Raw genomic sequence first — 144,179 nt, 5'->3', positions numbered from 1 at the left:
CATGTACCTTTTAATTTTTTTCTTCTCATTGTTCCATCAAATTTGTCTCCATTTATTTGATCAAGTGCATGATGCCTTCTAACATATCTTTCTTTCTAACATATCTTGCTAACATAGGCTCTTTGGGCTTTGAATGAGTTCCACCATCTTCATCTTGAATTTTAGTTTCAAGCTCAAGTCCTTCTATCTATGACTCAAGTCCTTCAGGCTCAGTTTGAACTAGCTCGATAGCCTCTAGTTGTGACTCAGGTCCTTCTAACTGTAGCTTAGGTTGTATTGTCTACAACTTGGTAACTATTGGAGATTTTGGGAACTCAAGAGATGAAGCTTCCTTTCTTTCCGATAGATTTGGCAGGATATCAAGTTCATAGTAAAAAAATCTTCTGTAATCTTCTAGTTCCTTCTTACTTTCTTCACTCCTTTCTATAAAATCAGCAATTCTAACATGTGCACTTTCTATAATTTTATGAGTAGACAAGTTCAAACATTTGTATGCTTTACTTCTACAGAAGCATCCTAGAAATATGCCTTCATCACCTTTTACATCAAATTTTCCTTTTCTAGATTCTTTCAAGATATAACATTTGCTATCAAATACTTTCAAGTAACTTACATTAGGTTTGTAGCCATACCATAGTCGATAAGGATTTTTGTTTGAATCTCTCTTCAATTGTACTCTATTTAAGGTATGAACTGTAGTTTTGATAGCTTCCTTCCAGTATTTGAGAGCAACATTCTTTTCAATCATCAAGGTTCTTGCACAATCCATGATAGATCTATTTCTTCTTTTAGCTATACCATTCTTCTATAGTGTACTACAAGCTGATACTTGTCTTTTGATTCCTCTTTCAATGCATAAATTATTGAATTCATTAGAGATGAATTTACCACCTCTATCTGATCTTAAAAATTTCAAACTCTTTCAAGTTTCTTTTTCTACTCTTCCCAGATACCACTTGAATTTTTGAAAGGCTTCTAATTTTTCCTTTAGATACATTACAGTCATCATTCTAGAATAGTCATCAACAAAAAGAATGAAAAAAATTTCTCCACTATAACTCTCTATTCCAATAGGTTCACATAAGTCTGTATGAACAATTTCCAATACCTCTTTTGACTAATAGTTTTTTCCTTTTGAAACTAGTCTTTCCCATCTTACCAATTTGGCAATTCTTACATAGACCTATATTAGGTTTCTTCAAGCTAGGAATACCTCTTACCCTTTTATATTTTCTTATCTTAACTAGATTATCAAAGTTTAGATGACATAGCCTTTTGTGCCATATCCAGCTTTCTTCTACTTGAGAAATAAAACATGAACAATCATTGAGATCAAGATAAAATAGATTACCTTTTTTTTTTGCTTGCTAGGTCCAACTAGATTTCCCTTTCCATCTAGTAGTTTGGCCTATCCATTCATGAATTCTACCTTGAATCCAATGTTAGTCAATTGTGTCACACTTAGTAGATTATGCTTTAGTCCTTCAACCTAATAAGCATTGTCACATACAAGTTCTTTAGTCAATGAAATACATCCTTTTCCTTTTATGTTACAAAGTTCATTGTTTCCAAATCTCACACTACCTCCTTCATAATATTCCAAGTGCTCAAATTTTGTTTTGTCTCTAATCATATGATGTGAAAAATCACTATCAATAATCCATATATCATTTTTTCTAATATGAGATATAAGTTCCATCTTATCTCCTTCATCATCAGATTCATCTGTCACAGCAATATATGGCATTGGCTACGGTGCAATTTATTTGCACTATCCGGCGACCCAAACTCTACCCAACTCTATCGCTACCCCAATGCTGCCAAAATGTACTGCTTTAGTTCATTGAAAATTTGCATTGCCAGAGCTCTGTCAGGCACGGCATGTCAGGTCCGCCCAAAAGGAATGCAAGGAATGATGCCATATTCTCTCACCATATTCTCCCACCTTATCCTCTACCTACCATCATAAATGTCAATGGCGCCAATTTTCTTTTAGCCCATTCTACAAATCGAGAATTTTACTCAAGAAATGTTTACCAGAAGTATGAAAGTAGAACGAGACCTTCCTGAGAACAACATAGCTCAGAACGCATTTGACGCCATTGTTGAGGTGAAGAAAGTTGTGGAGCGTGTCTGCCCTGGCATTGTGTCTTGTGTTGATATCATCGCCATGGTAGCAAAGAGATTAGAATGATGGAGCTAGAATGTAGAGTTTTAAAATAGTTATTTTTTAATTTCATAGTTTAAGAGGAGTTTTAATTCTGAGCAAGTCTGAAATGTAATATATTTGTTTCATTTTGTCTGTCTGTTTGTTGGGTTGCTATTACATTGGTGACATATATTGCACAGGTTGTGATAATTTCATTGCGTTGGATGACTTATAAGCAGGCAAGACACTTCTCCAAATTTAACACAGACTTTTGAAATAATAAATGACATTTTGGCAACTTGCAAATATCCCACCTCGCAGGTAAATTTATTACAATTAATTTAAGCTATTTAAATTAGTATTTTGATTTATTTCACATTCTTTAATGAGAATACACAAGAGGAATTGTTAACAAAAGTTAGGATTTAAAAATTGATGTTACAATAGCTATTACAATATTTGGTAGTAATGTTGGTAATAATGCTTATATATTTTTAAATAGTAGATTTTTAATATTAATAGTTTTTTTCCATTTTAGTTAAATTTTTATATTTTCTTAAAGTGTAGATTTTTAATATTAGTAGTTTTTTTCATTTTAGTGAATTTTTTATATTATCTTTAAATTGTTTTAATAAATATCATTGTGTATCAACCCTACATATTGTTGTTCGTGTGTATCATACCCTACATATTGCTGTAATTCTTGTATTTCTTTTTATGTTTATTAAAGTTTGAATTCTATTATTTAATATTATAGTATTTTATTTGAGATAAATGTTTAAAATTATTGTTATAGAATGAGTTGGATGTTAGATTTGAAATTTTGCAATCAATATTTAATTATATATTAACAAATTCTCATACAAAAAATAAATAGATGGTTATATTTTTGTTCTCTTTAATATTATATTTTATAAATTAGAGAAAAAAATCAAAGTAATACTCAATTTGGTAAATATTGTTAAAACTAATAATAATATTTATATTTTGCAAATAAATATTAAAAAATAATATTATTAAAATATTAGTAATCATGTTTCAAATTATCTCTTAAAATTTAGTTTCTATATGAATGGAAAAATGTGTACCTATTCAAAATCAAAATAATTGAAAAAATAAACAAAATTATTAAAGACATTATTTGTAATTTTACATCTCACATTGTTCAATAAATTCTCTACAATGAGTTATAAGTTAAATGATATCTACTAATTGAAATAGAAATTCTCATTATTTTCTTCAAATTAGACTTGACAAAATTTTAAAACTACATAACATAAGCAATGTCATTATGTTACCAACATACATACAAAATCAAACTATTCTAAATTATAAACAAAACTTGTCAAAGACTTCTATTTGTTTTGATTTCTATTTTCTATTATGGAAGACTTTATATGTAGTATATAACTTAATTAAATTAACTTTTATTTATTTTAAATAATTAGAATATGATCTAAAATGTTCATTGAAAAATATACATTTAATTTAATTTGAAAATTCTTTCTAATTATCTCCTTATTTTTTTTCACTTTGATAAATTTATGCATGTTCGTAATATTTAAAAAATTTCTAAAATTGCATCATTTTTTACATCTCTTATACTATATTCTAGGACCACTAAGCTTGAATTGACTAATGTTTGAAAAAATATCTAATTAAATTTTGTGATTAATGTTATCCACATATATAAAATCAAACTATTCCAAATAATGTAGAGAAATCAATCAAATACACTTGTATTTATATTAATTTTTAATTATTTATTATAAGATCATTTTTTCATTATATAAGTTTTTAAAATCTATTTTATACTTGTTTAAATAATTAGAGCTTAATAATAAAAAATATGAAATGAAAAATATACAAAGTGCAATTAAATTTTTTATTTCAATTATCTAGGTTTTGACACATGTTAATATGTAATTTTAAAATATATTCTACTTTCATAATATTTTGCATCCATAAAGTACAAAAAAATTGTATTTGAGCACCAATATTTGCATGAAGTGTTAGTATTTTATTCTTGAATCTTCAACTACATTTACTTCATATTTCAAAAATTTCATTTTTTAACTTAAAAGAAGTTTAAAGTTTTGTGAACAATATGATAATTAGTTATTTATTTTAGTATACCTAAAAAATGCAGTAGCTTGTCTGGTAGAGCCATACTAGAAGTCACTACCACTTGAATAATTATAGAGTTGTTTTTTTGGTTTGTCATGTTAGATTGCAACTACCTTACTTGAAGCCAAATAAGGGCTTCACGATTTTTTATTTTTTCTCTCTTTTTAGTCCATACTTATAGTAAGAAAATTATTCTTTTATAGAAACTTTATTTAAGTAATATAAAAGGTCATTAAGAATATTCATATTTTTCAGGATGGGTAGAAAGAATAAGTGGGAATCACTTATTAAGTTAGACGTGCAAGACATCCCAAATGATGGAAGTCATTTCTCAAGTTATGAACCCTAATGGACACCTATTGGAGATGGCAGTAAACAACAAATAGAGTGGTGTGCTGCTATCCCTCTTGAAAGACTCCCTCACTTTGTCAAAGGAGAAGGTTTATTGGAAAGTACTGAAACAACATTTATACGTAAAAAAAATTTAGAGACTAATTTGGTAAAGCCTACTAAACACGCCACAAAGATGTATTCAAGGTTTGTCTAGATTTAATAAATTGATTAAGCATGTCACTTATTTATTTATTTTATTTATTATATTAATTAATAAATTTTTAACGTTTATAAACAGTTATCATTGTGCTTTTGGGCCGCTAGAGAAAAGAAATTCACCAACAAGCAAGGAAAGAAAACACAATTTTATTCAAAAAAGGGGTTGTCAAACACACTTTCATGTTAGGGTTATGTATGGTAGACCAGATATTGCAATAATTACATATAATGAATTTAGCCATCAGGATGTTAATGGTGAATATTGTCATGGAAAGGATGACCCTTCTGGTGATCCAAGGAGTAGTTTTGCACCAAGGTTGTCAAGAGAATGCATATCATACATTGAATCCTTACTATTGATGGGTGTTGGGATCAACAAAATATGTGAAAAATAGTACTTAGATCCTGGTCTCAAAAATTTGATGAATAGGAGGGACACATGCTTGTTAAGAAAGGATGTGTTAAATGCATGGAAATGAGTACGTTCCCTATGTTCTCAAAAACATGAAGATGATGCAAAAAGTGTATGCTTGTGGCATTTAGAGGAGAAAGATAACTTCTTCTATAAAACACCAAAAAATGTGAAAAATATTCCATTTATTATAGGCATCCAAACACCATGGATGCGAGAGATGATGGTGAAGCATTCACATGAGTCGCTTATTGCAATGGACTCCACGTTTTCAACAAATAAATATTGTGTAAGTAGAACAATGCTAATTTTATTTGTGAATTTTAATTTAATCATCAATATTATTTGAATAAAAAACTAATTTATTAATAATTTGTTAAACGCAATATCAACTATATACCTTGCTTGTATTTGATGAACAAGAAGCTGGTGTACCCATTGCATGGGCTATATCCTCTAGAAACAAAGTTGAGGATATAAATGAATGGCTAACTAAAATTTACAAAAGATGGAAACAATGTAGAGAAGATTGGAGTGTCAATGCATTCATGATGGATGATGCTAGTGCTGAAATTGAAGCAATTAGGTTTTTATCAACTTTTCTCTCTAGTTATAAGAGTGTAATTTATTTATTTTTAGTTTGCAAATATATTTTTCCCCAATTTTGGAATTAACTAGTTTTAATTTAAGAATCATTTTAGTAGAATTTTAATTATGAACTTTGATAGTGTATTTTCTTGTAGATTATCCTCTAATTGTCGGGTGTTGTTATGCATTTGGCATGTATGTAGGGCGTGGTTGAAAAATGTGTACAAGTAAGTTAATATGTCATTAGAATATATGAAAAATCACATACATCACATAATAACTCCATATTGTGTGATATAATTCAGGTTTGTTAAAAATAAAGATGTTGGAACAAGAATATTTGATAGATTGGGTGAGATAATGTATTTAATGAGTGAGAATGAAGATGTCATTACTCATTTGATAATAAAGTTCATGGAGGAATTCAAAGAAGAGAAGGAATTCATTAATTACTTTCAGAAGTATTGGTGTCATGGTCAAAGTCACATTGGTAAGGTTACAAAATTATTCTTTATAGTCTTTATGTATTTTTAGAATTTAAATTGCTCATTCTATATGCTAAGATATAATGTTTATTTGTATAGAAATGTGGGCAAAAAACTTCCCAAGCTTCCCTCATGCAAATCAAGAAACTAATGCCTCAATTGAATCATATCACTCTCACATCAAGAGTCAACATTTAAGTGATTGTTCTAGGAAATGCACAAGAAGAATGGATTGGCTCATTTATACACTTCTCCATAAGGTAGAGCCATTCTATAAAAATAAAAGATATTTGCAACTATCTAGATTTTTAACCGACTTCAAAAAGGAAAGATATTACAAAACTGCTTTAGAGAGATCAAAAATAATACCAAAAGCAAATTGCTATCTAGATGGTCACCTACCAAACACATATAAAGTTAGATGTCAAACTATTCCAACAAAATGGTATTATGTTAGGAATTTTGGACCAAATTTGCATGTGTGTGATTGTGAGTGGGCAAAAAGAGGTAACACGTGCAAACATGTGTTGAAGGTTTTATATATTCTAAAGAGGGACACACATAATGAAGTTGTTGGTAAGTATCTTTTAAGATTTAAGATTAACTTATCTATATTTTAATAATGTTTTTTTTTTTAATTAACTATATTAGTCATCTTAAATGACAAAAGTTTGTAATCCATTGGTTGTAGATGATGAGAGAGTGAGAGGAAGTTCCAATCTAGAAATTAATGTCATTGGTAATGATGATATGTTTGTTTAATTAAATATTAAATGATTTTATGATTCTCAACATTAATTATTTGATATTTCAATTGTAGATGGTTGTATACTTTCAAACAATCAAGATGTGCTCGAGGTTGTTAATGTTGGTTAAGGTGAGACAACTACTAAATTTCAAAACCAGTATTCTTAACAAAATTTTGATTTTTTACAATATTATTGACTTTTACATTGTTATTAATATTACAGATGGTCAAAATTCATCTAGCATTATCAATGATAAGTTTCAAAAATTAGTTGATTATATAAAGTCATTGCTCCAAAATTTACCAACCAGTGATCATGACAAAGACATTTTTAGTCAATCTGTTGATAGATTTAGAGATATTCATGCATCTCTTGCTTCATCTTCCAAATTCAAACCAATCCTTGGCTCAAATAACATGTCTATGAAATGAGTTCCACCATGGTTTAGTCCAAGCAAAATGAAAAAAAAAAAACATTCCACTCACCAAAAGCACAAATCCCTATCTAGAAACTTAAATAGTAGAGTTGAGAAGTGTGAAAATTTCCAGTTCCCCTCAATAGGACACAAAAAGAAAAAGAAAAAAAAGGTCACAAATCACTTAGGTGTAGCTATCGAAAAAGAAAGATATATTATTAGGCAACAAGGTGAGTGCATTTTTAAAAAAATTGTTTTAGTAAGTTACATAAAATTACTCCTTACTATTATTTCATTGATTAAATATATGTCATTATAGGTTTGGTTGATCAAAAAAGAACTCTACGACATCAGTTACCTTTCTCCATTGATCTAAACCATACAATAATAGATGAAGTGCAGTTTACAAATGGTAAGTTTTTAACTGTTAAATACCTTTATTACTTTTATAAAAAAAAACCTTTGTTCTTATTTCTAACCACTTTTGTATATTTTTAAACAAATCAAATCAAATATAATTGGTAGAGATCAAAAATCAATGCTTGGTATTATCCCCACATATACCTTTCAACAAACTATTACATGTAGCTAGTAATTTTAATAGTTTTTAGATTAATTACATAAATTAATTTTACACTTGAACACTTTATCTAAGCTAACATGTTAAATATGAATTTTTTTGCAGCTTTCAATGATCAGCAAGAAGCTCAACAACTTGTGTTGCCCTTTTCTATTGATCTTAACCAACCATTAACAACAATAGATGTAATAGAACCTAAATATGGTAATGATATTATAAAATCATAAATAAATCAATTAATAGTCTTTACTTTGTAAATTTATTTTATCAAAATTGACATATTAAGTATTAATGTTATTGCAGGATTAGATGATCAACAACAAAATCAAGAACACATGTCATCTTTTTCCATTGAATCCAATCAGACACCAACAAAAAATGATGCAATGGAAGTGCGATATGGTAATGAAATTATGAAATGAATATACTTTTTAGTATTTAATTTACTAATGCATCTTAATTTTATTCAATATATATATGTTAAATGTTATTTCTTTTGTAGATCTAGCTGATCAACAAACCATTAAAATGTTGAGATAATGGGTGTTGCACACATTGCATAATATTGTTATATTTTATTTTATTATGTAATGTTGTACCTAGATGGACGTGCAACATGTAAAGATTCCCATGAAATATTCTTGATGAGTTGTATTGTAACATTGTAGAAATATTTCATGTAATTATTTAATATTGGGGAAAAAAGAATTAAATGCCCAATATTAAATGTGGGGTTAGTGGGTTAGGTAGCACATGGTTTTAGCACATGGTTTATGTAATACCACTTGGTGGTTTTGTGGAACTTGCTACTATATAAGCAGCCACAAGGGTAGTTGTTGTAGAGAGTGATAGAGAGTGACAAGGAGAAGACAAAAGGCAAGAGTCGAGTGGGACAAGGCTTGACAGGTTAGCCAAGGGAGCATTTGTGAAGGTTGAAAGCATAGCATGGGATGTGTGGATTCATGCTTGTTCACATAGTTTGCTCGGTTGTGGCTATGGCCATGAAGGCTTCCATGGTTGTATGGCAATGGTATTTTTGCTGAATAATACATGATGATGGATGCTTTTGGAGGCTGGATTTTTCCCTCAATGAGGGTTTCTCAGGGTATATCTTGTGTCACAATTTTGTGGGTATGTTTTCTATTCTCTTGCATGTGGATTTTAATTCTGTGTTTATTTCAGATCTATTATGGGATATGTGGAAACGGTTATATTCTTTGTTGCCAAGTTTCCTTACAAGTGGTATCAGAGCTATGGTTTTATTATTGTAACCCTAGATTGAATCCATGGGAATGCATGAGAGGATAAAAGAAAAGGGCAAGATATATGAATGATTTATTGCAGATCTGAGGGTTTTGGGTTTGCTGTTATGATGGGATGTTAAAATATTTGGGCATGTGAAATTGTTGGACAAAAGTTTTTTTCGGATGTTTCATTTAAATGAAGGTTTTGGGGGGTAGCTTGCAGAAATGACCTCCTGGGTAAAAACAGACCTCACCATTGGATCCGGGTCGACATTTCCATAAAATTTGATATATAATATGCCCTAGTTTGGCCATGTTAAGAGGAAATGAAAGAGTTTTTTGGTTTCATCCCATGATGGCCATCAAATTTAATCCCGTCGGAATTTTTGTCACTGAAAAAAATAAAAAATGAAAAATCGTACTGAAAATGGTAAAAAGACTATCTTAGTAAAATGGCCATAACTTTCTCTTAGAATATCGGATTTCAGAGTTCTTATAGGCGTTGGAAAGATAATTCAGAGCACTACAAGATGGTGTAGGTTTGGTTCTATGATTTTGAGATTTTTTTAGGTTTTAAGAGCCCTAAAGTCAGATGTTGTTTATTTTGAGCACGGATTAGGGCATAACTTGAGCATACGGAGTCGGATTTTGGACTTCAAGTAGTTAACGGAAAGCTCTTGGAGAGCTCTACACATTGGTTCAAATTTGGTGTAGGTTTGGTATGATTTATTTGGTGATATATTGATCTGAACAGTTTATTGATATATTTTGACTATGGTAACATTGTGAGTTTATAGCATTGGAAGATTTAAGATTTGATGTCATTGTATACTCAGTTCATATTTTAGATTGGTCTCATGATGATATGGTTATCAGTGTTTGGTTTGGATATGGATGATGGCTTGTTGGGTCTACAAGTTGTGCAGTGTTGTAAGCGGTCTATACTTACAGGTTGCATTTATAGCTTGGTTATGGGTTGTCTTTGCCCATTGATCTTTCATTATTGATGCATATTCAGATTGGTGGCTTGGATTTGGGTTGTCTATGCCCTAAGTCACATGATTTACTATTTTCTTCATGTTGAAGGGATGAGATGTTGTTACCAGGTACAGTCATGGTGGAGGATTGTGGTTGACTATTTTATGCTGACAGGTTGGACACTTTGAGAACCAGATGCTCGGTTCATGGATGTGATTATGGTGCCATGGATTTTGGCATGACATGATTGGTTATATAGGTACATCCTTGATGTTCATTAGCTTGGATTTATGATTCAGTTATGGTGGTATATCTTCTTGGTTGAGGATCATAGTTATTTGGTTTTCTTTTGAGGAGCTCATGATGTGCACTTTGAGTTCTTTGATGGTTTGATGCCTTGGTTGATTCTCATGGTTACAAGATGGTTTTTCATCATTATGTCATGGATAGCTTGGATACACGGTTTAGTGGGAGCTTGTGATAGTGATGGGGTGACAGTGCAGGATTAGATCCTGGTTTGATTTGGATCTTCATATAGGAGATGGATTTTATGATGCCATAGGTGACTTGGTACCACGGTTGAGTGGGAGTTGTTGGCATTGATATATTTATTGAGTGTTTGCAGATGTTGGAGGTTTGTCTTAGATCCTGTTGCTGTAGAAGCATCTTTGACATTTGCATGGTGCACTTGTTATCTTCATGGTGTGTGAAGATGGTTAGATCTTGAGGACTCATGGAGTTCTTGTTTATCTTCATGGTGTATGGAGATGGTTCTTCATGGTGTGTGGAGATGGTTGCATCTTGAGGACTCACAGGGTTCTTGGCAAAGGTGTGGTTTATATTTTTATTTGACATGTTATCCTTGGTGTGAGGATGGTTTCATTATTATGTCATGGTATACTCTTGATACGCGTTTAGAGTTGTGACATGTTATGGTGTTTTCATATGGAGCATGTTATCTCTTTAGCTGAGATGGTTAGATCATGTTGTCATGTTTATGTTCCTGAGGCCATGGTTGGAACTTTGACATTGATCTTGGTTTAGTTTCTTGGTATTGAGTACACTAATCATAAGCTGGATACTTCATGATATTGCTATGTTGCATTTGGAGTTGGCATGGATTGATTGGTTACAGGTGCTCATGGATACTTAGAGATGGTGGTGATGCTAATTTCTCTTGGATTAGAGAAGTATTTGTTGGGACAGTTAATGGTTTCAGCAGGAAGTCCGAGGGGCAGTCACCTGATATGGACTTGAGAGGAGATTGTTCTTAAATGAGTCTTGGTTGGAGACTTGGGTATCTTGATGAGCATTCTCATTCCCCACTCTTGGTCTACTCGGCAGTTTGCTACTTGAGAGGTATAGCCCATTGTTTCTCTCAGTTGCATTATATTTATGCTTGTCTTTCATGGATATGGATCTTGAGTTATGGTACATGAGTTAGTTCTGGAGGGTTCATTTGAGAGATGGTTTAGCATTAGTTATCTCCATGTGCATATGTTGTTATGCTGGTTGAGTTTGGGAGATGGTTTTATTTTAGGCATATTCCTTGGATTAGGAATGGTTATTCCTTGGTTTAGGAATGGTTTTATGAGTTTGATCTTCTTGTGAGAGGCTTACATCCATGATGAGTTATATGGTATGGTTTGGGTGTTGTTAAGGCTTCTTGTTGGGGTTTTATGGAAGAGATCATAGTTGCACAGTTTACATCTAGAGGTATGTGTAGAAGGACATGATACAGGTTATGATTTGCATGGTTTCTCTGGTCTTGGTTATTCATTTATCTCTTTTCTCTGTTGGTTGTGGAGAATTTGGGAGACTGTTGGAGACTTGTTATGAGAGTTATTCTTGCAGGATATTGGATTATGTATTGTGGATGTCCTTGATACTACATGGATTCACTTCTTTGAGATGTGTTGAGTGGATTGGTTATAGATTTGACATTATCTTTTGTAGTAGGAGCTTCTTGGTATATATGTGGCAGGTATTGCTCTTGAAGCTTGTGATTGCAAGTTATAGATTGGATATGTCAGTGATATGAGATTCACTTGTTATACCTTTGAGGTATGGATAGTTGGATGGGTTTGGCACTTTGCTGTGGGTGCTATTTCAGCTATGGATATTTTGACAACTATGGATACATGTGATTACTTTTGGATCAGGTTTTTTTTGGTGCTCAAAATTTTCAGTTGGTACAGGATTTTATGATCTTCTAATGTGACAGGTTGCGTGGCTTTCTCTTTTGGATGGCTTCTATGTATGTCCAGTGGGAGTGGCATAATAGGAGGTGAGATCATTCATGTTTGAGATGCTAGATACTTTGATTTTGTTGCGGGTACCAAGATGGAGCACTTGGTGTATTTTGATCCATGATGGTGGATGTGCTGGGAGGGATTGTTCCCTTGTTCATTTATGTGGCTACGGATTGACCCTACGCAATGTATACAACAAGTGGGAGATTTTTGAGATAATGGGTGTTGCACACATTGCATAATATTGTTATATTTTATTTTATTATGTAATGTTGTACCTAGATGGACGTGCAACATGTAAAGATTCCCATGAAATATTCTTGATGAGTTGTATTGTAACATTGTAAAAATATTTCATGTAATTATTTAATATTGGGGAAAAAAGAATTAAATGCCCAATATTAAATGTGGGGTCAGTGGGTTAGGTAGCACATGGTTTTAGCACATGGTTTATGTAATACCACTTGGTGGTTTTGTGGGACTTGCTACTATATAAGCAGCCACAAGGGTAGTTGTTGTAGAGAGTGATAGAGAGTGACAAGGAGAAGACAAAAGGCAAGAGTCGAGTGGGACAAGGCTTGACAGGTTAGCCAAGGGAGCATTTGTGAAGGTTGAAAGCATGGCATGGGATGTGTGGATTCATGCTTGTTCACATAGTTTGCTCGGTTGTGGCTATGGCCATGAAGGCTTCCATGGTTGTATGGCAATGGTATTTTTGCTGAATAATACATGATGATGGATGCTTTTGGAGGCTGGGTTTTTCCCTCAATGAGGGTTTCCCAGGGTATATCTTGTGTCACAATTTTGTGGGTATGTTTTCTATTCTCTTGCATGTGGATTTTAATTCCGTGTTTATTTCAGATCTATTATGGGTTATGTGGAAACGGTTACATTCTTTGTTGCCAAGTTTCCTTACATAAAAAACATGTGGAAGCATCTTTTATTGATCTTAATCAAACAATAACATAAATGAACACAATGCAAAGTGGAGATGGTAAGGAAAATATGAAATGAAATTCAATCAATTGTGTATCTTTAGTTTGAAAATTATTCTTATTATTAACTCAATGCATTTGCAGGTCTTGATGATATCTATGGAGTATAATGATAAAAAAAAAAATTTGTAAATTGATTGAACTGATAAAATTGGTTCCAATCAAAAGAGGATTTAATATCAGTCAAGGCAAAAAGTTTTACTATAAGGGATTTTCAAAACTTATTGTAGTATTTTATCATTCAAATATTACTCTCCTTATTTTGTGCTTTTGCAACAGATTTGATTTGTTTTCATGGTGAAAGCATTATGATGCTTTGAGTTATAGTTTTTGTACTATAGTTGTTCATCATCATGTGTTTATGTTATTTCCAACTTCTCATGTAGCATACAACTGTTGAAGTAACATATAAGTGTATGATATGAATAACATGGTTAGATGAGCATTTTTTTTCCAGCATATAAGCATGGTTTTGAATAATATGATCAAACTAAAGATTTTTTCTCATTCTTAGTAATGACTATTGTGAACCTTGCATGCCTATTCTTGGTAGCAAGCAAGAACCTAGATAATTTTACTCTTTATTGGAATGTAAAATGAATGGAAATAGATTGATTAATTAAAATATTTGTTATACATTTATCTCCTTAGTCTATTCTCTCAAATTATAATATAAATACTAAAATATGAATATTTTTATTAAATATAAGATTGAAAATTTATTCATTAATTTCCAAAGAATTAAATATTTTAAAGTCTTATAATTTAATTAAGAGAAAAAATTAAAGATACACTTAAACATTTCTTTATCAATCAAAAAATAAAAAATAATAACTATAGAACAACTTACCAATTCTTATTTAGTAATTGACCAAAGTAAAAATTATTATTAAAATAATAATAAATTTTAAGGAAAAATAATAATTATAAGAAAATAACAATTATTATTAGTATTATAACAACTTCTAAATAATAATAGAATTAATTAAATTTGAATAATTTACTTAATAAAAATTTAATAATAAGCTAAATATGTATTTGTTAAGTAGATAATTTGTATACAAAGACTACAAAATAAAGATAATTTGTATACAAAGACTACAAAATAAAAATCATTAAAATATGATGTATAATTTACTCCTTAACCCAACCATTTTATATTTCAATTGCCTGCATGGTTCAAGGAACTTGTGGTCAAGTCTATACAGGTGTGACGAGGTCCAAATTCGAAAAAAGAAATCACATCTAACTTCCAAAACAGTAATTATACGGCGGATGACATGCCTGAGAATCTGGCAATGCAGCAGGCACGGTACCTGTGGCATGGGAGTTGGGGCAGTCGGTCGGTGCAAATAAGTTGCACCGTAGCCAGTGTCGTAATACACACCATTTGATCTTTATTGTTATCAAAATCTTTAGCTATAAAACAAGATTTCTTACCTTTTTTTCCTTTGTGCTTATTGATTTTCTTTTCATCTTTGATTTCCTTATTTGGACACCTAGCAACAATGTGACCAACTTCTTCACGATAAAAGTAGATCAGAGGAACTTTACCTTTGTACTTTTCTCTTCGTTTGGAATAATTTCTTACAAGTAGGGCTTCAACAACTTCAAGATCACTATCTGAGCTTTCTTCTAATGTTCCTTCTTCTTCACTTCTTGATTGACTGGATTTTGATTTCTCAGCCTTTTCTTTGAGTGAGAGTTTGGCTTTAAAAGTAGATTCAATAACCTTTGAACTAGGAACATAGTTATCAAAGTTACCTAACTCAAAAGTTGTCAATCTTCCAACTATAGCATCCAAAGATATTTTATTATTTGGATCACATCTCATTTCTTGAATAGCAGATACTCTAATTACATAAATAGGAAGAAGAGTTCTAAGTGCCTTGCTTACAACTATTTTCTCTTGAATGTCTCCTCCAAATGCTTTGATTGCACTTACACTTGCTTTGATTCTTTCCATATTTTTGGCAATGTTCCCATCTTCTCTCATTCTCATCTAATCAAAATGACCTCTAAGACTTTCAACCTTAGCTCTTTTTACATTGTCATCTCCTCCATATATATATTTTAGCTTGATCCACATCTCATAAGTTGTCTTGCAGTGTTTGACTTCATCAAATTCAACATAACTAAGAGCAGATGCAATATCAATCATGATGTTATGATCCTTCTTTTCAGCAATATCTTCAACTGATAATGTTCCAGTGGGAGTCTTTTATTTAGTATCAATATACTTGCATCCCAAGTCACTGATGTAGCCAAGTGTAACCTCATAAGTCCTTGTCATGCTGCAAAATTATCTCTGTTTAGCTTGGGGATATCTCTTTTATAAGACATCTTGATCTTTAGCTTAGGTCCTTGAAACTTTCTCTACAAGCACCAAGAGATCTGATACCAATTGTTGAAAATATAAGAGAAGTAATTGAGAGGGGAGGGGTGAATCAATTACTACTAAAAAAATTCCAAATCCCATAGATGTCAGTACAAAATGCAAACTGAAAAGTAAATATTGTTGAAGCTCGATAAACACATATAGAATGTTGTAACTCGGTAAAGGCTTGACATATAAACTTTAGATGTTATCTATGATTACCATTACTTTAACCAAGTTGTAGACACATAAAAGAGAATAGTATGAACACATTTGACACCAAGATTTAATGTGAAAATCCAATTTGGGAAAAACCACCAATTGCAACTAGTTACTATTTTCACTCTTCTAAAGTAAGCCCTATTATAGTTTGACTATAATAGAGTAAAAAAAAATTATTTATTTTAACTAGGCACTATCGAGCATTGATAGTCAAGCACTGCTGAGGTTTAGTGGAAGATCTATGTCAAGCATTAGGCTATGGGAGATGAGTTCTAGATAGAAGAAGCCAAACATTAGAATGAGGAAACTGAACACTAGCCAGAACAAATCAAGTTCCTGCCAGATATACCTAAAGTAGAAGAGCAACAACAACCAAGTGAAATACAAGAAGAAGAAAGAAGATATGAACCTATCCTAGAAAATTATGTAAGGAGGAATCATACACTAGACCAAATCATTGTAAGAAAATATTTGGAAGTCATGACAAGAAGTAAGTTAAAGAATGATAAATGTTATGTGAGATTGAACCTAAATCAGTTAAAGATGCTTTGAAGAATGAAGATTGGGTTAAAGAAATGAATGAAGAAATTGATCAAATTGAGAAGAAAAAGATATGGACATTGGTACCCAGACCAAAGGATAAGAATGTGATTGAACCAAGTGGGTATTCAAAAACATGTTGAATGAGAAAGGTGAAGTCACAAGGAATAAGGTAAGACTAATTTTTAAGGGATATACACAAGAGGGAGGAGTTGACTATGGTGAGATATTTTCCCCACCTGCAAGGTTGGAAGGAGTGAGAACTTTTCTTGTATATGCTTCTTACAAAGGACTCAACATATACCAAATTGATGTTAAATCTATGATTTTTAATGGAATCTTAGAAGAAGTCTACATTCATCAACATAGAGGATTTTCTTATCCTAGCAAGAGGAATATGGTATGTAAACTGCACAAAGAAGTATATGGTTTGAAGCAAGCCCCTAGAACTTGGTATGAAAGGTTACATGCTTATTTCTTTAAAAATGGTTTTAGAAGAACTTATGACAATAGCAATATGTACCTGAAAAGTGAATCTGAGAACAAGGTATTGCTAGCTGAATTTTTTATTGATAATATCATATTTAGAGGACATGACTTATTGTGTAAGTCATTTTCTAATAAGATGAGAAAAGGAATTTGATATGTCAATATTTCTAGAGATCAAGCTCTTTGTTGATTTACAAGTTTATCAGATGAAGAAGAGTATTTACGTTATTCAATCATAGTATATCAAAGAGATATTGAAGACTTTTGGAATGGACGACTCAAGGCCAATTGGAACACCTATAGTTACTAGTCATAAACTTTCAAAGAGTGATAATTCAGCTAAGGTGAATCAAACATTATATAGTTCAATGAGTGGAAAATTATAATATGATGTACATAGCAAACCTGATATTGCATTAGCTATTGGTATTGTTGTTAGATTTTTTTCTAATCTTAGAGAAAAACACATGATGATTGTAAAAAGGACACTCAGATATCTGAAAGGAACAAAAGACTATGGATTATGGTATAAAAAGAGTGAAAATTTTGAACTAAAAGTGTACACAAATGTTTAATGGGATGGAAACATTGATGATAGAAAGAGTACAAGTGGAGGCACTTTCTTTCTAAGCAAAAAATTGATTTCATGGATAAGCAAGAAGAAAAATTGTATTTCTCAATACACAGTAGTGGTTGAATATGTTGCTGCAGTAGTCAATTGTTCTAATAGTGTGTGGATAAAACAATTATTTAAAGGTATGAAGGAAGATATTACAAAACCTATTGCGATATATTTTGATAACACAAGTACTATAAACATATCAAAGAATGGAGTATGTGAACACAAAGGAATATTTGGCTGATATATTCACTGAGGCATTACCTAAGGATGCATTTGAGTACCTAAGAGGTAACTTAGGGGTGATTCTCCTAACTGAAGCAAGTTGAGAAGAGATATTGTATTGCATCAAATGTTATGATCTAAATATCTTACAATTGATGCAAAGAAGTCACACTTTAGGAGCTTCCTAAATATTGTGAAATGATGGACTAAAGCATGAAGTAGATGAGACTGCAAGGAGTCAAGGTAAACATGAAAGCGAAAAGTGCTATTTTTAATATCAATTAGACAGTGATAGGAGGATGTTGTATATGTGAATGGTTGATGTCTTTGGTATTGTCAAAGAGGGAGAAGTTATACAGATATCATTCATATCATGAGGGAGATATATGTCAAGTTATCATCTTATATCTATATGAAAGAGGGAGAATCTATATGAAGTTATTATTGTCAAAAGAGGGAGAAATATGAAGTTGGATCATATCAAAGGGTGAATAGAATTAGATGTTTTTCCATCAAGTGATAGAGTGAGAAGTTGAATTACAAGAAGAGATTTGAAAGACATGTTTCCAATACCTATTGGTAATACAATTGGTATTAGCATTGAAGAATTTACAATTGGTATCATAGAGGGAGAAGTGGAAGTGAGTGCAAGATGAGAATCAAAATAAAACTAAGTGTAGAACAAGATTTAGTATGCAAAGAACATTAAAAAATAAAGTAAAAATTCACAAACCAAAACTAAATTCACATATATGTTTAGACAAAGAAAAGAAACAAAAAGTGCAAACCTCACAAGAGAAAACACTCCATGCTTTCTTGATTTTTTAGATGTGTCCTTTGATGTGGATGTATGCTCAAGATGCTCAAAGCTGCTTCAATGGAGGTGGGTAATGGAAAATTGGTAGTTTTGTGAGCTCTCAATTTGGCATTATAAGGGTAAGATTGATGGCTTTGGTTCTCAAAATAGCATGGTAACTTTAGCTCAAAGATTGTTGTTGAAATGTCTTCGGATGGGATTCAATTTATAGGCCAAGGGGTAGAGGGATGGAGGGCTTAGATGCAAGGATGGGGAGATGGTTAAGGAGGGCTAAGATGCACTCAAAGGGGAGCACATGGATTGTGCTTGTTTAGCACCAATGGGAAGGTGACACTTGTCACAAGGAGGATGAGTGTGAGAGGGTAGGGTAAAGGGTTGGTTAAAGGCATGATGAGTGGGGTTGAGTATGTAAGAGGGATGTAAGAGGAATGAGTGTGGAAGAGGGAAGAGTGTGGAAGATGGATGTAAGAGTCATGAGTGGGCTTGTAAGAGTCTTTTATGGTTTGTAAGAGCACTCGTGACTTGGTGGGTGGGATTTTTGAGGGGGGACTTTGGTTTGGTTTAGGAAAGTCTTAAACTTGTTTAGGGAATGTGACAACATTAAGGGGTGGATTAGGCTTGGGTTTAAGATTAGATTAGGAATGTTAGAGATGTGCAAGTGGATAGCATTAATGAGGGTGGGTGAGTTAGTGGCTAAGCTTGGTTAGTATGGGTGGATGGGGTGGATTAGGCTAAATGGAGGTTTAGGGATAGGTTAGGGGTTTTTAGATTTGAGGATTTTATTTATCAAATAGATTTATTTAATAAATGGGGATTTTTGGAATTAGATAGAAGAATAGGATTTAATTGATAAATAATAGGATATTTGATTTATCAATTAGGACTATAGATGATTAATTAAATTAATCGGCTAGGGGATGGAAAAGGATTAATTAAATAGGAATTTAATTAATGATGCCTTTAGAGATGGCTAAATTAGATTACCAAAGCTGTGTAATCAAATTTAGGTGTCTACATTTTTCCCCTCTTTGACATAGTGTTGAGACAACACTATTTCAAAGAAGTTTGAATGAAGACGACATGAGGAAGATGTTTTAGCAACAAGGTTGCCCCATTTTCAAATAAGAAGAGGAGAGACTAGACTTAGATGATGCCCCCTCAAGAAGGCGACAAAGAGAGAAATGAGGCTTGACGGCTTCTTGAAAAGCACAAGAAATCGAGACAAGAAGAGACATAGATTGGCCAAGAGGAGGGGTTGAATTAGCTCAAACTCTCACTACGGGAGAATGATAAAGAGAAATCAGATGCACAAGCTTAAGATTTTCCAGGATTGGGGGGGGATGAAGGAGCAAAGCGCTATAAAAAAAAGGAATCCAAGATAGAGGGATGGATGATGGGGATGATAAAGCTAATGCAACAGGATTCAAAGAGTCAAATTGGCAGAAGATGGGTTTCGGAGATCCCTAGGACTAGGATTGTGGATCGCAAAAGATGAGGCTTGGTGGATTGATTTGATTGGCAGATCCCTAAGACTAGGATTATGGATCCCTAAAGCTAAGCGTCAGGATTGATCCAAAGAGATACTGATGCATAAGCTGGGATAAGTGTTGGATATGGATGGGGGATAATGGAGATGAAGGGAATCCATTGAAGCTTTTTGAGCAGGGGGATACTTCAAAGAGAAGTACCACCATGTAGTTGAGCACTAGATTTGCTATAGGACTATTGGTTAATTACCAAGGTTACCAAGAACATCAAGGCCTTTTCACCAATCGTCCAAAGGACTCACGAACTGACTCGAAACAAACACGCAAGGATTGCCCCAGTATCACACATGAATCCCAGAGGAAGCAGCATGGAAACGACACTAGGTAACCCACAAGCACAAAAAGAAAACAAGCAAAAGACCTGATCAAGACCTTACGCTCTGATTGCTCCATTCGCAGCATACCAGGATATGGAAGATCGTGGCAACCTTGAGGAGGGAACAAAGAGATTGCTTGGAAAAGATATTTCAAGACCCAAAAGGGAAGATCCCAAATCAAAAGAAAGAAAAAATCCAAAAGAGAACTGTTTGCCAATGAGATGGGTAGAACGAGGTACTAACGGACCAAGATCAGACATGAGGAAAGCTATATCCTACAAGGACCTATCGAAGAGCACCTAAGCTAGTGGATTTGGATGAGTGATGCGTCTGGCAAGCTGAACTAAGAAGGATAACACTTTGGTGATTGAAAATCTAGCCAAAGCATGCATTGGAATAGCTAACCAAGGTGTGCGATGTGTGCAAGATGTTGACCAAGGAGGAACTGACGAAAGCTGGATAGATACAATGGTACTAAGCTAAAAAGGATGTACAAGCTGACGGACCAAGATATGTTACAAAAGTACAAGTTTGTTCATGTTTTGGTTTTTGTGAGATGGAAATTTTTGTGAAGGATGGGATGTCTATAATAGGTGATAGGTAGATAGGTAGATAGGTAGATGGTTTGCAAAAAGCTTAAGTGAAAATGGGGTTTTGTGTGTGCACGTGATAGTATACAAGCTAGGATACAAGATTATTTACAAGCTGGAATATGGTACAAACTTTGGACAAGATTCGGATATACAAGGTATGGTACAAGATTTAAAAGGTATAATACAAGCTTTGGTACAAGATTTTACAAGCTGAGGTACAAGATTTACAAGCTGTACAGGAGGTATTTACAAGCTCCATCAAAATTTGGATATTTGGTTGAAACACCAAGGGAACAAGCAGGTATTTTATGGGATGGTGGGTGGATGGATGAGGGATAGGATAGTGATAGATAATGGATTAGTCTTTAGTACACAAGGCGCCTGAATTACCAAGTTTTCACCAAGGTACCTATCCAAGGCACCTGAATTGCCAAGTTTTCACCATTGGACGCTTATTTCTCTTTACTATTTTTTTGTATTTTTCAAAAGCTAGGTATACCAAGGATCTTCAAGCATAGAACCTCTTGAGATGAATGATGTTATTAGGATCATTCAAGAGTTCCCCTTCTGGTGTAGATAACTTATAGGCTCCGGAGCCAAAGGATGCAGTCACAACATAAGGACTGAGCCATGTGGTTTCAAACTTGCCTTTCTTTTCTCAATTTGTTTAGACTTTCATGTTTTCTTTGCGGACCATGTCACCTGGCTGAAAGTTTCATGGGAGCACCTTTTTGTTGAAATTTCTTTTGAGATGAGTTTGGTAGACTGTGAGATGGTCATAGGCTTGTTGTCTCTTCTTGTCTAAGAGATCTAGCTGGGTGAGTCGAGCTACTCTGTATTCTTCATCTCAGATTTGCCCTCGCAAAGATATGCGTAGTGAGGAAAGTTCAACTTCTATAGGTAATATCACTTCGGCACCATAGACTAGGGAGTATGGATTTGTGCCTGTGGATGTATGGAAGGAGGTTTGATAGGCCCATAGAGCTAGATTTATTTGTAGGTGCCAATCGCAGCTGGAATCATTGACAACTTTCTTTAGGATTTTGAGGAGGGTTTTGTTACTTACCTCTGCCTGGCCATTACCTTGTGGGAAATATGGGCTAGAAAAGCGATGATGGATGCGGAGGGAAGTGCATAATTCTTCCATGTTGAGATTTTCAAAGTTACCTCCGTGGTCGGTGAGGATGGTGGATGAGATGCCAAAGCGGCAAACAATGTGGTACAAGATGAACTTGGAGACCTGAACTCCTGTAGCTGAGACTAGAGGGACTACTTCCACCCATTTAGTGAAATAGTTTGTAGCTGTTATTATCCATTTATGTCCATCAGATGAGAAAGGGGTGATAGTTCCAACTAGATCAATGCCCCAACAAGCGAAAGGCCAAGGTGGTGCAATAGGCTGTAGATCTTGTGCTGGAGTGTGCACAAGATTTGCATGCTACTGACATGGGACACACTTTCTGAAAAAGTCACAGGAGTCTTCTTCAATGGTAGGCCAATAGTAGCTTGCTCTAAGGATTTTTTGTGCTAGGACAATACCACTCGTGTGGGCACCGCAAAGTCCAGAGTGTACTTCTTTTAACATCATTGCAGCCTTGTTTTCATCTAAACATCAAGAGAGAGTATCGTGATAACCTTGACGATATAGGGTATTGGCTATGATAACATAGCGGGATGATTTTTGGATGAGGTTTTGGCATTGGGTACGTGTGAGGTGAGGGGATATGATACCATCGTTAAGGTAAGCGTGAATTTCATGGTACCAAGGGGATTGGGGACCAACCAAGATACAAACACGGTTTGAATCCTCATTCGCATAGGCGGGTGTGAGGAGTTGCTCGACTAAAAACTCATATTGTGTAGCTTCTTGCAAAATTTCCAAGAGCAACCCGATAGTGGCCATGGCATCTGCTGCCTTGTTCTACATTTGAGGCACTTGTGTAAACTGAAGCTTTGTAAAATGTTGGGTCAGATGATCAACTAGCTCTTTGTAGGGTAATAGCTTTTCATCTTTGGTTTGATATTCATTTAGGACTTGCTTGATGATGAGTTGAGAATCACCAAAGACTTGCAACTTAGTGATATTCCATTATGTAGCTATTTTTAATCTTGCTATAAGAGCTTCATATTTTGCTATATTGTTGGTGTTAGGGAATTGTAGCTTGAAGGCTTTTGGAATGTAATCTCCTTGAGGTGTAACCAACAATATTCCTACCCCTGATCCATGAGAGGTGTATGAGCCATCAAAATAAAGCTTCCATGGGGGCTGATCTTCAATTAGGCAAATATGCTCATCTGGAAATTCAGTGAGCAAAGGATATGCATCTACTAGAGGTGCATCAGCTAGGTGATCTGCTATAGCTTGCCCTTTGATTGCCTTTCTGTCCACATATTGGATGTCAAATTCACTAAGGAGCATAACCCATTTGGCCAAATGGCCTGTAAGTGCTATTCTGGAGAGCATATACTTGAGAGGGTCAATCTTGGAGACTAGTTGGATGGTATGACTTAGCATGTAGTGGCGAAGCTTTTGAGTTGAGAAAACAACTGCCAAACAAGCTTTTTCCATAGGAGTGTAATTGAGTTCATAACCAACTAGGTTTCTACTGATATAGTAGATGGCTCTCTCTCTGCTATAATCATCATGTTGTGCTACAAGTGCCCCTAGAGCAGTAGGTGTTGCTGATATATACAAGATCAAGGGACGACCAGGAACTGGTCGAACCAAGATAGGGGGATTGGTGAGATACTACTTGAGCTGGTCGAAGTTGCGCTAACATAAAGGGTCCCACTTGAAGTTCTCATCCTTCTTTAGTAAATGTGAAAATGGTGTACACTTATATGCAAGCTAGGAGATGAAGCGTCGGACGGGTTGAAGCTTTCCCTGAAGAGAGCAAAGCTGTTGCAGTGTCTGGGGAGGAGGCATGTCTAAGATAGCCTTGACCTTCTTGGGGTCGATCTCTATACCTCGTTTAGAAACTATGAAGCCCAGAAGCTTGCCAGATGTGACCCCAAAGACACACTTCTTGGGATTTAGCATGAGATGATATTGGGCTAGCCTATCAAAGACTTTCTCCAGGTCAGTGAGATGATCCATGAAGGTGTGAGATTTGACTAGGATATCATCCACATAATCCTCCAAAATGCTATGGATAAGATCATGAAAAATGGCTGTCATAACTCTTTGATAGGTAGCCCCAGCATTCTTTAGGCCAAAAGGCATCATGGTGTAGCAAAAGGTTCCCCAAGGGGTAGTGAATGTTGTCTTATGCTGATCCTCTTCTGCAATCTTGATCTGATTATACCCAAAAAATCCATCCATAAGGGACAGAATCTCATGTCCAGCTGTAAGATCTAAAATCATATCTATGTTGGGTAAGGGAAAATCATCTTTTGGGAAAGCTTTGTTTAGATCTCTAAAATCAGTGCAGATTCTGATGTCACCGGAAGGCTTGGTGATAGGGACCATGTTGGAGATCCACTCTGAGTAGTCGATAGGTTGGATAACCTTGTAGAACCAGAATCAGTATGCAAAGAACATTAACAAATAAAGTAAACATTCACAAACCAAAAACTAAATTCACATATATGCTTAGACTAAGAAAGAAAATAAGAAGTGCAAACCTCACAAGAGAAAACACTCCATGCTTTCTTGATTCTGTAGATGTGTCCTTTTGCTGTGGATGTATGCTCAAGATGCTCAAAAGTTGCTTCAATGGAGATGGGTAATGGCAAATTGGTAGCTTTGTGAGCAAAGAACATTAACAAATAAAGTAAACATTCACAAACCAAAAACTAAATTCACATATATGCTTAGACTAAGAAAAAAAATAAGAAGTGCAAACCTCACAAGAGAAAACACTCCATGCTTTCTTGATTCTATAGATGTGTCCTTTTGCTGTGGATGTATGCTCAAGATGCTCAAAAGTTGCTTCAATGGAGATGGGTAATGGCAAATTGGTAGCTTTGTGAGCTCTCAATTTGGCATTATAAGGGTATGGTTGATCGCTTTGGTTCTCAAAATATCATGGTAACTTTAGCTCAAAGATTGTTGATGAAATGGCTTGGGATGGGATTCAATTTATAGGCTAAGGGGTAAAGGGATGGAGGGCTTAGATGCAAGGATGGATGAAGGCTTAAGGAGGGCTAAGATGCACTCAAAGGGGAGCACATGGATTGTGCTTGTTTAGCACCAATGGGAAGGTGACACTTGTCACAAGGAGGAGGAGTGTGAGAGGGTAGGGTTAAGGGTTGGTTAAAGTCATGATGAGTGGGGTTGAGTATGTAAGAGGGATGTAAGAGGAATGAGTGTGGAAGAGGGAAGAGTGTGTAAGATGGATGTAAGAGTCATGAGTGGGCTTGTAAGAGTCTTTATGTTTTGTAAGAGCACTCATGACTTAGTGGTTAGGTTTTTTTGAGAGGAGACTTTGGTTTGGATTAGGAAAGTCTTAAACTTGTTTAAGGAATGTGACAACATTAGGGGGTGGATTAGGCTTGGGTTTAGGATTAGATTAGGGATGTTAGAGATGTGCAAGTGGATGGCATTAATGAGGGTGGGTGAGTTAGTGGCTAAGCTTGGTTAGTATGGGTGGATGGGGTGGATTAGGCTAAATGGAGGATTAGAGATAGGTTAGGGTTTTTTTGAATTTGAGGATTTCATTTATCAAATAGATTTATTTAATAAATGGGGATTTTTGGAATTAGATAGGAGAAAAGGATTTAATTGATAAATAATAGATTATTTGATTTATCAATTAGGACTATAGATGATTAATTAAATTAATCAACTAGGGGATGACAAAGGATTAATTAAATAGAAATTTAATAAATAATGCCTTTTTAGATAACTAAATAGGATTACTAAAATAGTGTAATCAAATTTAGGTGTCTACATTTTGCCCCTCTTTGACATAGTGTTGAGACAACACTATTTCAAAGAAGTTCGAATGAAGACGACACGAAGAAGATGTTTTAGCAACAAGGTTGCCCCAGTCTCGGATAAGAAGAGGAGAGACTAGACTTAGATGATGCCCCCTCAAGAAGGCGGCGGGGAGAGAAATGAGGCTCGATGACTTCTTGAAAAGTACAAGAAATTGAGATGAGCTGAGACGCAGGTTAGCAAAGAGAAGGGGCTGAATTAGCTCAAACTCTCACTACGGGAGAATGATAAAGGGAAATCAGAGGCACAATAGTAAAGCAAGCTTAAGACTTTCCAGGATTGGGGGGGGGGAGATGGAGGAGCAGAGCGCTATAAAAGGAATCCATTGAAGCTTTTTGAGCGGGGGGATACTTCAAAGAGAAGTACCACCATGTAGTTGAGCACTAGATTTTCTATAGGACTGTTGGTTAATTGCCAAGGTTACCAAGAACATCAAGGCCTTTTCACCAATCGTCCAGAGGACTGACGAACTGACTCAAAACAAACACACAAGGATTGCCCCAGTATCACACATGAATCCCAGAGGAGGCAGCGTGGAAATGACACTAGGTAACCCACAAGCAGAAAAAGAAAGCAAGCAAAAGACCTGATCAAGACCTTACGCTCTAATTGCCCCATTCGCAGCATACCATGATATGGAAGATCATGGCAACCTTGAGGAGGGAACAAGGAGATTGCTTGGAAAAGATATTTCAAGACCCAAAAGGGAAGATCCCAAATCAAAAGAAAGTGAAAATCCAAAAGAGAACTATTTGCCAATGAGATGGGTAAGACGAGGTACTAACGGACCAAGATCAGACATGAGGAAAGCTATATCCTGCAAAAATTTATCAGAGAGCACCTAAGCTGATGGATCTGGATGAGTGATGTGTCTGGCAAGCTGAACTAAGAAGGATAACACTTTGGTGATAGGAGATCTAGCTAAAGGATGCATTGGAATATCTAACCAAGGTGTGCAATGTGTGCAAGATGTTGACCAAGGATGAACTAACATGAAAGCCGGATAGATACAATGATACTAAGCTAAAGAGGATGTATAAGCTGACAGACCAAGATATGTTACAAATGTACAAGTTTGTTCATGTTTTGTTTTTTTGTGAGATGGAAATTTTTGTGAAGGATGGGATGTCTATAATAGTTGATAGGTGGACAGGTAGATGGTTTGTGAAAAGCTTAAGGAAAATGGGATTCTGTGTGTGCATGTGATAGGATACGGGCTAGGGTACAAGATTATTTACAAGCTGGAATATGGTACAAGCTTTGGACAAGATTTGGATATATACAAGGTATGGTACAAGATTTACAAGGTATAATACAAGCTTTGGTACAAGATTTACAAGCTGTACAGGAGGTATTGACAAGCTCCATCAGATTTTGGATATTTGATTGGAACACCAAGGGAACAAGTAGGTGTTTTATGGGATGGTGGGTGGATGGATGAGGGATAGGATAGTGATAGATAATGGATTAGTCTTTAGCACACAAGGCACCTGAATTACCAGGTTTTTACCAAGGTACCTATCCAAGGCGCTTGAATTGCCAAGTTTTCACCATTGGATGCTTATTTCTCTTTACTATTTTTTTTTTTTTTTTTTTTTTTTCAAAAGCTGGGTATACCAAGGATCTTCAAGCATAGAACTTCTTGAGGTGAATGATGTTAGTGGGATCATTCAAGAGTTCTCCTTCTGGTGTAGATAATTGGTAGGCTCCGGAGCCAAAGGAGGCAGTAACCACATAGGGACCAAGCCATGTAGGTTCAAACTTGCCTTTCTTTTCTCGATCTGCTTGGACTTTCATATTTTCTTTGAGGACCATGTCACCTGGCTGAAAGTGTCGTGGGAGCACCTTCTTGTTGAAATTCCTTTTGAGACGAGTTTGATAGACTGTGAGATGGTCATAGGCTTGTTGTCTCTTCTCGTCTAAGAGATCTAGCTGGGTGAGTCGAGCTACTCTGTATTCTTCATCTGAGATTTGCCCTCGCAAAGATATGCGTAGTGAGGGAAGTTCAACTTCTATAGGTAATACCGCTTCGGCACCATAGACTAGGGAGTATGGAGTTGTGCCTGTGGATGTACGGAAGGAAGTTCGATAGGCCCATAGAGCCGGATTTATTTGAAGGTGCCAATCACGGCCGGAATCATTGACAACTTTCTTTAGGATTTTGAGGAGGGTTTTATTAGTTGCCTCTGCCTGGCCGTTACCTTGTGGGAAATATGGGCTAGAAAAGCGGTGATGGATGCGGAGGGAAGTGCATAATTCTTCCATGTTGAGATTTTCAAAATTACCTCCATGGTCAGTGAAGATGGTGGATGGGATGCCGAAGCGGCAAACAATGTGGTACAAGATGAACTTGGAGACTTGAACTCCTGTAGCTGAGACTAGGGGGACTGCTTCCACCCACTTAGTGAAATAGTCTGGAGCTGTTATTATCCATTTATGTCTATCAGATGAGAGAGGGGTGATAGTTCCAACTAGATCAAGGCCCCAACAAGCGAAAGGCCAAGGTGGTGCAATAGGCTGTAGATCCTGTGCTGGAGCGTGCACAAGATTTGCATGCTGCTGACATGGGAGACACTTTCTGACAAAGTCACAAGAGTCTTCTTCAATGGTAGGCCAATAGTAGCCTACTCTAAGGATTTTTTGTGCTAGGACAATACCACTCGTGTGGGCACCGCAAAGTTTGGAATGTACTTCTTTTAATGCCATCGCGGCCTCATTTTCATCTAAACATCGAGAGAGAGTATCGTGGTAACCCCGACGATATAGGGTATTGGCTATGATAACATAGCGGGATGATTTTTGGATGAGGTTCTGGCATTGGATACGTGTGAGGTGAGGGGATATGATACCATCGTTAAGGTAAGCGTGAATTTCATGGTACCAAGGGGATTGGCGACCAACCAAGATATAAACACGGTTTGAATCCTCATTCGCATAGGCAGGTGTGAGGAGCTGCTCAATTAAAAACTCATACTGTGTAGCTTCTTGGGGAATTTCCAAGAGCGAGCCGATAGTGGCCATGGCATCTGCTGCCTTGTTCTGCATTTGAGGCACTTGTGTAAACTGAAGCTTTGTAAAATGCTGGGTCAGCTGATCAACTAGCTTTTTGTAGGGTAATAGCTTTTCATCTTTGGTTTGATATTCATTTAAGACTTGTTTGATGATGAGTTGGGAATCACCAAAGACTTGTAACTCGGTGATATTCCATTCTGCAGCTATCTTTAATCCTGCTACAAGAGCTTCATATTCTGCTATATTGTTGGTGCTAGGGAATTGTAGCTTGAAGGCTTTTGGAATGTAATCTCCTTGAGGTGTAACTAATAATATTCTTGCCTCTGATCCATGAGAGGTGTATGAGCCATCAAAATAAAGCTTCCATGGGGGCTGTTCTTCAATTAGGCAAATATGCTCATCTGGAAATTCTGTGAGCAAAGGATATGCATCTACTAGAGGTGCATCAGCTAGGTGATTTGCTATAGCTTGACCTTTGATTGCCTTTCTGTCCACATACTGGATGTCAAACTCACTTAGTAGCATAACCCATTTGGCCAAACGGCCTGTAAGTGCTGTTCTGGAGAGCATATACTTGAGAGGGTCAATCTTGGAGACTAGTTGGATGGTATGACTTAGCATGTAGTGACGAAGCTTTTGAGTTGAGAAAACAACTGCCAAACAAGCTTTTTCCATAGGAGTGTAATTGATTTCATAACCAACTAGGGTTCTACTAATATAGTAGATGGCTCTCTCTCTGCTATAATCATCATGTTGTGCTAGAAGTGCCCCTAGAGCAGTAGGTGTTGCTGATATATACAAGATCAAGGGACGACCAGGAACTGGTGGAACCAAGATAGGGGGATTGGTGAGATACTGCTTGATCTGATCGAAGCTGCGCTGACATAAAAGATCCCACTTGAAGTTCTCATTCTTCTTTAGCAAGTCTGAAAACGGTGTACACTTATCTGCAAGTTGGGAGATGAAGCGTCGGATAGATTGAAGTTTTCCCTGAAGAGAGCGAAGTTGTTGTAGTGTCTGGGGAGGAGGCATGTTTAAGATAGCCTTGACCTTTTTGGGGTCGATCTCTATACCTCGTTTAGAAACTATGAAGCCTAGAAGCTTGCCAGATGTGACCCCAAAGACACACTTCTTGGGATTTAGCATGAGATGATATTGGGCCAACCTATCAAAGACTTTCTCCTGGTCAGCAAGATGATCCATGAAGGTGTGAGATTTGACTAGGATATCGTCCACATAATCCTCCAAAATGCTATGGATAAGATCATGGAAAATGGCTGTCATAGCTCTTTGATAGGTAGCCCCAGCATTCTTTAGGCCAAAAGGCATCATGGTGTAGCAAAAGGTTCCCCAAGGGGTAGTGAATGTTGTCTTATGCTGGTCCTCTTTTGCAATCTTGATCTGATTATACCCAGAAAATCCATCCATAAGGGACATGATTTCATATCCAGCTGTAAGATCTACAATCATATCTATGTTGGGCAAGGGAAAATCATCCTTTGGACAAGCTTTGTTAAGATCTCCAAAATCAGTACAGATTCTGATGTCACCGGAAGGCTTAGTGACAGGGACCATGTTGGAGATCCATTCTGAGTAGTCGATAGGTCGGATAACCTTAGCAGCTAACATTCTTTCTAGTTCAGCTTTGACTAGTAATGCCACCTTGGGGTGCATTTTCCTAAGCTTTTGTCTGACGGGCTTGATCTTTGGATCGACTGCAAGATGATGAACTACAAGCTTTGGATCGAGTCCTGGCATGTCCTGATATGACCATGCAAATCGGCCAATGTTCTCTCGTAAAACCTCAAAGAGGAGGTCAGCTTGGTCTTGTGATAGGGATGCAGCAATGTGAACAATTCTAGGGATCTCTGAAGAACCAATGTTGACTTCTCTAGTATTCTCTATTAGAATAGAAGACACCTCTGGTCGATTATCTTGAGGAGGCAATACTAAATCCTCATGTTCTGCTTGTGGCTCTAGATTTTTTTGCTGAGGGGTTCTCTTCACTGCCTTAGCTAGTCCCAGATTTACCTTAGTTCCAGTTTTGGGTGTATCGAAACTAGGTTGGGGATTTTCTCCAAAATACCCCTTGGGATCTAGCTTGTAGATGTAGGCAGAATCTGGCTTTGTCTTCTTATGAGGAGTTTCAGCTCCCATGAATCTTAGAAGTGCTTCCTCTGATGCGAACTCATCAATATGTATGACACTTGGTTGGTCCCAATCTATGAGTTGTGGATGAGCAAGTGGTAGGTCAATGAGATGGATGGATAGTTCTCGGAGAACAGAGTCTCCTAGGAAGATTTGGTTTGGGATATCGTCGTAGGCTCTCTTTTCAACTTCCTCAGGAATGTCTTCAATTTCAACAAGGTCGCGGTGGATGTTCGAAAAAGCGTGACCATTCTCGTTGGTGCCCCCAGTTGTGGGTATGCCAAAGCCAAGACCTGACTTTATTTCCCAATCATGTGCTTCGATGGGACATTGCATGCCCCTTTCTTCTGGTCCTAGTCCACCTCCTTGATAGTTCCATTTTTCAGTGACGAGCTTATGTTGTTGGGGATACTTTTGGCTGAAGTGATCAAGGCGTGCTTGATTTCTTGGAGGTGCATCCTTATGTATCCAATTGTTGATATCTGGAGTGAGCTCCTCATGAAGAGGGGTTTTTGAGGACACAAAGGTGGTTGGGCCAAACTGTTTGTATCGAGGAGGTGGAATCTCCTTAGCTTTGTGATATGTTGGCCGTCCATGGGTATGTGGATCAAGTGGGATTGCTCCGACAGCAAATGCATCTGATAGACTATATTCTCCACATCCTTTGTTGTTGATCTTTACAGTAGATAAGGTAGAGGCAAGGATGGTTTCTGCATCATTACAAGTGTGGGATGAGCTGGCGATGGCTGTGCCGATGTCTATTCCAGGGCAATGGTTTGTATATGAAGCTTCAACTGCATTGCAGTAAGCAAAGGGTTCTGGATCGGCATGGATGGTTACCTCAGTGCCTTGATGCGGAAATTTGATGCACTGATGGTAGGTGGATGGAATGGCCTTCATAGCATGAATCCATGGGCGACCGAGGAGGATGTTAAATGGTAGGTTTAGATCAACAACATGGCAAACTATCTCTTGAATGACTGGCCCAACCTTGATTGGTAGCAAAATAGTCCCTTCTATGGTCCTTTCCAAGTTGTCATAAGCTTTGATGGTGATAACCTCACTGATCATATCTGCCTCAGTATACCCAGCTTTTTTTATGAATTTTAGGGTGCAAATGTTCAAGGCTGATCCATTATCTATCATTACTCTTTTCACGGAAAAATTGGATACCATGATGGCTATGCGAAGTGGAAGGGTGTGATCTGGCTCAACCGCGGGTATGTCAGTGGGTTTGAAAGATAGGGCACATGAGGATGAAAGGTGTCCAACAAGATTACGAAAATCAGTAGCATTGATATTAGAAGGGACACGAGATTCTATGAGAGCACTGTCAAGGATGTCTTTGTACACAGGACTAGTGCGGAGAAGGTCTAAAATGGATATTTGGGCTGGCATGTTCCCAAGGTGTTCCAAGATATTGTACCGGCTTTTTGATGGAGCTGATGGTGTTGATGAAACTGGTGGGCCTGCGATGTTAAATCGCGCTCTTCGAGTGGTGACCGCACACTCATTGTCTGGTCCTCGAATATTGATAACATTGACTGAAGGCTCTTTCTTAGATATACAACCTATAAGGCTACCATAGTCTATATAGGATGAAGTGTGGTCATTGTTCTTCCCATGCTGTTGGTTTGGCTGGCGGTTGTTGGTGTTGTTTTGGATAGGTGCTTTTCCAAGATTTTGGTTGTTGTGTGGAGGAAAAGCATTTTGATAAATTTGTAAGCCTACATTGGGAGAGTTTTGGGCACCAACAGTGATTTCCTTCTGATCAATGAGGTCTTGCACATAGTCTTTCAGTTTCATGCATCTGAGGGTGGTGTGACCATTTACCCTATGGAACTTGCAATACTCATTGTCCTTGTACCATGCAGCTTTGGATTGGCTTGGATCAATTTGCTGGGTAGGAGGAAATTTGATAAGGTTTTCCTTAGCCAATTTCTCAAAAATAACATCCAATGGCTCACCAAGGGCTGTATAATTTCTAGGTGTAGGTTGGAATCTGGGCTTTTGCCCTGCAGCTACATTGATGGTATTAGCTTGATTGTTAGACCCTTGAAAGTTGGGTCTTGTATTGTGGTTTTGATAGCTTTGGTTATTTCGTTGTTGGTAATTGGTAGCTTGTTGGTTGTTTGTTTGATATGGTGGGTTAGACTGGTTTCGAGAAGGACCAATGATATTCACATGTCTGGTGTCAGTAACCCCATCTGTTGCAACATGCTTGTTTTTTTCCAATACCTAGACTTGTCATTGGAATGTGATTGATTTTGGTTGGCCTCTTTGTAAATCTTTACCACACCATCTTTGATGAGTCCTTGCTCAAGGATCATTCCTTTCTCTTTGATATCCTTATAGGTCTGCAAATAGTTCATGGTCATGTGGTGAGCCAAGCTGGGATGTGCATTATCAATAAACATTTTCACCACATGGCGTTCTGGCAAGGTGCAGGATATGCGGGTGGTAAGGGTTTGCCATCTTTGGAGGTATTCGGCAAGGCTTTCTCCACCTTTTTGCTTGGTGTGGACAAGATCAACTATTGATAGCTCTGTTTCAACAAGATGGGCATATTGGGCTACAAATGCCTCAGATAATTCAGCAAAGTTCTTAATTGTGCCATAGGGGATTCTATAAAACCATTCAAGAGCTGGTCCAGCCAAGCTTTTGGGAAAAAGGCGCAAGAGGAAGACATCATTGTATGCCACGTCCTGGCAATGCATGTAAAATTCTTTGATATGTGTGACAGGGTCTCCTTTTCCTCTGAATTTGTCAAATTTAGGTACCTCAAAGTGTTTCGGAAATGGTGTTGTGGTAATGGCTTTGTCAAATGGGTAAGGACACACATTCTCAAACTTGAATGTCTTTGGATCATTCCCTTCTTGGATGGCTTTCAGGGCTGTCTTCATTTGCTCCCACTCTGAATTGATAGGTGATGATTGGGGTGCCCCTAATGTAGGAGTGCCTTGAGGTAGGTATGTGCTAGATGGGGCCATTGAATATGGATGGTTATGAGGGATTTGCTGATAGGGATTGTACATTGTTTGGGCAGCTGCATGGTGGATGACGGGTTGTTGAGGGGGAGGTGGCGCATATTGTTGCATGTGCTACGAGGCTTGCTGTTGATATGGGATTTGAGGTTGGGATTGAGGAACATAAGCTGGCTGTGGGTTAAATGGATTGCTTTGTGGAGGTAAGGTATAAGATGGTTGTGAGGCTTGGGGAAAGGATCGGAGGGCTTGTGGGGTTTGACCAATATATGTGGGTTGTGCCCCCATTTGGGATGGCATCTGCAAATAATTGGTGGTTGGCTGGGGTGGTGGATTACCTCCTAGAAGTGGCATTGAAAAGTAGTTGGTAAGTGGAGGTAATGGATTAGTTGGTGGTGGAGGTGGTGGGAATTGAAAGCTTGGGAATGGAACTGATGGGGTTTGATAGCTTTGTGGCTAGATTTGGAAGCTTGGTAGAGTGGTGGTGGGAGCTAGGGTCACTTGGGAGCTTGGTAGAAGATTGGCAGTAGCTTGTGGGATTTGATAGCTTTGTGGAGTGAAGGTAGTAGCTTGTGGATTTATGGCTGGTGGTATTGAGCTCTCGAGACCTAATGGAAATGATGGGATTGTGCTTTGGGCTGTGGTGAACAAGCTGGGGGCGATAAAAGGTTGATTACTTGGCCCCATGGGTGGCATCCCTGTTGTATATTGTTGAGGTTGGCCAAAGATGCTAGCACTGATTTGGGAGATGGGTGGATTTGGAAGGCTAGGTGTGGGAGCAGTAGCAATAGTGAAGGGGGTGAACGGTGAGATGTTTTGGGTAAAGGGGGTTTGGAGTGGAGAGGTATGAACCAAGGATGGAGTGGTGGTGGCTGGGTTGGCTTGCGGCATGGAGATTTCAACTTGGGTGGATGATGGTATGTTTGGGTCTGTTGGGTCATATGGATTGGCTGGAGGCTCTTCTTTTGGAATATATTGAGGATAATTTGGATCATAAGAGCCTATGGATGGTGGTAGCTGCCCAAAAAATGGGTGAGATGGATTTGATAATGGAGGGGGTCTTCCAAAGTCAAAGGTTCCTACATTGTCCCTTCGAAAATTAGCCATGATTGTCTCTTTGTTTTTGTCTATAATGGCGTTTACCAATACTGCATTTCCTGATTGGTTCATGAAAGCTTCAATGTCAGTAGGTGATGGCATAGCTGGCTCTGGGCTGAAGGATGGCTGAGTGCTCAAGGGGGGTGAGGCTATTTGATCTAAATGATAGGGCTCCATTGTTTCTTTCTTCTTGGCTAAGCGAGTGACGAGTGGCATGAAAAAAATGCTCCTAGGGATGAGATGCAATAATTCTGATGGATGCAAAAGGGGGAAGGCTTTTCTATGCAAATGATTTCCTAGGTTGAGGCAAAGCTATATGACAAAACCTAAGGAGGATTGGGTTGGGGATTCTAACTTCAAAGATATGTTGTCAAAGTACAAAAGGTCTGCTTTCCTATGTGGAAGCTTGGTGGTGATTGTGTCAACTTAAGGATAGACTGATGATCCTTTAGGAAGAACACGAGATTGACCACTTGTGAATCCCAACCTTTAGCTCAAGGTGATGAGGGATAACAAGTGACAAAGCTAGATTACCCTAGACAAAGCTATGTCAAAGGGATAACCTTGGTGAGATTGGTGGATTTGGAAGATTTTAGGAATGGCAAACTTTTAGCAAGGTGACAACAATTTTGAAAGCTTAGATATGCAGAATTTTGATTATTGGCTAGATGGTATGATTCTAAATGAGATGGATGAGCTAATAATGCTTAAGGGGATAACCTAAGATGGCTGGCTTTTCTACAAAGATTACTCTAGAGTGAAGCTTATCCAAGAAGATGTGGAGAAACAAGGGTGTCTAATCATAGAAATCATGCCTAGTTGGTAAGGCATAAGCAGGATTAACTCCTGGATGTTGGCTAAATTTGATGGTGCGCTCTAACCAGGCCTCTTGAAGTGCTTCATCGGTAACTTTGTCCTCTGCTTTGTGGAGTTTGGAAATTCGTGGGCTTGGTGTTATTGCTTTTCTCTTGGCTGAAAGTTCTTGGTATGCTAGAGATGGCTTGAGTTTGACCTTGTGAAACTTCTGTTTGGGTTTGGGTTGTTCCGACATAAATTCCTGAATCTGCTTGGCTTTGGGAAAAATCTCAGTTGTTTTGCTTCAACTTGTTCAACTTCCAAAATAGGCAGTGACTACGCTAAGTGTGCCCTAAGCTAGGATTGACCAAGTTTGGCAAACATTCATTCAACAAGTAAAATAAAAACAAGCAATAGATAGGAACACCTAGATAGAAGTTTGTGGTTCTCAGAATGTGGTACTTGCGCCAAGGAGTGTGTATGTTCTACAAATGTTTCGATCAGTCACTCCAAACACATTAACATCCTAGATGGTTTTCTGCAAGGCAGACAATTGGTTTAGCTAGGGAGTCCTCGATATACGCAAGGTACGTGAGGCCCAAATCCGTAGATGAGACCAAAAGGATGTCACACAGCCGAGAGGAGCGGTAACCCACTTCTCCTCTTTCACTTCTCAAGGGTATAAAGTTCCTTGAGGCTTAGCCCGAATGACAAAATCTTGATCCCAAGAGAGGTGTCTTTCGATTCACCTCCCGATTCTTATACTCCGTCGGAACGCTGGAGTTGAGGTCGTCCAAGGGGTGATGAAATCCCCAAGCAGGCCTCCTAAAAAAGAAACAAGGTTTTGGATCCTAATCTTATGCACCCAAGATGGCCTCGAAAGACGACAAGGGGAGAGAAGACTCGGATGACCTTGGGCTAAAAAACACGCTTGTTCTTTTACCAACTGACTCTTATGTGTGCTAATCTAGACTTTGCAAGCACTCATGTTTAAGAGACAATATTCAATTCCAACTTGAAGCGCCAACAAAAGTAAATCGATCGAAGAATGCACACAATAAGAAGAGTTAGGGTCAACAAAAGCAAACTCGCGCGCCCGGAGGCCCTCCACGTCAAGTATCGATTAATTTTCTTTAAGGCATTCAAGATTGAGTGTGAGTTTGTTTTAAGCCCAAAACAAAAGTGTGTGAGATTCGATTTCAAGTGCGCGCCCGGAGGCTCTCCACGTCAGTTGTTGTTCAATTTTAGTGCCCAAACTTGAAGTGTGATCGATTTAATCTAGAGTTTTGACCATTTAAGAATTTTGATAAAGTTAAAGCAAACGTTCAAAGACCAAGTGAGTGAGTTAGATTGTGGAACATTTAACACCTTTTTCAAGTAGACCCATCCCCATAAATGGCACTGAGATTGCAACCAATGGTTAATATTTGATGGGTGATTAGAAAAGAGGTGAGTCCAAGGAACTACTCAAATTGATTTTTGTAAATTTGTATTTTAACTTAACAAAGTTTCTTAAATGTCCAAAAATCCAACTTTACCTAGATTGCATGTGAAAAAGAGATTTGTAATGGTTAATTGATCCTTGGCATTCAAGATTGAATTTTTTTGTTTTAAGCATGCATTCCAAAGAAAGTTGATTTTAATCCATGACATTCAAAAGTGTGTTTTTGAGCAACATTCATTCAATGAGAAATGTGTTTAACCATTCAAGTTCATTTTTTTTTTAGCAACATGCATTCAAAGACAAATGGTTAAATATTCAAGTTCATTTTTTTAGCAACATGAAAACCTACAAGAAGCATGGTTCCATATGTGCTCCAACCTGCAATGAGACAAAAAAAAAGCAATTTAGTTAGTTAGCCAAAATCTTCAAAAATGAGAGCTTAACTATGGGAAAAAAAATTTTAACTTTTTTTGTTGTTTTTTCTACGCTTAAAAATGCTTAAAACGGTCTAAATCCTACGGAACCACTAAAAGTCAAATTTTGATTTATACTCCTTTTTTTTTTTTTTTTTTAGCTACAAAGTGCAGAAATAGTAAAGCAGAAATGGAACATAAGCAAGCAGAGAACACAGTCTGCCAAAATATGAAGAGGACAAAATAGATTTGCAGCACAGAACCCAGGTGACAAGCAGATATGTCGATTTTTGCAGACGCAAATTTTCGCAGACGTTGATTTTCGCAGACGCGGATTTTTGCAGATGTTGATTTGCGCAGACGCAGATTTTCGCAGAAGTCGATTTTCACAGACAGAACAGGTTGCAGACGCCAAAACCGCGCCAAAAAAAAGCTGAAAAATGCGAAATTTTTTTTTTTTTTTTTTTAGATGGTATTTCTTCTTCCTAAGTGCATTCTTTAACCTACAAAAACAAGCAAAACACCCTCACAACACACTCAAACAACAGTAAACATTAAATGGTTAGAAAAATGATATATAGATGAAAATAGATGATTAAATGACCCATAGTGGGGTCCCACCGGGCGTGCCAAAATGTAGAACCAGAATCAGTATGCAAAGAACATTAAAAAATAAAGTAAACATTCACAAACCAAAAACTAAATTCACATATATGCTTAGACTAAGAAAGAAAATAAGAAGTGCAAACCTCACAAGAGAAAACACTCCATGCTTTCTTGATTCTGTAGATGTGTCCTTTTGCTGTGGATGTATGCTCAAGATGCTCAAAAGTTGCTTCAATGGAGATGGGTAATGGCAAATTGGTAGCTTTGTGAGCTCTCAATTTGGCATTATAAGGGTATGGTTGATGGCTTTGGTTCTCAAAATAGCATGGTAACTTTAGCTCAAAGATTGTTGATGAAATGGCTTGGGATGGGATTCAATTTATAGGCTAAGGGGTAGAGGGATGGAGGGCTTAGATGCAAGGATGGATGAAGGCTTAAGGAGGGCTAAGATGCACTCAAAGGGGAGCACATGGATTGTGCTTGTTTAGCACCAATGGGAAGGTGACACTTGTCACAAGGAGGAGGAGTGTGAGAGGGTAGGGTTAAGGGTTGGTTAAAGTCATGATGAGTGGGGTTGAGTATGTAAGAGGGATGTAAGAGGAATGAGTGTGGAAGAGGGAAGAGTGTGTAAGATGGATGTAAGAGTCATGAGTGGGCTTGTAAGAGTCTTTATGTTTTGTAAGAGCACTCATGACTTAGTGGTTGGGTTTTTTTGAGGGGAGACTTTGGTTTGGATTAGGAAAGTCTTAAACTTTTTTAAGGAATGTGACAACATTAGGGGGTGGATTAGGCTTGGGTTTAGGATTAGATTAGGGATGTTAGAGATGTGCAAGTGGATGGCATTAATGAGGGTGGGTGAGTTAGTGGCTAAGCTTGGTTAGTATGGGTGGATGGGGTGGATTAGGCTAAATGGAGGATTAGAGATAGGTTAGGGTTTTTTTGAATTTGAGGATTTCATTTATCAAATAGATTTATTTAATAAATGGGGATTTTTGGAATTAGATAGGAGAAAAGGATTTAATTGATAAATAATAGATTATTTGATTTATCAATTAGGACTATAGATGATTAATTAAATTAATCAACTAGGGGATGACAAAGGATTAATTAAATAGAAATTTAATTAATAATGTCTTTTTAGATAACTAAATAGGATTACTAAAATAGTGTAATCAAATTTAGGTGTCTACAAACCTTAGTAGCTAACATTCTTTCTAATTCAGCTTTGACCAGTAATGCCACCTTGGGGTGCATTTTTCTAAGCTTTTGTCTGACGGGCTTGATCTTTGGATCAACTGCAAGATGATGAACTACAAGCTTTGGATCAAGTCCCGGCATGTCCTGATATGACCATGCAAATCAGCCAATATTCTCTCTTAAGACCTCAAAAAGGAGGTCAGCTTGGTCTTGTGATAGGGATGGAGCAATGTGAACAAGTCTAGGGATCTCTAAAGAAACAATGTTGACTTCTCTAGTATCCTCTATTAGAATAGAAGACACCTCTGGTCGATTATCTTGAGGAGGCAATACTAAATCCTCATGTTCTGCTTGTGGCTCTAGATTTTCTTGCTGAGGGGTTCTCTTCGTTGCCTTAGCTAGTCCTAGATTTACCTTAGTTCTAGTTTTGGGTGTATCAAAACTAGGTTGGGGATTTTCTCCAAAATACCCCTTGGGATCTAGCTTGTAGATGTAAGCAAAATTTGGCTTTGTTTTCTTATGAGGAGTTTTGGCTCCCATGAATCTTAGAAGTGCTTCCTCTGATGCGAACTCATCAATATGTATGACACTTGGTTGGTCCCAATCTATGCATTGTGGATGAGCGAGTGGCAGGTCAATGAGATGGATGGATAGTTCTTGGATAACAGAGTCTCCTAGGAAGATTTGGTCTGGGATATCGTCGTAGACTTTTTTTTCAACTTCCTCAGGAATGTCTTCAATTTTAACAAGGTCGCGGTGGATGTTCAAAAAAGCATGACCGTTCTTGTTGGCGCCCCCAGTTGTGGGTATGCCAAAGCCAAGACCTGACTTTGTTTCCCACTTATGTGCTTTGATGGGACATTGCATGCCCCTTTCTTCTGGTCCTAGTCCACCTCCTTGATAGTTCCATTATTCAATGATGAGCTTATGTTCTTGGGGATACTTCTCGCTGAAGTGGTCAAGGCATGCTTGATTTCTTGGAGGTGCATCCTTATGTAACCAATTGTTGATATCTGGAGTGACCTCTTCATGAAGAGGGGTTTTTGAGGAGACAAAGGTGGTTGGGCCAAACTGTTTGTATTGAGGAGGTGGAATCTCCTTGGCTTTGTGATATGTCGATCATCCATGGGTATGTGGATCAAGTGGGATTGCTCCGACAACAAATGCATCTGACAGACTATATTCTCCATAGCCTTTGTTGTTGATCTTTACGGTAGATAGGGTGGAGGTGAGGATGGTTTCTGCGTCATTACAAGTGTGGGATGAGTTGGCGATGGTTGTGCCAATGTCTATTCCAGGGCAATGATTTGTATGAGTCTTCAACCACATTGCAGTAAGCAAAGGGTTCTGGATCGGCATGGATGGTTACCTCAGTGCCCTGATGCAAAAATTTGATGCACTGATTGTAGGTGGATGGAATGGCCTTCATATCATGAATCCATGGGCGATCGAGGAGGATGTTAAATGGTAGGTTTAGATCAACAACATGGAAAACTGTCTCTTGGATGATCGGCCCAATCTTGATTGGTAGCAAAATAGTTCCTTCCGTGGTTCTTTCCAAGTTGTCATAAGCTTTGATGGTGATAACTTCACTGATCATATCTGCCTCAGTATACCCAGCTTGTTTTATGAATTTTAGGGTGCAAATGTTCAAGGCTGATCCATTATCTATCATTACTCTTTTCACAGCAAAATTGGATACCATGATGGCTATGCGAAGCGGAAGGGTGTGATCTGGCTCGACCGCGGGTATGTCAGTGGGTTTGAATGATAGGGCACATGAGGAGGATAGGTGTCTGATGAGATTACGAAAGTCAGTAGCATTGATATCAGAAGGGACACGGGATTCTATGAGAACACTGTCAAGGATGTCTTTGTACACAGGACTAGTGCGGAGAAGGTCTAAAATGGAGATTTGGGCTGGCATGTTCCCAAGGTGTTCCAAGATATTGTACTGGCTTTTTGATGGAGCTGATGGTGATGGTGAAACTGGTGGGCCTGCGATGTCAAATTGCACTCTTCGAGTGGTGACTGCACACTCATTGTCTGGTCCTTGGATATTGATAACATTGACAAAAGGCTCTTTCTCAGATATACAACATATAAGGCTACCATAGTCTATATAGGATGAAGTGTGGTCATTGTTCTTCCCATGCTGTTGGTTTGGTTGGCAGTTGTTGGTGTTGTTTTGGATAGGTGCTTTTCTAGGATTTTGGTTGTTGTGTGGAGGAAAAGCATTTTGATAAATCTATAAGCCTGCATTGGGAGAGGTTTGGGCATCAATAGTGATTTCTTTCCGATCAATGAGGTCCTGCACATAATCTTTCAGTTTCATGCATCTGAGGGTGGTGTGACCATTTACCCTATGGAACTTGCAATACTCATTGTCCTTGTACCATGCAGCTTTGGATTGTCTTGGATCAATTTGCTGGGTAGGAGGAAATTTGATGAGGTTTTCCTTAGCCAATTTCTCAAAAATAACATCCAATGGCTCACCAAGGGGTGTATAGTTTCTAGGTGCAAGTTGGAATCTGGGCTTTTTCCCTGCAGCTACATTGATGGCATTAGCTTGATTGTTAGACCCTTGAAAGTTGGGTCTTGTATTGTGGTTTTGATAGCTTTGGTTATTCCGTTGTTGGTATTTGATAGCTTGTTGATTGTTTGTTTGATATGGTGGGTTAGACTAGTTTTGAGAAGGACCAACAATATTCACATGTCTGGTGTCAATAACCCCATCTGTTGCAACATGCTTGTTTTTCTTCCAATACCTAGACTTGTCATTGGAATGTGATTGATTTTGGTTGGTCTCTTTGTAAATCTTGACCACACCATCTTTGATGAGTCCTTACTCAAGGATCATTCCTTTCTCTTTGATATCCTTATAGGTCTGTAAACAGTTCATGGTTATGTGGTGAGCCAAACTAGGATGGGCATTATCAATAAACATTTTCACCACATGGCGCTTTGGCAAGGTGCAGGATATGCGGGTGGTAAGGGTTTGCCATCTTTGCAGGTATTTAGCAAGGCTTTCTCCACCTTTTTGCTTAGTGTGGACGAGGTCAACTATTGATAGCTCTGTTTCAACAAGATGGGCATATTGGGCTACGAATGCCTCAAATAATTTAGCAAAGTTTTTAATTGTGCCATAGGGGATTCTGTAAAACCATTCAAGAGCTGGTCTAGCCAAGCTTTTGGGAAAAAGGCGCAAGAGGAAGACATCATTGTATGCCACGTCCTAGCAGTGCATGTAAAATTCTTTGATATGTGTGACAGGGTCTCCTTTTCCTCTGAATTTGTCAAATTTGGGTACCTCAAAGTGTTTGGGAAATGGTGTCATGGTAATGGCTCTGTCAAATGAGTAAGGACACACATTCTCAAACTTGAATGTCTTCGGATCATTCCCTTCTTGGATGGCTTTCAGAGCTATCTTCATTTGCTCCCATTTTAAATTGATAGGTGATGGCTGGGGTGCCCCCAATGTAGGAGTGCCTTGAGGTAGGTATGCGCTAGATGGGGCCACTGAATATGGATGGTTGTGAGGGATTTGCTGATAGGGATTGTACACTGTTTGGGCAGCTGCATGGTGGATGACGAGTTGCTGAGGGGGAGGTGGCGCATATTGTTGCATGTGCTACGAGGCTTACTGTTGATATGGAATTTGAGGTTGGGATTGAGGAACATAAGCTGGCTATGGGATAAATGGATTGCTTTGTGGGGGTAAGGTATAAGATGGATGTGAGGCTTGGGGAAAGGATCGAGGGGCTTGTGCGGTTTGACCAATATATGTGGGTTGTGCCCCCATTTGGGATGGTATCTGCAAATAATTGGTGGTTGGTTGGGGTGGTGGATTACCTCCCAGAAGTGGCATTGAAAAGTAGTTGGTAATAGGGTGTAATGGATTAGTTGGTGGTGGACATGGTGGGAATTGAAAGCTTGGGAATGGAACTGATGGGGTTTGATAGCTTTGTGGCTGGATTTGGAAGCTTGGTAGAGTGGTGGCGGGAGCTGGGGTCACTTGCGAGCTTGGCAGAAAATTGGCAATAGCTTGTGGGATTTGATAGCTTTGTGGAGTGAGGGTAGTAGCTTGTGGATTTGTGGCTGATGGTATTGAGCTCCCAAGACCTAATGGAAATGATGGAATTGTGCTTTGGGCTATGGTGAACAAGCTAGGGGTGATGAAAGGTTGATTACTTGGCCTCATGGGTGGCATCCCTATTGTATATTGTTGAGTTTGGCTAAAGATGCTAGCACTAATTTGGGAGATGGGTGGATTTGGAAGGCTGGGTTGGGGAGCAGCAGTAGCAATAGTGAAGGGAGTGAATGGTGAGGTGTTTTGGGTAAAGGGGGTTTGGAGTGGAGAGGTATGAACCAAGGATGGAGTGGTGGTGGCTGGGTTGGCTTGTGGCATGGAGATTTCAACTTGGGTGGATGATGGTATGTTTGGGTCTATTTGATCATATGGATTGGCTGGAGGCTCTTCTTTTGGCATATATTGAGGATAATTTGGATCATAAGAGCCTATGGGTGGTGGCAGCTGCCCAAACAATGGGTGAGATGGATTTGATAATGGAGGGGGTCTTCCAAAGTCAAAGGTTCCTACATTGTCCCTTCGAAAATTAGCCATGATTGTCTCTTTGTTCTTGTCTATAATGGCGTTTACCAATACTGCATTTCTTGGTTGGTTCATGAAAGCTTCAATGTCAGTAGGTGATGGCATAGCTTTCTCTAGGCTAAAGGATGGTTGAATGCTCAAGGGGGGTGAGGCTATTTGATCCAAATGATAGCGCTCCATTGTTTCTTTCTTCTTGGCTAAGCGAGTGACAGGTGGCATGAAAATGCTCCTAGGGATGAGATGCAACAAATGCTGGTGGATGCAAAATGGGGGAAGGCTTTTCTATGCAAATGATTTCCTAGGTTGAGGCAAAGCTATATGACAAAACCTAAGGAGGATTGGGTTGGGGATTCTAACTTCAAAGATATGTTGCCAAAGCACGAAAGGTCTGCTTTCCTATGTGCAAGCTTGGTGGTGATTGTGTCAATTTAAGGATAGACTGATGATCCTTTAGGAAGAACACGAGATTGACCACTTGTGGATCCCAACCTTTAGCTCAAGGTGATGAGGGATAACAAGTGACAAAGCTAGATTACCCTAGACAAAGCTCTGTCAAAGGGATAACCTTGGTGAGATGGGTGGATTTGGAAGATTTTAGGAATGGCAAACTTTTGGCAAGGTGACAACAAATTTTAACTTTTTTTGTTGTTTTTCCTACGCGTAAAAAAGCTTAAAATGGTCTAAATCCTATGGAACCACTAAAAGTCAAATTTTGATTTATACTCTTTTTCTTTTTTTAAACTACAAAGTGCAAAAATAAATATTTTAAAACAGAAGTGCAACAGAGACAGGCGAAGACGACAGTTCATCAGGCGCAGACACCAAACTGCAGAGACGCTAATCTACGGAGACGCTAATCTGCCGAGACGATGGCGGTAGCGAAGACGACAGTTCAGGTTGCGGAGATGACAGAGTAGCCGACGAAGGTGTTGATCTGTGGAGATGATAGTCTAGGATGCGTAGACAACAGTCGGAGATGCCAAACTATGCAGACGACAATTTGGTTGTGAAGACGACAGAGTAGCTGGCGAAGACGACAGTTTGCAGGCGCAGATGCCAAACTGTGGAGACGACACTACGCAAAAAAAAAAAGCTGAAAAACATGGATTTTTTTCAAAAAAAAAAAAATTAATTTTTTTTGTTATTTTCGGATTTTTTGAGGGTATGTCTTCTTGCTAAGTGTGTTCTTTAACCTGCAAAAACAAGAAAAACACCTTACAACTCACTCAAACAACAAGAAACATTAGATTGTTAGAAAAATAACATATAGATAGAAATTGATGATTAAATTACCCATAGTGGGGTCCCACCGGGTGTGCCAAAATGTAGAACAAGATTTAGTATGCAAAGAACATTAACAAATAAAGTAAACATTCACAAACCAAAACTAAATTCACATATATGTTTAGACAAAGAAAAGCAAACAAAAAGTGCAAACCTCACAAGAGAAAACACTCCATGCTTTCTTGATTTTGTAGATGTGTCCTTTGATGTGAATGTATGCTCAAGATGCTCAAAGCTAATTCAATGGAGGTGGGTAATGGCAAATTGGTAGCTTTGTGAACTCTCAATTTGGCATTATAAGGGTAAGATTGATGGCTTTGGTTCTCAAAATAGCATGGTAACTTTAGCTCAAAGATTGTTGTTGAAATGGCTTGGGATGGGATTCAATTTATAGGCCAAGGGGTAGAGGGATGGAGGACTTAGATGCAAGTATGGAGAGATGGTTAAAGAGGGCTAAGATGCACTCAAAGGGGAGCACATGGATTGTGCTTTTTTAGCACCAATGGGAAGGTGACACTTGTCACAAGGAGGATAAGTGTGAGAGGGTAGGGTAAAGGGTTGGTTAAAGGCATGATGAGTGGGGTTGAGTATGTAAGAGGGATGTAAGAGGAATGAGTGTGGAAGAGGGAAGAGTGTGGAAGATGCATGTAAGAGTCATGAGTGGGCTTGTAAGAGTTTTCTATGGTTTGTAAGAGCACTCATGACTTGGTGGTTGGGATTTTTGAGGGGGGACTTTGGTTTGGTTTAGGAAAGTCTTAAACTTGTTTAGGGAATGTGACAACATTAAGGGGTGGATTAGGCTTGGGTTTAGGATTAGATTAGGAATGTTAGAGATGTGCAAGTGGATGGCATTAATGAGGGTGGGTGATTTAGTGGCTAAGCTTGGTTAGTATGGGTGGATCGGGTGGATTAGGCTAAATGAAGGTTTAGGGATAGGTTAGGGGTTTTTAGATTTGAGGATTTTATTTATCAAATAGATTTATTTAATAAATGGGAATTTTTGGAATTAGATAGAAGAATAGGATTTAATTGATAAATAATAGGATATTTGATTTATCAATTAGGACTATAGATGATTAATTAAATTAATCAGCTAGAGGATGGCAAAGGATTAATTAAATAAGAATTTAATTAATGATTCCTTTAGAGATGGCTAAATTAGATTATCAAAGCGGTGTAATAAAATTTAGGTGTCTACACTAAGTATATTAATTAAGATCTATATCAAATCATAGAGGAATTTATTAAGGAGATGTTATTTTAAAATCATTAGAATTTCTTTTACATTTTCATGGTAACTAGAGGTGTTGCCATCAATGCCAAAGAGGGAGATTATTAGAATCTACAAATGGAACAATTGTTATGTTGTCATTGATGTCAAACCTACTAGAGAGACATATACTAATGGTGTAGAATGTCATATCTATAAATTGAAGAAGAGGATTTGAAAAGAGGGATAACTAGATGAACTAGTGAAGTTGTTGAGTGAAGTGGGGAAAGTATGATAGAAATAAAATGGGTACTTGATCAATTAGTTTTTGACAATATGATATATTATTTAATTAATTAATGAAGTATAGAAGTATTAAGTTAAACACAAGATAATCCTAATAAAATGTGGATATTCAATGAAGGAGTTGAAATGGAAGATTAAGGAACTTAACAATTAGTCAAGTGATTGTTATGGTCGAGTAGGATGAAGAAGAAAAGTATAGTAGCAACTCAGCATGGTAAAAACTAAGAGAGACACTGGAAGTTGAGTGAGATAGAACAATAGTGACCAAGATACATAGTAACAACTAAGTAGAAGAATATAGTGATGATTGAGTGTTAGCAAAATGACAATTTGTGAAAGAATCGAGTTTGAGGACCACATAGTTGAATTTTTGGATTAGTTAATTTGTGTGAATGATAAGGATTGATGAGCTGGCATATTTAATCTATGAATTAGGTTTGTTATGCAATCAAAAGAAAGGATTTGATGAGAAGTTTCTAGAAGTATCAATAAAGGAGTAGAAAGACAAAAAGATGGATAGATTCATTGAATCTAATCTAACCCTAAAATCTACGGTGATGCTTAAGTGGAAAAATATCAAAGCAATATATTTAGGAGGCATAAGAGATGTTTTCTAAGGTTGATTCTTTGTTGATTGGAAATCTTAAGGAGGACATGTGAAGAATGTAGTAGCAAAGAAAGAGTGAAGAGATTGGTGAATTTTGATTGCTTCAAGGCTTGCCAAGTAGATTAGTATAGGAGATGATAATGAAGTCATGTCAATGAAGTAGAAAATGAGTCGAATGGAGATCTAAATTTACAAGGTGAGTTTTGTTTTACGAATCATAACTATTGTTACTTTCTAACCATTGTGGTGGTCAAAATCCTTTAATTGAGCTTGACCTAACAATCATTTTGTAAATCCTTTAATCAAGATGAAATTCTAATGGAATGATCCAATGTCCTCTAGCTAGGCCACTCCTAATAGGGTGATTAAATCCTTTAACAAGGTCACACCTAACAGTGTGTTTTGTAACCTTTAATAGGGTTTTCTCTTAACTGAGCTCACTTCAGAAGAGTGAAAAGTGGTAGTGTGTTACTTGGTGTTTTTTCCTAAGTTGGGTTTCCACACTAAATCTTAGTGTCATATATGTGTGAATGTTATATGTGTGATGCATATTATTTACTATTATTATTTTGTTGTTGGTTTCCATATACTAAGCAGTGAGTTAAGCAATGAAAATAATGTTAAGTTGTTGATGATATGCTATATGAACCAAGTGATTTAATGAGATTGTTTAAGTTGTTTAAAGTTAGTAAATTTTGAATCAGTACATCTGGGCTTGAGGATAATTGAATCACCCCCCACCCCTCTCAGTTATTCTAAATATTCTAACAAAAAGTACCTTATGCATACCCACCTAGTGATTTCTTCACGATCACAATCCAACAACTAATCTCACTAAGTGGAGTCAAGTGTTATGCCCCTAAAGGCATTTTCCTTTGTCAAGAGGTTTTGGTTATAGTGGGTCAAATTAGCTAAGTTTTTCTTATTCCCACTTTGGGTAATTCCTATTGGTATCTTTCCAATGATAGAAAGCCCTCTAAAGGTAAAACTCTCACTAAGATATTAACAAAATGGATCTACACCAAGTAGATCAAGAGTTTTGATTTGCCAAGAGGTGAAGAGCATTCTTTCCTACTCTATGGTGCTTCCCCCAAAAATGCCAAGCAAGGTTAATTAAGACCACTAAAGAGTGGAACATTCCACCCACTTTCTTGATTCTATGAAGGTTCAAGATTCCCAATTCACCTAAAAGGTGAAGAGCATATTCTCCTACCAACAATGAACCCTTACTAATGGGTTTTATCTTCCTATGAAATGAAAAACTAGTAAATACCACACATGAAATGAAATAAAAGATACAAAAATCTTCTTCTTCTTCTTTTTTCTTGGATGGCCCTGCAACAATATTAGTAGCCCTTTCTCATTTAGCAACTTTTAGCAAGAAAGCAAGCAATAGGCCCCTACAAAACAAATGAGGGTTAGGGCATCAAACGGTTAGTCAAATCTAAAAAATACCCTACAAAACCATTGTTAGGAGATGTTAGAAAACCAAAATAAAAAAACTTGGAAATGAAAAATGCAAAATAGAAGCTGAAATGAGTAAATGAAATAGGCAGGGCACTAGAATTCACTACACCAATATTGTATAATACTTCTTAGTATGTCCAAGTGATAGTTTTTCCTAATACAATACTATGTATTAAACAATATGATAGAGTGCAGAACTACAATACGATAGAGTACAAGAACCAGTACGAAAGTTAAATTGGCCATGTATCATATCCCCATTTAGAAATTATCGTATGATGACTGAAAAACAATCATATATTTCTATATACAAAATGAAATCCAAATCTACAAACAGAAAAAGTGACAAAATTAGCAAAAAAGGAGCAATACAAGGTTGTCAAACCCCATAGTGGGACCCAAAGATGTATAGCAAAAATTAATGCACTTCTATAAACCTTTATTCCCAAAGAATCTCATGGAAATAAAGACTTGAGGGGTGACTTATAGTTTCATGTCTATGACATGCAAGAGCTATGAGATGGTGGCTCTCAAATGAACCTAGCTTATGCAAACCCTTGCAAGGTGCACCATAGAATGGAAGATTCAAAGACAAAAGCAAGGATGTTAGTATCCAATAATCCACAATAGATGCAATGCAAATGCAAGATATAAGCTAAATGAAATGCAAGATGCAAGCTAAGATAACAAGAATGAGAGTGTTACAAATCCTCCTAATTAAGCTATGTGAGCTAATCTAGAGCATAAAAGAAAGACTAAGCTAAGAACTCCATGATGCATGTATGAAAGTGCAAGTTCAAGAATAATCCAAGTCCTTCATAAGCTCCAAAGTCACCAAGAAAACCTACAACATAAAATTAGCATGAAAGTGTAAGCTTGACAATGAGGAGAGAGCCTCCTTTTAAAGAAACATGGGTGGTTGAGATTAAGAGGCAAAAGAGGCATAATCAAGGGTGGAGGATGCATTTTGAGTGATCCATGTGCACAAGAATCTCACCTAAGCGAGATCAACAGTGATGTTTAAGAGGAAAAAGATGTGTGGAGGAGAATTAAAGCTATATTAAAAATAAATTTTCCTCTCACATAGAAAAGTGTGCCCCTCATGTGAGACAAAAATGTCTTTTCTTTTATTTTTTAAATAGGAAAATGTCTTTTATGTGCACACTAAGGTTAAGGGGGATTTTGAGGATTTTATTTAATTAAAAGGGAGAAATCTATTTCAATTAAATAAAAGACTTAGGATAAAGTGGTCAAACCATAGGTTAAAATCAAATAAATAGAAAAGTGGTGATTTGATCAAAGATAATCAATGGATAAATTAAGCAAAAATGCTAGAAATGGGTCTCATAGTCTAGATGACCATTTTTGCATGATTACACTACTTTCTTTGGAGAATGATGAAATTTCATACTTGATATAATATTTACATATTATCATATGATCATACAGACCCCGAAGTTAGGAGATCACTCTTGTGCTCTCTATATGTTATGTGATTGTTTCCCATGATTTGTCTTCTCTTGGGGGAATTTCAAAATGGAAATGTCTCTCAATAGATGTACATATACTTTGTTAAATTCATTACTTCAATTAAAGTGTTAGAAATGGCTTTAACATAGGGGCATACACTATTCTTACCTTTTGTTTTGTAATCATGGAGTAGCAAATATAGATGTAGACTATGGCTTAGAGTACTTTAGCATTGGAGGCTTGGTATTCTTTCTTGGTTATCCTCAAATCTATGCATCGTTGCTTCATCACCTTTTTGCATGCACATCTTGTGAATCCCTTTATAGATTATGCACAATTACAAAGAATAGATTCTCCATGCACACCTTCAATTTAATAAGTGGACATTCTTAAGATTGGGTCTCTCTTTCTTTTGCACACATAGATATATGTTAAATCTAATATATGGGTAACACATACGAATTTTTTAAATCTCATATATAGGTAAAACATACAAATTGATTAAATCTCATATATGTGTAACACATCCACATTCAATATGAAAAATTACATACATAGGTAATGAATTAAAGCACATGCTAAATCCCATACACGGGTAACACAACAACAAAAAATTGCATGTGATTCACAATGAGAAGTACATTTCTTGTTAACAAATTAATCACACCCCTCATTTGCCTCTCTCAAGTAGTGATTTCTCTCTTATTATGATCTCAGAGTTAGTAAAGACTCAATCCCTTAGGGTCTTGATGGATTCTTTGTCTCCTTGATTGTAATAAGGTTACCTCATGTCTTGTGCTCTACTTTACCAAGAGTTTGTATCGATTCCATACTCTCACTAAAGTGGGGGCTAAATGTACCATCTTAAATTAGAATAACTTCAATTTAATAATGATTTAGCACCTATTTAGCGAGATTTAATGCTAGAAATGAATTTCATTTGCACGTCTCCCATTTCTTCTCATTTCTCTTATGTGGAATTAGGGTAGCACCCAATATATCCCCCGTAGCACTTCTATTTCATGGCGTAAAGCTCAAGTAGGGATCTAACCACTTAGATCCTCCCTTGCCTTCCTTTAATCACCTAGACTCAAGGGGAGTCACCTACTCTCACTATAGGGCATGTTGACTACAAGTACAATGGCTTGTCTAAAAACTAGCATTTTCTACATCGAAACTGACTTTTTCTCAAAATTTGCACCTAATTATCAATTTCAAGAGCTTTCTTGGGACCCCAAGGGAATCCTAGAGATTTTAGGACTTGGTTAGAAAACACAAAGTGCATCCCAATTAATTTGGGATGCAAAATTTGAGGTTCATTTGATCTATGGAAGAAAGTTTATTTTGGGCCCTTTTTAAGCCCATCCATTTGCCTCATTGTGCAATCCACAAGTACTATCAAGTATTCATATCAAGCATCAGTGCTCAAGAACTCAAGCCTTCAAAGTCTTCAAGCATTCAAGTCATTTTCAAATACATTCAAGGAGATTATTTTGCAAGTCATTGGAGAGGAGAACTCTTGCATTCACTTTACTTTTAAGGAACTTCAAGGAGTTCATTTGGGGGCTTCATCATCTATCTTTCATATTCATGCTACAACCTTTCTAGATCTAGCTTCCTTCATTGATGATAGTGGAGCTTTCCATCAAGGGAGGAATTTTACATTCATACTTATTTTACATTCTCATCCATTCAATTGGTAAAGTGAGTTCATTACATTTGGTTTGAGAAATCCTACCACTGTAAGGTGAATTTATGAATTTACTTTATATTTTAGTATTTCAATTATTTCAATTTCAAGGTTAATTTATAAATTGGGGTTTGACCAAAGAAACCCTCCCATCAACAAAATAATACCCTTTTTAATGAAAATTGTGGATCTTGGAAGGAAAAATAGGTTCGAGATTCGGTTACCTTTTCATAGAACTTCAAAGTCTCAAATTTTGTTTTGTGATTAGAAATTATTGAGTAGCGATGCACTTCATCCCTATCATTTCAATCTTGATGTTGGAAGTTGACCCTACTAACAAAAGTCATCCTTGCTAGATAGCTAAATAATTTCTAGATTTCAGAGATCTCATAGTTTTAGGTTGGGGGCTTGGACCATTAACGAATTGGAGTTATACAAATATCAAAAAATCTAATATAATAATCCTCTTCATTTTCAAGGTGATTCTTTTAATTGCTTTCTTTATTTCAGCACATTTACTTTCTAAATGTATTGCCTTAATTGCATTTCATAGCTCTTGCTACACTAGAAGTTTAAGGACTTTTGTATTATTTATCTAATTCTATAATCATTAGATTTTTGCTTGCATTAGTGCTCCTTTGTCACTTGGTTGACACTAATCTTCTTAGATCTAGTTTCCTTATAATTGGAATTGAAAGGATCAAATTCCTTGATTCCCCTTTGAGGTGTTAGGTTACGTGATGAACTTAGGTTTACTTCCTTGATTCACGTTTCCTACTACAGAATAATAAATCAAGCCTTTTTTATCCCAATATTAATTTTTGCCACCCTCATTTTGTCTAGCACACTTAGTATAATTTCAAATTTGGATCAAACAAAAAAATTTAAGAGACTAGATCATGCTATGATATCAGCTCAATATTTTTTCTCCTTTTGTTAAAATCAAGATCTGTCATTTTTTTCATATTTCCAAGGTCACCTTGCAAGATTAGTGCCCATCAAGTTGATCATTGAATGGAAAACAACTCATATGCATCCTTCTAATACACAATTCTTCTTAAATATGTCCTTGTTGAGTCATCATCCCATGGTGACTCACATTCAATGGGCTTGGAATCTTGAGGTTTCTCCCACTTAACCAACTAGCTAGATAACATGGTGAAATGATGTCATTATTTGTAGTAAATAATTTTTCCACATTTGTGATGCATTTGGACATGTGTCATCAATGGTCCTATGATGCAACTACTAAAGATCTATATGTTACCATTGAGGTTGTGGTTGTGAACCCTTTCTATCTTGACTTGTAGATTCAAGTTGCCCAACTTCACCAACAAAAGAAGATAGTTGATTGTCATTCTTCCATGGGAGCTTAGATTAAAAGCTTACTTCATTGGCTCATGGTGGGAGATCATGCTTTTAAATATTTTTTCTTGGCTCTTAGAACTTTTCAATTTTCCCATGGCATAAATAGAGTCAAAAAAGGATGGTGCTCTTTGAGTCGTTGTACATTCTTCAATTTTTGTTACACATTACAAGAAGGTGTTCAATACATAGGGAAATTTTTCCACCAAAGAACAAGCACTAAAGGACTTTTTTATTGTTCCTTCTCATCTTTCAAATTTTGAGAAGGTGTTTTTTGATCAAGTGTTAACCATTGAGGATCTCAAAAAGGTGATTTTATCCATGGTAGATGATGAAGCTCCTAGTTGTGATGGTTTTCCTTTTAATTTTACAAAGCCCCATGACATTGTGTTGGTTTTGACCTACAGAAGGTCTACCTTGAATCCTTTCATTCTCAATCTTTGGGTCAACTAATAAATAAAGGAAGCATCAAAATTATACATAATACTAGAAATCCTAAGGAAATTTGCAACTAAATACCATTGCCTTGCTCAATATTTACTACAAGATCATTGACAAACCCCTTCTCTTAAAATTTTCCATCTTCTTTGATAAATTGTGTATTTTGAGCAGGTTGGTTTTATCAAGTCGAGTTTGCATATAGTTAGTTGGGAAGGTGTGCAAACAGCTTGTCACTCTAAGAAAAATACATTTTTTTATCAAAATTGAATTTTGCTAAGGTTTGTGATTGCATTGAATGGCCTTTCATCTTGGCAATGCTCAAAGCCTTAGGGTTTGGGCCTCATTTAATTTAATCTATGCATATACTTTTTTGAGATTCCTTGGCTCGTATAACCATCAATGGTTAATAGTCTAATTCCTTTGGCCTTTTTATGTCTATTCATTACCCTTATCCCTCTCTTTTTATGTCCTTATTTTTGAAGGTTTTGCCTATATATTGGCCTCTACCATTTCTGTAGTACATGTTAGGAGAATATATTTACTTGAGTCACCTTCTTAAGTTATCGATGTTCATTTTTTAATGATTCCTATCTTACTTTGATCAAGGAAGGAGACATTGTTTAGGTGGCATTTTAGTGCCTTGATAATTATTGTCAGGCTTCATGGGTGGTGATTCAATAACATGAAACTCAATTCTATATGCAATCATTTTTAATGTCCCCATCTTTTTAGCAACTAAGTGGAATTTCTTAGCCTTCACATTCTCCAAAGGCTAAGCTGAGCATAAGAGGAAATTAAATTAATTTCCTATAAATTCATTAAACAAATTTAAAATTAAAAGGTGACTTTATATTTAGTTAATTTAATTAATTATTGTATTACAAGGGAGAAGCTTCTAGAGTGTGTATTAATTATTGGAAAGGGTGAACCCTCTAGTAATTTAATTTTCTAAAAGCACAATTAATTATTGTATTGCAAGGGAGGAGTTTCTAAAGAATGCATTAATTATTGGAAAAGGGAAGCTTCTAGTATTTACAATTGATTAATATTTGATTTCCTTCTAGGAGGGTGTAGGGAAATTATAAATAGAGGTGGGAGCCTCATTGTTTAGCATTGGATGATCTTATGAATTGCATTTGATAAAAGCTTGGAGGTGTGAGTTAGAGATTTGGTATTGGCATTAGAGGGCGTTCATCCTCTCTTGTAACATTCTAGACATCATTCCCTTGGGGTTTAGCCTTTGGAATACATTACTATGTATTTGATTTTATCATTTTAAGAACTAATATTATTTCAGAAGTGGTACAACCTTCAATTTGCATAAATTCCTTCTTGATCATGTTAAGTTGATTGACCTATGCAAAGACATTAAAATCACTTTCAGCAATTGGTTTAGTTCTTGGGCATTTCCAAGATGCCCATTCAGTGGTATTAGAGCTATAAGTCCTACCATCCTATGGAGATCTTAAGCATTTATGTTTGAGCATGCAACAAGGGTTTTATAATTTCCACAATACCAAAGAGGGACAAAATAGGAGTTCAGACTTGCAGAACGAACAGGGAAGTTCATCTGTGCAAACGGACATACAATCTAGTCATACAGACACAGAGGAGATATTATTTGAACAAGAAAGCAATATGGGTGATCGAGTTGATAGGAATATAGGATTAGATGGAGGTAGGAATACTAGTCTAGATCAGGAAGATGTAATGTCCAGGTTACTGGGTACATTAAAGGAGGGGCAGCGGATGCAACATGAGTAGAATAGGGAAATGGATATGATGCAATAGGAGCAAAATAGACAATTTAATATGATGTTGTAGCTAATGGCTAGACAGATGGGCATCAATATTAATCCAGGTCATGCCAACAATGGAAACAACAATAATAGGGGCAATGATAATGGAGTTCAAGGCAACATTAATGGTAATAATGGACATGACAACAATGGGAATGAGGCTGATAAATTTAGACATGTTGCATGCCCAGCTCGAATAGCCAACTCAAGACCTCTTCTATCCACCTTCCCACCCAGAGATCCAGTTCAACCGGTTAATGAACCATAGATTACAGAGTTATAGGATCAGTTCAGGAGGGATTGTGAGGTTAGTGGACTAGAGTTTCAGGCAGATATTTCTCTCAGAGATTACATGGACTTTAGGATGAGACACATGCCTAGATCAAGAGGAAGAAGTCAAAACCTTGAGCTAAGAAAGACATTTGGGAAATTTTCTTTACCTTATTATGATGCTTTAGGGAAGATGACTGCACGAGCTTGGGTGCAGAAGATGGATACATACTTGCAGCTGAATCCTATGCTTGAGGAGGAGGCTATAAAGTATTTGGCTATTCACTTGGATGGACCAGCACATGAGTGGTGGCACCATGGCATGGTAACCTTGAGACATAATCAGGTCGCATCTTATGAGGAGTTCACTGAGAAGCTCATAGAGAGATTTGATACCAGGGATCCTGAATTACAGTTTAAGGAGTTGGCACAACTCAAGAAGTGGGAATCAATTGAGATGTATATCAATGAGTTTCATAGTTTAGTTGTGTTGGTCACAGATATTTCAAAGAGGAGGTTAGTAGTGTTTTTTTATGGATGGACTCTCAGAACCCTTGCGAGGTTGGATTAAGGGGCATGACCTAGCTACATTACAGGAGGCCACTAAAAAAGCTCATGACTTAGCACCTTCTTCATTTAGGAGTAGATTTCAGCACAGGGATTCTTATATGAAAAAGGACATGGAGAAGGACAAAAAAACTTTTCACAAGGATGCTCAGCCAAAAAGAGATAAGTTGGATAATGAAACCTTGAATGATTTAAGAAAGAAGTTATGCTCTCATTATAGAGAGCCTTGAGATTTATCTCATAAGAGTCCTCTCAAGGATAATGAAAACCAAATGGAGTATTTCTCAGCAAAAGAGTCACAGTCAAAGAGGGAGGATTGGTACTTTGATTCAAATAAGAATAGCACTACAGAGGAGAGTAGCATTCCTAAGGATGAGAAGTCATTAGCACAATTAATGAGGGCTCAAAAGGCAATCACATTTAAGGTTAGGGGTACAATCCAAGGGTAGAAAGTGATCTCACTCATTGACGCTAGGGCTACACATAATTTTATAGATGCACAATTGGTAGCCAAGAGAGGTCTACAGACCGAGGAGCACGCCAAGTTTAGAGTCATGGTAGCTAACGGTGACAAACTATTATGCACTTGGAAGATATCTAATCTTCACATCAGGTTTGGAGATGGCTATGAGGTGGAGGATGAGTTCTATGTGGTAGACATGGGAGACTATGATGTCATCCTCGGCATGGCATGGATGGCCTCACTAGAAGAGTTCACACTTAACCTAGCAAAATTGGAGATGAGGTTTCAGCATGAGGGAAGAACTATTGTACTTAGAGGACTTTTAGATGGGAGTTGCAAAGTAGTTTCCCTGAAGAGAATGCAAAGACTTTTTCAACATAATAACATAGAGTGGGCAGTGGAATGTTTCACTATGCCAACTTCACAAGAGCCATAGGTGAAGAGTCATCCACCAGATATCCAGGAGATACTTGATAGGAACACTAAGGTATTTGGCAAGATTCCACATGGGGTTCCTCCTAACAAGGGGATAGAGCATGTTATTAAGCTCGAGGAGGGAGCCAAACTAGTTATGATTACTCCCTATTGTCATCCTAAGAAACATAAGGATGAGATAGAGAAGGAAATTAAGGAGTTGTTGGAAATAGGGCATATTAGGCCTAGTAAGATCCCCTTTGCTTTAACAGTAGTGTTTTTAAAGAAGAAGGATGGGACGATACACATGTGCATCGATTATAGGGCATTAAATAAGAAGACCATTAAGAATAGATATCCCATCCCATGAATAGATGAGCTTATTGATGAGTTACATGGTGCATGATTTTTTATAAAGATTGATCTATGGTCAGAGTATCACCAAATCAAGATGAGGGAGGAGGACATTAAGAAGACAACTTTTCAATGTCACTATTGCCACTTTGAGTTTTTGGTTATGCCATTTGGGCTAACCAATGCCCCTGTTACATTCCAAAGTTGCATGAATCAAGTATTCAGGGAGCAGATTAGGAGATTTGTCTTGATTTTCTTTGATGACATTTTAGTCTTTAGTAAGACTTGGGAGGAGCATTTGCAACATCTTGAGATGGTGTTGTCCACTTTGGAGAAAGAGTCACTGTATGCCAAGGAATCTAAGTGCGAGTTTGGGATGACTGAGTTACTATATCTTGGGCATATCATCAACATAGATGGAGTTTGGGTAGATCCTAAAAAGATTAGGACTATTGTCAATTGGCCTACTCCTACGAATCTTACACAACTTAAGGGATTCCTTGGTCTCTACGAGTTTTATAGGATATTTGTTAAGTGATTTTCATAGATCGTTGCACCCTTGACAAACCTTACCAAGAAAGGGGCCTTCACATGGATAAAGGTAGCTCTAAGAAGCTTCAATCATTTCAAGAAGGTGATGTCATCATGTCCAATACTAGCTCTACCAAATTTCATGAAGCCATTTGAGCTTCATTGTGATGCGTCAGGAGATGGGATTGGGGAAATCTTGATGCAGGAAAAGAATCCCATATTTTTTTAGAGTAGAAAGTGTTACCTATTTTTGCCCCCTGCCAAAATTTGAATTTAAATACTTGAGCCCACCCAACGGCCACTTCCCATCTTTAATATTATTTTAATGCCTTGGAAATACAAAATAAAATGATTAAACCTTATGATATTTCTTTTCGCTAGCCTACAGCTTTCCCCGCTGTTGGATCTTGTTAAGATCTACGAATGTCACGTACTTGCTATGAAAAGTTGTGAGGTTGTTTGCCAAAGTGAGATAGCAACCATCAAAAAAAATTTGTAGTACTAAAGATGAAGTTCGGCACCGATTTTGATGACCCACTGGAGCTCGCTAAATCGCTATCGAGAAGTTTGTAATTTTCACCAATAGCGAGATAGAGACATGCCTGAAAATGACAAACATGGCAGGGTTAAGAAAAAATGATGTCATATATGTGTGCCAACATGTTAAGCCATCTCAGCGATAGCAGTACCTGGACCCACACCCCTTCCATAAAACATATAAAAAATTATGATCGTCAAATCAATCTCAGATCTACGATCATCACTATCTCACTATGGTTAGTTGCATGAGGGTTACGAACAGTGACATAGCGATAAGGGACCCACCATATTTCTCTTAAGTAATGTATCAATGTCTTCCACATGATCAATGAGAATCTATGATGGTCACTATCTTGCTATGGCAAGGTGCTCACTTTTTATGTATAGTGAGATAGTGATTCAGTGACATGTGTCCTTGCAGGCTCGGGGAGATAATGCTACAGTTACTGTTGGCAATGAAGGCTGGCAGTTATGTGACATCACGGTCAAGGTTTTGAGGAGGTGGCTCAGTTAGTCAGTTAGATGTGGTCAAACTCAAGAAGACCTTGCAGGTGGCAAAATGAAATAAAATAATTGGTCCACATGGCCCATTCTGGTTGCAGTATTTTGTTGACTATTGTTTTTTGCTTATTCATGAGCCAGAAATGAAGGAGATCAAATTTTCTTGTGCAATCTCATCCTTGTGATCAATGCCAACCACTCTTGAATGAATGCTGAACTCAATGAATAAAGGAAAAAACTCCACCACCTCAGTTTATCCGTCTACTTGATCAAAATGGTTTAATGGCGTCATTTCTGTCTGGTCCCTATTTCAGCAAATATCAGATTTCATTGTATCTGAATCTGTACCCAGATCAAATTTTCTCCAGATCCTTATCAAGACTTAATGGTAGTGGTTTTGAACTTCAGTTAGAAAATATCTCAGTTATGCTTGAACTATAAAGGAAATTTTTGTAGATTTTGTGCTATCGACTCTTCTCTAACTTCTCTAATATTTCTCTCTAATTTCACTATAAATTCCCTTTGCCTCTGAACTGTATGACATTCAAGGATACCTTTAGATATTCACCAATTAGTTAATCTCACTCATTGGAGACCCCAAATTTGGCTAATATTTTTGCACTTTTGGGGTGGTCATGTCACCCACATTTTACAAAATTTGGGTCCCATGCTTAGGCCAATCGTCAATAGTAATACAAAATTATTTTAATTTTAGTCTACAATTTCATCAACAATGAAAGATTTGCCAATAACATTAAATATTGTTCTACTCAAAAAAATTCACAAATAGAAATTAATTTTTTTTCCTCTGAACTAATGTTCAATTTGTCAAAAATTTATACTTTTTTTCGAAAGGGTGTTTTCTTAAAGTTATCCTTGATGACATTCTACCTTATCTCCTTTAGCCATTGATGCAAAGTACAAGAACTATTTGCCTCTCATTGGTGTATTGTAGAGATTTGCAATTTTACATTACTATATCTCTTTTGGCCTATGAATGGTATATAAGTGAATCTTCTCTTTCCTTGTGTCATTCATTTGGGTTTTCTGATCTGCATGTGATTGTTAGATTAAAGCAAGTATGGATGTGTATATCTTTTGGTGTCATGATGGTTCAATAGTGCATGTATGGGCAGAGATTGGTTTGAACACTCTATTTTGGTGCATCACCCCCTTAGGTTAGAGTAGGTAGATTTCCTTTCATGCATTCTTTCTCCTTTTTCCTCTCCAAGAGTAGTTAGGTGCACCTTGATAGTAAAGGAAGTCGGCTTTCTTCGAAGACTCAACCTCATAGTTCAAGTCCCATAGCTTGGAGGTTGTTTTCATGTTTCACAAGGTTGTCTTTAGGTAAAAACTTTGGACAAGGGTGCAAACTTTTGTGACAACAGTGTTGAGATAATGGGTGTTGCACACATTGCATAATATTGTTATATTTTATTATTTTATTTTATTATGTAATGTTCCATCTAGATGGATGTGCAACATGTAAAGATTCCCATGGGATATACTTGATGAGTTGTATTGTAACATTGTGATAATATTTTATGTAATTATTTAATATTGGAGAAAATAATTAAATGCCCAATATTAAATGTGGGGTCAGTGGGTTAGGTAGCACATGGTTTTAGCACATAGTTTATGTAATACCACTTAGTGGTTTTGTGGGACTTGCTACTATATAAGCAGCCACAAGGGTAGTTGTTGTAGAGAGAGTAAGAGTGAGAAAGGAAAGAGTTGAGCGAGACAAGGCTTGATAGGTTAGCCAAGTGAGCATTTGTGAAGGTTGGAAGCATGGCATGGGATGTGTGGATTCATGCTTGTTCACATAGTTTGCTTGGTTGTGGCTATGGCCATGAAAGCTTCCATGGTTGTATGGCAATGGTATTTTTGCTGAATAATACATGGTGATGGATGCTTTTGGAGGTTGGGCTTTTTTCCCTCAATGAGGGTTTTCCAGGGTATATCTTTTGTCACAATTTTGTGGGTATGTTGTCTATTCTCTTGCATGTGGATTTTAATTTCATATTTATTTCAGATCTATTATGGGTTATGTGGAAATAGTTAAATTCTTTTTGCAAGTTTCCTTACAAACAGTTTTTGGCACGCTCAGTGGGACAAAGAAGATTCAACTATATAAGTCTGCTAGTTAGCCAGTTGATCCTGATACACTAAGAATTTGGGTGTTATTCTTAGTGCCACTAGCCTTTGGAGGCATCCAATCAAACACCATGGTGAATCTAGTGCAAATCTATTTGTTTCAAGCAAAAACCATGCTGGTATGTAAAGATCATCTTTGATCTTTTGTGATTTTCAAGTTTTCTATGAGATTGCAATGTTTTATGAAACTTTGCCCATGGATACAATTCATAGAAATAGTTATTATTCCCCCCCATATCATGAAAATTTTATTCCTCAACCTTCATATTGCTAATTTCAATCTCAACCCCAAGTTGCTTATAGCCAAGCTGCTCAAAACTATTACTCTCTTCCTACATCTACTCCACCAGTCCCAACATCCTCATATGAGAAACTTAAAGATATGATGTTGGAGCTCCAAAGGCAGATTGACTATAAACTCTGAGAGGGGAGTATGAGAATAGACCAAAGGTTGTGTGAACAAGATGAGCTATTGTTGAACCTTAATAGGTAGCTTGATGAAGTTGCAAGGCAATAGGAACTTGAGAGACAACAGGAGGAGATGGTCTACCAAGCCTATCTTCAACAAGAAGAAGAAGAGAGGGAGAGACAAAGACATTTTGAGGAGAACCTTGCAAGGCAAGTTGTTGTAGCAAGAGAGGAGGAAATGAGGCTCCAGTCAGCTCATTTTCAAGCCAAGGAAGGAGATGGCCCCCCTTTTCCAAAATATGTCATCCCAAGCTTTAAGAAGCCCCCTCCCTCACAAGAGCCTACTATTGTAGCCCCTCCACCCCCTGTAAGAGAGATTTGGACTAGTCATGAACCCTTAGGACCTATCACTATTTCCCTATCTCCAGGTGGGTCGGTTGTATGGACTCTTGATGGTCCAAATATGGAGTTTTGGGAGAGTGAATCCAAACCCACAAAGATTCCATGTGAGGAGTTGCAGTCTACTAAGAAGAACAAAAAGGAGGCTCTTGAGCCAAAGTAAGAGGACTTGATCCTCTTATTTGAAGAGCTTCCCTCTGTTGTTGAGGAAGAAGAAGAAGATAATAGGGTTTTTCCTCCCCTTTAGGAACAAGTCATGGCTTTTGAGCCCTTGCCAATGAATGAGGATTTGCTGCTAGAGAAGGAAGAGAATCATTTGTTGTAGTAGACAACCCTCTATGATGTGGAGGATGGACAAGAAAGCCTCAAGGGTAGCTTTGTTCTTGACGAGGAATATGCTAACCTGCATGGGGTTGCCCCCCAACCTATGCATGTCTTTGCAACTGTAGTAGAGGAGATCAATGATGAGGATGATCTTTTGGATGAGTTGGATGCTATCTATTATTCCACAGATATTGAATCGGTATCTCCTATATATGAAGAGCATGTTCCACAACAACAATGATTGGAAGGTCATACCATACTAGTAGATCCAAAGGAAGTGATTCATGGGCAGCATGAACAAGATGTGGAAAAAAGTTGTTTACAACAAAAGGAGGAGCCATTTCCAAACCAGTTGAAGACTACCATTACAGAGCACAATCAAGTGGTCAAGGATGATTCCTCTAGCCCTACACCATCAAGAAGATGCCCCATAAGGTATCTAGCTCTGCAACAAATCAACAAGTTGCCCCCTGTCATGCTCACTCTAGAGCATGAGGAAGATTATCACAAAGAGGAGTAGGTGTGTTTTGCTCCACAAGGAAACACCCTAGTGTTGGAAATCTTCATTGTTTTCAGCATTGGGAAGGAAGTTTTCCATGCAACAATATGCTTGTCATACCTGCTGATTCATCTGAATTCCATTATGCATGGAATAAGAAACTAGTTGGTAAGGAAGGGCAGCTATTTCAGCAAACCAGTCAATGGGTTTTTTTGACCCCTCTCTTTGTAAATATTTGTATATATTAGAGTAGTTTTCTTTCTGTTGGTTTCCTTCCTTCCAAAAAGTGCATGAGCACAAGCTTCTCTCTGTGAGATAGCCAGTTTTTTGAAGTTTTGAAGGTTGCAAAAGGTTTTTTGGTCTCTAGTTCCAATTGCAGAGATAGAGGGCAATTTTTGAAGGTTTTGTTCCCACAGAGGTAGGGTTAGGGTTTCACAATGCAATGATCCAAATCTTTTGCAACTCTACAACCCAATGGATGCATAAGGTCATTGGTCACATGCATAGCTGGCTTGCATCCCCTCTGAGTCACCAGAAATGTTACCTATTTTTGCCCCTGCCAAAATTTGAATTTAAATACTTGAGCCCACCCAATAGCCACTTCCCATCTTTACTATTATTTTAATGCCCTAGAAATACAAAATAAAATGATTAAACCTTATGATATTTCTTTCCGCTGGCCTGCAACTTTCCCCGTCGTTGGATCTTGTTAAGATCTACGAATGTCGCATACTTGCTATGAAAAGTTGTGAGGTTGTTTTCCATAGCAAGATAGCAACCATCAGAATTTTTCTACAGTACTAAAGATGAAGTCTGGTGCCGATTTTGATGACCCACCAAAGCTCGCTAAATCGCTATCCGAAAGTTTGTAATTTTCATCGATAACAAGATAGCGACATGCCTAAAAATGACAAACATGATAGGGTCAAGAAAAAATATGTCATATATTTGTGCCAACATGTTAAGCCAGCTTAGTCACAGCAATACCTGGACCCATGCCCCTTCCATAAAATATATAATAAAAAATTGATCGTCAAATCAATCTCAGATCTACAATCGTCTCTATCTCGCTATGGTGAGTTGCATGAGGGTTACAAACAACGACATAGTGATAAGGGACCCACCATATTTCTCTTAAGTAATGTATCAATGTCTTCCACACGATCAATGAGAATCTACGATGGTCACTATCTTGCTATGGCAAGGTGCTCACTTTTTATGTATAGCGAGATAGCAATTCAGCGACACGTGTCCTTGTGGGCCAGGGGAGATAATGCTACAGTTAGCGTTGGTGGTGAAGGCTGGTGGTTATGTGACATCATGGTCAGGGTTATGAGGAGGTGGCGCGGTTAGTCAGTTAGATGTGGTCAAACTCGAGAAGACCTTGCGGGTGGCAAAATGAAATAAAATAATTGGTCCACGTGGCCCATTCTAGTTGCAGTATTCTATTGACTATTGTTTTTTGTTGATTCATGAGCCGGAAACGAAGGAGATCAAATTTTCTTGCATGATCTGATCCTTGTGATCAATGCCAACCACTCCCAAATGAATGTTGAACTCACTAAACGAAGGAAAATGCTCCACTGCCTCAGTTTATCCGTCTACTTGGTCAGAATGGTTTAATGGTGTTGTTTCTGTCAGGGCCTTATTTCAACAAATATCAGGTTTCATTGTATCTGAATCTGTACCCAGATCAGATTTTCTCCAGATCCTTATCAAGACTTAATGGCAGTTGTTGTGGAGTAACTTCAGTTAGAAAATATCTCAGTTATGCCTGAACTATAAAGGCATTTTTTGTAGATTTTGTGTTGTCAACTCTTCTCTGACTTCTCTGATATTGCTCTACAATTTTACTGTAAATTCCTTTTGCCTCTGAACTATATGACATTCTACCTTATCTCCTTCAGCCATTGATGCAAAGTGCAAGAACTATTTGCCTCTCATTAGTGTATTTTAGAGATCTACAATTTTACTTGATTGTATCTCTTTTGGCCTATGAATGGTATATAAGTGAATCCTCTCTTTCCTTGTGTCATTCATTTGAGTTTTTTGATATGCATGTGATTGTTAGATTAAAGCAAGTCTTGATGTGTATACCTTTTGGTGTCATGATGGTTCAATAGTGCATGTATGGGTAGAGATTGGTTTGAACACTCTATTATGGTGCATCACCGCCTTAGGTTAGAGATGGTAGATTTTCTTTCATGCATTCTTTCTCCCTTTTCCTCTCCAAGAGTAGTTAGGTGCACCCTGATAGTAAAGGAAGTCGGCCTTCTCCGGAGACTCAACCTCATAGTTCAAGTCCCACAGCTTGGAGGTTGTTTCCATGTTTCACAAGGTTGTCCTTAGGTAAAAACTTTAGACAAGGGTGCAAACCTTTGTGACAACAGGAAGCTCTGTGGAGTGGAGAGAAGTTATTCCATCTATGATCTGGAAATATTGGCTATTATGCATGCATTGGCCAATTTTCAGCCGTACCTAGTTTGGGGAAAGTTTCTTATCAAAATTGATCACAACAACATCAAATACTTCATGAGCTAGCATGATCTGAATGATAGAAAATAGAAGTAGATTACAAAGTTACAGGCCTATGACTTTGACATTGAGTTTGTCAAAGGTAAGAAGAATGTGGTGGTAGATGCTTTATCCAAGAGACCTCATATTTTTGCTCTAGCTGAGATTACAGGAGATTGAAGAAATAAGATCACGGAAGAGTATGTAAGGGACACTTAGGCTTCTGGAGTAATTGCAGGCACCATACATGATGATCGTTACATGGTGATGGACAGATTGATTAAGTTCCAAGGTAGGATATATTTGATTCCTTCATCACCATTTAGGGAAGTAATACTGAAGGCATTTCATGATACACCTATAGTTGGACATCCAGGGGTCTTTAAGACCTACAAGCAACATTTCACATGGAAAGGGCTCAAGGATGATGTTCAAAAGCATGCCAAGTAGTGTGTATTTTGTCAGCAGAATAAAGGAGAACACACATATCTTGTAGGGTTGTTACAACCTTTGCCCATTCTGGATAGGAAATGGGAAAGTATTTCTATGGACTTCATCACCAGATTACCACGAGTACAAGGGAAAGATTGCATCTATGTGATTGTTGACCAGCTGACGAAGTATGCTCACTTCTTTGCTATCTCATCCACTTACATAGCAGCACAGGTGGCTGATCTTTTTTTCAGATAGATATTTAGGTTACATGGGCTACCTAGTTTTATTGTCAATGATCGAGATAGTAAATTTATGAGTACTTTTTGTTAGGAATTGTTTAGGTTGTGTGGTACAGATCTTACACCTAGCACTAGTTATCATCCACAAATAATTGGGCAGACAGAGATTGTGAATAAATGGGTGGAAGGATGTTTGAGGAACTATGTGACCGCACAACAAAGGGCTTGGGTCAAATGGCTACATATGGGAGAGTACTGTTATGACACCACTTATCATATGTCCATCAAAATGACTCCATTCATGGCATTGTATGGTTATGAAGCACCTAGTTTCATGGATCTAGTTTTGGGAGATAGTAGAGTGCCCAAAGAAAAACACTTCTTGCAAGATAGTCAGGATATTTTGAGGGTGCTCAAGGAGAATATATAGCAAGCCCAAAATCAACAAAAATTGTATGTTGACTAGCACTAGATAGAGCACAACTTTGAGGTTGGGGATATGGTTTACCTGAGGCTACAACCATATAGATAGTCATCACTCAAAAAGAGTGGAGTAGAGAAGTTGAAGCCTAGGTTTTATGGCCCCTATAGAGTGATTCGCAAGGTGGGCAAGGTTGGTTATGAGATTGAGCTTCCAGAGGGCATTTGGGTGCATAATGTGTTTCATTTGTCAAGGCTTGAGAAATCCATCGGTTAGAAAGTTGTGCCTTCAGCAGAATTGCCACCATTAGATGAGGAGGGAAAGCTCGTATTGATTCCTAAGGCTATTCTAGATACTAGGGAAAGGACTTTGCAAAATAGGTTGATTAAAGAATATTTAGTCAAATGGAGATATCTGCCGGAGAAAGATGCTACTTGGGAGAGTGAGTAGGTGCTACAGCAAACAGGACTAAGATTGCTTGAGGGCAAGCAATTTCAAGGAGGGCGGACTGTAATATCCCCATCTTTTTAGCAACTAAGTGGAAGTTCTTAGCCTTCACGTTCTCCAAACGCTAAGTGGAGCATAAGAGGAAATTAAATTAATTTCCTATAAAGTCATTAAATAAATTAAAAATTAAAAGGTGACTTTATATTTAATTAATTTAATTAACTATTGTATCACAAGGGAGAAGCTTCTAGAGTGTGTATTAATTATTGGAAAGGGGGAAGCCTCTAGTAATTTAATTTTCTAGAAGCACAATTAATTATTGTATTGCAAGGGAGGAGTTTCTAGAGAGTGCATTAATTATTCGAAAGGGGAAGCTTCTAGTACTTGCAATTAATTAATATTTGATTTCCTTCTAGAAGGGTGTAGGGAAAGTATAAATAGAGGTGGGAGCCTCACTGTTTAGCATCGGATGATTGTGAATTGCATTTGATAAAATCTTGGAGGTGTGAGTTAGAGATTTGGTCTTGGCATTGGAGGACATTCATCCTCTCTTGTAATATTCTAGACATTATTCCCTTGGGGTTTGGTCTTTGGAATACATTACTATGTATTTGATTTTATTATTTTGAAAACTAATATTATTTCAGCAATGGTTCAATATTCAATTTAAATAAATTCCTTCTTACTCATGTTATGTGGATTGAAACCTATGCAAAGACATTAAAATCCCTTTCAGCAATCGGTTTAGTTCTTGGGCATTTCCAAGGTGCCCATTACATCATTCCTTCCTACCCTCCCTAGATTCTCCAATATGGGTGGAAATGGATTCAACATGGCAAAATTGTTTGATACTCATGTGTTCACTTTTCCTTCTAGGGTTTTGTTGTCAACATTTTGAATGTGCTGTTGACCTGGATCAAGAAAAAGTGTGCCCACAGGATTACTAAGCCCCTCTTAGTGGCTAGTATATTGTAAGTTTGTTCAAAAGTTTTGGTTGCTATCCATGTATGTTATTCTTCATGTTGAGCTTTGTCTAAAGCTTCTTACAACAAGTTAGGAAATCTCTTATGAGATTTCTCATGGGCTTCTAGGGAAAACTATCACATATTTTATAGAGTTTCCTAGGAGTTTTGTTGTCTCCCTAGGGAATATAAAGGTCTTGGCCTTTTGTCAACCTAGAAACAAGGTCTTTGCTTGTGTGCTAAATAGGTTATTTGGTCCATTTCTAAAAACAAGGCTTGGAGATTCTTCTTAGGCATTGTATTTATTCAAGATACCTAGTTCATAGACCAACCTAGTGTTAGATTGTGGTGACTGATCAGGAAAGTACTGTACATACTTCATAAATAGTGGGGTTCGGGGCATCGCCCCAGAAATTTTTTTTTGGGAAGTAGCCGACATGGTAGCCGACATATTATGGCCGACATATGGCCGACATGTTATAACCCTATAGCGGTTTAATACTTGTATAAAAAGGGCTTAGGGTTGGGTATTTTTTATATGTGGTGATACGAAATTGGTTCTTGCAACAGTATTGAGCTGTAAGGGATTACGAATTGTAATCAGGTTTTAATCACTGGATTGTAATAAGATTGGACTTGTTTTTTGGTGGACGTAGCCCAGGGATTGGGTGAACCACGTTAAATCTTGGTGCCTTGTGTTCATTTCTGTGTGTTCTATTATTTTTTGTTATTGGTTATATTTGCATGTAGTTTTTATTTCTGTCCGTGGTTTATCCTAACAAGTGGTATCAGAGCAAGGTTGTCTTTCAGTTATCCTCTACAGGAAAGTCTCACGGTTAAGTGGGAGTCTCACAGTTGAGTGGGAGCGATGGCAGATGAGGGTAAGTTGAGGGTTGACAGGTTTAATGGGCAGAACTTCCAGTTATGGAAGATGCAAATGGAAGACTATTTATATCAGAAGGATTTATGGAAGCCGTTGGAAGGAAAAGCCAAGAATCAGGGAACTATGTCAGAGGCTGAATGGGATCTTTTGGGTAGAAAGGCACTTGGAAGCATTCGATTATGCTTGGCACCATCGGTGGCATTTAATATTACAAAAGCAAAGACGACAGAAGATTTGATGAAAACCCTAGCGACACTGTATGAAAAGCCCTCCGCTTCAAATAAGGTATTTCTCATGAAGCGTTTATTTAATATGAAAATGGCAGAAGGTGGATCTGTTGCAGATCATTTAAATGAGTTTAATACTATTACTAGTCAATTATCTTCTGTGGGTATCAATTTTGATGAAGAAATTCGGGCTCTCTTGATTTTGTGTTCTTTGCCTGAAAGCTGGAATGGCTTGGTAATGGCGGTGAGTAATTCTATTCCTGGATCTAGTACCCTAAAATATGATGATGTGATCGGTGTTATTTTAAGTGAGGAAACTCATAGAAAATCCTCAGGTGGATCTACATCAGGAAGTGCTTTAAATGCACAAAGCAGGGGCCGAACAACTGAAAGAGGAAGTAACTCTGGAAATCGTGGGAAATCAAGAGGAAAGTCAAAGGGGAAGAGGTCTCAATCGAGAGGACCAAATGATTGCTGGTACTGTGGGAAACCAGGGCACAAAAAGAAAGATTGCTGGACTCGAAAGAAAAATGAAGGAGATAAATCAGATGGAGACAAAGAGGCAAATGTGGTAAGTAACAAATCCGAAGAGGATGCTTTGCTTCTGTCTTTAGAGAGTGTTGATGATTCATGGGTTTTAGATTCTGGTGCTTCTTTTCATGCTACACCTCATAGAGGTTATTTCATTGATTATGTCCAAGGGGATTTTGGGCTTGTTTATTTGGGGGATAATGAACCCTGTCAGATTGTTGGAAAGGGAAAAATTAAGATTAAGTTGCAGAATGGGAATCATTGGCTACTACATGAGGTAAGACATGTTCCAAAACTAAGTAGAAACTTAATTTCAGCAGGGCAACTCGGTGATGAGGGTTGTGTAGTTACTTTTAATGATAAAAATTGGAAGGTTTCAAAAGGTTCCCTTGTAGTAGCAAAAGGTGTGAAAGTAGGCACCTTATATCTTTGTACAGGTCATATTGTTCCTTCTACTTTGATTGTTTCAAAGAAAAATGAATATTCAGGAACAATTACTGCAGTTGAGCAGGGAGAACAAATAGCTGCTGTAGATTCTGATACAGCGCTGTGGCACAATAGACTTGGGCACATGAGTGAGACAAGTATGAAAGTACTTCATTCAAGGAAATTTTTACCAGGTCTAAAATGTGTGAATATGGATTTCTGTGAAAGTTGTGTGTATGGAAAACAAAAGAGAGTGAGTTTTGTAAAGACAGGGAAGGAAAACAAAAAAGAGAAATTAGAGCTTGTGCATACAGATGTATGGGGACCGGCTCAGGTATCTTCCCTTGGTGGCTCTCATTATTATGTTACATTTATTGATGATGCAACTAGAAAAGTATGGGTTTATTTCCTTAGACAGAAATCTAATGTATTTCAAACTTTTAAGAAATGGAAATGCTTGGTTGAAAATGAGACTGGTAAGAAATTAAAATGTCTCAGATCTGATAATGGTGGTGAGTATTGCAGTCATGAATTTGAAGATTATTGCTCCACTAATGGTATTCGTAGACAAAAAACTGTTCCAAGGACTCCACAGGAAAATGGAGTGGCTGAACGCATGAACAGGACTATAATGGAGCGCGCAAGGAGCATGAGGTTGCATGTTGGGTTGCCCTTACACATGTGGGCGGAGGTTGTCAATACTACAGTATATTTGATTAATAGAGGTCCCTCTACTCCTTTGGGTTGTGGTATTCCAGAGGAAGCATGGACTGGTAAGAAGGTGAGTTATTCTTTTCTCAAGACCTTCGGTTGTGAAGCTTTTGCTCGTATAGACTCTGAAAATAGAACCAAGCTAGAAGCTAAATCAAAGAAATGTGTCTTTGTTGGATATGGCATTAATGAATTTGGCTATAGGCTTTGGGATTTTGAAAATCATAAAATTATAAGAAGTCGGGATGTCATATTCAATGAAAAAGTGTTGTACAAAGATCTGTTGCAGCAACATGAGAAGAAAGAAGATGATTATGTAGTGCTGGATGATACTCCAAAAGCTGATGTTCCAGCCATTCCTCATGATGTGCAACAACTGCAACAACAAATACCACACACACCAGTGAATGTTAGACGGTCAACAAGGCCAATTAGACCTCCACAAAAGTTTTCTCCCTCTTTGTATTCTATTTTACTTACTAATGCTGGTGAACCTGATAGTTATGATGAAGCTGTGCAGGTGGATACTAAGATTCAGTGGGAGTCTGCAATGAAAGATAAAATGGACTCTTTGCTGAAAAATAAGACATGGGATTTGTGCAAGTTGCCTGCAGGTAAAAAGGCTTTACAGAATAAATGGGTTTACAGGTTGAAAGAAGAGGAAGGAGGTAAGAAAAGATTTAAGGCCAGGTTAGTTGTAAAAGGATTTGCACAGAAAAAGGGAATTGATTTTGATAAGATATTTTCTCCTGTTGTTAAAATGACTTCTATTCGTACTGTTTTAAGTCTTGTCGCTACTAAAGATTTGCATTTAGAGCAGATGGATGTTAAAACAGCCTTTCTTCATGGTGATTTGGATGAAGAAATATATATGGCTCAGCCACCGGGTTTTGAGGTCAAAGGTAAGGAGAACTTAGTGTGCAAATTGAAGAAAAGTTTATATGGCTTGAAGCAAGCACCTCGGCAATGGTATCTGAAATTTGATAGTTTTATGCATGAGCATGGATATAATAGGTGTCATTCAGATTACTGTGTTTATTTTAAGAGGTTGGATGATGATAGCTACATTATTTTATGTTTATATGTTGATGATATGCTTATAGTTGGGTCTAACATGGATCATATTAAGGGGCTGAAATGCCAATTAGCACATGCATTTGCTATGAAGGATTTGGGGGCAGCAAAACAAATCCTTGGTATGAAGATTTGCAGAGATAGGAAGAACAGAACATTGACGCTATCTCAAGCTGATTATGTTGAGAAGGTGTTGCAACGTTTCTCTATGGAGAATGCTAAAGCTGTCAGCACACCTTTACCTGGTCATTTGAAATTGACTAAGGAGATGTGTCCCAAGACACAGGAAGAGGAGGATAAGATGTCCAAGGTACCCTATGCTTCAGCTGTAGGAAGTTTGATGTATGCTATGGTATGCACTAGGCCAGATATTGCACATGCAGTGGGAGTCGTTAGCAGGTATATGAGTCATCCAGGATTTGAGCATTGGAATGCTGTCAAGTGAATTCTCAGATATTTGAGAGGAACATCCAATAAGTGTTTACACTTTGGGGGCTCTACTACTGATTTACAGGGCTATGTTGACTCAGATTTGGCTGGGGATATTGATACTAGGCGGAGTACTACAGGTTATGTCTTTACTATTGGTGGGGCAGCCGTGAGACAGGTTTCTAGGCTACAGAAGATTAATGCTCTCTCCACTACAGAGGCAGAGTATGTTGCTGCTACAGAGGCAGCCAAAGAGATGATATGGCTTCAGTTCTTCTTGGAAGAATTGGGACATCCTCAGAAGGATAATTATTTGTTCACAGATAATCAGAGTGCCATTCATCTTGCTAAGAATTCAGCTCTGCATTCTAAGACCAAACACATACAGTTGCGGTACCATTTCATTCAGTCAGTTTTGGAGGATGGACAGTTAAAGCTGGAGAAGATACATACCAATGAAAATCCAGCAGATATGTTGACAAAGGTTGTAACAAGGGAGAAGCTGAACTCCTCTTCAACTTCAGTTGGTCTTGTAGACTAAATGTGAATAAAAGAACAGCAGAGTCCAGGGTGGTTTGATCCAGTGGGAGCCCCATGCGGTAGTTGTATTGCTACAAGATCAGTCTCCAAGTGGGAGATTGTTGTTTAGTGTGGAGCCTGATCAGTCCCCAAGTGGGAGATTGTTAGATTGTGGTGACTGATCAGGAAAGTACTGTACATACTTCATAAATAGTGGGGTTTGGGGCATCGCCCCAGAAATTTTTTTTTTGGGAAGTAGCCGACATGGTAGCCGACATATTATGGCCGACATATGGCCGACATGTTATAACCCTAAAGCGGTTTAATACTTGTATAAAAAGGGCTTAGGGTTGGGTATTTTTTATATGTGGTGATACGAAATTGGTTCTTGCTGCAATATTGAGCTGTAAGGGATTACAGATTGTAATCAGGTTGTAATCACTGGATTGTAATAAGATCGGACTTGTTGTTTGGTGGACGTAGCTTAGGGATTGGGTGAACCACGTTAAATCTTGGTGCCTTGTGTTCATTTCTGTGTGTTCTATTATTTTTTGTTATTGGTTATATTTGCATGTAGTTTTTATTTATGTCCGTGGTTTATCCTAACACCTAGAAGGGGATTAGATTTCAAACCCTTTTGATCATGAAAGATGTAGTCCATATTCAAACTTTTGTTTGTAAAATTATTTGGTGGGCTTGGGAAGTTCTTAAGTCTTGACTATGTTGGGATGAGACTTATTTTCATGATGCTCTTTCTTTCAACCAACACAACATTTGGCAATCTTTGCTTATTCAGGTCTAGAGGTTCCCTTTAGCTTAGATTTCTAGAATTCATACTCTACTTTTCCACAAACAAGGTATTTGTACACCCCATGACCTCTTTTCTTATGTTGCCATGAATCTTCACACTTGGAAGATTTGCAGGCACAATTTTTCCACCTAGATCGACAAACATTTTAGTTGGTGGTCCTGGTACTACCTCTAAATATGCTCCACATACTTGACATTTATTTTTTCAAGTCTTAGTGAAAAGATCGGTATTGGTTTCCTTGCACTTCGTTTTGTAACTACAAGCTCAAGATGGGCTACCATCGGTTGCTTTGTCACTTGCCTATGATTTCCACATTGAACTAGTGATGGCACTTGCACTCTACCAAGTCCACTTGCTAGTGTAGATTTATCATCATTTAGTTTTTTATTGTAGAACCTAGTAGACCATTTCTTGTGGTATACTCTTTTCTAGGCCTTATCACTGGGATTTCATCTCTAGTGTCTAGGAGAAATAAATCTCGTTGTCCTTTTTGTAGATAACTTGAGATATTCATGCACACCTTTTAATATTGCAAGAGAGCCAAACAATTGAAGATTTGGATTACTGACTTCTTTTGACCCGTCTCGTAGAAAATAATTTTGTTCAGAGATTTTCCCATACATCCCAACAAATTTATGCAAATGTAGTATACTTTGAAGATGTAAATTCATCTCAGTTTATGGAAAGATAGAAATGTAGTGTTATTTATCACAACTTTCTTGATGTGAATATTTTTTCATATGCTAAAGCATGCATATGTAATAATTTCATGCTACATGTACAAGTATAAACAAATAAGGTGGCCCACTTGCAAGAACTAGTATAGAATTGGTATAATGCTAGTTCTATGACTCCCCAAGTTCTACAACATATTTCCAATTCCAACGAGCGTTCTCCACCTTGTGGCTAGCAAGGTGGTCACACTTCCTCTACTTGCTACTCTCATATGTGGCATTCTCAGGCCCCTCACTAGCAATTTGGCAGGAGAAGAAATCTCTAGCATCACTCAACTTCACCATCTTGGAGTGACTATGCTTCTAGTTGACCTTTTGACGAAGATTTTGGGTTGCATGGCTCTTCTAAGTGGCTCCCTCAATTTTCTTTGACAAGAAAGATGAATGAGGAAGACGATAATATTAAGGAGAGTTGGTCCCTTTCAAACCCTAGTCCTAACCCACTAATGCATGGGAGAAGAAGGATGACAAAGATTCACCACCTTTTGTTGGCATTGTTAAGTTCATTTGCTTCTACTACTGAATTTGTAACAATTGTACAATGTTATATATTTTTCATTTTTAAAAAATAATAAATTTATATAAATTTAATAAGAGGACCTATTCACTTTTTAAAAAACTTAAAATAAACCACAGCAAATAATAATAATAATTGAAAAAAAGGCCGTGTACAGGCTTAGATAAATCGGTAAGGTAGAGTTGGAATGACTCCAGCACCTTTGACAAGGGTCTTAAGCTGCAGCTCACACGTGCATAACACACCATCTTTTTAATAGCTCGCCGACTTGAATGCCTATGTTTTAGGACCTTTTTAGAATTGTCGTTGTTCTGAGAGGCATCCAGACACGCTCTAGAAGATATACATACAATTCTCTCCTTTCCCCAGACAAACGCACGGTTACAGTTTCTTCCATAAATTTGTATTGCTGTTCTGTTGCAAGTACAGAGAAGATGATTGTGTACCAGGACCTTCTCACAGGTTACTTATTCGCTGTTTCTTACAATTTCATGTGACTTGTTAAATTGAATGTTTGATATATAGAGATTTTAGACTTTGAGTGATTACTATTTGATATAGGATAAACCTATGAAGATGTTATACTTTGGTAACGTTACTATATGGCTGCTTGTAGATTTAATAAAAAAAAAATCAAAATGCTCCTCTTCAATCTAATGAACTGTAAACATGTTCCGTACATTAATCTCTTATATTTTTTCTTGAAATTATTTAGCACTATGCTTGTGGGCTTCTGAATCAACTGCGTGCATCTTTTTTAATCAGCATTTCGGATTATGCTCCATACTCCATGTTTCTGTACTGAAGATACTGAAACATGCATTTATATTTATTTGTTCATCCTAGGTATGCATCTATGCATTACATATTTCATGCCACGGAGGCCAAGAGTCGTCAGAAAGTTGAATTGTTTCCTACTGAAGGGAAGCCAGTTCTTGTATAACTGACCATCTCTGAGTAGTTACTCCTGATGTAGTGGTAAATGACTCTTCTCAAGAATGCCGTGCTTGGACTGTTATATTGACAACACTGTCTCTGATGAGATATGGATATAACAGCAGCACAAACAAATAAAACAGAGCAAAATATAAGAGCAGAACAGGGGAAAGTAAAACAGGATTGCTGTGATGAATATAATCTTTAGTGCACTTGTATTTCTTGTTGCATTTACAGACCACAGAGACTGTGAATTTATAATCTTCTCATCATACCTCTAGAAAGTTCTAAACAGCCACGATAAGCATAAGAAGGGGAACATTCTGGAGTTTTAGACTGTACAGGTAGAGACTTCTAGATTTTATGATTAATGCTCAGCTACCGAGCTATCAAATAAACATTTTTCTAACACCCCCCCATAATGTTTATTTGGAGAGAGTAGAAACATCTTTAAGTTGTAATAGATCTCTAAATTTTGTAAATTTTACAATAGACAATGCTTTTGTAAATATATCAGCAAGTTGATCTTTTGTTCCACAGAATTGAACCTCCACCTCTTGACTTTCAATTAGATCTCGAACAAAATGATGATGTACTTCTATATGCTTGGACCTTGCATGATATACCAGATTTTTTGCTAGCTTGATAGTACTTTGGTTATCACAAAATATTGTAGTTGGAGAGTTTTGTGGATGGTGCAATTCTTCAAGTAATCGTCTAAGCCACAATGCTTCTTGAGATGCCTTTGATGAAACAATATATTCAGCTTCAGTAGATGAAAGTGACACCGTTGATTGCTTCTTGCTGCTAAATGAAATCGGTCTCGAACCAAGATGGAAGATATATCCTGAAGTTGACTTTCTATCATCAATGTCACCTGCATAATCAGAATCTGTATATCCGACTAAAGTAGGCTCTCCTCCGTATTTATATTCGATGCCAAGCTGGTAAGTACCCTTAATGTATCTTAATATTCTTTTGGCTGCTTTCCAATGTTCAATGTGTGGATCTGCCATGTACCTGCATACAATACCAACCACATATGCAATATCTGGTCTAGTTATAGTAAGAGACAAAAGATTTCCAACAAGCTGCCTATACAATTTTCCATCCACTTTCTTTTGAGTAGAGTTAGTACTCAACTTCGGGCCTACTTCACATGGTGTATTACATGGTTTATAATCACTCATATTGAATTTTTTGAGTACATCAAGAGCATACTTAGTTTGAGAAAGCATGATGCTTCCTTCTTCTTGCCATACTTGCATACCCAAAAAGTAGTGCATTAGTCCTAAATCAGTTATTTCAAAAACTTGTTTTAGTTGATCTTTAGTTATCTCAAATCATGTGTGTGATCTCCTGTAATAATCAAGTCATCCACATACAATACAATGATAACAACTTTATCATCACTATATTTTACATACATATCTGGATCAGCTTTACTTCTTTTAAATCCAACATCTAGAAAGTACTTATTTGTTTTTGAGTACCATGCCCTTGGTGCTTGCTTAAGACCATAGAGTGATTTTCTTAATCTACACACCAAATTTTCTTCACCATATTTAATAAATCCTAGTGGTTGTTGCATGTAAATTTCGTCCTTTAAATCACCATGCAAAAATGCACTTTTTACATCCATTTGAAAAATTTTCCAACCAAACTTTGTAGCTAAAGCAACTATTGTACAAATGGAAGTCATCTTAGCTACTGGAGCAAAGGTTTCAGTATCGTCTATACCTTCTTCTTGTGAGAAGCCCTTAGCCACTAACCTTGCTTTGTATTTTTCAATAGCTCCATCTAATGTGAACTTGGTTCTATAGGTCCACTTGCAACCAAACATATTTTTTCCTTCTGGAAGTGTTGTTAGTTCCCACCTTCCATTCTTTATCAAAGAATTGTATTCTTCTTTCATAGGTGCTTCCCATTCATCTTTTCCTTTTGCTTCTTCATATGTGCTCGAAGTGTCAACCTGCATCACCTTGGTCATTAGAGCATAGTTAGCAAATATATTTCTAGGACCTTCTTGATAAATTTCTTGGATGCTGTCGTCGGTAGAAATTGTGTATCAACTGACAGGACCCTTCGGAACAAAAGCCGAACAAAATTATAGTACGACTGAACGGGAAGCATTGGGGATGGTCTATGCTGTGCAGAAGTTCAAACATTACTTGCTGAGCTACTCCGTTCGTGTTCTATGTCAATCATCAGGCCCTGCTGTATATGATCAACAAACCAGTCATTCAACGAAGGATCAGCTGATGGTTACTCCTGTTGCAGGAGTTTACCTTCAAGATCATCGTATGGCCAAGAAAGAAACATGTAAGCGCGGATCACTTGTCACGTATCAAAACAGGAGAACCGGCAGACGGTGTGAATGATGACTTTCCTAATGCACAGTTGTTTCAGATTGCTACACTACCGGAGTGGTATACAAGCATCAGCCAATACTTGTTGACGAGACAGTTTCCAAATACCATGCCACCGAATGAAAGACGGAAGTTGGTGATACAGAGCGGAACATTTCAGCGAATTAATGGACTGTTGTATAAAATGGGACCTGATCAGATCCTCAGCCATTATTTCCTCGAGGAAGAAATTCCACGAGTACTAAAAGAAGTGCATGAAGGACCGGCAGGAGGACACATGGGGCCGGACACAACTGCACGAAAGATACTTCTAGCAGGATTATGGTGGCCAACGGTATACAATGACGCTAGGGAATGGGTTGTTGCATGCGATACATGTCAGCGAGCTGGGAAACCTTTGAAGAGAGACTTCATGCCTCTGAATCCCTCTCATGCTGAGGAGCTCTTTGAACGGTGGGGTTTGGACTTCATAGGACCTCTAAAGACAAGCAGAACCAGACGGTGCCGTTACATTGTTGTCGCGACGGAGTACTTGACTAAATGGGTGGAGGCGCATGCACTACTAGACAACTCAGCGGTAAGTACAGCACAGTTTATTTATGAGCAAATTATTACCAGGTATGGCATTCCGTTACAATTAACAAGTGATAGAGGCGGACATTTTGTAAACCATGTGATTCGACTGCTTACCACGAAGTTCAAAATTTATCATTCACTATCAAGTTCGTACTACCCAAGAGCAAATGGACAGGTCGAAGCTACCAACAAAATTCTGGTATCAATTATATACAAATCCTATGCAGTCGAAGGGGAGGATTGGGAGGAGAAATTACTTTCTGCTTTGTGGGCTTACCGTATGGTGTATAAAATTACAACAGGACATACGCCGTTTCAACTAATGTTCGGACAGGAGGCCGTAGTACCAGTGGAATTCATGATACCAAGCCTGCGGATAGCACTAGAAAACAAGTTGGGCGACATGGAAAGCTTAAGGGAGCGGCTGTACAAACTGAACAGGTTGGAGGAGAAGCGATTATTAGCATAGTGGACCACTGAAGTAACGCAGAATAGGCGAAAGGCATGGCACGATAAGCACCTGAAACTAAATAGGTTTCGGCCCAGACAGTGGGTATTGCAGTACGACGGCCAAAATGAGATCAAGCCGGGCAAGTTCAAAGTTAAGTGGGTCGGGCCGTATCAGATCCGAGTAGGGGACAATGGAGCAATAAAATTATGGACTTTGGATGGACAGGAAGTACCTCAGGTGGTGAATGGCTCGAAGCTAAAGGTATACTACAGTCGAAAGACTTCTGTGTCAGAAAATGACCTTCGGGTGACCCCTTCGTCGTTGCAGACCGACGATGCCGACGGTCGAAGGGAAAACTGACTCTGCTGTTTACAAAAAAAAAAGAAAAGGAAAAATTTAAAAATTTAAATTTAAAAAAAAAAAAATGGAAAGAAAAAGTACCATACAGATTTTTAGTCTACTCACTGTACGGTTTTCACTTGATTTTTGAGTTGTACGGTTTGTGAGATCTTCAGATTGTGTGCGATTTTTAAGTTTGGGAGCTGCTGTACGATTTTTCAAAGTTGCATATTATAAAAAGTCTGGAAGCATTGATTGCCATACAAGAATTGGGAGCCACTTCAAGCTACTGTACGGATTCCATCATTGGCAGTCCCCACCGTACGGAAATTGGAGTCTCAGCACGGGAGTTCTGGAGGTTTTAATGATCATACGGACTTTTAAACAGCACGAGTAAAAGTTTATATGCAGTGTACGTCTTATCATAGGGTTGATGTACAGTTTTTACTAGAAGAAGATACCATACGGCTTGCAATAAAAGCTTACAATTCGTATGGATTTTTTTTAGCAAATAGCTATCGTACGGATTTTATAATAGGAGGAAGGGTCAAGTTACCGTACGCAGCTCTGTAGGGCATTGTACAGTTTGTTAAATCATTACCCATACAGAAGATTTCCATCATTTCAAGTGTACGGATTCCTTGTGAAGAGCAGTGTACGGATTTCAGTTACCAGCCATTGTACAATTCTTTGAATTCAGCAAAGGATTATATAAAATTTGGTTTCTGGAAAATTCATTATTGAATGCAAGGTATGGATTTTTATGAAAGCAGTATATGGCCTCTTCATTAGTACGAAATTCTGGAGCCAGGTAATTGTACAGATTTCCATCCATATCATTGGGATTATGAGATCACAGGTTTTGAAGATTGGAGTACGGATTTCAGCAGTAAACAAGGCGGTTTTTATAGTGTATTAGTTCTAGTCGGATTCAACATACTATGGTCCCTGTACAGCTAATCAGTGAAGGGCATTGAAAATATCACCGTACGGATTTGGGGAGGGAAGCTGTTGTACGGAATTGTGGTCTTCTGGTGGTGCGGCTTTGTTATTTGATTTTCCTTCTAACTTTTTCAGAGTACGGATTTACATTTCAAAGGTTGCAATTCACCATACGTGTTTGAAAGAATTCTCCACTTTACGGATTTGGAAGACCGTTAGGAAAAGACAAAGATATAACTGATGGAGTCTGCAGGTAAACGATAGTGAAAAAAACAATTAGCACAGTCTAAAGTTGTGGAGGGCAGGAGCATGGCAGGTAAAGGTAACCTGAATGAAGGCTCGAGCAGTAGCAAAGAGAAGCGTAAGACTACAGCACCTGCAGCAGCTGAAGTCACACCACAGACTATACAATTTGAAGGGTTGAATGGAACGGATTGCCCAAAATGGTGGCAAGAAGCCCCTGATGATCATCCAATTCAAGCAAGCATCAGAAGGGCACAGGTTGAATGGGCCATTCAGATCCCTGTTTTTTGCATTCGAGATTATGAAGGGTATTTGCATACCATGATTGAGACATATGACAGAGCTTCTCGAAGGAGCACATTTCAGTATCTGGGCAGGAACTTGGTGGTATCATTGAAGGCAGCCGATTTCGCACGTGTTTTTGGCATTCCAGGGCAGCAGGGCAAAAAGGTTCAGCCAAAGAAAATTCCAAAGGATGGGAAGCTATTTTTAATCAGATTAGTATGTGGAGATTTGACTGAAGCAGAGCAGGCAGCATTAGCTAAGACATCGAAGGGAAGGGGTTTAAAGAAAACAGACATTCAAGAGGGGCCATGGCGATGTCTGATGAACTTGGTCAAGAGCAGGCTCACGGGATCCTCTAGGGCATCCGATATCTCATTTCCGCAGGTGTCCATGATGAACGGAATAATGACTGGGAAAGTGTACGATTGGGCGTCTGTGCTGGTTGAACGGATGCATGAGTTTATGACTCTCCAGCACAAGACCTTCTATATGCCCCATTACGCGATTGGTCTCTTCATTGATACGGCAACACGGATGATTCCCACGGATGAGTTAGAGGCAAAACTTGGACCACTGGCTCCAAGAGAACCTCCTATCATGCGGTGGAAGCACTTGGATACAACCACTGGGCAAAAGGGTTCTGCAGGCCAAAAGAGGCCTCGGATGGACATGGTAGGGGATACAGATAGCGGCCGACAGGAGACATCTTCTGAGCAAGACAATGTGGAGGAAGAAGGGGAAGGCGAGGATGATGAGGAGGTTCAGATTGTCACGGCTACCCCCTTGCTATTTCCGCGTGCTATAGTTCCTCTAACTTCTAAGTCTGTGCCGGGAGGTCTACACTTGCCTCACATTCCTAGGTTTGGACAGACACGGCGATTGATATTGATGATTGGTGGATCCCACCAAGCGGTCACACTAGCTACATCATGGCAACACGGGGTACGGCCTTGTCCTGTCCATCCGAGAGTTGGATTTGTTGTAGGCTTTGCCCACCTGACAGCACCTGTCACCCGAGAGACTTCTTCAGCCCCTGCTGAAGCACTTCCGATAGCAGAACCCGTGGGACCTACTATAATTCAGCCAGCAGTAGTTGTTACCGTAGCACAGTCAGCAGAAGTTCAGGAACGTCCAGTAGAGAACGTACTAGACGGAGGAATGCAGGAGTGTACAGACCCAGCACAGTCCAAACAACCAGAGGTGATGGATAGAGATAGTGTTTTTTTGAGGCAACAGTTTCGACTCGTTCCTAACAGGCGTGGCTCGTCCATTCAGTCTCCCAGCTATTTTGGAGTAGCACCTGTACCAGAGCTTTAGTCTCAGGAGGAGGGAATGCCACATGATGTGGTTGCACTGACAGCAGAGGAGGCGGCACCGGATGTGGGCATGGCTCCCGCTGATGAGGAGGAGAATAGTGATGCAGAATGGTCATTGGAGGACTTCGCCAAGGAAGATTACGGGTCGGATGAGGACAGGTGCAGGGACTACCTCAGGACTATGAAGTTTGCGTTGAAGAAGGGGCATGAAGTGGCGATTCAGGCTCTGACTCGACGGAGGGAGTGGCATTTGCTCCGAGCATATATTCATGGAGGTTGTCCTCAGTGATTTCAGACTTGTTTTGTGGATAGAGGTTGGCCAGCAGTTGAGACACCAGAGATGTTGGCAGATTGGGCCACTGAGCCAGAGTTGGGACCAAGTGACACTTCGATGATGAAGCTGGCACATGAGATCGTGGGATTGTACAAAGAGGTTTACTATGCTCGGCAGCGCGCAGAGGCGGATAAGGTAGCAGACAATGTTGCAGCTCAGAGATCGCTAGCGGTTGAGAAAGAGGCAAGAGAAAAGTTAGCCGCCGACTTGGCCGACCAGCAAGTAGCATGGGCAGCAGAGCGGGCAGCACTATTGAAGGATATGGCAGCAGTTGTACAGGATAAGGACGCGGCTATCCGGGATAAAGATGCGGCAGAGCATGAGTTGCAGTTGGCTAGGAGATAGGCTATGGATGCTGCGCTTCTACTGAAGGAGGCCGTAGAGGTTAATTCTCAGATTCAGACAGATCTGCGCATCCGGATTGACCAGGTGTATGAGTTACGTCGTCAGTAGAACTCTTCTGGGACACCTTCTTCTTCTCTCTAGTAATTCTTTTATTGTTTGTGGATTGTCTCCTAATTTTACTAGTCGTAACGAGACGACTTTTCTTTTTGGGAGGGATGATGTCGTCGGTAGAAATTGTGTATCAGCTGATAGGACTCTTCGGAAAAGTTTTTGTATCAGCCGACGGGTCCCTTCGGGAAAGTTCTTGTTATGTAGCCGACGGGTAAATAGTTTGTAGCAGACATAATGTATCTGGCCGACGGATACCTTCAGAAAGGTTCCTCGAAAAGTATTTATAACCCCTTCAGAAAGCATTGTAATCATCTTATCATTGAAGCATAATGTAATGTTCTGGCATATGCGAATAATAATAAGAAGAGTTCTATTGTTCGTGTTTGTGTTCATTGTCTATTTGCAATTCTTAATTAACCTATGCGGTAAACAGATGCTTCTAAATTTTCTTGGATTTTCATTATCACTTTCACTTGATTCTTCTACTTAAGTCTCTTCCCACGTAGTAGTTTGCACACCTTGACTTTGACTATTGGTAGAATTTTCTTCGTCAATCAAAATTGGAAAAAAGACAATGTTGGAGAGTTATCATTCTTAACATCTTCATCAAACCATACATTTCTTTTAATATAGATTTCATTTGTTTTGGGATTGTATAACCTATATCCTTTTGATTCCTCACTATATCCAACCATTATGCACTTCTCACTCTTCCTTTCAAGTTTGCTCCTTCTTTCATCAGGAATGTGAGCATATACATTGCAACCAAAAATTCTAAAATGAGATACTGTAGGCTTTCTTCCACTCCATGCCTCTTCTAGTGTTATGTTCAAAATTGCCTTAGTAGGTGTTCTATTCAAGATATATACGGTAGTGTGAACTACTTCGGCCCAAAATTTAGCTAGAATGAAGCATGCACCTAGCCATTTCTATTATAGTTCTATTTTTCCTTTCAGCAACCCCATTTTGTTGGGGAAAATAAGAGACAATTGATTCCTTTTTTATGCCATGTTCTTTACAAAAATCTAAAAAAGCCTTATTCATGTATTCAATCCCTCTATCGGTTCTTATTATCTTTAAATGTTTTCCACTTTGTTTTTCAGTTAAAGCTTTAAACTCCTTAAACTTTTGAAACACTTCATCTTTCTTTTGCAGAAAATACACCCAAATTCTTCTACTATAATCATCTATAAAGGTGAGGGCATACCTTGATCCTCCAATTGATGGTGTTTTAAAAGGACCCATTACATCACTATGAACTAGATGTAGAGGAGTTTTTGATCTCCATGATTTACCTTGAGGGAAACTTTCCACATGTTGTTTTCCCATTGCACATCCTTCACATACCTTGGGGCTTAATGATATCTTTGGAAGCCCATGCACCATTTTAATTTCTCCATAAGCTTGAGACTTTGAAAATTGACATGCCCCAAACGATCATGTCATAACCTGCTCATATCATCATATTGGGTAATAGCACACATATGTTTATCTCCACATTTAGAAGTAAATTCTTGAAACTTATATAATCCATTCTCCATTTTGCCAATTGCAATAACTCGATAATTATCATTGACATCCTTGATTAAGAACTTATCATTGTAGAATTCTATTTTGTGTCCTTGACTTGCAATTTGAGATACTGAAAGTAAATTTGTTTTTAATTCAGGGACTAACTTCACATTTTTGAACAAACCATTATCAACTTTGACATCACCAGTCCCTTTAACTTTTAAAGCACTATTATACCCCAAATATATTTTCTCTATATTATTTTTACTTATTGATTCAAAATGATTTTCATTATGAGACATGTGTTGTGTAGCACCAAAATCAATAACCCAATCATCTTTGAAAGTATTATTTTCTTTACGTGCAACACAAAATGCATTTCTTTTAGAATCACCAAATTTTGGAGAATTATTTATACCTTCTTTTCTATATCTCTTTTCTTCTTGAAACATTCATTTGCCTTATGACCCATCTTGCCACAATAATTACATTTTCATTTACTTTTATTATGATCTATGAATGAAGAACCTTTATTTTCATACTTCAAATTTCTTTCTTTAAATTGATTATCTTGTGACTTCTTATAATATTGTTTTCCTTTCATTACAAATGCTTGAGATTCACCATCAAATTATTCTTTTTCTTTAACTTGTCTTTTCTCTTCTTGAACTAACTTAGTACACAATTCTTCAGATTTAATACTTTTTAGTTTATCTGCAGTATCTAAACCCCTTATAAATGATTGATAAGATTTTGGAAGACTTTGTAATATAATTTGCATAAAATCTCTATCATCTATATCTTTTCCAAGAGAGGCAAGCTCATTCTTCTTTTCCTTTAACTTACCTAAATGTGGGACTATCTCTTGTGAGCTTGATAATTTCATATTGTATAACTTAATAATGAGAGATAAGATTCACACATCACCTGAATTTTGATATAGATCCTTCAAAATCTCCCATACTTTGACTCCACTTCTCTCATTACGCACTTCCAGAAAAACCTCTTCTGAAAGTGTAAGCTTGATTAGTGCTGCTGCCCTCTTGTCCCTTTTATCCCAATTATCTTGATCCTTTCCTGGATTTGTAGGCCTCTGTTCACTACCAATCACAATATCATAACAATTTTGAAGAGAGTGATTTCAACATGAGATACCCAATCATAATAATTTTTCCCATTTAACTTAACTGTAGGCAGAGTAACACCAAGTGATTCCATTATCAAATTCTCTCCTTTTTGGATGAGAATGAAAGAGATTTCAAAAAAAACTTTAATGCTCAAATTGAATATTGAAAATGTCTCACCAATTTGTTGAACAATGTCTCTTTCTTTTGCTGCTGTATTGATCTTTTTGCCACAAGAATTGCTGATGCTGCTCACTCTTAGACTACAGCCTGCAAGTAAAAGATTCAGCCAAAAAAAAATTTTACAGCCCAAAGAACAAAGACTGCTCTGATACCATGTTGAGATATGGATATAACAGCAGCACAAACAAATAAAACAGAGCAAAATATAAGAGCAGAACAGGGGAAAGTAAAACAGCATAGCTGTGTCACATTACAATGAACAAGCTTGAGAAAACTCTAATTGTCACAAGAGAGGATAGTAGGTTAATTTTGAGTCATTCCTAATCCTTCTAGCATGCAACATAGCTAAACTCACTTGTTACACGATATTTTGCTTCTGGTGAGCATGAAATTGATCATGAACCTAAGAAGAAAACAAATCCGTAAGGGGTTTTCTTGTCATCAATCTATGTATCATGAATTGATCATACTATTATATTCCAAACCATGATTCATTGTACTACAATGTCATATCTTTGTTCTTGCATTGATCATGAAAGATAAGTATCACCAGAGCTGGTAATCAATCTAGTGTATGTCAAGTAAATTGAACTTCCAATCAATTATTAATACAGAGTTGCATTTACATGAGGAGATGGATTAGAAATAGACAAGCTGCAATACATAAGCATAGGCAAGGGTTAGGAATATACAGTATTCTGAACTTCTCAAGTACTGTATTTCCATATTCTTTATATCCAAACCGTGATCCATTTTACCATCTGTTAACTACATTCCAATGACATATCTCTGTTTCTTGCATGAATCATGAAAGATAATTGACAATAGAACTGATTTCCGATTTAGTGTATGTCAAGTAAATCAAACCTCCAATTATTAATCGATAGAGAGTTGCATTCACCTGATCAGATGGATCAAAAATACATAATTAAACTGCAATATTGATTCAATAGGCGCAGAAATGGGTTTGGAACCTATTATTTTGAATTTCTCAAGTATTGTCTTTGCATGTTGTTGTGAGATATGTAAAGATATGGTGATTAGTTTTCTGTACCTTTAAGCCGAGACAATAGTGCAGTATCCTAAGATTTGAGATATCGAATGTCTTCTTAAGATCATTCTTAGTTGTCTCAACCATTGTTTCTAAGTTGCCCATGATAACTAAGCCATCAACATATACATTGATGACGATAATGGCAGTCTCCCTCCATTCTTTGAGATAGAGATCTGGATCATATGGATGCCTTCTAAATTCACGTTGTAGAAAATGTTCATCAATTTTAATATATTAGGCCCCAGGAACCTATTTGAGACCATATAGAGACATAACAAGTTTGCAATACCTTTTCTTCTTTACCAGGTGCAATGTATCCCTCTGGCACTAGCATTACAAGAACCTGACTTTCTCAAAATATCTTTCCTCTTTCCTACTCTGTCCATCTTGATGTTTTGTAACTTTTATAAAATGAATCTTATAGTGTGTCTATTACAAGGGGGAGTTTTAATTTTGACATCTCAGTGACTTAGTTATCTGATTTTATAACCATTTTGGATTCTAACATCAACTTTCAATGTATTGACATGCATAGCATTAATCCTAGACATGCCAAATAATCCTAGATGTGATAAATATCACTATATTCAACACAATTCATCATTAATTCAATGCTTGCATTTTAAAATAGGCATATCTTTTCTTCTTATTATTGTTTAAGTATTGTTCACCCATCAATTTCACATCCTAGTTAGTGTCCTATATTTCCAGTCTTGTTTGTTCAAAGAGAGTAGGCATAAAGGAATCTCTTGACTTATGGGCACACAAAACACCAAAATATTTGTGGAGAGAAGAATGAAGTAATCCTCAACCTCCTCATGGCATAAAATGTCAATGTCTGGCAATTCCGTATCTTGAAAAATAAAACATACAATATTTTCAAGATATGCATTATCAGCAAAAATATGCCTTTCCAAAGATGAAATAGGGATTTTTTAGCAAGTTATCCACTTTTTTTATTGTATTACACGAAAAAGGCTTGAATACTTTAAAGACGGAGACTTGTAAGTGCTTTTTCCATGTAAGCATCATTCTTGTAGAACTGTAACAGAAACCCAAACTGCGATACTTTGCAATGTGCATTTTATCTGCATATTTTTTTAGTATTATCTCTCATGTTAGCAATCTTGTGCAATCTAAAGAAACCAAGGTTTGTAAGAAAACAAGTAAGAGAATAGAACATGAGGATTCCCATTGACAGGTGGATCCTTAAACAAAAGATGCAAACGTAATTTTTTCTAAGGTAATAAATTCATTAATATACTGCCTGACATCAAATATATCAAGGATTTCTGGCATATTAGCTAGTGAGTATTAAGCCAGAACTTCTATTCTTGGTTATTGATCCATAAGCGGAAAAACATATATAAAATTTCAAAGGTACCAATGATTAGGATAGTATGATTTTAAGAATTTAGGAGAGGATTGTATGTACCAAGGTACTAAATTCCTGCTGCCACTTAGCAGGTGAGGCTTCCTTTTCCTGATTTATTACCCACATGAAAATCACAGCTGACCAAGAAATATATAACAAGCGCACACTGCAAACTATTGACAAATTTCTGTCCATTTTTAACCCTCGAGTCTTAATGGGACAGGGCTCCTAATTTATGATGTTGTCTCTGCTAAACATGATTACCTGTACAAGTCTTTAAAAAGTTGTAAGCTTCAGTTGAATGGCTTGCATGTAACCGTGAGACAATAATCTGGATTCTGTATTATTCTATTTTTATTAAAGACAATAACATCACCATACAAATTTAAGTGCCATGTATCTTTATTCTTGTCTATTTCCATGATGTCACTGGTGATAGAAAACAAAAGTAATTTCTTCATGCAGCGGTATCAACGAACAGTTTATTTCAGTTTGCATGAGCTGGACAAAGAAGATTTATATGCACAATAAACATGCTGCAGTCATAATCAGGTCAACTTATATTTGTTGGAAATGAGGAGGATTATTCAGGCAAAACTCCACTTTGAAAATATTTGAATGATGGTTTTAATAAAGCGGAGACTTCCACTGTTATTTCCGTCAGTTTCATGTAATTTTGGTCATCATGCATTTAATAAACTAGTGTTAGGTATATGTTAGCATGGATTGTTATGGAATGAATAGCCATGTAGATGTAGTCAATATAATGCAGACCTCAACAATAAAGAGGAGTATTGTAATGTTCTTGGCAGTAAGATGAATCAATAAAAGTTTTTGGTTCTGCTGTAGCAGCATGACAGGCTTATGATTTAATGTTTACTTGCATTTATCATGTTTGTTTGATTGACTATTTTTTGTAGTAGTAATTGATATTATAAGTATTTCTGACGTTCTTGCTAACAACTGGGTCATCATCTTATTCTCAGCTTTACAACAGATATTTTAAAAGTTCAGGATTACAAGAGATGTGATCTTTAATTTTGCAGGTGATGAGCTTCTTTCTGATTCTTTTCCCTGCAAGGAGATTCAAAACGGGATTCTATGGGAGGTTGATGGAAAGGTAAGGCTTGGACTGTAGGTTCTTCTACCATAGATGGCTGCGTCTCTAGCATCTGCACAACATCATGACGTTTTTTTTGCAGTGGGTTGTTAAAGGGGCTATTGAAGTGAACATTGGAGCAAATCCCTCAGAAGAGGGCGGCAATGAGGAAGGCATAGATGACCAACCTGTTAAAGTTGTTGACATTGTTGACACATTTCGACTACAGGTAAGTTATGAGTTGTAGAACTGATAAAGTCTGCATACAGTGTTATTTCCATTAAAATTTTACTTGAATCTGACTTTACAGCCCTTTACTTCGATAGGAGCAACCTTCCTTTGACAGGAATTCATTTATGGCACATATGAAGAGATATATTAAGAGCCTTACACCAAATCTTCCTGAAGAACATCAAGAGAATTTCAAGGAAAATGTTGAAGGAGCTGTTAAATGGCTTCTTTCAAAACTGGATGATCTTCAATTGTGAGCATTATCATTTTAATGCTTTTATAAAGTATAATTGAGACTGATCGACACACATAAGCACAAACAATATGAAATTGAATACTGCGTTGGGTGGTTTTTGCTTGGTTAGAAATCAGTTGTCTATAACTAATTATATCTTTCCTGTTTGTACAATGTATTCTTTTTATTAATAGATTATTGTCTTCTTGTTTTGTCTTGTTTGATGAAAAGAGGGATTTATCAGTTCCCTTCCTCCCAAAATAAGTAAGTAAAATAAAGTCAGACCAAATTATCATGGCAAAAACACTTTATAAGAGTGAAATTGTCTGATTATTTTACAAAAATTTCAAATGTTTACATTGCCAATATTTTTTTTGCATTTAATATGTTAACATTAGTAGAGGCAATGTCTTCTTCCAACTGTGAGATTTATGAACTGAGATCCATATTTTATGCAGTATTTATCAAATTGTCCATTAAATTAATTTAACTTGAAAATTAATTAATTCAACATGCAATGTGTAAATTAGAGAAAACACTATACTCAATCTGTTGGCAGAGTAATTTCTCCTCCTACCCGCCCACCATCCACAGCCCACAGTCTGCCATAAATAGCAGACAACCTAGCCATCCCAGCCGTTCCAGCTACATGACTTAACCGTCCAATGCACCAGCCTCACCGTCTAGCATTAATTGTATTGCCAACTCTTTGCTACAGCATTTAATATGCATTTTCTTATAAATAGAATAAGCTGGGCCTGTGATCAGCAGAGCCCATTTTAGGTTTCTCCATGGTTTCTCATATCTTCTTTGGTTTCTCTTTTGTGTTGTGTTCTAATTTTCATCGTGGTATCAGAGCTTATGGTCAACGATCCAAGAGTTTGAAGAGCTATGGCTGAAAAATTGTGATTGAGAAGTGTGGAAGATTGCTATTCTCTTGTGAAGAAGACTGCAGTTGTGAAAAGGGTTGCCCATTACAAAGATGGAATGAAGATTGGTGAATGCTATATTGTTAAGTGAGCTAAAAGAGCTAAAAAGTGTTAAGTGATTAGCAATTGTTTATGGAGCAGTACATCATATTGTGTATTTGATTACTATTGTGCTTGTCATTCACCATGAGTTGTCAAGAAATCTAGGCAATTTGGGCTTAGAAATATGCAATTTGAGCTGGGTGAAAAGAATAAAATGAGAGATTGAAGGCCTACTATAAAAATGAGAGAAGCCATGAAAAGAAGGAAGCCAAAGTTGAAGTGTGTTTGAGTTAGCATTGTGTGACGTTGTTATTTTTACAGTAGAAGCATGTGGAGCATCTCTGTGCAAGCGGAATTGCCAAAGAATGCATACACGTGGCATGGAAGATATTGATTATGGAAATGTTTATTATGTCTTTGTGTTTCAAGTATGTGTGTTTGATGTTATAGAATAGTTATTGAAGTTAGTTGTGATTGTAGTAAGTGAAAGTAGGTTGGATTGGTGGTGAGTTGGTTGTCATGATTCAAAGGTCTGTGTGTGTGCTGATTGGATAAAAGTGCTAGGATCAAACGTGAGAAAATGTTTAATCAATTGTGAAGGCTATGATTTTTTTGATAGTAGTCAATGTAATAGAATTTTTTTTGCATTGATATCCCCCAATCAAGTGATGGAGATTGAATTAGAATTGTTTGTTAATGAGCTATTGTAAGGGGTACTTTATCAGTTGTATCCGACACCCTAGAGTTTGGTTTGACATAATGATGAACCATGTATCTAAAGAGAATTCCTACAGAACTAGCAAGTACAGCGGCTGGGTACCCATGTATCTCGGTAGATGGATTTCTTTTTATATGGACTCAATAATCAGTTTGATGCAGATCAAGCAAGAGAAAAGCCAAAGTGATGATAGTTTTCCCATCATTTGAGTTTTTGGTAATCTGAAACCATTTGCGATGTTTTCACATCATGTGAATTAGTGGTACTCTGAAACCATTTTGTGATGTTTGGTGGTTTGTAGTCACCACTCTTATGCGAGGTTCGTGGTTAGCCGAAACCATTCAAATGAAAAGTTTTTGGTCACCTAGAAACCATTTGTATTACATTGGTAGGGGTAGGCTGTAAAACCCGAAGTAATTATGACAAGGGAAAACAATATAAATGCAATAGCATTAGTGGAAGAAATTAAGGGGGAATGTTGGCAGAGTAATTTCTCCACCTACCCGCCCACCATCCACAGCCCATAGTCTACCATAAATAGCAGACAACCTAGTCGTCCCAGCCGTTCCAGCTACATGACTTAACCGTCCAACACACCAGCCTCACCGTCCAGCATTAATTGTATTGCCAACTCTTTGCTACAACATTTAATATGCATTTTCTTATAAATAGAATAAGCTGGGTCTGTCATCAGCAGAGCCCATTTTGGGTTTCTCCATGGTTTCTCATATCTTCTTTGGTTTCTCTTTTGTGTTGTGTTCTAATTTTCATCACAATCAGGAAGTTAAAGAATTTACATTCAAAAAATCTATGTTGAAAAAAATTCTAGCAAAATGTAAAAGTTCGCTTAAAATTCACTACTTCAGTGGAAATACTAGCTTAGGCCTCTTGGTCACACTTCTAGACCGAAACAACAATTTTAGTCCTTAAGACTACTTACAAACTCTATCTTTCTCTTTGATGTCGTTTAAAAATGCAATGGCTGATTGATTATCACAAAATATAATTGTTTCTTCCAGTTGAGTCTGCATTAAGTCTTCAAGCATAACCAAATTGTGTGACAATCTGCTGAAGTTGGCTGACAATGGGACCTTAGGGTATAATTTAGTGGCTAATATTCATAAATTGGCTAATTTTAGAATTTTTTGGCTAATATTTTGGCTAATAATTTAAGATTTGATACAACCTAAATCGCCATAGTTTTATAAAATTCAATTCTAGAATATTTAAAATCGCTCGATAATTTATTTTATTGAAAAATTTAAACTCAAATATTCGCCACAATATTCGTTATATGAATAGATTTCAGTAACCTAAATATAATATATTATTGGAGAAATTAAATTGAACTGACCAATAATTATCATAATTATTAGTTAATTTAGGGATGTATCACCAATATTTATTATTCACTATTGATTTAAAGTATATGTAACGATTCTCATAACATTCCACAATGTAAAAAAATGTTCAATTTTGATTTGTAATATTCCATGGTGATTAATGAACTTCCTATTATTATTGAGATTATTCAATATTTTATACAAAAATAATTATGATTCAAAAATAATCGCCAAAATTAATCATATTTAGAATAAAAAATTGAGAGTTTTACCAATATAAATAATTTTGTTTTTTCAAAATAATGAAATATTCACCAATATTTTATATCTTTTTTTGGAGGTGGCTTTCTTAAAGTTTACCCTTACTTTTTTGAAGACCATGAAATTATACCTAAACCAAGATTGAAAGCATATCCTAAAGTACTTTTCCTGTTATGTGGATTTTCAGCCCAGTCTAACTATATAACCAGTTAACTTCAAAACATCCTTATTTTTATAAAAAATCCCATGATTCGTAGTTCCTTTCACATGCCTTGGATTACTTTCACTTTCTTGTCAATGAATATCATGTGGATCCACCATGAACCTACTTACCAAGCCTATTGCACACATGATATATATCATATGCATCTTATGTTATATTTTCTTGTTCTGGTTTACATTAGTTTATTAGCCTTTTTCAATTTTTACATATACTATTATATTGATTTTTATTAGAATATATATTGCACACATATATATCAAGAACTTTATTTATATGCATCACATATCATTTTTAATTAATCTTTGTTGTTTATTATTTCTATTTTTTTTTGTAAGTATGCTTTTATTCTTCATCTTTTATTTCTTCTTTTTCAGCTCCTCTTCGTGTTGCATGTCTCTCCTTCTTCCCTGCCCCCTTTTTATTTCTCTTTTGGGTGGCTAGTCTGCATATCTTTCATATCCTTTTCTCTCTTTGCTCATCCTGATGATGGATCACAGAGTGTGATCCAAAATGTTCTTTTGATGATAAAAAAACATACACATTCAAATCCAGAAACCAATTTGCATTCAAATGGATTGTGGAAATCTGATAATGTTAATATTTGATCTTGTTGCAGTTAAGTACATCAAACTGCCAACTAAACTTTTATGCAAAGTACAATCTACCTTTTTTGCTTGCATTGTTTTTGTTCAGCTTCAAATCCAAGGGAATCAGTTCCATTCTGAACCTTTTCAATATATCATTTGCATAATTTTCTTGGAAAAGGAAAAGTCCCATCTTTAGTTCAAGTTATTTCAATACCAAGATAATAAAGCAGCAAACCAAGATCAGTCATCTTAAATTCATTCTTCACTCCCATTGAAAATTCTCTAAGCATGCATTCATATTCCCAGAATAAATCAAATTATCAATATGCATGCAGAATATCATAACATCTACTTCTGGTTTTCATTTTGTGAATAAGGTAGGCTCATAAGAACATTTTTTTAAAAAATATGATTCAACTCTTTCATACCAGCTCTAGGTGCTTGTTTTAAACCATACAAGGCGCTCTTTTGAGTACTTTACCTTTATGAACTTTTATTTCAAAACCAGGTGGTTCCTCTACATAGATTTCTTCCTCCAGCATAAAATTCAAGAATGCTGATTTTACATCGATTTGAAAGAGTTTCCAACCCTTTTGTGCTGAAAAAGCTAAATCATGCAAATAATATTCATTCTAGCAATAGGTGCAGAAGCTTCATTATAATCAATACCTGATCTTTGCTTGTATCCTTCCACTACCAACCTAACGTTGTATTTATTCACATAAGCTTTCTCATTGTACTTAATTTTATACACCCACTTTACTCCAATTGGCTTCTTATGCACTAAGAGGTTTGTCAATTCCCAAATTTGATTATTCTCTATTGATGTGAGCTTCATTCATAGCTTTAACTTCTTTATCATTTATTATTGCATCTTTGAGTGTAATAGAATCACAACCAGAATAAAATAGGAAATGACAAGTATCCTTATTTACCTCTGGTGTTTCTCAATGTGTGTCATACAAGCTCCTTGCCTTTTATCTTCTTTCTGGAGATTCTGAGGTGGATGATGAATATTTTCTGCTAGTGCTTGATGGGTAGAAAACATACCTACTTTTGGTGGAGAAAGACTGTTGTCTAATGAAGAACTTCTTCTTGGTGCTGATTGTTGAATGCTGCAACTGCTAGGTCCTATGTTAACAACTGAATTTTGTTGTTGATTTGCTGCCTCTGCCTCATCTTCAATGTTAACTTGTTGGCAATTCCCTTTCAATTTCCAACACCACTCCTGATCTTCAAGAAACATTGCTTTTCTACTTGACACCAATTTCTTTGTCTGTAGATTTTATGACTTGTATGCTTTGAGTCTTCATTTTATCCAACAAATGCACATTTTTATGCCTAGATAAAATGAATATACATTTTTCTGCCTAAATATCCAATTTATTTCTTAGTGCATCTAGAACACGAGAGTAAGCCATGTGACAAAAATTATTAGGTTATCTACATAGGGTTTATATCCTCCCCAATGCTTCTTCGGGTGTCATCACCCAAGACTTTCATTGCAGGACATATGTTTCAAATATAACCTACTTCACAAACTGCCTCTGCCAAAAAAAAATTGGGTCATATTCTTAACATAAAGCATGCTCCTTACCATATCTAAAATTGTTCAAATCTCTCTCTCAGGAACACTTTTTTTTTTTTTTTTTTGCTGTTAGCTACTTTTTATCTTTTAATACCATTTTGAAATACAAAAATTATGAAGTCAACTAAGATATACTCTCCACATCTATCCTGGTCCTTCAACAAATTCTGTGTTAATAACCACATTTATTTTCAAGTAGTTTTTTAAATTCTTTGACTTTTTTGTATCCGATTTGTTTTTTAATGGATACAAACAAAATTTCCCACTGTAGTCATTAATAAATGTCAAAAAATGTCGAGTACTAGATTATGGAAGAAATTTAATGGGTCACAGATTTGAATGTACTAGCTCCAATTGTTTTGAAGTTCTCCAAGATTCTTTTCTCTCAAAGGTTTCTCTACGGTGCTTTCCAATAATACATCCTTCACATTCTTCATCTGGCCTTCCGATAAATTGTAAACCTGTCACCATATTCTTTTTATGCAAAAGATCTAGTCCAACAAAATTCAAATGACCAAAATAAGATGCCACAACCATTGTGTGTCTTTTATAATTGCATTGAAACTTAAATGCATAGTTTTCTTCATCCTAAGAGAAACATTTTATTAGCAGTCATGGGTATTTTGGCTATCAACTCAGTCTTACCATCAACACTAACATGTAAACCATCTTCAAATTTTACAGTGTGCCTTTTTTGCACAAGTTGACCTACACTTTACAAGTCATTCTTTAAAACTTGTAAATAATATGCATCACCAATATATCTTTTGTCACCTTGTTTTGTTGTGAGTAATAGCCTCCCTTTCGCCATAATTGGCCACCTTTATCACCTCCAATTTGATGGACTCATCCAAAATTTGGAATATCTATTGCTTTTGTCATATTATTATTGCATCAAGAATTTTCCTATAGCAACAACCTAATATCTAGAGTCCAATGAATAGTATAAAAGAAAGAGAGACTAAAGGCACAAGAACAAACTATATTCTCATCAATGATGCAATAACCTAATTGTTTAACTAAACTTAGTATAATGTAGATGTGTCTTCTTATATAGGAAAGGCTATAAATGAACACAATAACTAGCAAATAAACTTATTACTTAAGTTGTCAGTTTGCGTTCGGGTTCAAAATTTTCTCAAAAAAATTTGGCGGTGGGTTTGAACTCATTTTGGGTTCATCTATACAAAAACATTTGTTTTTTAAATAAGCACACACACACACACTTGTGCAGAAATTAAGTTCATACAAAACTATGCTAATAGTAAAGAACCATAGAAAAATACACCACAATATATTAATGGTTTAGTCCTTTATATCCTTTTTAGTGATCTATTTTAGTGTTGGAGAGTCAAATTGACTAAAGTAGACCAAGAAAAAACTATTAAAATTAGGAAAAAAATCCATTTTTTGGCCAAATTCAGCCTGGCTCTTACCACAAATTGTGAATTCACCATAAAAATAGAAAAAATTGTATCAGGTTCATTTGACAGAATTTGGGCCGACATTGAAGGTTTGCAGTAGACTTTTGCAAGAGCGGAATCCAAACCAAAATTTTGCAAGAACTAGACCAGACTTTGGGGTTGCCAAGGAAGAATTTGGCAGCATAGCTTATCACCCACACAAGGTGGATTTACATGTCCACCAAAGATGGATCATTGTCGCAACATGTGGAGGACGATGAAGTGATAAGTGCACTAAAGGTGGAGATAACATATAAAGTTGAATGTGATAACAACTATTAGGAATTTCTCCTACAACATATGAAGCTAAATTTGCATCTCCATAAGTATCTCATATGCAATCTACTATGTCATGCATATGATTGGAATACCCAAACATCTGCGCTAACGATAAATATACCTCCTCCAAATGTCGTGTATAAAGGATCCAAAATTACATCAAACCCAAAAGAGTGATAATGTGGAGAATGAAAAAATAGGGTCAAAGTGTCCCCTCATAACAGCTAAAGATGGATCATTTTTCATCAAAGAGAAGATGATTAACATCAATGATGTTTCCCAAATCTGCAATGTAGAATTCCACAAACAAACCTGCAATGTTTGTCAAAGGAGACAAAAGTATCCTGCTGCACTGAATCACAAGGAGCCAAAATTGTATCAATGTAAGCATTTGGAAGATGTTGATATTGTGATTTTGTCCTTTGAGTGTTTGAAAATTCCCCCACAAGAGAACTTACCAAATTAAGATTATTTCAAGCCGAATGAGGTCTAGTAGAAGATGGAGTATCCTCAACTATAAGTAGACCCTAAAAAGGTGTAATTCTATGAGTTTGTGTTAAGGTAGAATCATCATCTAAGTCACTACCATCACTTTCTACTATGGTGGAAGAATGAGGAGTTGTAGAAGCCAAGCTAGGAGATATTTCCTCAAAGAGCTCTCCTCTCTATAAATATCTCATGTGTCTCTGCATCCATAAGTCTATATGCCTTACACTTTGAGGTTATGATTCCTTGCAATCATGCGGAAGTATTTGAGCCCAAGCTAGACATCCAAAAACTCTAAAAGTTTCTCATAATTGATTTTCTACCACACCAAGCCTCAAAAGGAGTGATACCCTCCAAAACCTTATGGGGAGCCCGATTGTGGATGTCTATAGTGCAAATGATAGCTCTTTCCCTAAAATTTGGACCAAGAGACTTGGCATGAATCATGCAGCTTTCCATCTTGTTAAGGGTTCTGTTCTTTCTTTTTGAAAAACCATTTTCTTGTAGAGTGTAGGAAACTTAGTGTTGAAGCTCAATCCCCTCAAGCGTACAAAATTCTTCAAGTGGAGTGTTAATATATTCCCTTCCATTGTGTATACAAAGTCTTAACTTGCCATGATTGCTTTTCAACGTGACTTTGAAGGACAAACTTGTCAAACACTTCACTCTTGTAACCAAGAAAGTAGACCCATGTGAAGCAAGAATGGTCATTAATGAAAGTGAGGACATAGGGAGCATTGCTAAATGATGGCATGGAAATGGGCTTGCTACATCATTGTGATCCAATTGAAGAACTACTGAATCTCTCCAAGACTTTCCCTTGTCAAACTTCTCTATTGGATGCTTGTCCATACAACACGCTAAAGATACAGTGTCTGAAAATTTTATTGGAGGACCTATGACCATATTCTTGGAGCTAAACTGCTGAAGATAAAAGTAATTAAGATGTCCAAACTGCTCATGTCATAGCTTTATTTCTGGATTTTAATGAATGAGCAAGGCACAAAGGAGAAAAATGAGAAAGCCTTGTGTTGTGACTGGCTTGTCCTAGTGCAACCAAAGTATCATCCTCAAGTTCTTTTATCACAATTGAATCAAGTAGAACTCAATTTTCTTTCCATCTGCATAGTAAGTGATTTAGTAAATTGAAAGTAGAATGGTGCTTAAGTTAGGAGCATTGACAATATTCTCAAATGTTCCATCATCCATGGCTAACTTGGGTATCATTTCCTATTACAATGTGAGGTGTCTTGGATGGTGTTGGTTTGTGGTGACTAATTAGGCAAGCATTGTACGCTCATCAAGCGTTGCTTGGGTTGATTTGTCAAGCATTTCTCTAGGCTAACTCATCAAGTATTTTTAGGGGTAACTTGTTAACTAACGTTGGCAAATTGTCTAAAGGGCCTATAAATAAGCAATGGTGTAATGTAAAATGGATTAGACTATAATTTTCTCTTCATTGAATAATAAAATTAGTGGATGGTTTTTTCTAGTGGATGTAGCCCGAATCAGGTGAGCTCCATTAAATCTTTGTGCTACTATTTTTTTGTCTTATCTACTTCTACATTATCTTAATGTGTTTATTGCTCATATTTTGCTAAACCCTAATAGATTTCTCCAATGAAGAGAATTGCTCTTTTGTAGAATCTATTGGCTCCTAAGTCAACAACTTTTAAATAACGTAATGATAGGAACAAATACATCTAGGGGTAGCTAATTCCCATGTTCAACATACTTATTCAGGCAACGGGTCCAACTATAAGGCTATACTCCTTCTCTAGGCTCTACAAGACCTAAGCAGGTGAACCTCAGATTCATTCATATGGTACCAATTTCCAAAACATATACTTGAATCTGAATAAAGTAGATAAAACCCTTCTCTCCTATACTTATGCAATGACAAAAGCATGCAGTAGAATAATGCAAAAACCTATGAAATTCACAAGCTGAGTGAGGACATCCTTTCAGCTCCTAAACAGAAAGGGAAAAGGATAAATTCATTTAAGTTTGATATCAGCAAAATCCAAATATGCAATAGCCAGAACATGTTGATCTTGTAATTGATCAGTGCCTTATCTATTGGGCAAATCCACAAATTACTACTATACATCCTTGGAAATCATTGATACATCTCATATATCAAGATTCCAAATCTATCCTATCACTTTGTGAATTAGACATCAGTGTTCATAAAAACCCTCATACTCATACAATATCCTTCTCATGAAACCTACAAACCTGTCAGGATAAGTAAGCATTTACTTGGCTCTTTGTTCCAATAGCAATACCTAACAAGACATACAACTTTAAGGGGCTACAAATGGGTTTAAGCTCTTTGTTCCTAAACCACAAAACATTGTAGACAATAGAGACAGGAGATGAGAATCAGAATGAAACTAAGAAGTTTTTTGTTCCTTGTATACATGTCTTTGAAACAACACTTTCAAGATGCATGTAAATAACTCATAAAACTACTGAATAGACTAGACCTATTTATATTAACTTTATTATTGTTCTTCATAAAAGAGAAAAATGCTGAGAATGGCGGTATCACAGTAATGGAAAACTTTCCAAACTGGAACCAACCTTGTGGTATCACAGTAGTGGAAAAAATATCCAAGAACTGGAACCAACATGTGGTATCACAGTAGTTCAAAAGATTTTCGACAAAAACTAAAACCCTTACTCTACATCATGGAAATCCTTGAAGTTTAGAGTAGCTCCACAATCGAGCATCACCATAATCCTTTTTCCTTGAAGGGTTCCCTGTACATGAAACACTATGCACCTTAGGCCACTAGCTAGGGCAATAGTTCCTCTACGCTGTACCAATGCTACAATTCTTTTCGTACGGTTCAACCTAACCATTTTGGTGTCCTCTTGGGGTTGGCTGTCTCTGGTGGGTATATCTTTCTGTTCGTTCTCATCATTGGACACGACCTCAATGTAGTGGATCTTTCCTTTCCTGAGGCATCTATGTCTAGGTTCCCATGGTTCTTTTCAGTTGAAACATAGTTTCTTCCTTTAGAGCTCTTGTCTGGTAGCTTCGTACAACGACGGCTTCCTCAACGGAGGTTTATTATCTTTGTCCCTCAGAACATCGGCACTTTGGAATGTGAGTAACCCCGAGAGGATGATGCCAACGATGATGTCATACTCTATGCTTTCTTAATAGCCTCCAGCAGGGTGGTAGGATTGAACCCCTTTACCCAACCCTTCAGTGGTTCTGTCAGCCCGTCCATGAAGAGCACTATTCGTCTTCTTTCAAAAATGTCCGTGACCAAATCAGAGAGTTTATAAAATTCTACAATGTACTGGTCAACCGATCCAGTTTGCCTTTGTTGTGCCAAATCTTTGAAATTGAGTTCTGGATCTTTACCATCAAATTGATCTATTAATCTCTCAGTGAATTTCGCATAGGTATTTATTTGATCATGCCCCAGTGTGATGGTGTCGTGATGCCACCATTCATGCCCAACTCCCTCCACGTGTTCTTGCATGATCTTATTCTGCCATTAATGTATCTTCCCCCTTCAAGCTTCCTCTTTGACATCAATACAATAAGCTTTTCAATCTTCTAAATGTGATCAAGATATCTCACTCTTTTCTCCAAGGGTTTGATGAATAGTTTCATTCTTATCTCTCCCTAAGTACATACTTCTCCTTACAAAATAGGTGTATGGACTGCAAGCTGACTTGCACTGATTTCTTCCACTCTGTTAGTTACCTTCTTTCTCCATTTTTGCAGTTCTTACCTTTTGATAAAAGCCGGGTATGCATGCACAAAAAGATCCTATAGAGGCTCAATTTGACTCAAAATGGGGATGCAATCTTGAGTGTCATAAGTGGCTTTGTCTGGGGATGCATGTCCCTCATAGGCATGGCAAGGATTCAGATCTTTGAAAGAAGCAGACCATTCCAACAAATCTCTCGAACAACTTTATTGAAAGCAAGAAAACTACTAAATTGTACAAACGATGGCCCTAAGCCACCGAAACTCAAGAAAACTTCTTACCTCTATCATAGACTTGATTCTCATTTCCATTTTCATGAGGTAAATTGAGAATATCACTTTCATCAATCAGATTAGCATTCTCAATCAATTCATTTGGCAAAACCAACACTATATCTTCATTTTCATAATACATATAAAAACTAGAATCATTATCCACAACTTGCTCATTATGAAAGTATGGATCAACATGCTCTTGGATTTCATAATTAGAGTGAAATTCATTTGTACTAAATGACCTATGCATGCTATCAACTGAAAACACGAAGGCTTCATATTCTACTTCAATCAAAGAGTTGCAAATATCAAGAATTTACAACTCACCTTGTGTAACCGGGTTTGAAGAGTATATAAAATTTGATTTCTCATCATTTGCAGACCCGATACTCATCCAATCAGATTTGTCATTTGCTGAAACACCTTCACACTCAAAAAACTGATTAGTCACGAAGTTATAAGACATATCATGAAAGTGCTCACAAAAAACTTGCTAATAACTGTCATTGTCTCTTTCCAAAAACTCGTTGGAATGAACTTCAAATCTGTCAAACTCATCATCACTAGACTCATCAGCACAAAATTGAAACTCAAAAAGATCAGAGTCACAACTTCCACTATTTTCCTTTTCATCATATGAAACATCAAAATTTATTGCAGCATCACCAACATAAGAAGAATTTGAAATAGTATGAAATTTTCCTTCAATAACATCCCTCACATCTAACAAGTTGTCATGTGCCCAGACATTTGAGGTATTGTCATATACACCACCAAAGCTTGACAAAGATGGTTCTGATTTTATATCTATAATGCCCCCATTTGTTGTCAGCATTAAAATTTCAGGGATTAGCCTATTAGTGTGATCCTAATAGGCTAATGAGGATGGTTAGAGGGTCTTCTAAGGATTGATTCATCTCCAGCATTTAGGGATTTATGGATCTGGCCTTCGTTTGATATCATTTGGACTCCACTTGCCATACTTACTACGTATAGTAAGCTAGGAGTACTAGAGATGGACCCTTTCTATTTTTAGAAAGTGTATTTGGTCACATGGGGAATTATGAGGAGAGATTCCTATTTCAGACGGCATGGCAATCAGAGAAGTATTTCAAGAGATATTAAAGTTCAAGAGACTTAAGTGATTTATTTAAATATTTTAATCTTATTATAAAGTTATAAAGTAATTTATTGTAATAAAGTCACTTTAATAATATAAAGTGCAAATCTAAAGTTACTTTATGATCTAAAGTCACTTTATGACAAAAGTAACTTAAGTGACTAAAAGAAGAAATTGGCTATTTATCCCACATCGCCTAGTTGTTTTTGTCTTCCCTCATATCGAGGTTATAAAAGCGTGGAGCTACATTAGGATTGACATTGTGAAAATATGATATTAATCAAATACAAATGGTCGCTTAAATGTGACTGGTTATCTTAAGTACAAAACCCCTTGAGATAGTGGAGAAGCTGGACATAGCCCCAGCAACTCATTGAAGTTGTCGATCAGATCCAGGCAGGAAGTTGACAAGGATAAGTCTTATGCATATTCGGCAGTGAGGGTAATGCTCTATATATGTTAGCAGCCTTTTGTGAAGTTAGTGAGAATGCTGGCACATAACTGGAAGGAATGAGGCTATTGTTGCATCCATCCAGACTCTGACTGTATTCAACACGGGTTGGTTTGACATCCTCTTGGAGGGGTATTGTGATTTAATTCTGAAAATTGTTTGTCTTTCCTTACTGTTTTGATTGTGGCTGGGAGTTAACATTGTAGTTGAGATTGTTTGGAGTTGTTTACAATTTGCTGCTGCCTGGACTTTCCTACCGTACATGTTGTGACTGGGAAGTTTGTTGATGACTGAAGAAATTGAAACTGGTTACATCTGATCTGGACACTATTATTGTTTATTTCTAGGCGTGATTTATTGAGAGGAATTGGTTGTCTTTCAGAAATCTGATTACTGGCAAGAGGAGCCCGTTTATGCAAGTATAACTATCTAATTTGGAAGGATTTGATAACAGCGATTATAAGTTTCAGGCCTGCATTGTTGTTTGGGACTGTTGTGTATGTTGGAGGCTCCATTGTGGCAGGTAGTTCACATAATATTTATCATATCAGATCTATATGGACGCTATTGCAATCTATCCAGTGGTATCAGAACATATTCGGGTTGCAAGTCAAATAGTGCTGATGTGCAGTGTTGGGAACCAAGATGAGAACAGTTAGCAGCTGACTTAACAGGGAACATGATGCGGTAACAAGTATGCCCGACTCCCAATCATGGTAGACTCTTGTGTGGTGTAACCAGGTGTGTATACATCTCATCAATTGCTATAATCAAGTTGCTTGTGTATTATGAAATCTTCCTAGATGAGTAAGGTATTACGTCCATTGTTTTTCCTGCATATCAGATTTAATATATTCTGTCACTGTTGAATTTGAGACCACATATTTTCAATGCAAACTAATGTTCTTGAACCACCAATAATGCAAATCCTTTGCAGACATTAAGCAGATGTGTGGATAGCCATTTCTTAAAGTAAATTTGGTTAATAACCTTAGAAAGAATACTGCAGTAGTATTAGCATGTTCAGTATCCAGATTGCACACCAAATGTTTGTTAAAATTCCAAGAGTCGGAAATTGATTTCTTCAATCAGATTAAGGGGTGGAATCTTACAGTGGTATCAGAGCCATGTATTCTACCAGCTTGTGTGGTTTTTGGAAATTGTTTATTGAAAATTCTAAACAGAGATTTCATCAAAAACATTTTACAAAAGGTTTAATCTGAATGGTTTAAATTTTCTGATAAATGTTTTGAAGTTGTATTGTTTTTTGGAGGTGGAAGAGTATTTCTTTGTGAGGAATAAAGTGAAGTGCTTTGCTCAGAGCCTAGTTTCCTACCATCCTGTGGGGTAGGAAAGTTATTTTATTTTCAGTTTTGCTGTTGCATTTGGAGTAACCAGCACTCTAGTTTTTTTCCTATAGATAGACGTAGGAGGACTGGTAGTTCTAGAAGCCGGTGGAGTAATGAGGAATTTAGCACGAAAATGAATGCTTTGCAGGAGAGTATGGAAAAACTTAAGCTTCATCAACAGAGGTTGGTGGAGAGCTTGTTGGATCCAAAGATAGTTGAGAGGACAATGAAGTATATATATTCTGCCCTTAGAAGGCAGACATCGAGATTGCAAGGAAGCTTTAGTTTTCCTCGATAGGTGTCCATGATGCAGATGTACATGTATTTAGTACGACACCTGCTAGTCCTATATGCAGTTTTGATGATGGACCCATTTCACAAAGATTAGTAAATGTCAATACCCTTGGTGGATAGTGGTATTGTAATTTGTCATTTCAAAAGTGAAAGATCTTCCCTACTTGGCTATTTCCGACTTAGGTGGGATTCCCCCTCACCCTATTCTGTCACCTATAATGCTTCGCTCTAATCTGGCAAGTCGGAGCTTCATTCTTGTTGCAAGATATTTATTATCTGATATATATATTTTCTCTATGTTTTGGTTACTTCAAGCTAGTAGTATCTATGTGTTGGTTCTTTATTAGCTTCACCTCTCTAGCATCACAGCATCTCTATATCTCTCTCCATCATCCGTACAACCTCCTATCTCCATTCATACCACCACCCCTCCACACCTCTAGCATCTTACTTCATACTTACCAACTTCCTCCTCACCATCCGTACGGCCTTCAATTTCCAAGCGTACAGCCTGCATTTTCCCCACCATACGACTCCCTAGGATATCCCATACGACCATCAACTTGGCCTCCATTTCACCATACGGCCTCAGTGTTCGTACACCTTCCCTCCTCCCTACATCGTACGGTGCCCTTTCTTCACCGTAATCCTTCCCTTTATACCCTCCACTATACAATGCCCACATTCCTGCCATAGAGTGCACACTCCTTGTCGTATTGTCCCTTATCATTATCCCTTTATACTTCCTTTAGACCCATACAGACACATTATTCCATTGTACGGCCCGCTTGTAGGTCTTCTTGTCATCTTGCAATGGTTGTGACTGGTTAATTTGGTTACCCCCACAGAAGGAACACTACAGTGGTATCAGAGTGCTTCAATTCTGCCAGCCTGTGGACATTAAATGAGAGTTTATAGCTGGAAGAGAAGGACGCATTCCATTGATAGAATGACTACCAAACCGGAACCAACTGCTATCGAATTAATGGCACTACTGAGAGAACTTGCTAGGAATCAAGCACAGATCACTAACACTCAGCGACTCGTGGAAGAGACTCTCAAGAAGTTGGTAGACTAAAAAATATCCGGAAAACAAAATGGTCACAGCGCGGACTCGGTGTCAGGTAAATCAAACCCTCCTCTAGCACGCTCTCGACCTTCCATGTCATCTTTTCCCCACGAACGGAGGCACCACATAAAGGGATACAACCAACCTTTGAAGAAATGCAAGAACAACTGAGAGAAGACTGGAAGAATGTGAATTTTGAGGAGGATATATCCTACAAAGATTACGTGGATCTAAGAATGAGATATTCGAGAGGCGTAAACCGAGGATATTTTAACGATGATCTCAGAAGAAAGTTGAGTAAAGTAAATCTGTCTCCATTTGACGGATCTGGATCCATACTTGCACAAGCATGGGTAATGAAAGCCAATACTTACTTTTAGTTGAATCCTATGCTAGAAGAAAAAGCAATCAAATTTGCGGCGCTACACTTGGAAGGAGTTGTGTATGAATGGTGGCATCACAACACCATCACACTAGGGCGTGATCAAATAACTACTTACGTGGAATTCACTGAGAGTTTGATAGAGCGATTTGATGGTAAAGATCTAGAACTCAATTCCAAAGATTTGGCACAGTTGAGACAAACTAGATCGGTTGACCAATACGTTGCGGAATTTCAGAAATTCTCTGTTTTGGTGACGGACATTTCCGAAAGAAGATGGGTAGTGCTCTTCATGGATGGACTAACAAAAACCCTGAAAGGTTGGGTAAAGGGGTTCAATCCTGCCACCCTATCGGAGGCTATCAATAAGGCATGGAGTATGGCATTGTCATTGGCGTCATCCTGTCGAAGTTACATTCCAAATCGTCGGTGTTTCCGAGGGACAAAGATAATAAACCTCCGCCCAGGAAGCCATCGTTGGATGAAGCTACTAGATAGGAACTCTGAAGGAAGAAACTATGTTTCAACTGCAAGGGACCTTGGGAACCTGGCCACAGATACCTCGGAAAAGGAAAAATACACTACATTGAGGTTGTGTCCAATGATGAGGACGAACAGGAAGAAACACTCGCCGAAGACAACCAACATCATGACAACACCAACATGGTTAGTTTGAACCATACAACATGGATTGCAGCATTGGTACGACACAGAGGGACTATTGTCCTAGCTAGTAGCCCGAGGTGCACAATTTTTCGTGTACGGGGAACCCTTCAAGGACAAAGGGTTATGGTGATGCTTGATAGTAGAACCACTCTAAACTTCATTAACTCATCTCTAGTGAAGAGGTCTACTTACGGAGACACACGCAGGCTTTCAAGTCAAGGTTGCCGGAGAGACTCTTCTACCCTACACGCACCTTGTTCCTCAGCTAAGTATCACAATGGCGAATCACACGATGACTGAGGGTTTCTTCATAGTGGACCTTGATGACATTGAGGCTATTCTAGGCATACAGTGGATGGAGACACTTGATAAATACACTCAGAGTTTCAAACAGATGGACTTCACTTTTGTTGTCTTAGAAAGAAGGTTGTTCTCTATGGAATGGAAAATGAAGATCCAAAGGAAGTTTCTGCACACCAGATGGAGGCAATTTTTCAATGTGATGATGTTGCGTGGGCTGCACATTGTTTTATCTTGGTAGAACCTATAAAGGGGCAACAAACACCTCCCCAGGATGATGAACTCTAGGATATTTTGAGTAAACATGATAAATTTTTCATTGACATTCCTCTAGGTATACCACTTCATTGAGGATTTGAACATACTATCGAGTTGGAAGTAGGAGCCAAGCCAATCATAACCACACCGCACCGCCATCCAAGAAATTCAAAGATGAGATCAAAAAGATGATTCAAGAGTTACTAGAGAAAAGATGGATCCGTCCCAGTTCTAGCCCTTTCGCGTCACCTGTGGTATTGATCAAAAAGAAGGATGAGATGATGTGCATGTGTGTGGACTATCATGCATTGAACAAAAAAAAAAATAAAGAATAGATATTCCATTCCAAGGATAGATGAGTTGCTAGATGAATTACATGGCGCAGTCTATTTTTTGAAAATAGATCTCCGTTTTGGATACCATTAAATCCGCATAAAGGAGGAAGACATAGAAAAAATGGCTTTTCGTTGTCACTACGGGCATTATGAGTTTCTGGTCATGCCATTCAGATTGACAAATGCACCTGCTACATTTCAATTATGTATGAATCGCATCTTCAACAAACAATTGCGTAAGTACTTATTGGTATTTTTTGATGATCTTCTTATTTATAGCAAGACATGGGAGGATCACTTGAAGCACCTGGAGGAAGTCCTAAGGATCATGGAGGAACAATCTTTGTTCGCCAAGCAATCAAAGTGTGAATTCGGTATGACAAAAATATTGTACCTAGGGCATGTTGTCAGTAAATATGGAGTTCAAGTTCATCAGGATAAGATTTAGGCTATCCTTGATTGGCCTCCCCCAAAATCACTCTCAGAATTGCGAGAATTTTTCGGACTGTGCAGTTACTACTGGAGGTTCATTAAAGGATTCTCTCAGCTCAGCGCACGCTTAACGGATCTGACAAGGAAGGGTTCTTTCCAGTGAAATGAAAGGGCACAACTCACTTAATGCTGCAAATTTAATTGCTTCTTCTGGCATAAGATTCAACTGAAAATAAGTATTGACCTTCATTACCCACGCTTGCACAGATATGGATTAGAATTTATCAAATGGAGACAAATTTACTTTACTCAACTTCCTCCTGAGATTATCGTTAAAATATCCTCGGTTTCGACCTCCAAAATATCTCATTCTCAAATCTGCATAGTCTTTGTAAGATATATCTTCCTCAAAATTTGCATTTTTCCAGTCCCCTCTTAGTTGTTCTTGAACCTCCTCAAAAGTTGGTTGCTTCCATCTTTGTGGTGCCTTTGTCCATGGGGGAAAGGACGGCATGGAAGGCCATGAATGTGCAAGATGAGGGTTTGCTTTACCCGACACAAAGTCCGCATTGTGACTATTTTGTTCACCGGATACTTTATTGTTTGCCAATTTTTTAAGAGTTTCTTCCATGAGTCACTGAGTATCATTGATTTGTGCCTAATTCCTCGCAAGTTCTCTTAGTAGTGCCACAGGTTCAGCGGCTGTGGATTCCAGTTCTGCCATCATTCTATCAATCGAATGGGTTCTCCTTCTCTTCCAGCTATAAACTTTCATTCACTGTTCACAAGCTGGCAGGATCAAAGCTATGTCGTCGTTCGTCTACCCCTCTAGAACAAATCTATACTAGTATAGCCTAACGAATGGCAAAATCATTTTGACCTATTACACACAGGAGGTGGTCTGAAAGAGGTTGTACGGAATGTGGTCGTACAGTGGCTGCTGGGAGGCCAAATTGATGGTCATGTGGTGGAGAGAAAATGTAGTACAATGCCTTCAGATTCTGGATGTACAGTGTCAATGCAGGTCTGTACAGTGGGAGGGGGATTATGCAGGCCATACAGATAAGAGGTATGGGGTCTGTATAGTGGGAGTGTTTCAGAATAGCTGTAGGGTAGAATAAGGGAGGCCATACGGTGAGGTGGGGTTGAACTTGGAGGCCATACAGTGTACAGTAGTGGTTTGGAATGGAAGGCAGGAGTCTGTACGGATACAAAGAGTGATTGTAGAACAATAGATAGTATGAACAAATAGTGAGATTCAATGCAGATAAACAATAGATGGAATTACACAGAACAAGAGAGTAGAACCAATTGAACTCAAGGATAATTCGCAATATGATGGTGCTCTGATTTGCTAGATCCGAGTGAAGTGTTACAAGCAAAAAAATAGGGTGAAGGTTGAATCCCACCAAAACCGAACAAAACCAAATAGGGAAGGTCTTTCACTTCCGAATGGCGAACAACAAAGAATTCCAATAGGAATTCGCAGTACAAAGAAAATAATCCAAATTGTATACCTAATGACTACCTACAAGCTGTGCTTAAATACCTATCGGGGAAACTTTTCAAGGGTGTACAAAAATAGTTGATGGCAACACAAACTACAGAAACAAAATAAAATTGGGTCCGAGATATATTAAATCAACCGGCCCAATTACAATAGCTTAATTAAAATTTATTTTATAATGGGAACATTACACGATTCACTCCCCCCCCCCCCCCCTCCTCAGTATAATTGTGTGCTCTTCGGTCTCAACTTCTTAAATGAATATCCATTCTTGTAGGAAGAAGATGAACAATTGCCTTGTTTTGAGGAGGTTGATTGTGTCCTATCTTGTAGTGGCTTTGGCTTACCATGCTTTTTCTTGTGAGAACCTTTTCCTCGATTCCCTTGATTTTTATGTTTAGCGAGGTGAAAGCTTTGGACTTTGAAGAAATTAGAAAAATTAGAATCTCCATGCTCATCAATTTTAGATTGCTCTAACATCAATATATATCCAAAGGAATGAAATGAATGTATTGTATAGGCACTTCCCACTATCAACCAATGAGTCAGCTTGAAACAAAAGTTGCGCTAGTTCAACAAATTGAAGACTAACTATTCATCGTTCTTGTCATTACAAAAATCCTTGAGTTGTGCTCTAAGCTCATTTTCCTTATTGACATAGTCTTGAATTGTGTCAAAATTCTTAGGATTGAAGTTGAGAAATTCGCTATAAAATGTGAAGCCCCTAACCATATTCCCTTTACCATACAATTGTTCAAGTTTATCCCATGCTTCCTTGATTGTCTTACACTTTGCAATATGAAATAAGGATTAGGAGAAATATATTTTCTCAAAGAATCTAGAGCTATGAAACTTTTGATGAGCCACTCAGTTTTCAAATCAGGATCAGCCTTAGGGTTTGATGGTTCTGAAATTATTCCATTGACATAATGATTTAAACCTTTTTCCACTAGTATACTCCATACATTGTCTTTCCATGTTGGGTAGTTATGTAGAGTTAAAACTGGAAATTAAGGAGCATCCGTAACGAAAAATAACAAGAGCACCAAAGAAAGAAACACAAACACATAAGACACCCCCTAGCCCCCAATTCACTCAACAAAAGAACCCCACTTCCCCCAAATAATGATTTTGGCACTTAATACTTAAGTACGTGTAGATCAACACTTGCAAAACAAGAGAAAAGTGGTCTTTTGATTTTGATGATTACAATTGCCTTGGGGAGGCCAAATCATACTCGAATTAATATTGCTAAAGGTCCAATTAAAATCACAGCACTACAATGATCATAAATCGCCAAAAAAGAGCCAAGTTGTGAAAGTGATACTTTTTGCCTGTAGTAGTTACAAATTGATAGAAGATTATAGAAGTAGATGAAAAATTATGTAGTTAGAAAAAATGAAACCTTAAAATGTATTTGTTGAGCCCAAGTAGAGTCCTAAAAGCTACAAAATTGAGGATTGAACAGGTATAATTGACAAAGCCTAATTATCTAAAAAAGTCTTCTAAAAGCAAAAAATATCTACACCACTATGAAGTACGCAAAGATCTACCCATAAACAAACAAAATGGTTACATAAAAGACCTCAAAACAAGCAAGATATGAGCCTTCAAAGTCAAAAAAGTAAATGGTGATGGGGAAAAACCTTTTCAAAACTTTGCTGATGTCAACAAATAAAGAGCTTAAATTTGATGGTCATATGAGTGTTATAGCAATCCAATAGATCAAATTTGACACCTAGATGGTCGTAGTTGCCAAAAAAAACCTGCTCAACAATGATGTCGCTGATGACATTGGTTGTACAAAATGCTGACGTAGAACATTAATGTGGCTGACCATATGCTTATTGGGTAAGCTGACTATGTAGGACACATGGCAAATCCATACAATGGTTGTGAAGACTATGTCATATCCCCATTTGAAGATAGAATTTTAATAATAATTAGATAATAAAATGTTATTAAATAAATAATGATAATAAAGTTATATTTATAAAATTAGGAAATTATTATTATTTAATCTATATTATTAATGAAATAATATTTAGTATGATATTTTAAATAATCAAAAAAAATTATTTTTTTAAAAAATTAAATACAAGAGACAATATTGTAGAAAGTATGTTAACTTTCTAAATAGAATTTCATAACGAATAATAATAAACACAAATAAGTAAATAAATAATATAACATAGAATAATATAAATTAACTAAATCTAATGAAAAGTCGAGAGAGATTTAATAAATAGACATGACTCCGTAAAATTAAGATATAAAAGGGAGGAGAGTTTATTTTAGAGAGGGAAAAAAAGAAGAGGAGAAGAGAGGAGTTCAAAAAGGAAAAATGGAAGAAGAAAGTAATATCATGAAGAAAATAAGGAAGTGACTTTTTAAAAAGGAGTTGTATTATGAAAAGTTGTGACTCTTGGAAAAGGAGGTAAGAAAGGTATGTTTATGGATTATATTTGTTTAATTATGTTTATGTATTTATTTATATTTATAAATCATAGTTGTGGATAATATTGTGTTAGCTCATGGGATTAACACCATGGATATTAATGAGACTCGAAGCATGGAGTATGGAGATATTTAGATCTCCATTGTCCGCCATGGCCCAGAATCAATGTGAACTCGAAGCATGGAGCATGTGAGAAATTAAGATCTACATTGTCTGCCATGCCCGAGAATCGATATAGAAGTATGGAGCATGGAGACATTAAGATCTCCATTGTCCGCCATGGCCGATAATCGATGTGCCAAAATGTTTTGATGTTGTCAAATATATGCATATGTCATTGGCCTTGGATAGAGTATGTCCGTCCAAGAAGAATCTTAAGGGGTGCACTCGCGAAATGACGGCAAGGTAGCTATGAGCTAAGAAGCCCGATCTGGAGATGTCCTTAAGATTGGTGTTAACTTAGAGGGTAGAATAATATAGTTAGTTTTATTATTATTGTGATTCTAACATTTATTTTGCAAGTATCACTTGTCCCTAAGCCTATTAGTGGGGATATTATAGACTAACTGGACTGTCCATACAGCAGACTAGGCATACAAATGATGACCTGGTGCTATCTAATACATCTACATATCGGTGAAAGTAAACATAATAACCTGAAGATAACTTATCACCCATTTAACGTGGAAATGGGTGATATCACATGTCTACCAAAAGTGGATCAACCTCCATTGCACAAGAAAGTGATAAGTGCACTAAAGGTGGAGACAACACATTAAGTGGAATGTCATAACAACTATCACCACCTAAAGTGGAATTTCTCCTACACCATATGCAACTAAATTTGCATCTCCCTAAGTGTCTCATATGAAAAGTGTAATTAGGTGAATAATTAATTACATTAACACACCAACTTTCAGTACATCATTTGTTTTCATTGATTTCTTCTTTTGTGCTACATATTCCTCTTACCCATCACCTTCATTTGCATATTAGCTTCCTATTTACTTTATTTTGCACTCTTTTTTCCACATTTAGAGGCAAAATGTCCATATTTTTAACAATAAGAACATAGAACAAATTATATTATTACACCTTTCAGAACCTATCCCTTTTTCCTAGAAGTGTGTTCTGCCTCTATTCGAGTGTAATTACATTTTTTTCTCCATCACTTTTATTTCTTAGTTGACTTCTGCTTCCTTGTATAAATTATCATCCTCTTCCTCTAGAACTTTTTCCTCTTCATGCAGAATATGCTTCCGATGCTGCTGTTTTTTATCTCATTGTTACCTTTCTCTTGGATGCTTTTTCCAATGGTTTGTTTGTAGGTTATTTATTCTATGCTTCTTTGCATACTCTTCAACAAATAAAGTTGTTAGATTTTTGGATTCTTCATTGAGTATAGCTGCAGGATCATATTTTGCAGACAAACTTCCTAAACATTATTTACAAATTTTTTTTAACTTAACAATTTATTTTCAACTGATTAATGAACCCCATTGTATGAGTGAGCAAAGAAATCTTTTAAACCTTCTAAATCAGACATTTGTAAAATTTCAAAATCTCCTCTAGGTATTTGTAAAGGGACTTTCTTACTCTTTCTTTGTACAAGGAGGTCCCATGCTTTTTTTTCCTTTAAAGTAGCTATGACTCTTGGGAGGAGAGAGTCATCAAGACTCTACTAGGACTCTACTATCTACTATGTACAACATTGCTTTGATCTTTCTTCCAATCTACTTGCAACAAATATTTCTTATTTTGTGTTAGCGCAGCTAAATCAACCAGTTCTGAATATATAATGTCCCCTTCTCACTAGCACTCGGAATCAATGGAGTTTGGCCTATAATCAGACCCTTGTAGGCCAAGGTGTTGAGGAGAGAGTCATGTGAGCAGTTCTTACTGTTGTCACAGTTTTCCTGCAGCCATAGACATCTGGCAGCTACAGGTTTCCTACAGCCACAAAATTCCTATAGCTTATGATATTTGCACTTTACATTAATTATATTTCTAATATTACTTTAAAGTGCAATTAATTTTTATTGTAAGAAAGGGTGAATCTTCTAGAAAGTGAAATTAAACATTATTTTTATTTCCTCTAGAAGGAAGCTGACCTCTTGGAGGAAAAGAATAAATATGGAGGGAAGCCTCATTGTTGGATATTGAATGTGTTGCCATCTACTTAGCCAATAACTTGTAGAGCCAAGGGTTTCTGCAATTTGCTACATTGGTCATTGGGAACAAACACTCCCATTGATTCACATAATTGAGGTAGTGAAAGATCCTCTTAAGGGTTGCGACTATTGGAGAAGACAATCAGCCTTTTCATTCTGTTGAATTTGTGGCCTAGGGCCAGATTTGACATGTTAAGTTTGAAGTAATAAGTCTGATATTAATCCCTAAGGTTGGGATATTTGGATAATTATTCTAGAAGAGTTTGGAAAACTCTACTATAGCTGAAGGTGAACAGTGTCGCTGCTACGGTACCATTGCTACAGTAAAATCCAAATATTTTGGGGAGTTTACAAGTTTCTATTCATTTATATTTTGCATTCCATTGAGGTTAGATCTGAATATTTTAGGGCATCTGTAGGGATTTAGAAATCACTTGTGGAGGTCTTGTAATCTGATTTATATCAAAATCTTATATCAGAAAGTTGTCAAAAAGGACTAGAATATCATTGAAAATAATAGTAGGCATTGCCCTAATGTCTTATTGTTGTAGATGCATATTTTCTCATTTGTAACCAATATTTTGGGCAATTTCCAAGTTTTGAAGTTCTTGGCAAGCATATGTTATTAAAGTTTGACATTTAGAAAGAAATCAAAATTTAGATCTACAATATATCCCTTGTGTGCAAAGTGTTTGACAAAATTCTCAGGTTAAGGAATCAAAAAATTAATTTAGAGTTGAAAGGGATATTTCCATTCTGGAGGCTTGAAGTTTCATACTCAGCCACCGCAGCATGGTCACCGTAGGGTTTACACTCATAGGAGAAGAGAATGAGAGGAAAATCAATTTGAGAATATACCCTTAGAAGAGATGGGTGACCTGGAAGGAGGAGAACCACCAAGAAATGAAGGAAGAGATGCAGGAGACAATGAAGAAAGAGAAACACGAGAGCTTTTGAGACATTTGGCAGTGGGGCAACAGCAAGTAGCTGAAGCTCTACGAGCACTTACTGATGGAGTCCAATTTTTTTTGCAAAATAAGAACATCCATTTGTAACCAACAAAAGCCCAGAATTTTGTCATTCAAAAAGTCCCTAAATCAGTAACTCATGAAGATATGGAAGAGATATTCAGAGGATTGATGAGTCAGAGGACCTGCTAAAAGAAGAGGAGACACCTAGTAATTTCTTGTGGACATAGTAAGACATGGTGCTTCAAGGCAATTGCAAAAAACATGAAGAAAAGGTGCAGTGTTCAGAAAAATTATTTTCAAAACCAATATATGATCTTGATGAATACAATGGCCGTAAAAAGGGCAAAGACAAACTACTAAACAATTGATCTAATCTAAATAGCTTCCTGGTTAAAGAATTCATTGGTTTCAATCTAGGAGAAAGTTGTTACAGAGATTAATGTAACAACGTGGTGTTGCATGCTATATTAGAGGAAGATGAATTGTCGATTTTGAATGATATTGATGACTACATATTTCCTTGGCTAGGAAATGCATACATGTTGCAATGATAGCTTCAATCATCCTCCTTCCTTTGATGTTTTTTTTGACACATCTTTGATCACATACATGTGGATATATTTAATGAAGCATTCACTATCACATAGGAGAAGCCGAAAATTAAAAGCAATCTTGACAGTTGGAGCACTCCATTTCTTGGTTGTTGTATCTTCACAACATACCATTTTTGTTATCATCTAAAATGATTACATCCCTCTAGAAGTGCAACAATGATACTAGAAGAGAGCATATTAGCATGCGATGGAGGTTGTAGCAACAAGTAATATCGTCAGGAATTCGAGTTCATACAAAGAAAGTTGCACAGCATAATCACCATATTGAAAAATTTGGAACAAGACAATCAACAAACACGATAAACTTCCAATCAGCATTTTTGACAGCAAATAGTTATAAAGCTATAAAGAGCACAATATGAATTGGCATTATGTAGAAGATTAATAACGACAACGAATGGTGTTCAAGCGGTGAACAGGAATTCATATCTATTTGATTATAGAAGGAACCAGATGACATAGGGAGACCTTTGCAAATGAAAAAAAACTTAACAAACGATGACCCCGATAGTCTCTTCAAAAGATACTCGACACCTAACCCATGGTCATGATCGAACATGGCAACTATTGAATAGAAAGAAGAATATTTAATTGTCAATAGTGTTCCTATTAATATTTCTTTGGAGATTCTTAATATACAAATGGTATCCAATCGCAAAGAATAAGGAAATAATGGCCCGATAATGCTAGAAGTCAGTTAAAATTATTATATTTATAAAGCGGTATAATTAATCAAAACAGAAGTAAAATATTTTTTGAGAGATATAACTTTTGTTTTGAAAAGTCACAACTCCAAGTGAAAAAGGATATTAACAAGTGAGAAGTTGAAAAACAAGACATATTCAGACATTTAGAAAAGAAGAATCATTCATATATATTTGCACGAAGGGATAAGGTGCTTATAATATGGCTTTGTAATTTAAATTGAAATATTTTATTTTAATAATAAAATAAGGGGCTCTTTTTTTTATTAAGGCTTGGAGATTTAAACTGCAATTGATTCGTCATTTATAATCATTTTTAAAAAAATTTGTAAGCAATTTATGTCGAATAAATGGACAAGGTCATCTATGGCATTTTAAACTCAATCATCGCAAATATTGTAAAATATATATAATTGTTTTTGAATCTATGTCCAATCTGTCTCCCCAACCTTAGGAGTTAAAGCACAATCTGGACTAGTTTAGAAATGTGTATATATATTTGAGCTATCGTGTCTTGATATTAAACTATTTATAGTTTATGTGCATAGAACATTATAAAGTTGTACGTTCTAATCTTCATTGTAGTTGACTCTGTTGCTTGAATAAGCTAAAGCACTGGTTTTTTTATCATTGACATATTGGATTTATATTTGAAGTCAAAAAATCTATAACTTCCTTCTTACAAACCTCAAATCCATTATTAAAAATGTTATATAAAACATTTATTTCAGTCCTTGCTAGTCAAAGAACTCCCAAAGCTTAAATTCACTATAGGAAAACCTTGAACCAAGCAATCAAAGTTTGAAGTGAAGGTCTACCCGCCTAGGTGTAGCGGAGCCTAAAGTGCAGGGGAATCAAGGTGATTCTCGTTCGTTGGCCAGAACTGATTGTGGAATCTTAGAGAAGTGACAAGCTCTTAGATTTCCTATCTGCAGTTTTGGGAACCAACACTTACCACCACGATGTAACAAACGAACACACAAGATAGGCAAAACCAAGTGTTGGATGATGACAAGAGTATAGCACAAAGAACTCCCACCCGTACCATTGATAGGCCTGCATGCCCTACCTTCCTAAGGGATGAAATTGAAGATGATAATGCTAAAGGAGAGGCAACATTTGCAAAATATCTTATGGCGGTGAATGTTGAATGGGAATCATTGACACCAGAGGTTAGGAAACAACTGAGCTTCAACAAATTTCTAAGTCAAAAGAGGGACCACAACAAGATTAGGCGAGATCAAAGACCAAGAGATCAAAACAAAGATCTGAAGCATGCAGCCAGCAGATTCACATTACCTATGCTTGATAGAAGTGGAGAACTTATAGTTCAGTCTTGGATTCATAAGCTAAAAACTTTCCAAAATCTTCAACCCATGAAAAAGGAGTATATGTCTTCTAGTTCCAAGGTATGTAAAAATCTATATGATGAATTTGATAGACATGCAAATTTGAATCTAGAAAACAATATGATACCCTTGGGCAATGTTTTGTCTACATCATCCTTACAAGGGGTTTCACAAGAGGTTATGGGAGTAACCTTGGGTATTGACACTCAAGAGATTGCATAGACATTTCTGATTTCTATGACAACAGTTATGAAAACTTGCATCCTCAAAGGCTAGCAATGCAAGACACTATCCTTGAGTTGTCATGCGGTAGTACTCAAGAAGTGGGTACTAGTGACGGATTGTATGATGCAGATTCATGGTATGATGATTCTGATTTTTCAAAACAGCTCTTAGGAAATGAGTTTGAAGATTCAGTTGTTAGTATGGAGTCCCAGGAATTCAGGCTAGATGAACATGCAGTTGAGTTATTTCTTGAGGTACAAAGCAGCAGTTCCTTGGATGTGGGTATGTGTATGGATAATAGCACACAACATAATGCTTCTGATTCAGACTCGTTTGAGTCAGAGATATTGTTTTCGAATGGACAGTTACAAAGACCTCATCATTTGATTGAAGGTAGATATGAAGGTTGATCCTCTACTTAGTGGAGCAGACCTTAGTGTTTTGATTACAAGTGATGAAGGTAACACTTTACAATGGCATGATATCATTAGTGATTTGTTTGAGGACAATTGTGTCATGCACCATCATTCTCATGAAATAAAAGCTCGTGCTAATGAGGAAGTCAGCACTATGATATCATTCATTGATAGAAATGCTACACCTATTAGTAAACACAAAGATATCAATCATACGAGAGATGGTCTGACATACTTTGGCATTGAAGAGGTAAAGAGGTTTAAAGAAATGAATGATGAATGGTTGCAAAATGCTAAAAATGTTAAATCGATGGCTGCCAATGCAAGACAACATCTTGAAGAAGTCAAAGGAAAGGTCAATCTCCTTCAACATACAAAGGAAAAAGAGGATGGATAACATTATAAGACTCTTATTTCAATCAAAGAATGAATCTGAAAATGTACTTGGTTCCAATGATAACACTAAAGTTGATGAGTATGGCCAATTAAAGGATTTGGTAAAGATTCCAACCTTGAAGAAACAAGAACAGTTTGAGGGTTCTTCATGTGTAGCTGTAGTTGTTCATAGCTTGGAGACTCAGTTGAAGGTGGAGGACAATGAGATTATTGCAGCATTATCTCATCATAACATGATGCACAAATGGATTGAGGATCATCTTTGGGAAATTCAAAAAAAGGTAGATCCAAAGGGCAAATCAGTGACCCTACATCAAGAAACACTTAATGTTTTGCACAGAAAGTTGTGTTCTTGTTGCAAAGGGTTGAATGAAGCAAACCATGACTGTCCATTAAGGCCAAAGGGGAAGGCTAACTGTGTTATGTGTGCATTGTATGAGGATTCTAAATCTGAAAATTCAGATCAGCAATCTGATCAAGAGGATTCTGAGGCAGCAAGATCTTAACATGATGAAGAAAAGGCTGAAAAGGAAGAGACAGTTTAGCTACAAGAAGCATGTATCACTAGCATACCGCATGATAGAACCTTTAGGCTATATGGAGTTTTAGTTGGGCAACAAATCATTATTTTCCTTGACATAGGAGCTACATATAACTTCATTAATGCCCAGTTGGTTGAGAGATGCAACATACAAATGAAGGACTTTAAGGGTACAAGAGTAAAGGTTGCAAACAGCTACACTCTTAGGTGCAACAGGAAGATTTCAGCTCTGCCCATAAGTTTGAATAACTTTGAGTTCAAGGCAGATTTTTATGTGGTGAACATGGGAGATACTGATATGGTATTGGAAATGACTTGGTTTTGTGACATAGGTGAGTTTACCCTTAATCTTCATGACATGGAAATAAGATTTCGGATGGATGGGAAGAGCCATGTGCTAAAGGCCCTTAAAGACTCTAGTTGAAGGACTGTTGTCTTTTAGGAAGATGGAACAACTCATGTGTTATGACATGGTTGAGTGGGCAGCAAATTGTGTTTTGATGCCAATACATGAGGACTAGAAAAAACCTATTTATCATCCAAACATACAATAGTTGAGGCAGTTTATGCTAGTTTCCTTGGATGATGAACAACAAATCATGGAGGGAGAATTTTACACATCTTAATACAGGTTTGGGTATTCTTGGCAAAGAATCCTTGTTTGTCAAGGAATCCAAGTGTGAATTAGGCTTCAAAGCGCTATTGTACTTAGGCTACATCATCAACACACAGGAAGTATGCATGGATCTAGACAAGGTCAAGACAATAATTGAGTGGCCTATACTTGAGAGTCCCACACAGCTTAGAGGAATTTTGGGCTCATGTGGTTTTTACTCCATATTTGTTAATGGATATTCATGGCATGTAGCACCACTTTCTAATCTAACTAGGAAGGGATATTGCACAAACTATATTGTAGGGTAGCAAAAAGGATGGGTTAAGTGGATATATCTATGTAATTATTTCTGTAATACCACCTACCGTATTTCCATTTAGATGACACCATTTATGGTCTTGTTTGGTTATAAGGCACCCAAATTTCTTGATTTATTGCTACAAAAAAATCAAGAGATCATGAGGGCTATCAAGGAGAATATTCAGAGGGCTCAAAACCAGCAGAAGCAATATGCAGATCAGAAAAGAGTTGAATGTTTATTCCAGGTAGGATATATGGTGTACTTGATGCTATAGCCTTATAGACAATCTACACTAAAGATGAATGGTGCAGGGAAGCTCAAGCCACGATACTATGGACCCTTAAGGATCATTAGGCGTATAGGTGAAGTAGCTTATGAGTTGGAGTTACTGGTTGATAGTAAGGTCCATAATGTTTTTCATGTGTCACCCAAGAAAGTGTTAGGACATCGTGTGGTCCCTTCCACAACTCTACCACCATTAGATGATGAAGGTAAGTTGATTCTAGTACTTGAGGCTATATTGGATGTTAGGGAGAAATAGTTGAGGAAACAACCTATCAAGGAATATTTGATCAAATGGAAGGATTTGCCGGTTGAGAATGCTACTTGGGAAGAGGAAATTTTGCAGCATCCAAAGTTGACATTGCTTGAGGACAACCAATTTCAAGGAGGGCAAATTGTAATGTCTTCTCACTAGCGCTCGGAATCAATGGAGTTTGGCCTATAATTAGACCCTCATAGGCCAAGGTGTTGAGGAGAGGGTCGTGTGGGTAGTTCTTACTGTTGTCATAGTCTTCCTACAGCCACAAATGTCTGGAAACTACAGGTTTCCGCAAGCCATAGACTTCATGTAGCTTATGATATTTGCACTTTATATTAATTATATTTTTAATATTACTTTAAAGTGCATTTAATTATTATTGTAAGAAAGGGTGAATCTTCTAGAAAGTGAAATTAAATATTATTTTTATTTCATCTAGGAGGCCAACCTCTTGGAGGAGAAGAATAAATATGGAGGGAAGCCTCATTGTTGGATATCGAATGTGTTGCCATCTACTTTTCCTAATGACTTGTGAAGCCAAGGGTTTCTACAATTTGCTACATTGGTCATTGGGAATGAACACTCCCATTGATTCACATAACTGTGGTGGTGAAATATCCTCCAAAGGGTTGCAACTATTTGAGAAGATAATCGGTCTTTTCATTGTGCTGAGTTTGTGGCCTAGGGCCAGATTTGAGAAGTTAAGTTTGAAGTAATAAGTTTGATATTAATCCTCGGACATTTTGTAGTAGGGTTGGGATATTTGGATAAGGATTCTGGAAGAATTTGGAAGACTCTCATGTAGCTGAAGGTGAACATTGTTGCTGCTACAATGTCATCGCTACAATAAATTTGGTCAGTTTCCAGGTTTCTTTTCATTTATATTTTCCATTGCATTAAGGTTATTTTATCTGAATATTTTAGGGCATCTATAGGGATTTAGAAATCACTTGTGGAGGTCTTGTAATCTGATTTATAGCATAATCTTATATCAGAAAGTTGTCAAAAAGGATTAGAATATCATTGAAAATCATAGCAGACGTTGCCTTAATGTCTAATTGTTGTATTAGCATATTTTCTCATTTGTATCCAAAGCTATATGTTTCAAAAAATACAAAAAACATTTGCATCTTTATTGTCAGATGTTTTGGAGTTCTTGGCAAGCATATTTTATTAAAGTTTGACATTAGAAAGAAATCAGAATTTAGATCTGCAATATGGCCCTTGTGTGCAAAGTGTTTGACAAAATTCTCAGGTTAAGGAATCAGAAAATTAATTCAAAATTGAAAGGGATATTACATTCACAAGATCTCATAGCCACAAAATCTTTGTTTGAGAGCATCAAAAACCATTATAATTTATTTTTTACCATTAAATTTGAGAATTTGTAATTGTTACCATTTTGAACTGCTCTGATTCAAAATATTAGAACAAAAGAAAAACTAGAAGAAAAAATAATTTTGAAAAGTCAGTAGAACAGTAAGCAGTTCAAGAAACCAATACTATGATGATCACCTGGGAAAGGCAGATAACGAATTTGTTATTGTATCTGTGGTCTAAAATATACATAATATGGTGGATGAACAGTTACAACCAACTCATAGTTACAGAACAGATTGTTATTTTCACTTCTTTCCTAAAATCTGATATTATTTTATCAAATTGAGTTTCCATCAATGCTCTCGTTCCTTTTGCACTGTATTTGCAATGCAATGCTGCCAAATACCAGGCGTACCATGCTTTTAATTTCCGCATGAAGATTACTTATTAGGATATTGAACTTTCTTTTATTTCCTCTCTTGACCTAGAACTGGAAAGCACCTACAACGAGTATAAGAATGGAAGTGATGATTAAATAGACATATAGCTACAAATTTTATCATTCAACATCCTGTACCAGCCTTTGTCATCCTGTTTTTGTGTGTGAGCCTACTATTTGAATCATATCAAGTAAAATTTGCTTTTAACCACAATTTATCCTTGCCAAGTTTTAGGCCTTTTTATTATGAGTACACTTCAAGTGCAAGGGAGATCAAGAGAACTTGTAATTGAGCTTATAGGATCTTGAACAACCTCCAACATTTTTAAGGGATAATGTAGGTTTATTAACTCTATAATAAAAGAGAAACCTAATGCTTCTGAGTTGGGGTAGCATCCCTCAAAACATAACTTGGTTTATGCACATTCATCATGGCATTGATATTTGAGTCCAGAGGTTCCCACAAATACATCCATTTTTTCTGGGGATAGGATTGATTTAATACATTCAACAAAATACTTCTGCAAGCTCGCTGTTTGTAGCTTGATGTATTCAATTGAAGAGACTCCTAGGAATGAATCTTTCCTGTCATCTACTTTGTTATGCATCAGTAATTTATGTTGCGTTACTAAATTAAAGAATTACACTTTAAACCTGTTGACCAGAGTACTAATAAACGAGCAAAAATTATCGGGCATAGTTGCTGCTCCTAAGGGATATCTCTTCAGTTCCCCTCACCCCCATGCAAATGACAATCTTTTTTACTGATTTTACTCCTTTTATTCATTTGTCTTTAAAATTTGACGTTAGATTATTTAATTTGTTTTTGCTTAATATAATCTTTTGAGAAAGCAAACGTAACATAAAATAGTTAAGCTTTTCTGGTTCAATCTCACGTTAGATTATATCAATTATGTCAGAATAAAATTTGAAGCTGTTTAATGGTACTTATTCCTGCAGTTTTGTTGGTGAATCCTTGAGGGAAGACAGTAGTCCAGTGTTTGCATATTACAAAGAAGGAAGCTCGGATCCCACGTTTATATATTTCAGAGATGCATTGAAAGAAGTCAAATGTTGAACATTTTGTTACGTTCTAAGACTGCAGCAACACACAACCTTGATATGTATAAATAATAAATAACTTTCTAGTACTTGATATTTGCACATTAGAGTCATCACATGCACATTCTATTTTTTTAAGAGATTTGAATTTAGACCATGAAGTTCTAGCAGTTTTGCCAGGGTTCGAGGATGTTCTCTTTCATTAAATGTAGATTCATTTTAATGTGTGATTTCTACAAAAAAAATGTGGGTGCAATGCTAGAAGCATCCATTTTCTATCTGGGTTCCCGTCTTAGGTTATGGTCTAATATAGTCCTTGCTTCAAGATGGACTTAGGAATTCTACAGCACTAATAGGTTAAAATGACTGATTATTAAAATTCTTTGCTGATTTCGGGTACTTGGTTTCTTTTCCATAAACCATCGTTTACTAAGGTCAGTAGAAACGTGCAATTTTTTCTTTCCATCTTTTACCAACTTTGTTTTCAAGGTCTGCAGTTGCTGTGTGGCAAGCTGTCCAAAATCTATGGTCGCAACTCTCATATCCATCTTGGTGTAAAGAACCAGCTAGACTAACTTTGCCACATAAACTTCAACTGGAAAATGCGGAAGAAACTATTCACAAAAGTGGAAAAGACACACTATACATTACAAAAAATAAATAATGCATCATTAAAATTGATCATCATAAATCCTTTACATACATTCATGTCGTGACGTACATCATTCTGTTTAGTCCTTCCAGCTTACAGCTTTACAACAGTTACATAAAAATTTCAATTTGCTGATCGACATAATAGTTACAATGAGTTACAATGTTATAAATTAGTACATCTCAAATGACGAGCTGGGCAATCAAACTAAGATGACTTTCCAAATAAATAAGTACATCTCAAATGACGAGCTGGGCAATCAAACTGAGATGACTTTCCAAATAAATAAGAACATCTCAAATGACGAGCTGGGCAATCAAACTGAGATGATTGTTCAATGAGCTCTCCAGTGGTTCCAGTCTCCAAAAGTTGTCAGACGTCTCCCACCTGCTTCCCGAGACGGAAGTGTGGCCCAGGCGCTTTAACCTCGCCAACCACGGAGTGAAGTACTCCCCCGGGACTCTTCCTGACACGAAGAGTTCCCCGACCCTGGCACGAGAAGCCTAGCTTCCCGGAACAAGATGAGTCGGATGTATCTGGTGCGACCGTGTAACATTTCTACATTGCAACCATGTGCCTAGTAGTCTAAACACGGAATGTAGTTGGGAAATAAATAACTACATATCTACTCATATGCAGTAAAAGAAAAAGAATTCCAAATAGGTATAACCATGTGTCACATATACAATATTTGGAAAAATAAAATGGCTTGGCCAAGCACTTTCAATCCAGATTTCCCTGTAGAAGAAACAGAAATAGAATGCAACCATTCTACAGTACTGGCAGATAGGGAAACTAAACATGAAGATATCCACCTATATGTCCCAAAAATCGCTACATTACACCCGACATGAGGGGATATACTTGTTAATGCTACCAACAAGTTTACATATAAATCAAAATTGTAGCTCAATATCAGCATACTACTAAAATGAATTATAAAAAGAAAATTTACACTTCGTGTTTATAGTTCAACCTAGCTAAGCAAAAGTTCATATCTATTCATCTATACTTAAGATTCAGCCATGGTTTAGCTGCTGAATCTGTATATTCAGAAAAATAACCATTATGGTTGCCTTAAGCTTTACATATATTTATATGTGTTACATGGCTTGACATGCTGGCAACAGACAAGGAAACAACCAAGATCTCATTTTTTTTTTGGAAGCTTTGTGCCATTTTCAAGTTTAACCTTTGTTGTGCAATTTGCCCTTTATTTTCTCTAACTTCGAGATTCAGGAAAACTGTAGAGTTGGTGTTAAGGTAAATGCTGATATCATAATTGTTTAACACATGTAATTAAAGAACAGTTTGGAATGTCTTTGGAATACATTTTTCAAGCATCTATCTCAAGACTTAATCCGTAGATGGTATAACACTTATACACTCTTTTACACTTTAATGAGCTGCCATTCAAATGGTAATAGACTGAAATACAGTTGGAAACACCATAATAATATGATTCCTTCAAGCTAGTAGGAAACTTTTCTTGCAATAAGACTCAATACTAAGGAAAACCAACTGATAACGTTTTCATTCCACAAGCATTTTAGAAACCCAACAAGAAAAACGTTTTAATGATATGGCATTTTCAAGACAGCAATTATTGTTTAAGATTACAGCAACAACGTACACTAATAACGTTTATGACCACCACAAAAACGTATAAGGAATAGTAACAGTGTTTCAAGGCACAGCAAGTATACGGCAGTCGTATTGTTTTAAGACACAACCAAAAATAGTAATAACGTATAAGGCTCAGCATTAATGTATAGGGTTTCAGAATAATGTGTTGGGTCACTATTACCTAAACCTAAGATCCAACAATATTGTTCCAATACTTGTCCAGTAAAGATTCGTTCCAGCACAAGACATTCATTTAATCACTTCTTATAATATACAACGAGAGATACCAGACAGAGAGAAAATATTAACAAGAGGGCACCTGAGTTTGAAGTTACTGATCTCTGTGTCTGCTTCCTCCTTTCTGGTGTGCCGCCTTAGAGATTCTTGCTGTGATGCCCTAGCTTCTACTGACGTTTCCTTCTCTTATGCCCTCCCTCTGTTCTGTTCTCCCGCTCCCCTTCCGATCGGCTCTATTTTTCCCCTTTATTCCAAAAACCTGTTTTTGTTTTAACCTCATTCTCTCCACAAAGAAACGTATAAGGGCCCGTTTGGTTGCTGGAATATAAATTAAGCATTGGCATTCGGAATGCTGGCTTTGGGATTCTGGAACTTCAAATCTAGAGTATGATTAGGGAATCCAATTTGGGACTGTTTGGTTGAACAGATTTCTTCCGTTTGGTTGCACATTGTGGAATTGGAATACTAGCCAAAATAACATGCAAAATATTATCATCCAGCTGTAGCGTTATCATCATGCAAAAAAATTCAATACTTATTTGGTTTGTTGAAGTCCAAACATTTTTAACAAGTATAAAAAGATTAAGTCATGTTGAAAGTAAACATTATCATAATGGATGAGGACAAGATTTTACTAGTGGATACTAAAACTTTTATGACTCTTGCTCTATAAAAAAAATACCATTGATTATAATTCACATAATTACTGATCTGAAATATGTATATTGTTCAAATCTCGTTGAATGAATCCGAATCACAAGAATTGATGAAATAAGAGTCAGAAACATCCCATTAAAAATATATATATTTGTAGAGATCCAATAAAAAAATTGATCATCACAACATTCAAACTCGAAGGTGCAAAGTCTAAATTTTCATATTAAATTTTTACAAAATCTTACTTGGAAACACTTTTACGCCAGAAAAAAAAATCAATAGAGTAGATTGTTTTTGTCTTGCATACAATTCATTTAACTGAGAAACAATGCATGTGAAAAAGTTATTTCACCAAACTTTTTTGCAGTAACTACTGAGGCGGATCAGGCGGAAAAAACCTGATAAATTACTCAACAGTGGCAAATATATGAGCAAGTAATAGCGAAAAATTTTCCCCCCATTTAAAAAAATTAAATTTCAAAAATTAGTGCAAAAAGAAGTGCCCCCAAATGGGCATCCGAAAGTCAAACCCAATCAAATTTTACTTTAGTTGAAATCCTCATTTTCAAAAAATGGGATTTAAAATGGAAATTAAAACGGGAATTCCAAATAACAAGTATTTGAAGGAATTTGGAATGGTCAAATGGGGATACCGGATTTCACTTTTTTCCAATTCCAATTCTGATTGTGCGGACCCAAACAATGGATTAGAATTTTTTTAGAATTTCGAATGCCAATTCCGTTCTAATTCCAGCTACCAAACGGGCCCTAACTGACCTAACGACCCCCGAAAATTCATGCTTAAAAATGTTAAAAAGAAAAAATGGTGGTAAGACTCATGTTCCTCTTGTTTTATACTAGCAAAGCATGATATATTTATATATCCTATGTTAAAACACTCACTTACAACCACGGGTTCCAATGTACATATCATGTTAGAACGTTAAGGAACCATAAAAATGTTCTATATTGTCCTTTATTCATTATTAAAAATTATTTAAAATAAAAGTCCATCTTTCAGACAATTATTATATTTCTTTTCTACTTGCACATTAAATCAAATGTTATTTCTAAATTCATTTGCCATATTTCAAAGTTAATAGCAATAATGTAGTGTAAAAATGAACAAACATATTAATCCTAAGTGGTGTGTGTGTGGTCGCATGGTCATCCGACACATCCCCTTCCAAGAGCTAGCCTTCTCAACCTCGACCACACTTCCGTCGTAACAATCCCTGCATCCACTCAAACACTCACAACCATAACAAGAAGTCAGTATCGATCATTATTAACAACTTGTTTGCATCATCATTTAAGAATAACATTAACTAAATCAGAACTGTAAACATCACATCATGATTATATCAAATAACATCATCATTGAATGTAATATTTCATACGTATCCATCATCATAATTCATTTCAATTAGAAATTTTAAAACATTAACTTTCATTCAACTTTTAACTAAGTCTTAATTTTGACCAAGTCGACATAGCCACATAAGCAAGAAAGAAAGGTTCTAAGGTGAGACGTGACACTCGGCCTTCTGTGTTGTCGCATATATCTTCAAAAAGTTACATATCCTTCATTCCTCATTTAATCAGATCAGTGGTTATGCTAAACATTACAGATGTTTAAATTCAACCTGAGAGGGAAATTCCATTTGATTCGGCTTGGAGCAAGGAGAGTATTAATCGTTGATCGTTATGTTATGGAACTAGTAAGTAAAATAATTAAGTTTTGGCTTGTTGGGAAAAATGTCTCAGCTATCTTTTTCCATATTTTGGCAAATTTTTAATAAGGTATATGTTAGTTGTCCGATTACAAAGTTTAAAGGGGAAGATATATGTGAATGTTTGCATGTTTACATTACTAGCTAAATTGCATCTTGGTGTCCAATGGTATACCTAAGAGGTGTCTAACATCAATTACAAATCCTTTTGTATATCACTAGCATATATTTCTGTAGTATATTTATTAATTTGTCCATTTAGCAAATGATGTTTGTAAATGAAAGGTCTCAATATAAAAGTGAAAGCTCAAATCAATTATGTACCCTTCCATTTCAAATATGATTCAAAGAAAAATTGAATCAGGTAGACAATAAGATTTTAGATGATGTGTCCAAATGAATTTGAGTGTTTGACATATACATACATGTATGTATGTATATGTCAAACACTCAAATTCATTTGGACACATCATTGCTAAATAATAATATCTTTTATTCTTCAAAAGAAAATTTTAATAAATTAATTGGGCAAATCTTTTATAGTTGTTTTTATGTAAGTATATCAAACTTTTGTGACTAATTTGTTTCTCTAAATTTTATTTAGCCATATTAATATAAATAGATATAGATATGATCATCCTTTTTTAATTATAAATTTCAAGGTATATATCAAAACTTTCAAGTGGACAAGAATTTTTTTAATTACATTTTTTATCTACATGAGATTTTACTTAAATTAAAAAGTTCAAGTGATCTAATTAAACTACATTTTTAATTAAATTACATATTTAATCTACAAGATGCTTGTAGATTTGATTGTTTGTGGGGGTGTTTTGCATCAAATCTAGAAGTAGCTCATAGATTATGAATTATGGATTGTGGATATCTACTTGTTCTTAAATTTAAATTTTGTTTAAATTAAAGTATTGCAATTTTTTTTAAACTAAAAGTAATGTTATTTTTAAGTTGCAACTTGGATATGCCAATTTGCAATTAGGTCACATTTTTGCAATTTCTTTAGTGTTAATTCCCCTAGAATTTGTGTTGTTCCATTTGAGCCCTTGCATTATCTTTTTTCATTTGCATTTTCCTTTTCCTTTTCCCTCTTTTCCCTCTTATGATGTTTAGAGTCTTTGTCAATAGTTATTTTCTAACTTTAGCTTAGGCATTAGTTGTGTGTCCTAGCTAGTCATTATTTTCTAGTGTGCTTCGTTTGGACACTAGTGGACCACACACACGTTTGTACATCATGTATTCATCCATTGACATCCCAATATTCACTTGTTGCTTTTTCTTTTCATAGGAGACTCTTTTTTTCTTCTAAGTTCATCTCTTTGCTTCATTCATTCATATTTAATCCCTCTCAAGTTCTCTAAGATTTTTAGAATTTCACTCTATCTTAACTCTTATAATATTAGGATGTTTTTCTCTTATTTCACTACAACAATCTATTATTAGCTATAGCGCTCTTTACAGTAATATTTCCAACACTCGTCTTTTTCAAGTTCATGTGGTAATATCTTTACATCTCTCTTGTGTATTTGAGCATCTTAGGACTTGTCACATCCTTATCTATCTTTTTTCTTGTGCAATAAGAATTTTCATCTCTTATGTGAGGTTTGTTTCTATTGCTTTCTTGTGTAATGGGGATTTTCATCTCTTACATGAGGTTTGTTTCTATCACTTGTCTTATGTGATAAGGATTTTCCTCTATTAATTTGATTTTTTTTCTATTATCTCATCATTCATCTACTTATGTTTTTAGTATATTTATTTGCTTCATGTAGACGTTGAAACACCAATGCAATGACTTGACTAAGGCAAGTCTCCAAATAGTCTAAAATAAGTTTCCCTTGCTTCATTGAATGCACTCAATCACATGGAGGCTTGCTTGTATTTTTTTCATCTTATTTATTAATCATCATTGTTATATAGTATTTGTTGTTATAATTCTATTTTGTATTTTTTAGGTTATTTGAAGCATAGACTTGTGCTTTGTCAAATTGGAGGCTTTTGTGTTTCATTTTCTACTAGACTAGAGTGTGTTGACAGATGTCCATGCACCATGCTAGTATTTGTGGCTAATATGTTCAATTTTGGACTAAAGACACACTGTCATATGGTCTATAATAATATATTTCCAATGGTTCAACTAGTTGGAGGTATATGAATGAATGTTGTAAACTTGGTTTTCAGAAGAACTTAGTTTCCTTTTGACAAGGTCAAATTCATCACAGTTATATTAAAAAATTAAATTCAAAAATTAAGATCGCAAATCAAACTTTTCAGAGATAGAGTTTCCTTTTAATCATAATATCTCTTTTTCGATTTAAATTTAACTTTATATAAAATAATAATAACTTTATGCTTGTTTGAATATGAGCCTCCAATTACTTGGTGAATTAATTTCTATGTTAACTACCAAAACTTTTTTCATGTAGTATACTAAAAACATTCAATGCATGGTGATAATTGAAAAGACCCCTATTAGATGCAAACGTGAATAATACTTCCATTTACAAAATCAAATTTGAACTACATGCTTTGATTTCAAGAACTAATTGATTCAATCATACTCATATCTTTGGAATATGTAAAATGCAATAAGATGTGAATATCTGCTTGACAGTCATTTGATTGTCATTTGATTTTCATATCTAGGAAAATTATAACTATTGTAATGATTGTTGGGATGTCAAATTAGATCTGCTAAAAACACTAGTTTTGAACATTTGCATTTTGGTTTTTGTTCAATTTTTTAGTGCAATTTGTTTTATTTTGGCTAAAATTTCTTGAACTTTTCAATGTAGGTATTATTTTCTAGTTTTGGTGCACAAACTTTGTAGAAATTATAAGTTTTGCTAACTACACGTCTAATCCTAAATTTTGGAAATTTGTAGCATTCATTGGGCTCATCTGGATACATTTTTAGGTGCAATTTTTTTTAAAGTGCATGATCTTTTGTCTACTTTTTAGATCTGCAATAATATTGTAGTCTTATTTGGGCAAAAATATCACTTTCATAAATTGGCCCTTTTTGACATTGTATGATAATTTTAATGCTTTAGATTTGATCTGATTTTGAGCTATATTGATTTGAGTTTGATTTGGCCTCAAAAAGGTAGTTATAAACATCAAAATCAAAAGTCCACTTTATCCCAAATTTGGCATGTGGTAATTGTGCACACACTATATAAAGTGTCAAAATCTTTTCTTTTTTTCTTTCTTTTTTGTGGTGGGGGGAGGGGGGGGGGCGGGAGGAGGGATTGAGTGAACAAGGGGGTGTCTTTTTGTTTTTGTCTTTCTTTCTTGTGCATAGGTGTGATCATAATAGGGGATGTAAGTATTACTCTAGGCCATAGGTGTGATCGAAGAAATAAGGACAAGCCAAGATGAGGGAGTAAAAAGAGTGATTGTATTTAGACAAAAGCATGCTAAATATGTATAGATATGAAGAATGTTCTCAAGAAAGAAAATAAGTTGGTTTGATAGGTTGATGTTACCCCTGTATGTATTCTAGTTTTTTCATTAGTGAAAAAGTATGGTTGGTGAGTATTGAAGAGATTGGTTGGTGAACATTGCTACCAAGCCATAGTATAGCTATTAAGTATAGGTAGAATAGTGTGTGAATACTGAATAGAATGATTATCAAGTTGGTCATTATCTAGTGATATGGATGTCGAGAAAATATATACATTGATCGAGTGAAAGATTAACCGAGTGAAGTAAGAATGGTAACTGAGCTATGTTATTACTGAAGGATGCCATCATAACTGAGCAATCATATTGAGTTTATTGAGCTACATATGATGTAAATAAGAGTTTGAGAGCTTGCAAAAATCTATGTAGTCCTATTCTACCGAGCGGGAAAAAAAAGTTTCAAGATCGAGAAGAAGATTTCAAAAGATTTATTGGGAAGAGAGATTTTATTGGTGACGATCTCAAGGAAAATTGCATACCAATGAAATAAAAGGAAGATAGGTGAGTTAATAAGGATAAATGTAGATTGTAGATCTTGATCAAAAGCGTACTCCAAAAGTTTATAAACCCTATTCGGGTGAAGATTGAAGAGAAAAAATATTTCTATTTAATGACATTTATAATAGTAAAAAGAGTTGTGGTGGGGCAGTTATGTTGATGGAATGAAAAGGTGAAGAATCTACTACAAAGCAGAGTTACCAAGCAGCAACAAAGGAACAAATTGGTTTATATCAATCATTGGAGGTGATATATAGATATTGCGCATAAAACAAATCTGAATTAGCAAAGTACTTGTTGCATTTCAATTAGGTCAAGTTACTATTACTTTCTTACCATTGTAGCAACAAAATTCTTTAACAAAGTAGACCTAATAGTATGTATTGTAAATCTCCTAACCGAGTGCACATTTAATGAATGTTACAAAATCCTTGAGAAATGTAGATTTTGACAAATCTTATTGTACTACTCCTAAATAGTAAGTCACCAAAAGTGATACTTTGAATGTCCTAATAGACAATTTTTATGTTGCAATAGTGAAGGATTTGTGGGTTCCATCCCCACTGCAGTTTTCCCTCTAACCAAGGGTTTTTGCATGACCAAATCAGTGCTACATGTTTTAATGGTTTATTATGTGTCTATAGTTTTAGATCTTGAATTTACTTTATGTCATTCATGAAAATTAAATACTATGAACATGCATGTTAACTGAGTACATCATTGAATTTACTTTATGTTATTCATGAAAATTTACTATGAGCATGCATGTTAACTAAGTACATCAATCATGAGGGTTAATCTTATTTCAAAGGATATAAAGTTTTTAGAGATATTGATTCACCCCCCTCTCCCCTTGTGCCCTTAGCATCTTATCTTTCCTAAATATTACAACAATTGGTATTAGAGATAATTCTCTTGTTAAGGAGTTTTACCAATCTAGATTAAAGATATGAAAGATGGAAAGGTATAGGCTTGATAAGATGATTGAGAATCGAAAGTTGGAACTAAAGATTGCCCTAGGCAAGACTAGTGAAATGGGAGAAAAGATGAAGAAATCATTGAATAGAAGGAAAGAATGAGCACATAAAATAACTGGCATAGCATATCAGAAAAAAGTGATTGAGTAACTATCTAATGGTAATATGTTTGATGAATTTGAAGCTTTTATATCATATCTAATGGAAACAAATCAAACCCTAACCAAGAAGTTGAAATTATTAAAGAGAAAACAAGAAGTATAATCACCAAGGATGAGTGAAATCTTGGAACAAAAGAGGTAAGAAGAGGATGAGAGAAGAATGGTTGAAGATAATAAAACGAAGACAAGTGCAAGATTGGATGCAAAATATGATGAAATTATGACGTTGACCCAAAACCACTATGATTTGGTAGATCAACTACTCAATGTAAACAATGAGATTGGTAGAAATGTGGAAGAAATTGTTGAGTTGAGATCTGACAACGAAAAGTTAATGTGTGAACTAAATTCTGAGAAGGATACAAATGAAAGGTTGAAAAGATCATAAGAAAGTGCAAGGAAATTGGATGAACAGTTAAGAGGATAGAGAAGATTGAAAGATACCATTGGAGCAGGCTTTGTCGAGCACTCTACAATTGAGTAAGGAGAGGCATCAAAGAAAGTTAAACAAAGGAACATGTATGCAAATCCAAAGCCAAAGAAGCCTACATGCTATCATTATGGAAAACCTAGACACACGGCTAATGTTTTCAAAAGCAGGGTTGGTAAGACTATTGTTACTCCTAAACTTGATGGTTATTATTATAATACAAAAAGTATGGTCATCAAGCATATGAGTGTCATTCCAAGTTCAATCAGTCTCCAAAGCAATATGATTTTAATGGTTATTGTCACACATGTAATTGTTAGAATATATAGTCCACTGATATAACTAGCGGGGTGTGAATCAGTTATCCAACTATCATCATAATTATCAACCTTAAACAAACTTAACCATATGATTAATATAAACTAAAACCACAACAAGATACTCATACACAATTAACATGAGATATGTTAACTAGGGAAACTCTTGATCAGAGGGAAAACCCTATTGGGGATGGTACCCACAAGATGATGTACTAATATAAATATTCCTTGTTAGAGGATAGACCATGTTAGGAGTCTATTACAACATTCAATACATATGAGTGCTTGTTAGGAGATTTTGAATCCCTGATGAGAGTTATGTCAACCCTATTAGGAGTTATGGAAGATAGTTGGATCCATTGTCCAAACAACTTCAAGGTTAAGACCAATGAACCCACTGTCCAAATGATCTTTGTATTATTTCTTGTAGAATAATTGAATTGAAATGTACTTCCTTCCTCTATCTTTGTCCCTTCAACCGGATTTTTGCTCCTTCAGATCTTGTAACCAGATCTTGCATCCAATAATCCCTTGGATCGCTTACTCACATTTAGCAAGCACTATGCTCCTTTTCGCACTTTGCAATTCATACAACACTTGATACTTATTACAAACAAGAAAAACATCTTTCATTTATACCATATCTTCATAATAATTCCTTGAATCGGCCTTGCAAATTTCCCAATTAATTATAATAAATAGAAATGTCCACTCACATTCTATTACAAAAATTTACACGTGTAATACCAGGGCTTGCACACTCGCTAATTTCATCATATGATTGTCCTTCATCACTATGTGATTTCACACTTCTTCATTGCATCTCAGATGTAAGATAGCAATAAAACATTAGGAACTATTTACCCAATACTCTTTCTCTAAACTGCTCTTTGTATATTAGGTACAACTATTGTACGCCATCAACTTAGACTCTACGCACTTAACCACATCATCAAGACATCGTCTGAAACATTTCCTTAATTGTGCATCACCAAACAATCAAATCATTGTCCATACCAATAAGATTTCTTACTGTTGTTCTCCTAGCCTTTATAAAAACCATACTATGTTGGCATTAATGACAGCATAGTCATGAATGCAACATGTCAATACTCTCCAATGCTTAGGATACTCGTCAAATGTAGTATCATCAGCATTCATGTTAACAATCTCCCCCTTTGGCATTGATGGCAACATAGATGAAAAACCATCTAAATTTTAAGAATACCAAATTGTACTTTGTTGTTCCTATCGCACTCATCTTCTTCTTAGGATCGACAACAGTTGTTCATAATAAACAACTAACCATACATATCTCCCCCATAGAGATATTCCTCTTACTTCTCACATGAATCTTCCTAAATATCCCTAAAGAGATATCTCTCCCCCATTTCTTAGGAGATATTTTTCATCCATATTCTTTCCCATTGACATCAATGTCAAAGGCCTCAAACAAATACAAAATATCACTTGTTAAATACAAATTATTATATATACTTCTTTAACTATTTAGTTAGCCTAAGTGTCCAAAAACATTGTTCAATACCAAATACCAAATATCAAGAGTCCTCAATGACTTAGTACATACCAAATACTCCCCCATACAAGAAGCATCAGTATTAAATCCATTCTAACAATAGTTCTCTGTACCACTAGATTGATGCACTCTCTACATCATCTACTCAAAAGTAGGCAAGGACATAACACCAAGCATACCTCTCAGGAACTCAAAAGTATCTTTAGGCAAAGGCTTTGTAAAGATATCTGCAATTTGATCTTTAGTACTCACACAGTCCAATCTGATCTCCTTTTCTGTTGCATTTTCTCTCAAAACATGATACTTAATAGATATGTGCTTCATCTTAGAATCAATACAGGATTCTTAGACATACTCACTGTACTTTTGTTATCACAATGAATGATAATAGGTTCTACACACTCAATCCCAATATCCATCAACATTTATTTCATCCACATAACTTGATTACAGATATTTTTTGTTGCAACATATTTTACCTCAGAAGTACTCTGTGAAATACAATCATGTTTCTTACTCAGCCAAGAAACCAATTTTCCTCCAAGAAAGAATGTTCCACCACTGGTACTCTTTCTATCATCCATACTGCCTACCAAATCTACATTAGAATATGCACACAAAGTAAAATCATTTGATCTGTCATACCAAATCTCATAATCAGATGTTCCCTTCAAATATATGAATATCCTCATCACTACTACATAATGATACTCTTTAGGATCAACTTGAAATCTAGCTACAATCCCAACTACCTTTGCTATATCTAGTCTAGTGTGAGTCAAATATTGCAATCCTCCAATCATAGATATGTACTTCTGCTCTATTGAAGGTGTCTCATATTTATTGGATAACTTGTGACTAGTTATCATAGGTGTACCAACAGGTTTTCAACTCTCTAATCCAAATCTCTTCAACAAGTCTTTCAAGTTCTTAGCTTGTGAAATGAAAATACCATCATTGTTCTACACAATCTGCAATCCTAGGAAAAACTCCATCTCTCCTATCATGCTCATTTCAAACTCATTCTTCATTTCTTTAGAAAAATTATCACTTTCTTCATCATTACCTCTAAATATTATGTCATCAATAAATATTACAATGATAAGTAGACCATCATCAACTTCTCTTAAATACACATTACCATCTCTTGTACCTTTAGCAAATCCAAGCTTTGTCAAATACTTATCCATGCATACTAGGTTCTAGGTGCTTTCTTCAAACCATACAATGCTTTCTTCAGTCTATATACCATGTCTTTGTCTTTTGTCAGAGGGAATCCATCAAGCTTCTCAATGTAGAATTCTTCTTCAAGTTCTCCATTCAAAAAAGCTGACTTGACAACCATTTGATATACCTTGAACTTCTTATTCGCTGCATAAGCCAAGAACATTCTCATTGCTTCCATTCTAGCTACAAGTGCATATGTCTCCTCATAATATATGCCTTCTTTTTGTGAGTAACCTTTGCAAACAAGTTTGGCCTTGTTTATCACAACTTCTCCTTGTTCATTCATCTTATTCTTGAATACCCATTTGGTTCCTATTACATTCTTGTCTTTAGGTCTAGGGATTTACTCTCATGTTTCATTCTTCTCAATCTGATTCAATTCTTCCTTCATTGCTTGAATCCAGTGATCATCCTTACAAGCTTCATTTGCACTCTTAGGCTCCGCTTGAGAAATCAGACACAATTCCTCATTCACATTGTTCCTTGTCATCAAACTTTTATTTTTACTTCCAATTATTTTCTCTGGAGGGTAAATCTTTGTCATATTTCTATTGGAGGTAGGAGCTGACATCTCAACCCTTATCCCATCTCTAGGTTCAGACCTATGCTCTTCTCTATGCTCAATAGATAGCACATCATTCTACAAGTCATTTTTAGTCTCAAAGAAAACTTCAGCATTCTGTCTAACAATTCCAGAGTTATCTTCATCTTCATCAAAATTATAATCTACCATCTTTTTGTTAGTACCAAAATTTGCATCAATTCTTACATTTGTGCATTCAAATATTGTCTTAGTTCTATAGTTGCAACATCTGTATGCCTTACTTTTGAATGAATAACGAAGAAGCATACCTTCATCACTTCTAGGATTGAATTTACCAAAGTCATCGTCTCTCTTAATGTAACATTTTTTCTCAAATATTATAAAATATTTGACTGATGGTGAATGACCAAACCATAACTCATAAGATGTCTTCCTCATACCTTGTCTGATCTGTACTCTTTTCAGAGTGTATACTATTGTGTTAATTGCTTCTCTCTAGAATGTCTTAGAAACATCATTCTCAAATAACATCACTCTAGCTGCTTCTACTACTAATTTATTTCTTCTCTTAGAAATTTCATTCTTCTCAGGTGTACTAGGTGTAGATAGTTGTCTTTTGATTCTATTTTCTTCATAAAAGATGTTAAACTCTCTAGAGGTAAACTCTCCTCCTCTATCTAATCTCAAACATTTTATCTTAACACCATATTCATTTTCAACTCTATTCTTAAATATCTTAAACTTTTCAAAAGCTTCAGATTTCTCTTTAATAAATGCTACCCACATCATTCTAGTGAAATCATCAACAAAAATCATAAACTACTTTTCACCATAGAATCCTCTTGTTCTTAAAGGACCACTTAGATCTTTTTGAATGATCTCCAACTTCTCTATGGTAGTGAACTTCTTGCTAGGAAATGACACTTTCTTTTGTTTAGCCAAGATACATTCCTTGCAAACAACATTATTAGGCTTAATAATCTTAGGTAGATCGATGACTGCAAATGTGCTACTAACCTTCACAATATTATCAAAGTTTATGTGATAAAACCTTCTATGCCACAACCAATTGTTGTCCACTTTAGCTGCCAAACATGTCATTTCAGTAGGGTTCAACTGAAATACATTACCTCTTGATCTTGTGCATGTTCCAATTAACTTACCATTTCTATCTTTGATAATGCATGTCTTCTCAATGAACCGCAACTGATAACCCTTGTCCACCAACTATCTTACACTCAACAAGTTATGCTTTAACCCATTAACAAAAAAGACATCATCAGTGTTAGTTTTATCATCAAGAGTAATATATCCAATTCCTATTATGTGATAGGCTACATTGTTACCTACTCTAACAATACCTCCATCATGATTTCTAAAATTCACAAATTTGTTCATATCACTTGTCATGTGATTTTCACAACCACTATCAATTATCCAATCAAACTTCTTTTCAACTTGCAAAACTAAAGCTCTTTCTTCTTTAATTTCTCTATCCATATCATCTTCCTTAATAGCCACAAATACTAATTCATCATCATTTTCAGTCTGACCTCTTTCATCATATTCTTCATCTTCATTTGCATACAAATTATTTCTATCTTTTATAAGCTTAAACTTACCTCTATACTTTTTCTCTCTTTTAGGACATTTAGATGCATATTGACAAAATCCATCACAAGTCCAACATTTAAACATTTTCTTACCATCTTTTTCTATTCTTACCAAAAGGACTATACCTTCCTCAATTTTCTTATTTTCTTCATATCTTCTACTGCTAGCAAAATCTCCTCTTTTGGTTTCACTCCTTGAAAGATTAGGTCAAATGTTAAGAGCATTGAAAAAAATTCAACTCTTACTAGATCTCCAAACTATCTCAGTTCTACTTCTACAAATTCTAATCTTCCAAGAAACATTTCCTTTGTGAAATATTTAGTGCAAGTCATTACTAGCTTAATCATCTGAGCTACTTGCTTGAGTGGTAGCATCAAGCTTTTCAGGATCTTCCATATAACTTCATCATCTTCTTTAGTTCCACCAAGAGACCAAATTCCTGCAACAATTTATGATATTCTACCAACATAATTTCTCAAAGATTCATCTTCCATCATCTTAGCATCTTGAAATGCACATATCCAATTACATAATCTCATTATTTTTGCATGATCATCACCTAAAAATGTATCTTCTAATGCTTTCCAAATTTCATAAATGTTTGAAGTGATTTTATGTGATTGTATCCATTCTCTAGATGAGCTGATAGCAGGGCTTCTCTAGCTCTCATGTTACACATGAACATATCTCTTTCTCCCTCACTACATTCCTCGATCTTTCTTTCATCAACAATTGTCTTGCTACCTTTTGTCAAAAGTCAATATCCTGGACCTATGCACAATAGATGAGTCTTCATCTTTTCCTTCCAACTATCATAGTTGGCCCCATCAAATCTTGGATTATCCTTCCTAAATAAATTCACCATCAATCTCCAAAAGTTGTTAAACTTTCTCTTCAAGGACCTAAAGCTCTGATACCAATTGTTAGAATATATAATACACTGATATAACTGAGAGGGGGAGTGAATCATTTATCCATCTATTATCATAATTATCAACCTTAAACAAACTTGACCATATGAGTAATATAAACTAAAACCACAACAAGATACTCATACACAATTAATACCAGATATGTTAATTAGGAAAACCCTTGATCAGAGGGAAAACCCTAGTGTTGATGGTACCTACAAGATGATGTACTAATATAAATATTCCTTGTTAGAGGATAAACCCTATTAAGATTCTGTTACAACATTTAGTACAGATGAGTCATTGTTAGGAGACTCTGAATCCCTTTTAGGAGATCCCAACCCTATTAGGAGTTGTGGAAGACAATTGGACCCACTAACCAAACAACTTCAAAGTTAAGACCAATGAACCCACTGTCTAAATGATTTTTGTATTATTCCTTGTAGGATAATAGAACTAAAATGTACTTCCTTCCTCTATCCCTATCCTATCAATCGAATTTCTGCTCCTTCAGATCTTATAACCAGATCTCACATCCAATAATCCCTTGGATCACTTTCTCACATTCAGTAAGCACTCTCCTTCTTTTTGCACATCACAATTCATACAACACTTGATACTTATTACAAATAAGGAAAACATCTTTCCTTTATACCATATCTTCAGAATAATTCCTTGAGTTAGCCTTGAGGCTTTCCCAATTAATTATAATAAGATAATTAATTAATTATAATTACAATAATACTATCATCTCACAATCTATTACAAAACTTCACACATGCAATACCAAGGCTTGCACACTCACTAACATCATCATACGACTATCCTCTATCACTGTGTGACTACACACTTCTTCATTGCATCTCAAATGTAGTATAGCAATAAAACATCAAGAACTACTTTCCCAATACTCTGTCTTTGAACTACTTTTTGTATATTAGATGCAATTGTCTTACACCATTGATGCACTTAACCATGTCATCAAGACATTTTCTCAAATATTTCCTTAACTATGCATCACCAAACAATGAAACCATTGTCAATACCAGTAAGGTCTCTTGTTGTTGTTCTTCTAGTCTTTACAAAAACCATACGATGTTGACATCAATGACAAACACATCATGAATGTAACATGTCAATACTCTCCAATTCTTAGGATACTCCCCCAATGTGGTATCATCAACATTCATGCTAATAATAATAAGTATGGACACAAGTCACAAGATTGCAGATCATAGAAAAAGTCCAACTAGGTACCAAGAAAATAACATAACACTATTAGTTGGGACTACAACACAAGTATTACATGCATTGCATGTGGAAGATATGGTCACATTGTGGGCAATTTTATGAGGTTACACTTTAGAAGAAGATTTGGAAATTGGAAAAATACTGGCATGGAATGTTGTCATTTTCATAAGGTTGGTCACTTAAGCAAGGAATATAGATATCAAGCATCAACACAAAATTAAAATGGTACCAAAGGAAAGAGTAAGATTGATGTTGATGATATTCACAATTAGATGGGTAAGATGTGGAAAAAGGAAACTAGAGAGAGTGGAACTTCAAATGTATCAATCGCTGAAACCTCATCTAATGGATTAAGTAAATCCACTACCTCTGACTATTCTATACAAGAAGCTATGGGAACAATATTGGAATTGCTATATCTTGTTAGATTAAATGGTTATTTTCCATTTCACTCTTCTATTAAGTTTACTTAGGTGAACTCATAAATTAAGAGGAATTATATATTCTGGATATTATTATTAGGAGGATAATTTTGAGTCATCCCTTTCACTCCAACTACTCCTAAAATGTAACATGTGGTTAATTCTAATTTGGACACCACCCATCTAGATTATAGGTAGATGGTAGATGGTTGATTCTATCAGGACTCTACTTCCTCCAAGTTGAGACACTTGTCTCAATCTTGTCCATGTTTCCTCACAACTCATGCTTATATAAATAGGCTAGCTCTTTGTATTTCATATCTCAGATATATTTATAAAAAATATCATATAATACATTAGGAAATATTGATACTATTATGCCTCTGAGCATTTACATTAGAAATTGGTCTCATTTAATTATAATGTCAATTTTATTTTGTATTGTTTGATCTAACTATTTTATTAGATTCTAGTTTATATATTTGCTTTCACAAATTCTAGCATGGTATCAGAGTAGTTATTAAAAGATTAGATTATTTTTAGTAGTCTTAGAAAATTGTTTATGCTCTTCTCTTGCATTTCTATATGAACTGGAGAATCAAAAAGGATTTACAAACACCCATTAATCTCTTTTGCCTATATATTATTTTTCTTGAGCTAATGATTGTAGCATTTTGAAAGATTTAAATCTTGAGGACAATGTTCAAAAAGAGCTTTTTTTCTATTAGTGGGGTCTACCTACCTGCAGTATCCTATATCAAGTGAGGGCCACACCAAGCAAGGTCCACCTCCAATAGGTCCCACTTATAAAAAGGCCTACATCAAGTGGGGCCCACACCAAGTAGGGTTCACCTCCATTGGGTCTCAATTCTAGCGAAGCCCACACCAAGAAGAGCCCACACCAAGCTGGGTCCACATCTAGTGGGACACACCTCTAATAAGGCCAACCTTCATCTAGTCCATATTAAGTGGGGTTCACCTCTAACAATGCCCACCTTCTTGTGGGGTCCACCTATTATGGGTCCTTCTTACAGTTCTTGATGACAAACCTTGTACAATCCTAAATTTTGCAACTTCTAAGACATAGTTTGAGCTCATACAGGCACTTTTTTAGGTGTTATTTTTTTTAAAGCGCATGATTTTGTCTACTTATCAGCTTTA

At 36.5% G+C, this 144,179-nt stretch overlaps 2 protein-coding genes across 7 annotated transcripts; one reads left to right on the top strand and one right to left on the bottom strand.

The window, feature by feature from the left end:
• The first annotated feature begins 75,652 nt into the window (after positions 1–75,652).
• On the top strand, positions 75,653–124,911 carry LOC149564456 (translationally-controlled tumor protein homolog). Its single transcript, XM_089818010.1, has 5 exons — positions 75,653–75,928; positions 90,008–90,081; positions 90,164–90,289; positions 90,387–90,544; positions 124,640–124,911. The coding sequence occupies exons 1-5, from the start codon at positions 75,901–75,903 to the stop codon at positions 124,755–124,757; spliced, it is 504 nt and encodes a 167-aa protein (XP_089674136.1). The 5' UTR covers positions 75,653–75,900; the 3' UTR covers positions 124,758–124,911.
• On the bottom strand, positions 76,586–127,751 carry LOC149564455 (secreted RxLR effector protein 161-like). 6 transcript variants are annotated; one of them, XR_016361839.1, is made up of 5 exons: positions 127,339–127,751; positions 102,782–102,877; positions 86,530–86,619; positions 86,153–86,318; positions 76,586–77,422 (listed from the first exon to the last, which is right to left on the bottom strand). XR_016361839.1 is itself a non-coding variant. In XM_089818007.1 (5 exons), the coding sequence occupies exons 4-5, from the start codon at positions 86,185–86,187 to the stop codon at positions 76,828–76,830; spliced, it is 630 nt and encodes a 209-aa protein (XP_089674133.1). In that variant the 5' UTR covers positions 86,188–86,325; positions 86,530–86,619; positions 102,782–102,877; positions 127,339–127,731; the 3' UTR covers positions 76,586–76,827. The 6 variants fall into 6 exon arrangements, 4 of the variants coding, with proteins under 4 accessions (XP_089674133.1, XP_089674135.1, XP_089674131.1 ...); XR_016361838.1 differs by having other exon boundaries at positions 86,153–86,325; positions 127,339–127,750; XM_089818007.1 differs by having other exon boundaries at positions 86,153–86,325; positions 127,339–127,731.
• Between the last annotated feature and the right edge of the window lie 16,428 nt (positions 127,752–144,179).

The sequence above is a fragment of the Cupressus sempervirens genome, chromosome 3 (genome assembly GCF_028749045.1).
Source record: "Cupressus sempervirens isolate cs-2001-9-10 chromosome 3, ASM2874904v1, whole genome shotgun sequence".
Lineage (NCBI taxonomy): Eukaryota > Viridiplantae > Streptophyta > Pinopsida > Cupressales > Cupressaceae > Cupressus > Cupressus sempervirens.
This window is presented reverse-complemented; position numbering and strand designations above follow the sequence as displayed.

What these genes read in the sequence shown, in the direction of transcription:
- LOC149564456 (XM_089818010.1), top strand. Translation starts at nt 75,901, where the DNA reads ATGATTGTGTACCAGGACCTTCTCACAG. An exon ending in TATGGGAGGTTGATGGAAAG is followed by an intron (nt 90,082 to 90,163) that starts GTAAGGCTTGGA and finishes TTTTTTTTGCAG; the next exon opens with TGGGTTGTTAAAGGGGCTAT. An exon ending in TTGACACATTTCGACTACAG is followed by an intron (nt 90,290 to 90,386) that starts GTAAGTTATGAG and finishes TTACTTCGATAG; the next exon opens with GAGCAACCTTCCTTTGACAG.
- LOC149564455 (XM_089818007.1), bottom strand. Translation starts at nt 86,187, where the DNA reads ATGGGAGATTTTGAAGGATCTATATCAAAATTCAG. An exon ending in GGATCTATATCAAAATTCAG is followed by an intron (nt 77,423 to 86,152) that starts GTGATGTGTGAA and finishes TATTGTATGCAG; the next exon opens with GTACATGGCAGATCCACACA.